Source organism: Phyllostomus hastatus, unplaced genomic scaffold, assembly GCF_019186645.2.
Source record: "Phyllostomus hastatus isolate PE091 unplaced genomic scaffold, TTU_PhHast_1.1 phas_scaffold_46, whole genome shotgun sequence".
Taxonomy (NCBI): domain Eukaryota; kingdom Metazoa; phylum Chordata; class Mammalia; order Chiroptera; family Phyllostomidae; genus Phyllostomus; species Phyllostomus hastatus.
The window spans coordinates 38,020,243-38,154,648 of NW_025334032.1; the positions used below are offsets into that span (position 1 = coordinate 38,020,243).

The 134,406-nt window shown below is 48.9% G+C and overlaps 3 protein-coding genes across 3 annotated transcripts; 2 read left to right on the top strand and 1 right to left on the bottom strand.

Annotated features, from left to right (window-relative positions):
• Positions 1 to 7,218: 7,218 nt before the first annotated feature.
• Positions 7,219 to 33,810, top strand: CENPU (centromere protein U). The gene is made up of 13 exons (XM_045821221.1): positions 7,219 to 7,347; positions 10,303 to 10,351; positions 12,041 to 12,152; positions 15,328 to 15,433; positions 17,462 to 17,522; positions 18,212 to 18,439; positions 21,237 to 21,306; positions 22,614 to 22,722; positions 29,230 to 29,308; positions 29,511 to 29,558; positions 30,647 to 30,708; positions 31,580 to 31,736; positions 33,675 to 33,810. Exons 1-13 carry the CDS (start codon positions 7,307 to 7,309, stop codon positions 33,786 to 33,788), a joined length of 1,236 nt encoding a protein of 411 aa, XP_045677177.1. The 5' UTR covers positions 7,219 to 7,306; the 3' UTR covers positions 33,789 to 33,810.
• On the bottom strand, positions 33,805 to 66,764 carry PRIMPOL (primase and DNA directed polymerase). The gene is made up of 14 exons (XM_045821220.1): positions 66,494 to 66,764; positions 63,115 to 63,191; positions 61,387 to 61,623; positions 59,119 to 59,216; positions 58,065 to 58,194; positions 55,508 to 55,655; positions 50,816 to 51,121; positions 44,116 to 44,278; positions 42,450 to 42,538; positions 40,511 to 40,600; positions 40,115 to 40,223; positions 36,530 to 36,612; positions 36,402 to 36,448; positions 33,805 to 34,592 (listed from the first exon to the last, which is right to left on the bottom strand). The coding sequence occupies exons 3-14, from the start codon at positions 61,564 to 61,566 to the stop codon at positions 34,341 to 34,343; spliced, it is 1,695 nt and encodes a 564-aa protein (XP_045677176.1). The 5' UTR covers positions 61,567 to 61,623; positions 63,115 to 63,191; positions 66,494 to 66,764; the 3' UTR covers positions 33,805 to 34,340.
• Positions 66,303 to 82,249, top strand: CASP3 (caspase 3). Its single transcript, XM_045821222.1, has 8 exons — positions 66,303 to 66,378; positions 66,707 to 66,770; positions 73,145 to 73,212; positions 75,225 to 75,349; positions 78,238 to 78,366; positions 78,764 to 78,939; positions 79,220 to 79,340; positions 80,479 to 82,249. The coding sequence occupies exons 3-8, from the start codon at positions 73,160 to 73,162 to the stop codon at positions 80,700 to 80,702; spliced, it is 828 nt and encodes a 275-aa protein (XP_045677178.1). The 5' UTR covers positions 66,303 to 66,378; positions 66,707 to 66,770; positions 73,145 to 73,159; the 3' UTR covers positions 80,703 to 82,249.
• Positions 82,250 to 134,406: the final 52,157 nt, after the last annotated feature.

Sequence of the window (134,406 nt, forward strand, 5' to 3'; positions counted from 1 at the left end):
AGATGCATGAAGGGCCAACGCTTTGGCGGAACCAGCTGCTCTATCTTAGCAGGGACATAATGTGTAACACGTACTGGGTCACGGCCAGGGGGCAGGTTCCCGAGATCCCGTGGAAGTTCTCGGAATCATCAGCTATGGAGGTGGCAATGGCAGCAAGGATCGCGGACTCGCTGTGGGGCAGCACGCTACAACCGTTCTTCACTTATGTTCTCATTTCATCCTCACAACACCCCTGGCGGGCCCAGGGGCTCGATCGGGGAACCCCGGGCATGCAGTAAAGACGGGCCCCAAACCGGGCCCTGGGTTCCTCCATATTCGATCGGAAGTTAAAGAGGGAGCTGGCGAGGGAGACCGAGAATTGCCTGCCGTGGAGGGAGGTGGGAACCCAGCCTGTGATCTCCCCGAAGAAGCCGAGAGAGGGCAGTGTTTCCGGAAGACAGGGGGGGAGTCAGCGCCGCCGCTGGAGGGTGGAATGAGGCGGAGACAGAGAAGGGCCGCTGCCTTCAGCAAGGGGGCGACGTTGGCAATGGTGCCCCGCGGGGTAGGGAGACTAGAAGACTGTTGGGAGCAAGCGGAGGCATGAACGGGGCAGTCAGGGAGAAGGCTGGCCCGCTCTGTTCCGACGTCTTAGTCTTACCGTGAAGGAACTCAGATGAAAGGCTGGTGCCTGGGGGAAGCGGGGAGGCTAAGAGAGGGGTTGCTTGTGTTTGCTGGTGGTGGAGGTTCTGAAGATGGGAGGCGTGCCCATGAGAAAGGTCCTGGTGCGGGGCGGGGGGGGGAGAATGGCGGGGAGAGGGGAAGACTGCGGCTGTGAGAGGCTGGGAGGGTCGGAATCCACGGTCGGGTTCAGAGACGGGCCATCAGTGGGGTCCTCCTTCCGATTCAACACGCAGCGGGCGTGGCGGTGGTGTTGGGAGACAGAGAATGCGGAGCTGCACGTGGAGACTGAGCAGACCCACGGGGCCTGGGAGCCTCCGCCTGAGAACTCCTCTCTTTCCCACCGAGGTAGTAGTCCCTGCTCTGGACGAGAGCATTGAGCCCCAGGGAGCTCAGCTCCCGCGTCCTGGCAAGTAGCGCAGCTGGACGTCCTGCCCCCAGGCCTGTCCACGCCTGGGGCGCCCGTTCGGCAGTCCCTTCCTCTCCATGGCCTGGAGCCCTGTGCCGCGAGCGTCTACAGTGCGCAGTCACTGCGCCAGACGGGTTGCCTTCTTCCGCCAGTGCGCAGGCGCAGCCCAAACCCGCACGGCAAATAGACCTGTTCTACGTCCACGTCATGTCACAAGGCGGAGCAGAGTGGATGTCTCGGACCCTGGCGTTCCCTTTGTGTGTCTCCATCCAGATTTCCAGCGCTCGCTTCTTTTTACAGCCACGTCAGCAGAGAAGCCTGCCAGCCGTCCCTGGTTGCTGGGTGGAGCAGGTGGCTGAGGGTGGCAGGTCCCAGAAGCACCTGGAGAGGTGAAGGCGGTGGATCTGTTAGAGGAGCAGTCTGGAGTGCTTCCCTCCCCCCATCCCTCAGCCCCCAGCTCCCTCCCTGGACATATGGAGAGTGGGTGGGCATTGAGTCCGACCTCGGGGGTCTCTCCCGAGGAAGGTTCACAGTACAGAGCAGACCCCGCCCCCCCCCCCCGCGGGCTCTGGCAGCAGCGCTGCCCAGCTCAGGGGAGCTGGAGCCTGCAGGTACAGACCAGGAGGGACCCCCACGCCCCACCCCCGCTGTCCTCTCACCCTGCTCCCGGGAGCGGAGGCCCACATCTGTGTGCGTTTGGAATTCACTTCTTCGCTCAGCGTGGGTGCGTGGGAAATGGACTCACAGTTCCTACTACCCATATATTTAGCATGAAAAGAAAGCCAGATTTTTCCCTTTGCCTTTTAACTCCTTCGCACTGCACTGCTCAGATGGTAGACGTGCCAGGAGGTGGGCTCCGCTCCTCAGCCCTGCTCTTCAGGTGCGGAGGGATTCTGTTCTTGGTTGGAAACAGGATTGTTTGTTTTTTCTTCCCACACGTGTATTTTACATATACATTATCAGCCAGTCTCTTCTGTTGAGATTTTTAAGTGGGGATGGGGGTGGGGTGGGTGTCAGATTTCTCTAACAGAAATTGTCCTTGCTGACTATTAGGGCTGCTGCATTTCCCCCAGTAGAACTCCGGGCAGGCGTCCTGCTTCTCCTGGCTCGTTCCGGTTGAAGGGTGAGCCAGGGGCGTGCCGCGGAGCCTGTCCGCAGGGCCGCTTGGGCACCACGTGCCGAGGAGGACCCACCTGGAGCACGTGGGAAACCAGTCCGCTCACATTCTGCGTCAGGCAGCGTGTGCAGGCGACACAGAGGGACTCCTGCTCCGGCTGCTTGGCCTTCCCACACCCCAGATACTGCCGCCCTCCTCCCTGCCATGCTGCTTCGGAGCCTCGCCCCACCCAGCTGAGCTGTCCCTGGGCCCTAAATGTGGGAGAAGTCCCAGCGCTGCCCCAGTTGGCCGCAGCGCCCCCAGCTTGCTGGATCTTTTTCCCGTCGTCTGTGGAATCTGTCCAATGTCCCCCACACCTTATTCCTGCAGCCCGTACAGGACCACTGCGCCTCCTTGTCTCCTGTGTGGGTCTGTAGGAACTCACTCACTTTTCCCCCTACTCTGCTGCAAGAATGACTTTTCTAAGTCACAAGACTTGTCACGTGATCCCCCTCCTTAATGGTTCAGAGGTTTCCTGGTGCTCTCACACCTGAACTACTTCGAGGAGGGTCTCCTCAAACTTTATTGTACATCCTGTCCCCTAGGGAATCTTAAAATTCAGATTCTCATTCAATAATCCTGGATGGGGCCTGAAATTCTGCCTTTTGAATGTGCTCCAGGTGATGCTAATGCTGCAAGGAACTGGGGTGTCCCTGCTCGCCTCCTCCTTCACCGCGTCCCCCACTCCACTGAGCCACACTGAACCTGTTCTAGCTCCCAGAATGCTCCATGCTCTTGCTCACTGCTGGGACTTGGTGCATGCCTTCTCCCAGGAGCACTTTCTTACCCTGGCCTGGCTGGCTCCTACTCCCACATTTCACTTAGATCGTAGCTGTCACTTCCTCTAGGAAGCTCTCTTTGATTCTCCAAGCCCAGGAGAGAAACTGTGGAGCATGGTTGAAGCCAGCTGTGGTGTGAGGTGGAGGGGAGGGTGGCAATGATCCTTTTATGCTGTGATGCTGTGACAAGGTCAAAGGGGACAGTGAGTGAGCCTGTGAGGTACAGCAGCCAGAGAATGGGAGGGAGCTCTTCCCTCCTAGAGAGGGTCCCAGGAAGGCCTTTTGTGTCACCAGGGGCTACAGAGGGAAGCCTGTCTGACCTGAGCGTGTGCAAAGGCTCAGCGTCGCATTTCAGCTGAGCAGAACGGGGACCACGGCAGGAAGGACCGTAGTTGCCCAGGACTCTCGGAACAAGGTCAGCTCACCGCTATCTGCGCTCTCAGGCCGCCCCAAAGTAGTGTCCGAGTGAGCAATGTCATTGGAAACTTTTCCAGAAAGTTCTTTTGAACCACAGCTTGGGCAAGAATCCTGGACACTTGTCTCTACTGTAGAAATCCTATTCCAAAACCCTTTCCCCCCTTATCTTCTTAGGAAAATATTTTACTTTGGGCTGTCATTTCATTTTATTTCCTCTGCTCATTTGAGTTACAGAAGTACTTCCTATGCAGGTTGGAAGTAGCTGTTCCTTGGCTAGAGAAGTCCTGGCGTTTTGCTAGAATGTTCCTGCCAGGATCCCCGACCAGCCTCTCTCAGCCCTGCAGGGTGCTGGGCATGGAATCTGAGACATGTGACCACAGCTGCCTGATGTGGGGCTGGGACCTTTTCGCCATGTGACCTCAGCTTGGGTAGGAGCAGTGCCAGTGAGGTCTGGAAAAAGTAGAACATTAGTTACAGGGCAATTAAGTTCAGCCTCTGCCGGGAGCCAGGGAGCCGTCAGAAAGCATGTGACCCGGGGAGCTGTCTCCTGTCACTGCCTTTTGCAGCAATGGAAAAACCTTTCTGCCCTCCAACTTTAATGGGCACCAAATAAGACGTCCTTTCTGAATTTTAGTTCCTCTGAAAGGGACTATCCGAGTGACAGTCTCCTGATCCCTTGCCTCACCCTTCCCCCCTGGTGCGGGACACTTCGAGTTTGTTTTGCTGTGTCATGATTATAGATGTTGAGCAGTTGGTGTGTTTAACACAGATAATGACTTTAGTTTCTTCCAGATGAAAGCTGCCAAGGTTGGTGGCTCATTCCCAGGTACCCAACAATTTGTTGCTACTGTAGAAAGTGCAAAAAGAAAGTCAGGAAATCTGAGAAGTAAGTTATTTTCTTTTTCACACTGGAAAATCATTCTCTTTGGCTTCAGGGAAACTTACAGGAATGGATTTGGTAACCTCGGGGAGGGGATAATGCCCAAGGAGGGGGCCGTGAGTTCAGCAAGGGTGTTGAAGACATCTAGTCTTATTAATCTTGAACTTTGAGCTGATATTTACAGTATCTGCAAATGAGTAGCTCTGGCCTCCAAATACGTTTTCAAATCTCCTGTCTCATTCTTTATCTGACCTCTAGTGGACAGATACTGAAGGGAAAATTCAACCGGAGGGTTCCCCAGGTTAAAAACAGAGACGCAATAGGAAATAAGTCCTTCTAGGTATCCAGGGGCCTACATATTCTTTACTCCTTCATGATAATTCTGTAAGATAAAAACAGTTATTCTTGTTTCTATTCTCATTTAAACATCAAGCTAATAATCCCCAAACATGGAACTGGCATATATATCCTAATGGTTCCATTTCTCAGGAAGGCCCTGGTGCAGCCAGGCAGGTCACCAAAGCTGGGCCAATTAGAGTACATCTTAGGCATTTTCCTGGCAATGTTGATACACAGCGTTTCTCTGAACAGTGGAACTCAGATGCGTGACACAGAATGGCTGCCAGGTGCAAGCTCTGAGCCAGAATCCTGAGATCTAATGCAGGTGCCGCCACCACTGCCTGTGGGACTGCTCCTTAGCCTTGTCATGTGCCCAGGGGGATTATGGCACCAACCACATAGGGGTATCATGAAGGGGTTAAGTGGCCTAAGAGGGACTGAGCACTTACAGCAATGGCTGGATCATAGTAAATGCTCCACAAATTCAAGTGATGAGGATGATGATGATGATAGAAATCAGCCTGTGGGAAAAAGTGGCGTACAGGAAGCACAAGAAAACGCATTCAGAACGCTGGTGGCTCCCAGATCAAACTGAGCTCCACAGCCATCCTATCTCTGGACTTCTCAGTGGCATGAGTCCAGAAATTCCTCTATTCAGTAAACCTATTTGGGTTGAGTTTTTCTTTCCATCCTGAGTCCTGAACCTCTTCCTGTCTTTTCAGACCCATAAGCACAGAAGGTTTGACCACAACCTTTCCCAGAAAAATGAAGCTGCCTGTCAACTCTCTTAAGGGGCGACAACTTTCAAGCTCCAGGAGCCCATCAGTGGGAACACCCTTCCATTCTTCGAAGGCGCTTTCCTCTTCTCTTGCAGTTGCCCCAGGGATTCTGGGGTGGGGTGAACCGCATGTCCCTGAAGAGGAATCAGGAAGGACCTATAAACAAGGAAAAGATGGCCCGCTCCAGGAAAATGCAATTCAAAAACAATAGGATACTGTTTCAGCTCCCTAGTTAGGTAACATTTGAAAGTCTTAAAAATTCTAAGTATCAACAAGGACATGGAGCCAAGGGGACTTTTATGTAGTGCTGATGGAGGTGTAAGTTGTAGTCTACAAAACAATGTGTAAAAATTGTCTCTTGCCCTGGCTGGCATAGCTCAGTGGATTGAGTGCGGGCTGTGAACCAAAGTGTCGCAGGTTCAATTCCCAGTCAGGGCACATGCCTGGGTTGCAGGCCACAGCCCCCAGCAACTGCACATTGATGTTCCTCTCTCTCTCTCTGTCTCTCTGTCTCTCTCTCTCTCTCTCTCTTTTTCTCCCTCCCTTCCCTCTCTAAAAATAAATAAATGATCTTAAATAAATAAGTAGAATCTTTAAAAAAAATTGTCTCTTATCATGCAAAGCTGAAAGTGCCTTTAAAGGAAGAAGTAATAATATAGCTACTGACTCTACCCCTGGAGAAACTCTTAGGCGTGTAGCCAGCAACACACAAAAATGTTTAGTGCTGCACTGTGGTAATAGCAAAAAAACCCAAGACACCTGATCTACCCATACCCAGAAGGGATAAATATAGTATATCTACATAATGTATTCCAAAGAATGAACATGAATGATCTACAGCTATGTGCATCGATGTGGATAAATCATAGCTTTCAGTAAGAAAGAGCACTTGTAGAATACATACCATATATTTACATAAGGTTAAGAAATATATGATAATTAACGCATCATTTAGGGATACACCAGGCAGAAAAGCATGGGAATGATAAAATGTATCCTTGGGAGGAATAATAATGATTTATTTCCTAATCCAGTGGTGAGTACATAGGCGCTCCTTTTTTTCTTCTGTATGCATGAGATATGTTAACAATTTTCTATCGTGGTGAAATATACATAACAAAATTTAGCATTTTAACCACTTTTAACTGTACAATTCAGCGGCACTCCTTAAGCCCATGCGTTCACATTGTTACACAACCACCCATTTGCTCTCCATCTCCGGAATGATATCATAAAATCATTGCTAAATCCAGCATCACGAAGTTTTTGCTCTGTTTTCTTTTAGGACTTTCATAGTTTTAGGTCCTAGGATGAAGCCTTTGATTCATTTTGAGCTCATTTTTAGTTATGGTGTGGTTAGGGCCCTCCCTATTGGTGAATAAATAAAGATGCCAAGTTGAGGATAGTGGTTAAGGGCAGCCAAACAGAAGTCAAATCCTCCGTACTTGACCTTGTATTACACTAAACAACTGCGCAGGCGTCTGAATAGCTGGCGACCCGCCCCGGGATTTGGATCCGCCTTTCAGTTGATTGCCCTTTGATTTTTCAGCACAGACTCCTCCCCTTCCGGCTTCGAGTTTAGGCGCCGGGACAATTGGCGCAGGGCGCGGGTGGGAGGGAAAGCTCGGCAACTCTGTGGCGTTTGAGAGGGCCGTCAGCAACCGGTTGTAAGGCGTAGACTCCAGCTCCGTCTTTTGTTGTATGCCAGGCCGGACTTTCCCTCGTGCTCTTGGACTGGGCGGAGCCCTGGCCGCCGGAATACTAGGTTCGGGGGCGGGGCTTAGAGGGTGCCCACGGGCGTGCGGAGCTCCCGGATTGGCTGCTGGTAGCGGCGCGGGGTTGGCGGGAGATTTGTGGTCTCTGGCGGCTAGGAGAGCAGTCGGGACCGCGATGGCTTCTTCGTGGCGGGTTCGGACCCAGGGAAGCGTGGGGTAAGCGATGCGGTCCCTGGCAGCGCGGGCCGGGGACCGGCTTTATCTTCTTTGCATCCTGCCGCGGCGTGTGCCTCTCCCAGCCGTGCTGCGTAGCGGGGAGTCCCTGCCCCACCGCTGCGTGGGTTCCCCCGTGTGACTCTGGGCCGCGGTGTCCGCGTCTGTAAAATGGGAACTATTCCCAACGTTATAGGGTTGCGGCGAGCTTTATGCAGTTGTAGCCTTAAACTGCCGGGCGAGCAGGAAAGGACGTTGGTTAGCGTCACTACTACTTGGCGTGGGTAGTGTTGTCTAAAGCAGACTCCAAACGAGACACTTGTTTGAGTGCCTGCTGCTTGCCAGACATTTCACTCTTGCGACGTCGAACTGGCCGGTGGTCAGTATTATTTTCAAGTCCTTGCCGTGTTTGTGGCACAAACCAGACTTTAAAGCTGAACCCAAATCTCGGCAGGGAGGGGATGAGGGGCGACAAAGCTGCCGCTTGTTATTCCTAAAAGGGGCGCTTGAGAATGGGTCCAGCAATTGAAAACATCTTTTATTCAAGTGTAATTGGCGCATAATATTATATTAGTCTCACGTGTACAACACAGTGATTCGACATTTATATACTTGGGATGTGATTACCACCTTAAGTCCAGTAAACAATGTATTTTTCATGAAAAAAGACATGCACTTAAAAACAGGTTGCAGAACCGCGTCCTAAAATGCTCTTTGTGGATTTATTGCCAGATGTCCTGCTGGCAGTGTCTGTGCGCAGTTAAAGGCCTCCCTTTGCTGTGGTTGTTGCACCAGGTCCTGCACTGAGGAGCTGCACCTGGGTGGTGGAGGGCTGCCTGGAGGAGGGGGCCTTTGTAGGGTGGGGCGAGGGTGGAGGCGAGCCTATAGCTCAGAGGAGAGGCTGGAGCAGGACAAAGCAGGGAGGTGGAGCAAGCTAGGAGGACAGTTCTGTGCCCAGTGCGGAGGGCATTTGGAAAAAAATATAAGGCCTAAAAGGGCAGCTGGCCAGAGTTAAACGTGGTTTGATAGGCCCAGCATTGGTCTCTCTCCCTCTCACACACATACACACTCACACATATTTAATATTCTGTATATTATGTAGAACATAAGTCACTTATGTATTTATATATGTAAACATGTTTATCTTTGAGACTCATGAAATCCGTTCACCCCTCCTTCCAAAATGTGCTGGCGTGCATCCACCAACGTTTTTACCTGTGGTATCACAGACCTTTCCATCTTTTGGAACTTGACTTTTTTTTTTTTTTTCTTTTTTGAGCACAGTCAAGGCAGGTGACTGGGAAGTGTTTGGGTTAATCTGGCTTCTAGTCCTATTTCTGTTACTTGGCTCTGTGACCATTGGTAAGTCACTGAACTCTTCTGAACCCCCAAGTCATAAATGCCATAGAGTGGCTCCCTGTTCTGTCTTCTTCAGGTCTGAGAACCAAGTAAGGCAGTGGTTCTCCAAGTGGGGGCCCCCGACGAGCAGCACCGGGGGGCAGCAGGGACTTGGCACAGGTGGGAATGTCAGACCCCATCCCAGGCCGACGGAGTCCCGGGTTCTGGGGCGGGGCCACCGAGGTGGTTGCACGAGCCCCACAGGTGATCCCCATGCTGGATGCTGGTGAACCACACAGCCTGAAGCAGTTTTGCAGCTTCTTGTTTGCTGTGAATAACGGTCACGCTGTTTTAGAGCCCAGTTAGTGTACACACGTGGACATGTGTGACAAAAGGCTTATGAACATACTGTGTCCAGGGCCACCTTATATTTTATATCCTCTTGGATGTATTTCTTTTTTTTTTTTAATGCTAGGGGGAAAACCTAAATGATGTTATGGGGCCGTTGATGAAGTTTGGATACAGACTGTGGATTAGATAATGTCATGAAATTTGTTGATTTGGAAATGACATTGTAACTGGCCCTGTCTTAGGAAAGACATACAAGTATTTGGGGGCGAAGGTGCACAGTATCTCCAGTTTACCGCACACACACACACACACACACACACGCACACACACACGTGCGTGTGCGAAGCAAATGAGACACGATGTAAACAAGTGTGAACTTGGTCAGTGGGTATACATAGGACCTTATACTATTCTTGTAACTTTCCTAAAAGTTTCTCAGAGAAATACTGGTTCAGACGCTGTGAACTGAGGTTGCTGTCCCCAAACGGGTGTCCGCAGGGCATGCGTCCGGGTCGCAGCCCCGAGCCCTGAACAGTGCCAGGTGGGCAGAGGGCCCGCAGCACGTTTTCACCGACAGTGCCGTTTCCTGCCGCTCTCGTTTCCAGGTTTCACACCCGTCACTGCTGTTCCGTCTTGTTTACACCCAGGTGGCTGAAGATGGGCAGCTTTTCCCTGTTACCCTGCTGCCCCGGGGAGGGAGCAGGAAGGGGTGGATCTGGGTCTGAACTGACGCACGCAGAGTTGAACGCAGGCCCCCCCTCCCTGACTGTGCTGCTCTGGGCACATACACACCTGCAGCACTAGGGGGCTCCCCTCGACCTCAGAGGACTGCTGGGGCTGAGGGGGACGAGGCGCACGCCAGAGCCAGGCGCAGGGCGGAGCGGGGGTCGGGTGCTGCACACACGTCAGTGCGCCCCCACTTTGCTCAGTCCTGCAGGAACCCTCCGTCCCTGCTGTTGACCAAGACCTCGGGCACAAAGGGTGACAACAGCAGGACTCTTCCCTGTTCCTGGGGGGGAGGTGCTATTGTGTACGGGGGTGATATGATTTGACCTATAAAAGTACAGTTAAATTTGTGAGGTGTGCGTTCTGCTTTCTACAATGACTTTGCCGTCACCTGCATTTCACCGGGTGCACGTTACTAGTGCAGGTGATGAGGAATAGGATTTGGAAAGAAAATGCTTGGAAGGGTTGCAAGTTCCAGTGTTTTCCCTACTTACTTTTTTAATATTTCCTAACTTTTTGTGTGTGTTTTTTGCTGTTTAATAGTGCTAGATATTCAAAGGACACTGTGGGAAGAACGCGTTCCACAGAACACGTAAGTTATCTTTTTATGTTTTGCCTCAATGTTCTCATAACTGACCATGCAGAATAACTGACAATGCAGAATAACTGACGTGTGGTGGGAGCCTCAGGGTTTCATCGCAGTGACGGCGCCTTCCTCTTCGTCCCACTGTTTCCAGTGTAATGGGGGAAAATCGTTAACGTTTTGAATCCTTTTTCCTAGACCTAGGTTGGTTTTATTTTTTCTTGGATAACTGACATGATTCAAAATTGTACAACTTTGTGTATGTTGCTATTTTCACTTATAGCCATTTCTCTATGATGTTAGAGTTTTAAACAATTTTTAATGATTTTGCAATATTCCGCTTAGTCCACGTTATAGTTTACTTTAGGGTACAGTCTTAGAACAAATCTGTGTTAAAGGCAGGGACATTTCTTGAACACTCTTGATCGCTAATTTTAAATTACTTTCCAGGGTCGTGTTAAGATGTAGGACCGCTGAAGGAGGGTGTCCGCTCTCAGGGTGCTGGGGTCAGGGGTTCCTCTCTGCGCCCTGGCTGTCTGGCCTGTGTGGTCTCCTGCCTGCTGCCCTAACACCCGCCTTTGCTGGTGGGGGGTGGCTCTTCTACCTCGGCGGGGGGGGCGGGCGGGGGGGGGGCAGCTCCTGCAGGGTCCCTCAGCTCTGCACTGCCACCAACCCCCTGGGGTGCTTGTTCTTTGGATGGATTTCTCAGTTCCCCGCCCTGGGTGACCCTGGGTGCCCCTGGCTGCCCGGAGGCCAGAGTGCCTGGGGTGGATCCTTCGGCTCTCCCACCTGCTCCCTCCCGTGGAAGGCAGCTGTGCACTGGGGACTGCTTGCCTTAGCAGCAGTGCGGCTGGAGGAGCTGTCCGTGGCTCCTCTCGGGCATTCCAGCCCAAACACTCCGCAGACGGTTTTTCGCTGAGGGCCTGTCGGCAGTAAAGTTTTGTTTCGTTTGTCAGTTCTGCTCCATCTTTATCCCCCCAGAATTTCCTCATCTGTTAGTGGCACCTTTCCACATTTTCCAGAGCTACTTCGGGCGTTCTTCTCATTCCTCTCTGTGTCGACCTTTCATGAGGGTTCGGGGCAGCACACGTCATGGGCTCATTAGCACGCTGAACCGGAAACCCTGGTCTCCCTCCTTCAGTCGGGAGTTCTGGCCCCGTGGAGTGGCCTCAGGACTCTCCACGGCCCTTCAGACCTGTGGGCGTGTGTCTGGGAGGAGGCCCGTGGCTTTCCTTAGATCAGGAGTTGGCAAACGGCGGCCACCCGGCCTGCCCTCCGTGTCTCTGCAGCCCTGCAAGCTAATGGTGGCTTTTATGTCTTTAAGTGGTTGAAATAAAGTCAAAAGAAAAATATGCCATGACACGCGAAAAGGGTGTGAGATTCAAACGTCACCAGTACCTGCATCTGGAGTCTCTGGCGGCAGCGCAGCCGGGTCCTTCCGCTCCGTCCCGCTGCGTTCCGCTGGGAGCGCGAGCGGCCGCGCTCGGTCGCCGGGGAGACCAGCGGTCTGCAGAGCCCAGTGCACTGGCTCACGGTCCGTTGCAGAAAAGTTTGCCGGCTCCTGCCCGAGGTGACGGGGGGATCCCGGGTCCCCCAGAAGTGACGGCAGCGGTGTCCTTGCTGGGTCGCTCCATCTGGGGGTGTTCCTGTTCCGAACGCCAGTCCGGTGACTGTGACTGTGACTGTGTTTGCTTCCAGAGAGCCGGCGGCCGGCCGCACCTGCCCACGGCAGTGTACGAGTTCTCTGACCTCTCGAGCGTGGGCAAGCTGAGTGAGAACGAGAAAGATGAAGAGCCTTATGAATCCTTTGGTTAGTATTTTAGACCTTTATCCCCAAAACTTGAAAGTAGTTTAAGCAACATTTACGCTAGTTCCTAATAAAAATGTAGAAATATCTTCAAATATAAAACTCGGATGTCTGCATATGAATGTAATGTCTGGGGCATTCTTTATAATTTGAATTAATTTTTCTCACTTTTAAATACATTGGAACTAAGAATTCTGTTAAGCATTATGAAAGGAGAGCTCTTCTGGTAGCATGTGTTAACAAGCCAGTCGGATTAGGACAGCTGTGTGGTACCTGTAACACGAAGAATATAAAATGTATCTCTTACCCCATACCAACAGCGGGGTCTTGAGCTAGGAAGAAGACGTTGATGTTTCACTTTCCTTAAACACGCCGACACAAAGGACACTCGCCACAGGGGCCCGGGGAGAGCTCCGCCTGTGCTCCCGGAGTGGGCGGGCACCGGCCGGAGCCTGGCTGACTGCAGGGCGTCCGGATAGGACTGCCTCTGTCCCCATGTCGCTGGCCTCTCCAGCGGCCAGGAACAGCGCAGACAGTGCCACCTGCCTGCACGTGCAGAACAGTAGTGGTCAGACGTTTCTGCTGGAGTCGGTTTTAAGGGAATTTTGAAAATATATACCCTCACCTGGTTTTAATTTGGTGTCAGTCTTTTTCAGTCCAATTTCCTGTTAATCAAAGAATTCACCCTTTTCAACGTGTGCCATTCAGCGCTGTTTTAGTCGAGTCACAAAATCGTACAGCCACCATCGGGTGATCACTCCATAAGTCTCATGAGTGTCTGGCAACTGCGTTGTACATCTGAAACTGACACTGTATGTCAGCTGTAGTGGAAACATTCTTGAGATTGCACAGCTCACCGTTGCCTACTCCAGAACGTTTTGATCACCCCGCACAGCAACCCCGCACCCGCTAGCAGTCGCTGCTCGTCCTCCGCCCTCCCGGCCCCCCACAGCCGTCAGCCCGCGTCCCGTCTCCGTGGACTTGCCTGTCCCTGCACCTCGCGGTCATTCGTGTCTGGCTTCTTTCACGTGGGGTGCTGTCCTCAAGATTCACGTATGGCGTAGCAGGTGTCCATGTCATTCCTGGAAGTTTTCTCAGCTCAGCGCTCCACTGCTGGGTAGAGCTCATCCTGCTGCCCACTCGTCGGCTGGAGCGCGCGCATTGGGTTGTTTCGCTCTTTGGCCATCGTGAGTTACCCTGCCGTGAACGTGCAAGCACCAGTTTCCTCATGGACGTGCTCCTTTCTGATACAGACCTGAGAGCGGCACTCCTAAGCTGCACGGCAGTTCTTCGTCGGCCTCTGAGGGGCTGTTGCACGACGCAGCTGCTCGGCGTTTCCTTCCCCCCAGCGCCGTCAGAGGGGTCCGGTGTCGCCCCCTCTGCGCCACACTCGTTATGTCCGGCTGTGTCTCCCGGCCACCCTTCTTGGTGCGAAGTGGTCTCTCACTGTGTTCGTGCGATAAGATGCACGTAACGTGAAATTCACCACTTCCAGCACAGTGCAGGGTGCCGGTCTGTGGCACGAAGCACACGCGCGTTGTTCTGCAGACCCCGTCGCCGTCCGCTCCAGAACCTCCTCCGGTCCCCTGCAGCCCCAGGCCCACTGAACAACAGCTCCTTGTTGCGGCAACTGGGGCTGCGACTACTCCAGAGACCCCCCGTGAGAGGGGGTGTGCAGTGTCGTCCGTCCTGCGTGTCCTTGTTTCACGCGGCACATGTCTTCACGTTCCGTCCCCGCTGCAGCACGTGTCAGAGTGTCCTTTTAAAACTGAAAAAGGCCCCACCCTGTGCACACACACTCGTCCATTCCTCTGTCGGTGGGCATTCGGCTTGCTTCCACCTTTCGGCTGCTGTGAACACGGGCGTGCAAATACCCGTTTGAGTTCCTGCTGTCACTGCTTTGGGGCAGAAACCCAGAAGGGAGTCGCTGTATCACATGGTGATTCTGCGTTCGATTCTCCTGAGGAATCACCGTGCCGTTTCCCACAGTGGCTGTGCCCTCCTACATTCCCACCAGCGACGCACAGGGCGTCGGTTTCTCCCCTCACTCACTCGTTTTCTCTCTGGACAGCAGCCATCCGGATGGACGCCTTGTGGCGTCTCGTGTGGTTTTGAGTTGTCTTTCCCTGGTGACCAGTGGGGTTGGGCATCTTTTCCTTTGCTTGTTGGCCACCTGTATAATATCTTCTTTGAAGACATACATACCCTCGAACCAGTTTTAAATTGGGCTATCTTTTCATTGCTGAGTTCTAAGACTCCTGTTTGTATGGCTGGTCACATAGGGAGATTCAGGATTAATCTAATTATCTTTTTTCCCCTTGTTATCTGCAGTAGTAAATAAATCCCTTTGTCTAGTTGAGGGCAATGCAAAGTATATTACTTTAAAATCATGCAGTTGATATGTTCCTTGTTTAAGAAGATGTGTATTTGAAGATGTTTAAATTTGCACTGTCATGCTAAGATTGGAGCGTGAAGAAATGGTTGCTTGGCTCTTTCCCAGCAGCCCGACCGATCCCAGGCCATTCAGCCCCACCACCACTGGCCGCCCGCCTTCCCTCTCCCAGGCTCCCCACCCGGCCCCGCCTCCGCCCGGTGCTCCTCCTGGTGAGGTCTCTCCCGTGGCCCCTTTTTCCTGAGCAGGCGGGAGCGCCCCTCCCCCAGCGACTTGGGGTAGCTTTTCACACTAGCTGAAGGCTCTAGCCGTGCAGAGTCCAGCAGAGAGACAGGACAGAGCGTGAGGGGGGCCTGGAATTCCTCCCCAAAGGGCCCTTCCTCCACAGAAACTGAGGCCCCTGCACCGGGAGCTTCGTCAGGTCGTCGGGTAGGGGACTCAGTCCCCGGAGTGCGTGAGCCGTGGGGGCGGTCATCACTGCAGCGAGTGTGCCACTCCATCAGGGGAGGGAAGGCAAAGTCAGACTTCCTGTTTTATCGTGTATCTCGTTGAACCATTTTCATGTAGGCACAGTGACCCAGGTTAGAACTGATAAATACCCACTGCCGGTTCACCTGATTTGGGTCTATCAGTGAGGTGGTTTCAGGTTCTGGTTGCTGCCGTGTGAGGTCAGAAACACTTGGGGAAGTAGGCTGCACAGTTGATCTTGGTTTTGTTAGCCGTTTAAACAAAGATCGCTCCGTCCTCCCCCGTACGAAAGCCGGCGTTCTGAACACTGTCTTGCAGAGCCGCCGCTGCACAGCACGGCCATATACACGGACGACGCGGAGCTCTCCAGACACTGCGGGTCCCTCGTCGCCGCGGCTCCTCCAGGGGACGAAGCAGAAAGAAGGTGCGCCTGCGTTCAGGCGGTGGTTTGTTCGTGGTTAGTGGGGTTTCTGGGAAGCTCTTTAGGACAGAACCTTATTATTCAAAAAAGCTTTTAAAAGATGTTTTGGGCCAACTTCGGTTTTTCCTTAAGAGAACCTGGTACATAAAAACTTAGTTTTTCAAAAACCGACATTACTTTTGATAATTAATTATAGGTACAAACTTCCAGTTATTTTTAAAAAGCCACGGTCACTTTGGCGACTGTAGTTAATACTATAATGCATGTGTTAAGAGAGCAGATCTTAGAGGTTCTCATCACAAGAAAACAATTTTGTCACTACGTATGGTGACAGATGTTAACTCACTCTGCAATATTTGCAAATATGTGATTATCACATTTCACACCTGAAACTAACGTTATGTCAGTTGTACCTTAGTAAATATCAAGTGTAATTGAACAACCAAAAAATGTAATTGACACCCGGTCGTCCTAGAAAACATTGCCCGTGGAGGTGGTGCGACTTCGAGATGGAACAAGGAGGGAGGCAATGGTTTATTACTGGCACTTCAGTTGACTTGTCGGAGGTTCTCGAACTGGCACCCCCGCCCTCACGAGAGGGATGCTCTCTGGTGCGGGCGGAAGGAGAGCACACGGGCTGAGCGTCACGCAGGGAAGCCAGAGGGCACTGTCGGCTGCGGATGTGTTGTCTCTAAGGAGCGTTGCTCTGAGTTCACAAATGTGCATGATGGCAGGATCAGGTAAACCAGGTGAAAATGACTCCATAGAGACCACCTGAGAACAAAGTACACAATGAAGAACTAGCTCTTCAGCACTATCGTACTGATGGTAAATTATTAGCTAGAGCAAGTCCTTGACTTACAGACCTCTGTTAGGTAACAGGTCAGTTCCAGTTGTTGAATATATTGTGGAAGTATGAACCGCATTTGAAAAATTAATATCCGGCCCTGGCTGGCGTAGCTCAGTGGATTGAGCGCGGGCTGCGAACCAGTGTCACAGGTTTGATTCCCGATCAGGGCACATGCCTGGGTTGCAGGCCACAGCCCCCAGCAACCGCACATTGATGTTTCTCTCTCTCTCTCTTTCTCCCTCTCTTCCCTCTCTAAAAAATACATAAATAAAATCTTTAAAAAAAACAAAAAAGAAAAATTAATATCCCACTCAGCAGAACTCTAAATCAGGACGTCCCTCTGAGGTCGTCTGCATAACTGACCACCTGGCACGGCCTTCTCCTCCACAGGGCATTTTCTCTGCACCCTGCGTCACATGCCTCCAATGCGCCAGCTGCTCTACACCACCAGGCTTTACGTTTGCTTTTCCTCCTGCCTTCAACACCCTTCCTTTTATTTCCTGCCTGGACAAGTATTTTCACAAGTCAGCTCAAGGGTCATAACCATGCTGTCTCTCCTAACCGCCCAGTCATGTAGCCGCATCTTCCCTGTCTGTTGCTCGCTAAGTCGTCACCCGGCATGACCTTTGGTCTTCCTGCCAGACATTGAACCAAGGAAGATGCGGTTTTTAAAGCAGTTCTGTTCACTGTACTCTGCCTTTTGAGGTTGGTGTTCCGTGTTTACTGCATTGAACTGAATGAAAAAATGAAAGCAGTCCTGTCTCATCAGAAGTTTAGGGCTACTTTTCTTTTCCAAAGGACAAGAGGCGTGTTCCCTTTCATTCCACCTAACGGTGGGCCTAGTGGGTGCAGGTTTGCTTTTTCAGTACAAATGCTAGCCCCCGTTCCTGGGACAGGTAGCTTGGAGGAGGAGGGTGCAGTTCTCAGACATGACCACAAGGTGCTGCTGTAACGGGACACTTACAGGTACTCTCCTGCCGAGGATAAACTGACCTGGCCTGGTGTGGGACAGTGTGGGAGACGAGATCAATAAATCTGGGGAGGTGGCAGCCCCAGCCAGGACAAGCAGGAGATCTCATTAAATTGGGCTTGTTTTCCTGTCGGACGAGCAGCTCAAAGAAGACATGTGTGAATAACAGTGAAATGTGCGCGAGAGACTGACGGCTTCTCCTTTGGTGCAGTGTGAGCACTCCTGAAATTGAAGAAAGCGAAAACGAGTTCATAAAGAGTAGTGCAAAAAAGGTATGGAGGAGCGTTCTCTCTTCTACCTTAATCAGTGAGATATCTCGTATCCTGCTTGGTTTGGGTGCGAGTGGAGAAAATGTTTTATGAAATATTTCCTATCCTGTTTAGATTGGATGCAGACGGAAAAAGTTCCATAGCAGCATTTTTCATAGAGAAAGAGTATTATGTTTTAGAAGGTACTTTTTTAAACTAAAACGTATAGCCCTGGCTGGCGTAGCTCAGTGGATTGAGCGCGGGCTGCAAACCAAAGTGTCGCAGGTTCGATTCCCAGTCAGGGCACATGCCTGGGTTGCAGGCCACAGCCCCCAGCAACTGCACATTGATGTTTCTCTCTCTCTTTCTATCTCCCTCCCTTCCCAGTCTAAAAATAAATAAATAAAATCTTTAAAAAAAAACTAAAACGTGAAATTTTTTTTATCTGAAGTGTTTTTCGTGGCCAGTTTTCACACCCGGGTCACGTGTTCAGGCTGTGATTCACAAAGGCAGACTGACTCACTGGGGTATTTATTTGGAGCTTTCTTTAGTCTAGGTTTCCTGCCCTATCCCCTAGTCGTTGCCATCTCCCTGTGGTGTTCCACCTGGAGGTTTAGAAACGACAGGTGTGGACTTGATGGGTAGCTACAATGACAGTAAGAAGGACAAGCATGTGCATTCTCTACACCAGCCGTGCTGTTTTCTTGACGCAGCCGAGAAGAAAGCCCAAGCCCATCAGCGAGGACTCCGGCAGCTGTGACGGAAGGGGTGTGATCGTGGAAGGCGCACCAGCAGAGAACAGAGGTGGCCAGCGACGGGACGCTGCGTCGTCTCCGGAGCTCCCAGAGATCCCGGAGGAGCTGGGCACTCCCCAGAAGACAGGACCTCTAGGTGCTGAGTCCTCTGGTGAAAAAGAGACCCTGGCAACCAAAAGTCAACTGGTAAGAGAGAGACTGCCGTCCCCTTGGCAAGAAAAAGTTGATTGAAACATGTGTAGCAGGAAAATACAACAATTTTCATCTTTCCTCCAGTTTTTTTTAAAGGGATTTTTAAATATCTTATTATAAAAATAGTTTGATGTATAAGGTATGGGAAGGAAGAGAAGTATCCTGTATCCCTCCCATCCAGCACTGACCAGGCCCGACCCTGCTTAGCCCCTGAGATCAGACGAGACTGGGCGCGTGCGGGGCGGTGCGGCCGTGGCCTAAAAGCTCCTGTCCTTCTGTCGTCCTCTTCGGTCTTCAGTCCTCTCCCTGAGCTTTTCTCTTCCTCAGGGGGGCCTTGTCCTTGCCGTCCAGTGTTCCACACTACCGTTTCAGGGCTGTCCGACGACACTTCATTCCCGTGAGAGCCGCGGTCCGTTCCTCTCGCACTCGGGAATGGCGGCGTTTAAACAAATTCAAAGCGCTTTGATGACTCTCCAGCCAAATCTTCGTGTGCACCCTCGATCATTCAGAAAAAAAAAATGCTACAATAAGATTTCTGGGTCACGTGTGTTCTATTGTAAGATTCTTGACATATACTTTTTGATCAAATCTTAATATGTCTTTGCCAGCACCTTGATTTTGGCCCTTTGAAACCGATTCTGGACTTCTGAGCCCCAGAACTGTGGGTGAATACATTTCTGGTCTTTTAAGGCACCAAGTTGTGGTAATTTATTACAGCAGCCACAACGAACTAAAACATTACCCACGGACTTTTTAGTTATGTGGTTTTTAGTTCTACCATTTTTTTTAATTTTTATTTTTTAATATAGTTTCTACTGAGATTCCCTATCTGATCATTAAGACCATCACTTCCTTTACTTCTTTGGACATGCTTGTGATCGCTGCTTTAAAGTCTCTGTTTTCTAAGTCAGCTACCTGGGCTACCTCAGGGCCAGTTTAATTTTCTGTCTTGACTACTAGTGACATTTTCTGTGCAACATTTTAAATCTAGTACTTTGTAATTGCGTGTTGGACATTGTTGTTGACAGGTTGTTGAGACTCTGAATTGTGTTACAGTGTCTCATGAATAGTGTTGACTTATTTTCATAGGTAGCTTGGTGACTGGCGCATCATTTTTAACTTCTGTAGGCTTGGTTTTATTCTTTGTTAGAGTCAACCTTTGAAAAGCAAGGTGTTTTCCAAGCTGCTGTAACTCTGGGACTCCCTCTCTGTACTAGTTTTCTGTTGCTGCATAACAATTACCGCAAACTGGGCCACTTAAAACAACATACACTTAAATCTCACTGTTTCTGTAGGTCACGAGTCCAGGCTCACCTCAGCTCAGGGTTCCACAAGGGTGAAAGCTCATCTGAGACTCAGGGTCTCGTCTAAGATTATTGAGGTTTTTCGGAGAATTCAGTTCCTTGCCGGGGGGGCCTGAGGTTCTCTCTGGTCTCAGCCCCTGGAGCCTGCCGGTGGCTCCTAGTCGTGGGGCCCCTACGCATTAAAGCCAGCGGGGGCATCTCTCTCCACGGGCTACAGTGGAGAGACAGTGTAACCTAACCGAGGGAGCTGTTATTCCCGCGTTCACGGGTGCCACCCACACTGGAGTGGGGGAAGTCGTACAAGTCACCGGGGTCATCCTAGGGTTCTGCGCCAGGACGCAGGTCCCTCCCTGACGGCCCTGGTCAGAGGCCGGTTTCAGGCTGCGCGGTGGGTCTTCAGTGGGCCTTCGGCAGGGGCAGTGTTCCGCAATCCCTTCCGTTATTGTCCGCCTTAAGACGCCTTTTCAGACATTTTTTTCTCCCATATACTGCATCACTGTTTGTGTACTTGGGCCCTTTGGAAGTTTACAAAGCATTGTAATATCTAAGGTTTTGGTTTGGGGGTTTTTTGCATCCCATCCCCACCCCCCGCATGCAGAGACGCGGTTTTGGCCCCCTTGGGAACAGCGGCACCCCACTGCAGATTGCCGCTCGCAGCGCGGCTGGATGCGCAGGTGTTCGCCCGTGCCAGCGCGGGCCGTGCACTGGCCACGTCCAGTTCCCCCAGCATTGTTCGTCCTCCAGTGCCCGTCACGTCCCGAGTCCCGCGCCGGCTGCTTTCCGGGCAGCTGTCTGCGGCCCCACCCTGCACACGTGGACTGCCGGAGAACCGGACTTCTCCGTGCCCGCAGCGAGCTGCGCTCTGTGACTTCTGCCTCCGCGGCGCCCTGGGGTGTGCTGGGACTGCGCGCGCTGTGCGGCTGTCTGGAGTCGCACCCCGGGGTGGGGGTGGGCGTGGGGGTGAGAAGGGAGCATGCGCAGGCCCCACTGAGTTTCCTCATCTGGTTCTGCACCGCGTCCAATGCCTCAACAAAATCGCCAGACCCCGCCCCCATTTTGTGGTTGTTTATGGTGAGAAGCTGTTACTTATCAAGATTTGGAGACAGCTGACTCCACACATGGTCTCAGTGATGAAAGTTCGACTTCCTCCAAGGCAATCTTCTTTAAAAACCAGCTGGAAGGTGGTTTTTTTTTTGGGTGGGGGGCACAGTTTACTTTTTCCAATGTTGCCTTATATCAATTAAGATCATTTATAGAATTAACTATATACTATATTAACTGAGAAGTAAGTAAGAATCATAGCTAAAATATTAACTGCCAGTGTTTGATAATACTGTCTTAGTCGTTCTAAGAAAAACTCAGAGCGGTTGTGGCCTTGCTTCCTAGCAGTTGTCATCAGCTTGGCTCGGATAAATTCTTAGGAAAACCCACTCCTCCAAAAAAAGAAAAACTTCTAAGTAAAATTCTGTGCTGATTTTTTTTTAAAGAAAACTCAGAAAAAGGAGAAGACGTTTCATGGCAAAAGAAAGAAACCAAGAGATGAAGCTGTAGACACAGGTATGGAGTAGTTAGTACTTTATGCTTTCACAATCATTCAAGAGTTTCATTTAAAAATTCTTAATTCATTAAAGAAATAAAAATTTTTTAAAGATTTTATTTATTTTTAGAGAGGGAAGGGAGGAAGAAAGAGAGAGAGAAACATCAATGTGTGGTTGCTGGGGGCCGTGGCCTGCAACCCAGGCATGTGCCCTGACTGGGAATCGAACCTGCGACACTTTGGTTCGCAGCCCACTCTCAATCCACTGAGCTACTCCAGCCAGGAAGAAATAAATTTTAATTATGTGAAACTGCCACTTTAAAAAGTTAAAACATGTGACTTAGGAGTAACTGTTTTCCCAACATCTATCATGAAAATCTTCAACGTACAACAATGGTAAAAGAATTTTACAATATATTTATTTATATACTCACTACCTAGATTTTACTATTAAAATATCCATTAATATATTTTCATACATCATTTAGTATGTAACCTTTTCTGTAAGGCTTCTTTCATTTAGTATAACTTTTCTCAGATTCATCCATGTTCTTTGGTAGGTATTGACTCAAAAGTTTATTGAAAAATGTTCCAGAATAAAATAAAGCATTTCCTCTTTAAGTTCTTTTCAAGGAGAAGTTATGGTATCTTTCTTGGTATTAAAAAAAAGTCTGTTTTAGAAAATTTAAAAAGTATGGAAAGGAAGATAAAATCACCTATAATTCCATCACCCCAAAATAACTACCCTGTTTTTTGTCTCTGCTCTTTAATCCTTTTACTGAGCTTTTCTCACCCAAAAAGGGACCATGTAAGGACATGGTCCTTATCATATTTTACCATATCCTAAGTATTCTACAATTCCATTTTGGAAGATACTTTGTTCAAGAATGTACTGTGGTTTTGTTCGTGTTTTACTGTATTTATATGACTGTCCACGTCCACACTGAGAAATCTTGTGCTCCAGAAGTGACTGTTAGGTTAAATTAGAAAGTGTGGCTAACAAAGGAGAGCTCCCTTGGCAGTGTCAGACTGCTGAAGACAGTGAGGAGGCCGTGCCCCAGACAGCGGCCGGCCGTGCCCCAGGCTGCGTCCTCCTAAACTCCCTGAAGAGGGAGGGAGGGACAGAGAGAAGTAGAGAGGCACAGACAGCATGTTGAGACTAGGCCCTGGGGCAGGAGCAGGGGGTGTCCCCTCCCACAGGCTGCGTCACCCGCAGCTTTTTCCGTCACTTTGGCAGGATGGCTTTTGCTGTCGGCTTGCAGAGCCCTGGACTAGAGCCACATTATTGCTCATCAGTCTAGTACATTGGCTTATCTTGCTGTTCTAGATGTTTCTGGCTGCGCGCGTATTTGGTGTCTAAAAGCGAAGAGAAGCAGTGACATCACGGAGCTAGATGTTGTCCTGTCGGCATTTGAGGAAACCATCCCTGAGTATAAGTAAGTTTTAACGCGCTGGGGCGCCCAATGGACGTCCCTGGAAGCACCCCTTTTGCTCAGCCCGTGGCTTCTGACCCGTAGCGTGTTCACGACCCAGTCTCACATACGGTTGCGCCCCATTATCACTCTTTCTTCGGTCCCATGAATTATGTAGTCCCGTGTCTTTGTAGGTCCAGACATGTGGCTTTTTAATGTGTTTCTTTGTTTCTACCTTCCATCTCAAATACCCTGTCAGACTTCGTGGACGGGTGGTTCCTGGCTTTTGAAACACTGAGACGTCCTCCGTAACCTGGTGCACGGTCCGGGGGGTCTGGCCAGTGGGTCCGCGTGGAGCCGGTAACTGTCGGGTCCCTGCAGAATCAGCAGCTTTTCCTGCTACTTCCATCAGTCTGTGCTGCATCTATTTAAAGACACTTAGTAGGGCATCATGCTCAAGACTGCTGCCTCGACTGAGTGCCTCAGCCTTCCCAGTGGCCCTCTCCATTCTTACCACCTGTCTTATCTGACACCAGTTTAGTGTCACTGGATTTCTGTTGCTAGCGTTTGCCAGATGGAATATTCTTTTGCTTGCAGCCTTTGTCCGATCTTAAGCTTTCTTATAAAATCTTTTTAAATTAAACGTGTCCGCCTGGCGGAGGTTCAGCTGTCGACTAGGCCATTTACATTGTATTGTATTATGGGTATGTTTGGGAGAATGGGCTGATCAAGTTTGTTTACTTCTTTAAATTTTTCTAACTTTTGATGTTTTTAATCTTTTCTTGCTTTTTTTTAAACATAGAATTTATAATTCTCTTCTAATAGGATTAGAACTTTGGGAAGGTCTCTAATCTCTCGATCTTCTCTCCCTGTCACCACCCCAAGCCCAGGTACTTATCATCCTGGAGACCTTTAGTTCCGGATGCAGGTAGACAGATTTTCTTAACTTTGAGACAGCGGCAGTCTTTACGAAGGTGTGTATTTGACACTCTTTGCATCGTACATTTCTTACCACATCCTATGGTAAGGCATAGGATGTGGCATGAAACCACCCTTTTCAGTGTGGCTGTTTGTGGGAAACGTCTAAATCCCTCCGGTTATTGTGACCATGACTTTGAATGGGAAGGACAGTTTAGCTGGATACCCTGGGTTACACATCGTTTCCTCAGATATTTGCAGTCGCTGCTCGTCCTGTTTTTCATCTGGTGTTGATGGAGAGAACATGATCTTGTCTAATCTTGTTCTTCCGCGTGTGGCCTGCTCATTCTCTGAGCTTTTACAGGGTTTTGTCTTTGCTACTTTTAAATTTCACTGTTGTGGTTCTGACCTTTTCAATCTAAGGGTAGTCTTTATAAAAATTAAAAAATATTTTTGTTCCTCTAATTTTTAAAATTTTCTATACCACTGTCCTTTGCTACATTCTTCTTGATTTCCTCAGTCTCGATACTGGAAGCTTGCTCATTCATTTCTCAGACATAGCCATCCCTTCTGCCGTTTACTCCATCTGTCGAGTTCTTTACTGAGCTGTTTGAGCTTTTGTGCATAATATTTCTGGTTGGCCCTCTCTTATGCCTTCAATTCATGTTTTCTATTAATATCTTTAGAGTATTTGTTAGGCTAATTTAAAAGTGCTGCATTATGTACTGTGCAATAACTGCTTCTGACAGAGTTTCCGGTCTCGTGGACTGTGTCCCTCTGAGCTAGCTGTGTTCCCCCGGGGTCTGGTCACCGCAGACTGTGAGCTCCTGTCCCGGGCCGTCAGCTTCCCCGGTGGCCCTCGTGTGTGAGGGAAGGCTGAACCTCAATTCCCGTCGGCGCCCAGCAGCACAAGGGACGGCCTGCATGAGCCGTCCTGGGGCGGGGGCGTCTCAGCCACTCACCCCGCCAGGTGACCTGTAGGTCGGGGTCCCACCCGCTGCTCTCCAGAGATAAGTAGCCTTAAGAGCAGACACACCTCTGAGATTGCCAAGCTCCCGCCCTGGGGTTTCGGCAGGGGAAGGAGGAGGGGACAGCTGCCCAGAGTTGGCCCGTCTCCCTGGTGTTCCCCGGCCTCCCAAACATGGCCCAGGTTTGACTGCTGAGGACCCGGGACAGAGCCCCGAGTTGCTGCAGCTGCCGGGAAGCAGGGTTGGGGGGAACCAGCGCCCAGTGCTGGGGAAGCAGCAGGCACTTCCCACCCTTACCTGTCCCGGGCCGCAGCCACACCCCTCACACCAGTTCACCCCTCCGAGTACCGCTTCCCCTCAGCTCGGGGCTTCCCGCTGCTCTCTCCGCTTTGTCGTCCTGTCCTGAGGACGGCCTTGGGTACAGGGGCCGGCCTGTCCTGCTCACTCCTCTTTGTCGTGGTAGGAGGTGTCCGTTTCAGTCCCCCGAACGGCACGTCCCAGAGCCACTTTGCCATTAAAACCGGTACGGAGACCAACGCCAAGACCGGCGTGACTGTGTTACCCTTCCCCCACTCAGCAGTCTCTGCAGAAAGCAAAGAGCTCTGTGGTCCTAGCCCGAAAGTGGCCTCGTCTTCCTTTTAGCGTAGTAGATTCTCGATACAAGAAGTGACTTAGGAAAAAGAAATGACTTAGATGTAGTATTTTCATTCGACTCCTAAAATTACACAACACCCTGGTGTTCTGGTCACACCAAGTAACTCCGGCAGGGCCACGGACCTCTCTCCTTGGCGGAGCGTCCTCTGCCACGTGTCCAGCGTCCCTTTCAGAGTCCAGTCAGCTGTCGGAGGGCCTGCTCTTCTTGGTGTCTGTGCCCGGCACGCACTCCTGAGTAGTTTCTTTGTTGGCAGACTCACTGATGGTAACCGTTATCAGTGTGTAAAAGTCAGAGTGTGCAATGAAATGCAAACCTTACAAACTTGGAACATTCTAAAACCAATTCAGTCAGTTATCTGTGGGGAAGTGACCAGATTTTTACGGCACTAGAATTTGAGAAAGCTGTGTCTATAGTTGATAGAATCCACCAATTTCTCATCTATAATCCATGCAGAAAGTCCTGATCAGTTTTTCTAGTTTTTTCTGTTTTTAACATCTTAAAATCATGATTGTATATTTAAATTAGAAATACTTTTCTTAAAAGGGGGCTGATGGATTTTTTAATTGTGATGCAGTACACGTAGTCTATAATTTACATCTTGACTGCGTTTGAGTGCAGACTCAGTTATGTGAAGTGTGCTCACATCGTTGTGTGGGAAATCTCCCCCCCGCCCCCGTGTAGCCTTCAACACCTGCCGAAGGTGTTCTGACCACGTAGGCCAGGGCTCGCCCCTGGGTTCTCTGTTCTGTTCCGTGGGTCCAGGTGTCTGTCTTGCAGTCTGCGCTGCACTGTTTTGGTTGCTGTAGCTTGGTGATGTCTTGTGCTCGGAATTGTGAGGACTCATCCTTGGTTTGCTCTCTCAAGACTGTTTTGCCCACTTGGGGGCCTTTGTTATTCCGTATGCTGTTTACAATGGTTTTGTTTCTATTTCTGCAAAGTGCTGTTTGGAATTAGGTGGGGATTGCATTGAGTCTGGAGATTGCTTTGGGTGGTAAGGACATTTTTATAGTTTCAAGCCTTCCGGTCAATGAGCATGGGATTTTTTTTAAAATTTGTGTCTTTAATTTCTTTTAACAATTTTTATAGTTCTCAGTATACAAATATCTCACCTCCTTGGTTAAGTTTATTCCTAAGTATTTTATTCTTTTTGATGCCACTGTAAATGGGATTTTTATTTTCTGGATTGTTCATTGTTAACACATAGAAAATCAACTGATTTTGCATCCTTCAAAGTTGCTGAATTTGTTTGTTGGTTCTAACAGTTTCTTGTGTGTGGACCCTGTGGGTTTTCTGCCTACGAGATCATGGTATCCGTGGACGGAGGTTTTACTGCTTTCCGGTGTGGGCGCCGTTTACTTTTTCCCTGCCTGATCGCCCTGGCCGGCGTGTCCAGCGCCGTGGCGAGAAGGAAGGGCAGCGGGGGAAGCGTCCTGCCCTGTCCCCGGTCTGAGCGCAGAGCCCCCGGTTTTCACCTCTGAGTGTGGGGGTAGCTGCGGGCTCTCCCCCACATTGACGTGGTTTCCTTCGGTTCCTAGTGTATCGGGAGTTTCTATGGTGAGTGGGGGCTGGGTTGTGTCCAATGCTTTTCCCGCACTGAGGTAATTGTGTGGCTTTTGTCCTTTTGCTGCTACTGTGCAGTGTGACGTGGATGGTATCCCACATGTCCAGCTCTCCTTGAGTTCCAGGCATAAATCCCACTCTGTCGAGGTGCAGATAGTCCTTTCCACGTGTTCAGTCCTGTTCCCTGGTATTTTGCTGAGGGGTTTTCATCAATAACCATGAAGGATATCCGTCTCTAGTTTTCTTTTCTTGTAGTACTTTTGCCTGATCTTGGTGTCAGAATAATGCCGGCCTCATGAAATGAGTTCAGAAGTGTTCCCTCATCTTCAGTATTTTGGAAGCGTTGGAGAAGGACTGGTGTTCTTTCTTCTTTAAATGTTTGATAGAATTCTCCCTCGGAGCCTCCAGGCCCTGGGGTCTCTGAGGGGTGGTCTTTGATTACTGATTCAGGCTCCTTACTAGCCATAGGTTCATTCAGACTTTTTTTTTATTTCTTCACGATTTATTCTTGTTAGGTTTTAGGTTTCCAGAAACTTAAGCATTTCTTGTGGGTTGACCAGTTTTGGGGCATGTAATTGTTCACAGCAGTCTCTCGTGACCTTTTCTGTTTCTGCAGCATCAGTTACAATGCGTCCTTTTGCATTTCTGGTTTTGAGTCTTTTTTCCTTAGTCCATCTAAGGAGGTGTCAGTTTTGTTGATATTTTTTTTCAATAAAACAACCCTTAGTTTTATTTTCCCTATGTTTCTGTTCTGTGTTTTGTTTATTTCTGCTATAATCTCTATTGTTCCTTCCTTCCTCTAACTTTGGGTTTACCTTGCTCTTTTTGTAGTTCCTTGGGGTGTGCAGCGAGGTTTCTGGTTTGAGGTCTTTTTAAGGTCGGCGTGTGCTGCCGCAGCCTTCCCTCCTGGTGCTGCCGTGCCCGCATCCCTCCGTGTGGATGTGTTTGTGGTTTTTGTTTTCATTTGTGCTGACGTATTTCCCAATTCCCCTCATTATTTCCTTGATCCATTGATTGTTCAAGAGTGTTGTTTAATTTCCACGTTTTTCAATTTCCCAGTTTTCTTTCTTTGATGACTTCTAGTTTTATTCCGTTGTGGTTGAAAAGATAACTCAGCATGATTTGACCCTATTAAATTGGGTAGGACTGGTGGTATCATCCAGCACCGACACATCTCGGGCAGTGCCCTGCTGTGCCTCAGGAGACCGTGCGTGTGTGCGTCCTGCTGTTACTGGGGGGTGGGGGTGGGGGTGGGGGTGCGGGAACGCTTCCTGTAGGGCTATCAGGTCCGGTCGGGTTACAGTGTCGTGCAAGTCCTCAGGCTTCCTGTGGAGCTTCCGCGTGATGGATCTGTCACTGGAAGTGCTTCCGTGTGGCTGTTCGGGCCTTTGAACGTGTCAACCTGCCTACTGCAGCTCATTGAGTGGGTTTGGGGATTCTCATAAAGGCTTTTTGGGCCTTACATAGTTACGGTGGTTCCCCTGCAGGACATGAGGTCTGGGACTTCCTCTTTCACCATCTTGCTGATGTTGCTGGAAATACCTCTTTAAAAAAAAAAAGATTTTATTTATTTTTAGAGGGGAAGGGAGGGAGAAAGAGAGGGAGAGAAACATCAATGTGTGGTTGCTTCTCAGGCGCCCCCTACTGGGGACCTGGCCTGCAACCCAGGCTTGTGCCCTGACTGGGAATTGAACTGGCGACCCTTCCGTTTACAGGCTAGTGCTCAGTCCACTGAGCCACACCAGCCAGGGCTTGAAATACCTCTTTAACACCACAAGCAGCATGAGCACTCACACAGTGCAGTCCTAGCCTCTGAAGAATGGCCTGACACCTCGGAGCTCGCTCCCGCACCGAGGCAGAGCGTCTGCTGCCGGTGCAGTCCCTGAGCACCGGCCGCCTGCCATGGGGAGCCGGACCGGGATGCTGGGCCCTCTCCCCCTTGTCACTGGGGCCTGGGACGCTTTCTTTCTTTTGGGGTCAGCTTTATAGCCTTTGAAGGATTGGACCGCTGGCTTTTGGCTGCTTGTTGGTTAGTCCAGACATGTCGTACGGTTATTCCTCCAGTTGTTGGCCGGCAGGAAGGCGGGGCGGAAGTCTGCAGGTCAGCGGGTCCGGGCAGGAAGGCTGGGTTGGCGGTGCATTTCCACATCACCCGGAGTCACCTGTGGGTGTGGCCAGTGTCCGGGAGCTTAGCCAACCACACACCCGAGGGTTTAGGGAAGAATATCTCCTCTTCTTTTTCTTTTATTGGGACAGACCCCGTATTCTCTAAGCCCGAGAAAGGGCTGTAGCTGGCCGGCCATGCCGTCTTAGATGCTCGAATGCTGTGTGCCTAATTGTGTGTTGATGTGCTAATAAGCAAATGAAACACTGTTCACAATCCAGTTTTTGATACTTAGTTTTATCTTTTTTTAAAAAATTCTGTTACAGACAAAATATAGAATCTAAAATATGCAAGGAAGCGATCAACAAATTTCATTCTAGTCTGAAAGAGGAACTCATCAAAACAGTAAGTTCGTTGACACAAATGTATTGTCCTGGATCCTTCTTGCTCATCCTGAGGAGCACACAATTATCTTAGACAGATTGCATTTGCTGCCATGCGGTCAAGAACTCATTATCAGTGTTCTGCATATTGTTGGGAAATACTGTAAGCTAATAAGCATTTAATTTTGGAAAATGCCATGCAAATATTTTTTTGTTTTGTGTAGCTTACTGAAGTCCAGAAGTTGAAAACTCTGAGAAGGAAGAATACTAAGGTAAGTCACTTGTGATCAGATGCATGTGGTCGTGTCGAAGACTTAAGTGAAGACTCGACTCTGGGCTTTGTGACCTTCAGAGTGTGGAAGGTTTCTGTCCTTTTAGGCAGGCTGTTACTTGGCTGGTCTTGTGGTTGAGTAGTGTCCATGCACGCTAGGTCGTGGGGGTCCTGGTCAGCCTAGAAAAGGCTGGGAAGCCCAGAATGGATCAGTATTGAGTGATGCATATTCATCACTTTTGTACATATCAGAAAAGCAAAGCCTTCAGAATGAACAGCTGTCCCATGTCCCGGGTCAAAGGACAGCCTGGGAAGAATATTGAGCTAAGGGTCAGGAGACCTTTTTTCTTGCCCTTGTTCTGCTACGTGAATGTTGCGCCACCTTTCTGAAAACACCACCAGCAGGTGTGCCACAGAGAAGCTGGAAACATGGGGCTCGGCCATTTGTGGTTGATCAGATGACCCCTGAGGGTCTAGCCCTAAACTTGCGTGAACCCAGGAGTGGAAGAGCAGCTTCCCCTCCACATTAGTAACTGAAACGGATTGGAAACACACACATTTTCCTGACAGTGATTACAAACTTTTGCTCGTGTGTTTTTCCTTCGGTTTTAATCTCTGGTTGGTCAACTCGGCCTTGCTTGTAAACAAGTGGGAGCAGTCAGAACGTCCGGCACCGGAGCGTCACGCAGTCACCAACAGTGACAGCTGAGAGGGCGAAATTTACTGTGCTGAGATGTTCTTTCTGAAACCCCTTCCTGACCCTACTAACCCGTTCAGTACTTGCCTATTGTGCCTAGACAAAATCTGGGACAATAAAGTTCTTTAATGCCGCAGCGGAGATCTGGCCCCCACTACTTTAAAGTCCTGGAGTAAACCGCCCGGCCGTCCTGTCTGTCAGAGCACGAGCCGGTGCCGTGGCGGCGCACTGCTCCCGCAGACGCCTGTCCTCCCGCTGGACGGCGTCCCACGACGGGAAGGGCGGGCTCTGTCTCGTTTCCCACCACGCTGCCGAACTCCTGGCACGGCGTGCTCGGTGGTGCCCAAACATCTGTGAAATTATTTTAACAAAGAAATTGTTGTATTACTTAGATGACTTCAGACATTGAAAAGAAAAGGCAGCGTTTGATCGAAGTCCAGAACGAACTGCTTTGGTAAGACAATACCGAACTCCTCTCTGCGAGCCTACCCAGGAGGGCGAGGGCATGCCACGCGGGGCTGGTAAAGCCTGCTGCTGTCACATTAAAATCCCTTTGGTTTTCTTGGAGCTTGCAAGCCGGTGGAGGCAGGTTGTGCTGCAGAGTGGAGAGGCTTTCAGCAAAGAAAATTCAGCGCTGGCCTGTCCTCAGGTCTCTCAGCTCTAGCCTGAGACGCAGCCTAATCAGCGATGTGACTGGAGATTCGGGAACTGGGCGGCCTGGGGTGTGAGTCCAGGCTCCGCCGCTTACTGGCCGGGCAGCCCCGGGCAGGTCATGCAACCTCCCGGGACCTCAGTGCTCTCTGGGTCAGTGGTCAGGGCACCTGGACCTCGAGGGGTGCCGCGAGGACGCAGTGAGTGGGGACGCAGAAGGCGCGGCCAGCGTGCGGAGGGCGGTACTGAGCAGGTTCAGTCTTGTTAGCGTTTCTGCTGAAACATGCCCGGGTGTGGCGCTCAAGCACCCCCAGCCCCCAGCTCTGGGGACGGAGGGAGCCACTGAGAGCGCGAGCAGGGTGCCGAAGGTCGCAGGGTTTCACCCAGCACTGGGCTCGTTTTTCCTCCCCCTGGTTTTATGGGACCTTGGAGACGGGCTCAGTGTTGATAAGAGGAAGGAGCAGGGGAAGGCTTCTCTTTCACGGTTTTACTGTTGCCTAGTCCTGCCTGAGGCCGTAACAGGTCAGCCAAGTTGTGTTGTGACTCAGTAGTTCCCCAGGCCCGATTTTCCTAACTTCATTGGTGCACTTACAAACTCAGTCTCCTCGTACGCCGTGGGCTGTTACACTTCATTATGTGTCATTGTTTTTAGGAAAACTATTCTTTTGTTTTAGGTTAGAGCCACAGCTGAAACAGCTACAGGTAAAATGTGATGAACTGGAGGAGAGAAAATCTTCCCTTAGGAATGCAGCCCATTTCTTATCTGACTTAAAACAGCTTCACCGCGATTATTCAGAAGTCCGAGAGCGGGGGCCGCCTGTGAAGGAGACGGTGAGTCCGGTTTTCGCTCCGCACCGCGGCTCAGGAGGTGCAGGGCTGTCATGGGCTGGTGCCGGCGGCCTCAGGGAGAGAATGGAGACGCAACCCCAAACAGTGAGTGTCCTCTAACTCCAGGAACACTGCTGACAGCGCCACTTCCTTAGCTGCTGGAGTAAAGCAGAGGAAGAGAGGACACCCTGCGGCAGGAACCGGGTCTCACCACTAGGGGGGCGCGTCTTTCTGTGCGAGCCTCAGAGGGGCGACCGGCCTGTCGTGGAGTCGTCCTGTCCTCGCCGGACACCAGCCAGGCTGGAAAGACCACCCTCTTGTTCTTGTTCCGCCCGGGCTTGTAGTCTCTTTTTTCTCTGAAAAGGAAGTCATTATCCCATAAAAGGGCAGGTGTGACATTAGAGGCTGAGAAACATAAAAAAAGGGAAGATAGTAGGGGAAAGTGTGGTATGTTGTTGTAGTAAGTTTTACAGCTGCGTCCGGATTGCTGCTGCAGGCGTTGCTGCAGGTACGAGACCCCGCTCAGACTAACAGGGATGGTTGTTAGAGAGAAAAAATGATGTATTCGCAGCACACGTATATTTTATGAACATTCTTGTATGCCTCGCGTCTCAGTTCAATTTTAAGGTTTTGACACGGGTCTAAAAGTTAATCCTCCTGAGCCTAAGTTTTTTTTATAGATGGGAGATCTGGAAATGGGATGTTTTTCCGTTTTTCCCCGTGACCGCATCCAGCCAGTGTGAAGCTTACCGTGTGCAGTCGGAGCTTCAGCTGCTAAGCTCGAAGAGGCTGGCGGCGGAGGCGGGGATGCCGCGACTGGGGCCCCGTTTGCTGCCGCGCACTCCCCGCGCCCGCAGCCCAGCCCGTGCTCCGCGCGCCCGCCGCTGCCTCTGTGCGCCTGTCTCGCAGAGCACTCACCTGTCCAAGTGTTGGTCTCCCCGCTCTCTCTCCCTGAGCTAAACGTCCGGTGCCAGGTGCTAGTCCTTCCCACGTCCTCCCGGAGAGCAGGCGCCCTCGGCAGCTCGAGCACCTTAGACTCCCAAATAGTTAGCTGAATCCCAGGGATATGGTAGGTGTGTTCCAGAAAGCATTCCGTTATTATTATCTTTTTCATTTGTTTTTCTCTATTTTTTTTTATTTTTAATCATTGTTCAAATACAGTTTTCTCCCTTTTACTCCCATTCCAGCCCACCCACCTGCATTATTCCGTTATTATGAGGGTGGTATAGTCTGACCGCTTTTCTGCTCAAGTCTCATTTCTAAGAAAACCACATTAAACAAATTCGTAACTGTAGACTCCTGTAAGGGGAATTCAGTCACTCTCCCTTAGGTACAATTTATAACATGAAGTCTGGCTTTGTTAATTATTTTAAAGTCATTAGCTGGGTTTTGTTTTCTATTTTATGTTGGGTTTGTAGTCTGATTTGTCTTTAATCATTAAGAAATTTGGATGGCAACTTCTGAGACATTTAATTGATCTCCACTAAATAATTTCTGTAGATGATGCTTTTTTTTTTTTTTCTGGGCCCGGTGTGCTCCTGCCACCGGTTCCCACAGTAGCAGCAACTCTGAGTCACCACATTCTGTTTAAAAGAGGCGTGAGCTCAAGTGCCCTTGCGGGACCCAGTTCTTACCTGCCCCAGGGACGAACTTCCGTTTCAGATAACTCACAGGCCTCGGTGGCTCTGAGCCAGCTGGTGTCCCCGGGTGAGGTCTGCCAGCCTGGGGAGCAGTTCCCTGGAAACCTGATTTATCAGTTGCGTCCTGAGGCACGGGGTGCGGGGGTGGAAACCAGACCCGTGACGCCAGTTCCCAGAAGGAGGAGTCGTCAGTGGGAAGCTGCATTAAACTCGGCGTTTGGTCATAACACTGAGCTGTGTGGGACAAACAGGGTTGTAACAGTTCTTGGTATTTTTTAATCTAAGTATTTTCCTTCAATAGTATGATTCGTCCAGCCTTCCAGCTCTGTTATTCAAAGGGAGAACCCTTCTAGGAGCTCAGAGCCACCTGCAGAATATCAACTATCGGTTAGAGAGGCTCCTCGACCAGGAGTGACACGGGTCTACTAAGCCGCGCCCACGTGAGGACAAGCCCCGCACCACGGCCTGTCGCCTCCTGAAACTGCTTTTTCTTAGAGGACTTTCTCGGGGACACGTAACAGAGCAAGCTTGTCTAACCGTTCGGGCTGGTTGTGTGCCCTTGTCACCAGTGTGACTGCGCAGTAGTTTTAGAGGCTATAATTAGCTCTTCTGGTTAGTGTCTTGAGTAATGAGTTGAAATATTGACACTCAATCCTAATTAGCCACAGACATAAAGACTTTAATCTATAAATAAATATGCATAAGCTGATGTGAATACAGACTAATTTTGGTTAATCAATAGAGAGTTGTTCTGAATTTAAGTGCACTGAAATTAATTTTCAATAAAAGTGATTTACTTCAGTAAAAACCAAAATTGGAAAGCAATATAAAACTTAACTTTTATCAACAAATTTAACAATGAGTTACTATAATTTACAATAAGTTACTATAATTTAATGTTCGTTTTTACAATCTGTTGTCAGACAAACCACGGCCTGGTTACGGTTACGGAAGTCTCCACAGTGAGTTAGCTATTCTTGTAAACTTCCACAATTAGTTCATCAGGAATTTCGTCCCCTCCACTGTTGTAATCAAGAAGGCTGGTCTCCGCAGCTTCTGCTAATTCGGCGTCTTCAGTAGCTTCCAGAAAACAAGTGTCATCAATGCCATTGTCCCAGTCAGGACCAGAAAATTCAGTTTTTGACAACATACAGGATGGTGGCTTTTGAGGATTCTTGGTTTCATTGTTCATTGCTTCGTCAGTTGCAAACTCTTCTTCCTTTAGTTCCAAAGAGGAGGGGAAAGGAGGGTGGAATGGAAGAAAATACTAGTTATTCCGTCACAGTGTGATGATTTCACTACAGCAAACTGTCGTGGCTGAGCACCCGGTGTGGGGTGGTGGGACAGCGGCCCGCCGTGACAGCGAGGTGTCACCGCCAGTGCGTGTCTGTGCTGGAGGGGGGGAGAGACCAGTGCGGCCACACGGTAACTCGTGGCCACGCCAGGTGCAGGGCACACGGGGAAGCTCCTGTTCTTGTGCAGCATTTCTGCATGTAAAAAATTTAAGTAAAATTGTTTAAAAACTAAGGTGATCAGTGCAACGGAAAAGCAGGCACGTAACACCGGTAATTTAGTTTAAAGTACTAAAAAACAAAAAACAAATGACAAAGTGTTAACATTAAAACTAAGTGATAGGTACACTGATGTTCATTATACTGTTCTTTGTTAAAATTTTAAATAAAACGAAGCAAATTACACAGCAGTAGTCATACTGCATACACAGCAGTAGTCATACTGCATACCAAAAGTACTTTCAACTTGATAAGCAGAAAAGACGTTAAAAACCCGCTGAAACCACAAACATGCATTAAAGTAATACTCCGGATGAATGGGGATGACATCTTCCTCCTAGAGGCGAAAGTCTATTTTTAAATAGTTAAAAATAAAATTAACTTGTTCTTGGTTATTTTAAAACACTTTTTAACCTGGTAGTTTATCAGAGAATCTGGCTACCAGCTGTTTTATGTCCACCTTCTAGAGACCAAGGAGGGGATGTCTACATTTCAGGAGACTTCATTTTAAGAAACTGAATCGAATAGGTGCCAGAGCAGTGTCTGGACCGGGAATCCAGGCACTCAGCCGCAGTCGGGAGACTTCCAGTCCGACCGCACAGTCAGGGTCCAGGCTGGCAGGTGTGTGTGTGCCGGGTGGGCACGGGGCGATCTGAGGTGACGTGACGGAGGAGCGCTCGGTGCGGACTTCCCGTGAAGCGCCCGCGAGCCCGCACGGCTGCAGCGGTCTGCGACAGAAACCACTGTGAATCGGGGAAAGTGCAGCCTCGCTCGTAAATTAAGAAATGTGAATTAAAACCACCAAAATACCACTTTTTGCCGACCAGGTCGATACAGATTAAAAGGCAAAAAAAAAAATAAGCAATGTTGGCAAACATGTAGGGTAACAGGAAATGCAGTGCGGTTTGGTAATACGTATTAGTGGGAATATCGGATGGTTTGGGGGAAAAGCCTACCGCACAGCGCGCACACACACACAACACACACACACACACACACACACAGATTCTGGCAGATACACACCAAAAGGTTCGCATCGGTTATATCCGACTAGTCAAGTTAGGAGTGAGGATGATTTTTTTCCCCTTTTGATTTTTATGTACTTTTTTCGACAATGAATGTAAAATATTTTGAGTAAGTAAAAGTTTTTAAAGGAAAATGTACATGTATGCCCTTCAACATAATTCTACTTCTGGAAACCTTTCCTCCAGGTACAGTTTAAAGAAACACAAAGATGAGGATTGCAGTGTGCTTTGAAGGGCAAAACAGGAGAAACTTCCTGAATGGATGGGGCCGGCTCAGCAGGTCCCACGCGGTCGGTTCCTCAGGGGGCGGCGCCGAGGAACGGGGTGGACCGCGATGGGACAGTCGCGGCTCGCAGCCCCGAGGGGAAACCAGGGGCTGGCCGTGTGACAGCCCCTGGAGCACAGCACGCGCGGGGCCCGACCCTCGGCCGACGGGTGTGGCGGTGCCAAGCACTGGTGGGTCGGGAGAAGGGAACCGGAGGCCGCACTCACCTCCCCGAGAAGAAACGACAGGCGCACTTCGGCAGGCAGTGGGGCACCTGGGTCGGAGAGACGGTAGAACTGGTTTACCACGAGATCTGAGTGTTACTCGGTGGCCAATGTAAACATGAGTAACTCACAGTCAGATCTGAAGTTCACTGCCTGGCATTCAGGGTCATGGCATTTTTGATACCAAACTTCATTTTTCAGATCAACCACAATCCTTGGTTATAAAAAGAAAAAAAAATATTACCTAGCAGCCAGGCTGGATAGAAAACAAAATTCAGCTACATGATGTTTAAAAGAGATATGCCTGAGACATAAAGATGGAGAAAACTTAAAAACTGAAAGCATAGCCATAGAAATACACCAAGCCAAAAAACAAACTGTGGTTGCCAAAAATATCATACGAAATGGACTTGAGGGCAAAAAAATACACCTCCCAGGAAGACACAGTGTCCACTCTGTCTCCACCAAAGAGTATAGTTTCAAAATACAGGGTGAGGCAAAAGTAGGTTTACAGTTGTGCGTATGGAAAATTAATACAAGAATGCACTGTTCCACATACAACTGTGAACCTACTTTTGCGCCCCCATGTGTGAGCAAAATTGACAACTCCAAGGATAAACAAACCTACCATAAACCAAGATTTTAAAAATCATTCTTTTGATAAGTGATACAGTAAAGCCAATCAGTAAGGATATAAAAAAATTGACATAATTAAAAAGCAATGAACAAATTTGATATAATAGTCATGAATACTGCTTCAAGTAATTAAAAGCAACTCTTTATAAACAAAAATTGGTTATGCCAGGTACAATGTGACTCATTAAATTTAAAATTATTCATTCATATAACATATTCTCTGATCACAAAGCAAATTATTGAGAAATAAAGACAGCTACTAGAAAGCCAAAGCTAGAAATTAAAAACTTGTAAGTAACCAATGACTGAAGAAAAATCACGATGGAAATTAGTGACTGGTTTGAACCGAATGGAATTGAAAATACATATGCAAACAAGTGAAAGAGCTACAGTAATCTTGAGAGGGCTTTCTTTCAAATCTTAAAAGCTTATCTACCAAAAAAAAACCCGGCTAAAGACAAATGAGTAACTAGGAAAGTGAACAATAGAATAAACCCTAATAAACTAACACAGGAAGTAAGAAAGAACAAAAGTGTTTGATCCTCGCCCAAGGACACGATTACTGATTTCAGAGGAAGGTGGGGGGAGAGAGACACCGATGTGCTGCCTCCTGTGTGCGCCCGACCGGGGATCGAACCCGCGGCCTTGTGGTGTGGGGCACGCTGCCCTGACCCACCGAGCCACCCGGCCAGGGCAAGAACAAATTGAGTATCAACAAGCTCAGAATGAGAAAACTGGTAAAATACTTGCAAGACTGATAAAAAAAAATATGGTAGAGACACAAATGTTATTAGAAATTACAGATACAACTACAAATGTAGAATATACTAAAAATATAAGAATACTATGAACTTTTGCCAGGAAAATAGACAAAGGAATAGATGAAAATATACCAAACTCGGCAAAATTTAAAAGTTGCAGAACGCCTAAACCATCTAACCACTAAGCGTAAAAAAAAACTTCAGCGCTGCAGAACCCTTCCCACATTTCAGCGAAAAGGAAACACAAAATGACTGACACCCCGCGTGGTGGTCAGACATGGACCCAGGAGGGAAGACTGCAGGCAGCCGTCACGCTGCCTCCCGAGCATCCCAGCCTCCCGAGCGTCCCAGCCTCCCGAGCGTCCCAGCCTCCGGAACGTCCCAGGGAGCGGCTGGTGCTGCCGTTCCCAGACCACACGGCACGGCCACGGAGCACGTCTGCCTTTCTCCAGGGAGACAGACCGATCCGGACACCTGCCAAGCCCCTTGCACACCACTTGCAGCTCACAGCTTCGGTGTCACACACTGTTCACTCCTTCCACCGACGTGCCCTCTCTGTAGAGCGGGGGTGCTTGGGGCGGCTGCGTTACCCCCGAACATTGTGTGGAACGAGACTCGATGGGGCGGGTGGCACGGTCCCACCTGATCCCGGCATTTAGGAGGTTATCAGAGGACACAGGTCGCGTGAACAAGCAACTGTGTAGGAAGGGTCAAAAGCAGCAGACTTCCAGCTATAAACGAGGCAGTCCTGGGGAGATGACGCACGGCACGGCGCCTGCAGTTAACAGTGCTGTGCTGCTTCTTTAAAACTTGCTAGGAGAGTAAGTCTTGGAAGGGCGTCAGCATGAGAAGAAATATTCTGTAACTATGTCTGGCGACCAGAGACCTGCTTGGCGAGCATTCTGCTGCGTGTACGAATAACCAAATCACTGTGCTGTCCACGGGAAGCTAATGTTGTTATATGTCAGTTACGCCTCAATGACAAAACAATGAAACAACAAAGGTTTTCTTGCAGTTGATGAACATGTATTTTTCAAAGAGCCACGAAACGGTTGGGATGTGAAAACTTGAAGCCGTCTGACATTGTTCCATGATGGAACTCGGGCGTTTCTCCTGGCCTCGGAGCACGTGGGAAATGCCACCGACCGTCTAAGGCTCCGTGAGCCACGCCTGGGAGCCTCTGGACCCAGGCCGCTCGCCAGGCAGAGCGCCGCACCTACCGGATGGATGCCCTTCGCAAGGTGTTTCCGACTTGTGCGCACAGTGCGCAAGCCCAGAGTCTCTGGGTGGGTGGGGCGTGGTTCCCTGGAAGTGTCACACGGGCTGTGTGTCTCTGAGTGTAAACACTGATGTTTCACAGCCTCAGTGCCCCCAGCCATGTGCGGTGACTGCTCGCTTCTGCCTCTGCCTTCCCCGCATGGAAGAGAGCATCCAGGGCCGGCGGGATGCAGGGTGCGGGATGCAGGGGGCGTGCCTGCTGGGCACCAGGCCGCAGTCTGCTTCTCCTGCGCTCCGGATCCCTGGGTCCCTCGGTAAAGCTGGATGCCGGGTAGGACTCTCCGAGTCAGGAATGTGGTTTGACATTCGAATCCGCAAATTCACTAGTAATCAAGGAACTTCAGGTGGAACCACCAATAGTTTACACCCGCCAGCTGCGCCAACCACGTGTGTGAACCCTGACCACAGCAGCGTGTGGTGAGAACGTGGAGCCGCAGGGAGCCTGCAGACACTGCTGGCCAGAGTGCAAATGAGGCTGACCCTTCGGGAAAAGAATTATTTTCTAGTAAAGTTAAACACGTGCATGTTCTGCGACAGCACATCTATTTTTAGGTGCATGTTTTGAGAAACTCACGTGCGCTAGGCAACGTGGACAAGAATATTTGTGGCTTCATCATGCACAACAGCGAGCCCAGATGTCCACGGCCAGACAAGTAAACTGGTCTCCTTCCCACCCAGACTGGCTCCCTTTCCGCTGAGACCACCCTAGGTGTCGGGGCCAGGGGCACGGAGCGGAGACACGCTGCCCCTGTGTTCCTTCGCCCGTCCGCTGCCCCGTTTCCAGCGGCCCCACTGCACTGTGCGTGGTCTTCTCAACAGCATACTGTCTGCGGGACTCGCCCAGCAAGCACAGTACAAATAGAGGTGACAGGTGCTGGACGGAAGGTCATGACTAAAATTTGCAAATTAAATAGAACACAAACTACAAATTGAGTTGTCACGAAAAGTCACTTGTATATTCTCAACTTTAGAAATTAAAAATATGCTAAATACATTGGTTAAATACACAGAATTTATTAATTAATAAACAAAATTACTTACATGATATTATTACTTTTGTGGGCTCTTCCAATGTTTTCACACCAGCGATATTTGCAAATGTCATAAACCAGTAATTGCTCTCGAAAAAAGTAGTTCCAACACCGAATGCCTAAAATGCAAACAAAAAGCTTCAGCCCTGGCTGGTGTGGGTCAGTGAATTGAGCACTGGCCTGCGAATCCAAGGATTGCAGGTTCAATTCCCAGTCAGGGCACATGCCTGGGTTGCAGGCCAGGTCCCCACTAGGAGGCGCACGAGAGGTAACCACACATAAATGTTTCTCACTCTCTTCCCCCCTCCCACTCTGCCTAAAAATAAATATAAAATATTTTTTTAAGTTTCTAAAGGTATTATTACTCTATAATGTAACAGTTAATAAAGAATAAGATTATCTTTACCTCCTTTAATGCCATTTTTATCCACCAAAGAAAGAACAAATTGATCAATTTCAGGGTAGGGCGAACCCTGAACACCTTCAATGGTTTCTCCTGCAATAGAGAGAAAAATTAATTACAAATTATAATGGCTAAGAGTTGAGTTAAATTTTGATTTAAGTTGTTCAGTAAAATCATAGGTTACCTTCCTTCCCACCTTTTTTTTTTTTTTTTTGCAATTTGACTTTTAGCCAGTCATGTATTATTATCCTACAGGGGAGCAGGTGGAATTCAAACCTCTCAATTAAGTAGAACATCAGCTCATTACTATGAGAGGCATCTATAGTCCTGTCAGTCGCAGCCTCTTGCGTTCAGGAGCTGGCCTCGTATTGCGGGGCCGGCTGGGTGCAGGCTGGCCCCGTGCCTGGAGCTCCGCCCTTCTTGCAATGTCTGTCACACCACGTACCCTTCCACGGAACTTCCCGTCCGGGAAGGCCCTCCCGTGGCCGTGGCAATTCAGGACAGAAACAAGAGCCTCTGTAATCCTGTCTGAACACAGACAAAACGGACGGACGTTTTCCAAGCCACAAAAACGACCGAATGCCCCTTATCTTGTGTACTGGAAGGAACAGCTGTTTCTTTACCAAGTGCGGCTTCTTCTCGATTAGATTTATCAAGATGGTCAGTCACAGAACTGTCCCTGACGGACCCTCCTCAAAAGCACCCAACTCAAGGTGACTCCTAACCGCCCCCCCACCCCATACTGAGACAACCCACGGTCCCCTGTGGCGTGGGTCCCATCGTGGCCACCAGTTGCAAGCTCGGCTGCCCCAGTGCAGGCAGGCGCTCCGGTGGCGTGAGCCGTCGGGCACTGACAGTACAGCGACATTCTGCACCTGAGAAGCCACTGGAGTAACTGAGAGCGATTTATTTCCAGTCTCATCCAGTGTTTAAAGACAGAATATCCACTTTTCTTAACATAAAGCCCATATTTCACGTACAGAGGCAATGTGCACGACGGGAGAAAATTCGGAAAATATATTAAAGCAGAAAAGAGAAATAAACTCCAGTCAATGTCTGGAAATAATTGTTAATCAGAAGAAAATAAACAATAAGTTGCCCCTATCTTTAAATAAACTTGGGATCATACTCCACATATAACTTAAGTCTACTATCCCTCTTAACATCATAAGCGGGCACTTTCCGTATAATACAGGCTTTATAGACTTCATGACTGCGGAGGCTTTTATATTATGTAATCAATCCTATTTTGTTGTATGCTTACATTGTTTTCACTTGTTCACTATTACAAATAATAGCCCAAAATATGTATAAAAAATGTTCACTGGAGAGTAAAAGTATGAAATCTTAGGGAAAAAACCCTGTATGTTCTTCAGCATAGGAATGAATAATATGTACAATGCATCTTATGAAAGAAAAACTATGCAGCCATCCAAAGAATGAAGACACTCTCCATATTACTGGAAATACAGGGGAAACTCCTGGTTATCATATTTTGCTGTGTATAAAGCGCAATACTTTGCCCAAATTTTTGAGGGGAAAATAAGGATGCTCATTAGACATGGGTATGATGAACAATGGGCATGATAATTCTGTGTACAATGGTCATAAAAATGTGGGTGTGCGTTATACACAGCAAAATATGGTAATGGGAACTACTAACAGTGGTTACCCACCTTTGTGGACAGAGGAAGGTGTAGAACTTTTAGTTTTTTTAACTTTGACACATGTTTCTTTTATACAAACTATATTATTTTCATATTTTTTCAAAAATGCCATAAAATGAAAATTAGCGATTAACCTTTAAAAATATCTTTATATTCATTTTGGATAGAAACCTACTCAGTGTAAAAGATCGGTAGATATGAATACTTAAGATTTTAAAGGCAAAATAGATTTAGTGTCCTTACATTTTTATAAAAAGTTATTTGTCTAAAATTACCTGAAGTGCTGGGACTATTAAAATGCCCAGGCTGTCTCTGTTTATTCTTCGGTGAGTCACATGTAAGAATTCGTAAAGTATCTGAGAATCTGGAGAAATAAATACGTTCAAGAAACAAAATCACAGTGTGTTAGAATTAAAGAGACACGGCTACAGAAAGGAAATGACTTCAGACAGTTCCGTAATACAATCCTCTGTTCGCCAGCTATTGTTCTAGGGCAAGCCACGTTTGCCACAAAAGCACCCATCCCACCCATACGAACAGAGCCGTTTGGTGGTCACGTGGAGTCCCTCCCTCAACCACGGAGGGAATCAGAGGACTCTGGGACAGCTACAGAACGAAGTACGATTCTGTTCCCCAGACATACGGAGCCTTTGAATCTTTGCTGCAATGATGTGAAAGTGTGAGTGATAGGAGGAAAAGAGAAGGAAAGAGGGATGAGAGCAAAGGGAAAAATGGATCACAATGAACTGAAATAAAAGATGCAAGCATAACTGTAAAGCATTTCACCTTCATTTCTGGAAGAAAAATAACCCGGTATTTACTTGGACACACAAAGACACCGAAGGGGACCCTATTCAGCAGAACTGGCCAGTTCTGTGAAGTTAACACTGACACGACAGAGGAAATGGGACTCGGTGGCAACAGCCTGCACGTCAGGCTGCGTCACTGGCCCCCCGGGCGGCTCCTCCATACACGGCGGAGTGTGACCTTATTCCGGTGCCAACACCAGTGGCAGCCACTGTCCCGTAATTTCTACACCACTCCCACGGCACTCCCAGAAGCTCAGAGACTGCTGCCACTGCTAACAACATTTACCGAGCAAATGCTGTGTGCCAGCACTGCTGTGCAGGTACGTCCTTAAATCCTCACCCGAGGATGTTGACTGATTCTAGAGAAAGAGGGAGGGAGAGGGAGGAGGGGAGAGGACTCGATAGATACAGTCTTCTCTGCAAGACTCCGTCTCGGGCAGGCACAGAAGAGCAAGTGAACACGGCAATTTAGTGTGCTCCCGGAGTTTGCACTAACAGCAATGACTGGCCCAGGGGCAAGGGGGTGGGGGGAGGCTAGTATTTTGGTTGAAAGGTGTCTTTCACACTTTTTAAAAATGACCAAAACATGTAAAACTGAGTGTTCAACAACAGAACAAACAAAAGTAGGTCAATAGAAGGGAAAACTATATAGGTGAAGGTTTTATTTACAATTAACTGCTGGCAAATTATTAACTTGGCAAATATTCATGATATGTTGAGCAGATAAAACAGGTGACATACCATAGAATCTCAAGAAATACTTTTTGAGTGAAGGAGTTATGTAAATTATCTGTATGTGCATATATAAAAATATGTTAATAGTAGTCATATTGCCAAATACAATAAAACTAATGTTTATTTTCTTTATAGAAATGTTAATCACTCTAGAAAAACTGGAAGAATATATAAAATATAACTATAAAAGGACACAGAGTGTTAGAAAATAGAAAGTGTTAGAAAGTGGTTAGAAAATAAATTTAAACAGAAGAAAACAGTAACCTAGGTTTTTAAAAACTGACTTCCTTTGTTTAAAAGTAGAATGAATTCACAGAATTTACACGTCCGTGCAGGTCAGTGCCACTAGCTGCCTCGCGCTCAGGAACATGCAGCGGCCGGGCTCTGGCACACGCACCTGACACTGCTGACCAGAGACGACAGGAAGTACTGGTTTTCCTCGGAAATGTCGCTGGACCGCGTAACAGAAAACGCGTTGTCTTCAGCAATCTCCAGAACCACGCGTTTTCCTATTTTTGATGACTTATACAGCCGGAAGTTTCTGTTTCTTGTATAAACTCCTGCATCAGACATTGACAAAATATGAATGCACATTTTTTTCAGTTTGTTTGTACAGTCAGCAAACAAATTAATCTCGGATAGCATTGTCAGGAGCAACAATAGCTTCTGACTCAACGTGGCAACAGAAGAACCCTGAGCTGGGGCCTGGGGCGGGCGGGTCCGCACGGGAGCCCTGTAAGAGCCGTGCCTCCGTTTCCCACGGCTCCCCGGGCCCCGTGGCCGTGAACCCAGCTGGTCTTCAGAGCCAGGTGTTGGGAGGTTTCACCTCTCGGTTGCTGGTCTTTAGTCACTGAGAAAAACATCCTCTTCCCATGGACACAGTGAACCTGTGGCTCTACAGGGAAGAATCTCTTCTGAAGAAAACTGCGGATCCGGTGGAAGGTCCCCCTCACGCATGGAGAACGGAGGGAGACCACATCAGAGCAGGCGGGAAGCCCAACACACCTCTCCCCATCGCCCCGCCGCTGGGGCGGCCACCCACGGCAGGAAGGAAATGGGACCCGGGGCTGCTTCTCGGGAACCCCGACTGAGGACCAGCCACCGAGAGGTGAAACCTCCCACCACCTGGCTCTGAAGACCAGCTGGGTTCGCGGCCACAGGGCCCAGGGGGCCGTGGGAAACGGAACCACGGCTCTCAAAGGGCTCCCGTGCAGACCCGCCCGCCCCAGGCCCCAGCGCAGGAGCAGCCTTGAACTGCACCAGCCTTTATGGGAAGAAACCCATTCGCTAATCTAGGGTGTCGGCCCGTGGGGCTGGGGCCTGCAGAGCTGCCACCACCCTCCTGCTGTCCCCTGCCTTGTCACAGCTGACGGGGTCTGGATTCCCAACAGGCACCCTCGTCCATGTTCTCTCTCACCCTTCGCCTTGCTAAAGCCGCTGGGCACCACCTTCTTCTCGCCCCCCCCCTTTCTTCAATAGGTGCCACCTGTGCACTCCCCTGCTGTGTCCCAGAGCGCCGCCGCCTCCCAGAGGGGAGCTTCCGCACGCACCCGGCACCTGGCACCGCGGTTGGCCTCTCGGGGTGTGCCCCTGGCCTGCCTTGCCTTCCCGGGTCCCCCGGGGCTGGGCCAGTGGGAGAGGCAGCTCTTGGCAGGCTCCCGCCCCACCCCGGGCGCTGCCCAGACGGCAGCAGCTCACCCACAGCTTTGCGGTGGGAGGGGCTCCATGGCCCGTCCTAGAGCCGCGCCCCCTGGGGCCGGCTTCAGGTAGGACACACACCTGGGGGCCGCGGGGCCGCTCCTAGGGAACGTGAGCCAGGGATGCCGTCTTTGCATGCCCCCGCCCCCTCTCCCTCACCGGCAGGCCCCAGAAAGGAGCGTGCACACGCATCTGGCGCCCCTAGTTTTGTGACTCCTGCTCGGGAGACACGTCCTGACGGCCTGGCTCTGGCGGCCAGGGGAGCTGGCACTGCCAGTCCCAGAGAGCAGGGCTGTGTGTATACGTGTGTTCTTTAGAAGCCGCAGCCTGAGGGTCTATCTGGCTTCCAGTCGGCATCAGCCCAGGTGCCGAGATGCTCTCCTTTGAGACGCGGACTGTTCTCGGCACCCCGCCACCCACTGGAAGCTACTGAGGGTACAACAGCCCGCTTGGACAGCCGCAGAGGCTTGAGAGGCAAGAAGAGCCAGGGCAGGGTTGACGCGAACATTCCCCGCCACACACACCCGGCCCGTCAAGACTGGAGAGCTGGCTGTTTCATCTAATGCACAGGCACCAACACAGAGAGTTAAGAAGTACGTTCCAAAGGAAAGAACAAGATAAAATGTCAGGAGAAAAAAAAAAATGAAATGAAATGAACCAGTTTACCTGATGTAGAGTTCAAAGTGATGGTCACAGAGATGCTCCATGAACTCAAGAGGAGAAGGCATAAACAGTGAGAACTTCAGCAAAGAGACAGAAGATTAAGAAGGCATCAAACAACTCCCAGTACAGAGGAATACAATGACGGAGCTGAAAAACAGACTAGAAGGGTTCAGCAGCAGACGAGACGAAGCAGAAGAATCGGTGCACTAGAGACAGCAGAGGAAATGACCCAGAGAATCAAAAATAAAAGAATGTAAAAAGTGAAGACAGTTTAAGGAACTACCATTTGCATTGCGGGAGTCCTGGGGTGGGAGAGCTGGTCGGGGGGAGACACAGAGAGAGAAAGGAAGAGAAAACTTACTTGAAGAAATAATGGCTGAAAGCTTCCCTAACCTGGGAAGGAAACAGACATACTGATGCAGGAAGCTCATCAAGTTCCAAATAAGAGGAACCCAAAGCGACCCACACCAACACAAATTATAAATAAAGTGTAAAAAAAATGTTAAAGGAGAGAATCTTAAAAGCAGTAAGAGAAAAACAAGTGGTTCGTACAAGGGAACCTCCATATAACTAGGAACAGAGTTTCCAGCGGGAGCCCCGCAAGTCAGAAGGAGCGGCATGAAATATTCAAAGTGTTGAAAGAAAAACATGTCCAATCTAGAATATTCTACCTGGCTGTAGGGGAAGTCACTTCAGAGATGCAATACGGCTCCAGCAGCAAAGGTGTCTGGGAGATACTGAACTCTCTGCGACTGTGTAATTCTCTGTGACCTCAGACTTGGCGGACTACCCAGAAAACCGAATGCAGCCCAAAGACAAAGACAAATGTGTAGAGTGTAACAAATTCCCGTGGTGTCGTCTAACTTTTCTTTTGACTTGGTGATACACTGTTCCCTTGGGAGGTCTGTACAACTACCGGCCATCGGGCTGTGCTACGAACCCCCTTGAAAAAGGAACTCTGTCCGGGAAGGGTGTGGATTCCTCCCAGCATGGCACCATTGGGGCAGCGGCTCTGCCCATGTATGTAAGTTTCTCCTATTAAAGCTGCTATGGATTTGAATAAGGTCATGTGTCAGTTCTTGGCAACTGATCCTAAATTTAGACCCTGGGGTTTCCCCCCAGCACTGGCCAAGTCATCATGCATACTAAAGGATAGTTCTCCAGACAAGCAAAATCTAAGGATTCATCACCACTAAGCCAGCCTTACAAGACATGTTTGAGAGCCTTCTTAAAGCTGAAAAAAAGGCACTCATTCACAATAGGAAAACATATGAAAGCATAAGTTACACTCGCAAAGGTAAATGTGTAGTAAGAGTACCGGATTAATCACTCATAGAGCAAGTACGAAAATTTTTTAAAGTGGCAAAAACAGCTAACTACAGCAACTAGTTAAAGGATATACAAGATAGAGGTGTAAAATGTGACGTCAGAAACATAAAACATGGAGGGAATAGATAGGAAGAACTTTAGGATGCATTCGGACTTGTTACCAATTTAATGTATCTTGTTAGAGTACGATGTAAGTTGTTGTATGTGAGCCTCATAGTAACCACAAAGCAAAAACCTACAGCAGATGCACAGAAGAAAATGAGAGAGAAATCTAAGCATACCATCAGAGAGAATCATCGAACTACAAGGAAACAGTGAGAGTAGAAAGTAACAACAAAACAGCGAAAAGACAACAAAGTGTCAGCACCAACATGCTCAGCAACAATTACCTTAAAAGTAACTGGACTAAAAACTCCTATCAAAAGGCAGCGTGCTGAATGGATACAAAAAGAAAACCATCTGTATGCTGTTTACAAAATACTTCAGGAGTGAGGACACAAGCAGACTGAAAATGAAGGGAAGGGAAAAGATATTTCGTCTGAATGGAAACCAAAGGAAAGCGGAGGTAGCGACAGGTACACATCAGACAAAATATACTTTAAAACAATGATTGTGGCAAGACAAAGCCAGGCGTTACATAATGAAAAAGGGGTCAATCCAACAAGAAGATAGCAACGTTTGCACATTTTCACGCAACGACACAGGAGCACATACATATATAAAGGAACTATAAATAGACCTAAAGAAAGAAAGAAACACACAGCACAACCATGATAGTATGGGAAGTTAATCCTACTTAGACGAGTAATGGACGGACCACCCAGAAGCACAACAGGAAACACCAGCCGGCAAAGACACGTTGGGTCAGACCGACAGGGCAGGTATGTACGGCACACGGCATCCCAGAGCGACACAATTCGCATTTCCTCCCAAGTGCACATGGAATATTCTCCAGGACGGATCATACATTAAAAACAAGGGCGAAACACAAGTCTTAACAAATTAACAAGACTGAAATCATTCCAAGCACCTTTTTCAACCACGGTAATGTGAAACAGAAATCAGTTTTGAGAAAACTAGACAATTCAAAACTACGTAGAGATTAAACGACGTGCTACTGAACAACCAAAGGGTCAACAACAAACTCCAAAGAGAAATAAAAAAATCCTCTGACACAAATGAAAACTGAAATACAACATAAGCAAAACTTGCGGACGCCGCAACTGCAGCGCAGAGAACAAATGATAATTGCCTACCTCGAGAAGCAAACAACAATCGCAAGCAACCGACCTCTCTCCCTCAAAGAACTAAAAAAAAAGAAAGCCAAAGCCCCAAGGTAGTAGAAAGAAAGAAATAACAAAGGTCAGAGCAGACATAAGTGAAACAGAGACTGAAAAGATAACAGAATGAAACCGAGAACTGGTCTACTGACCAGATAAAGCAGACCTGGGCCTGGACTCGTGCGCGGCGGGGGGAGGGGGGACCCACATAAAATGAGAAACGGAAGAGAGGACATTAGAACTGACACTACAGAAATACAAAGGTTCGTAAGAGGCTACCGCCGTCACATGCCAACAAATGGGACAATCTTGAATGAACGGGTAAATTCCTAGAGATACCTGACCTTTTCCCAAGACTGAATCATGAAGAAATAGAATGTGTGAATGGCTGATTACTGGTAAGGAGACTGAATCAGTAATCCAAACCCTCCCGACAGATGAAAGTCCAGGATCAAATGGCTTTCAATGTAAATTTTACCCAAGAGCCAAAGGATTAATGCCAGTACTTCTCAAAATCTTCCAGAAAAATGAGAGGAGAGAACACGCGCGAGCCCGTTTTACGTGGCCGGCATCATCCTGACAGCAGCGCCAGACAAGTCTGCACGAGAAAACAAAGTCGCGGGCGAACATACCCGATAACAGAGGTGGAAACACCTCCGAAACAACAGCAAACCAAATTCAACAATGCACTATAAGCATCATACCCCGTGATCAAGCTAGACATATTCCAGGCATGCAAGGATGGTTCAATATCCAAAAACCATTTCATGTGACTTACCACATTAACAAAACAGAGGATAAGCAACCTATGACCATCTCAATACAGGCAAAAAAACCCTGACAAACTTCAACATCCACTTATGGCTAACACTCCTAAGAAAGTGAGTATGCCTGGCTGGCGTAGCTCAGTGGATTGAGCGCGGGCTGTGAACCAAAGTGTCACAGGTTCGATTCCCAGTCAGGGTACATGCCTGGGTTGCAGGCCATGGCCCCCAGCAACTGCACATTGATGTTTCTCTCTCTCTCTCTTTCTCCCTCTCTTCCCTCTCTAAAAATAAATAAATAAGATCTTTAAAAAAATTTTGGTGTGTACTACTAAAACTCTGAACTTTTCAAAGGATGCTTTAGGGAATGACTTCCCCATCCTCTTCGTTACCTAAGTAAATCTGGGAACACTGTTGTAATATTTCTCTTACGCAGATCAGAGACATTTCCTGGCTAGCACAGTGCCCAACTCTCCAGGCTAAGGCTGTCGTGAGCTGGGCTGCTGTGCGGGGTCTTTAATGCGGGCAGCGGAGAGGGGGAGCAGTGACTGCCCGTGGCGCTCTCCCGGGATCACCTTCCTGCCAGGCATCGTCCCTGGTTCCTTACACGTCGGTCCAGCCGGGAGAGGCCATCTTCCTGAGGACATGCAGGTCTGCTCCCCCCAGACCAGTGCACAGCCCTCTTCCGGCTGCACTCCCAAGTGACCGCACGTGGCCGTCGGGAGTGCGAGAAGGACACCCAGGGCAGCAGGAGCCCTTCCCCGCCTGTGCTGCCTGCAGTTAAACCTGCCTTCCCTGAGCCCGCAGACATGGAACCTCTCTCAGTTGCTTCAGCAGTGGGTGGCAAAAAGCTGCAGTTATAGCTTTTCAAACCACAAGCTCAAACCGCAACATAAAAATGAGCTCCTGCTCACCACACTGAGGCTGGGTACATGGAGAGTCCTCGCTGGGCTGTGTGACCCCTAGCCAGGGGGAAGTCTGGTCGCCCCGAGCTTCCTCAGAGACCAGAAGCCCGCGGGGCAGGGGAGAGCGGGGCCGTGGGAGCCACCAGGGTCACTGGGGCTGGGGAGCCGCCACGCTCTTCCGTGCGGAGGACGCCGGCCTCGCTGGCCACACAGCGGAACCGTGTTCCTGCTGCGTCTGCTCTTAGCACTCACGTCATCGCGCGGGACCTCTCCGCAGTGCTGGGGAGTGCAGTCTGGGCCTCCGCTCAGCCCAGAGGCCCCGGGTTCGAACCTTGCGGACCCGGCAGAAACTCGGCCACCCACAACCACTCCTCCGGGAGCTCAGGCCGGCCTGGTGCGCATGCCACTCACAGCAGGGCACAGGGACGGTCTCGTAGAGACCTGTCAGTGTCACTTACCGAGATCTACAAACAGACACTTTTTCCCTGAGGCATTCTTCACAACCAAGAAGGAAAGATCACGACGGCCTGGCTGAGCCGGTCCCGGGCCCTCCAGGCCCCTGGGATCGCAGGTCCGGCTCCTCCCGCTGCCTCTCTCCTCCTCTGTGTACGCGCCGCCGCTGCAGGGCGTTCCTTGCTGAGCTGGTGCTTCGGGAAAGTGGGAAGACGCAGGGCCTGCCGTCTCTGGAACCCCACCGGCATCTTCATCATCCTCACTGGCAATGAGATGAAAAGCAGGCTGCAACACTGTTCTCACAAAATTACCTAAGGGGGGAAAATGGTGATGAACCCAGTAATTCCTTTTCCCAAACGACAACTTAGTATCTGGGCACAGATCTGCAAGTGACGACTTATACAGGAAGCCTACTGTTGCGGCTGTTTTTTGTTCTTAAAACCGAGTTGTTATCACCAACAGTAGTGTGCCTCTCCTTCCTTCCTCTTGGGCAACCCCGTACTTTCCAATTCCCATCGACAGGGGAGGGTGGTGTCGCAGGTGGACAGACTGTCCTAGGAGGCGAGGCCAATCTGAGATGCTCATGTGGCCAGCATGGGACCGTGCCTCACATCCTGTCACCAGAACCACAACTCTTGTTCATATATAAACTGACGAAAATTTATCTTCACAATCAGTGGTTAAAGAATAAAAGGGTTTTTCCTTTTCAAAAAAAAAAATGAACTCTTGTCAAAAAAAAAGAAAGAAAGAAAGGTTTTGGTTCCAAGTCAATGCTCAGAGACCCTGAGCACCTCCACCGCATCCTCCCTGAGTCAGGGCGTCAGCCAGTCTCTCCAAAGAGGCTCCCCCCCCACCTCATCCCCCACCCCCAGCCTCCAACGCCTGCTGGCCAGGGAGCACTGGTGGGCACCACCGCCAGTTCAAGGCCCCCTCCTCCTGCCCGGCCTGTAACCACTCAGGAGGTGGGCTGGGGCCTCGTGAGCAAGGTCCAGAACTAAAGCGATCGAACACATGTAGTATATGTCAACGTTCATTCTCGGGGCTCTGAGTATCAGTGGTCCGGCAGTCACCAAGACCAGGCCGTATGACAACCTGGCACGTCTTCAAATTGTCACAATCAGTCAACCCTCAGCTCTCCAACACCTCTGTTCTCGACGAGTTTGGGTCTCGAGTTCGGGTCTCGACTCTCTGCCCAGCAACCCTCTCAGGCCGACATCCGTATGTCTCTCGGGCAGCAGACAAAGATTCGGTTTTCGAAAGAATCGCTTCTTGAACAGTTTTCCAAAACAAATTAAGTTCGAGTACCGAAGTTCCACTGTCTTATTTATACCATAAAAATCAAGTAATCTGGTTCGACCGCTTCATGTAAACAATACTAGAGAAAGGCAATACTGTAAAAACAACTTTAATTTTAATCTTTAAAATGTTAATCTTTAAAATGTTGGCCCTGGCTGGCATAGCTCAGGGGGTTGAGCGTGGGCTGCAAACCAAAGTGTCACAGGTTCGATTCCCAGTCAGGGCACATGCCTGGGTTGCAGGCCACGGCCCCCAGAAACTGCACATTGATGTTTCTCTCTCTCTCTCTCTCTTTCTCCCTCCCTTCCCTCTCCAAAAATAAATAAATAAAATCTTAAAAAAAAATAAAATAAATAAAATGTTAATCTTTGATCTATAGCTTGGGTGTGCCACTTTATTTACCAGACAGCTAGAGCCCTTAAGTCAGAAGACACACACACATGTTCCAAATTTTAAAGAAGTCTTCCTCCAAATTACACTTAATTACTCCCCTACTCAAAGAAACAAATCTACTGTCTTACAAAACACGAAACATCAAAATGAAAGCAAAAGCACTTTGTCCTTGCAATGATGCACAGACGTGGCCATCTCTGGAAGGAGAGATAGCTGAATGCTGAGTGGAAAGAAATCATGCACGAGGTATCAAAGGACAAGGAAGCAATAGGAACATGAAACGATAAAGTGCATTTCCCTGGAAGTGCAAGATTGTGTCTCCGTGATGGCAGCCAATAGGAGAAGAGAAGCCGGGACTGCAGAACCAGCCACAGAGGCAGCACTCAGGAGGCTGCGCTGGCCTCGGACCTTGGGCAGCAGGCTCACGTGGGTGGGGCCCGGCGCTAACTGCCCCGCCCTCTGCGTCCCCTCCCCAGTGTGCCACCCTCACCGCATCATTCACACGGGGGCAATGCCACTGCTGGAAATAACCGAAAAGAAGGTATTGGTCACAGAGATTTCAAGTCCGTTGGCAGGCTGGTAGGATAGTATCTCAGGCAGACCCAATGGCTACATTTTGCCAACACACCCTAATTCCCCTTTCTGAAAGGCTAACAGTAGGAACTTAAAATGTCACCAAGAGATACAACGATGCAGGGAACCGAAGGGGAAATTCTGGACTGTTCCGCATCTCTGATTTCTGGCGCTGGCCCTGCATAACTTCAGAGGAAGAGCCCTCAGACAGCAGGCCACCGATCAGACCTGATCGTGCCTCTCACTGCGGCCACACCAGACCCCTGCTGCTCCCTGAGGGTCACAGCTGCCTACCTCTGCACCTTTGCGTCTGCTACTCCGACAGCAGAGCCTCTCTCGCCTTGGTCTGGATGAGGAGCTTGACTGAAAGCCCAGCTTGAATGCATCTGCTTCCAGCAGATATATGTGGCAGGGAATGCTAATTATCTGGCAAATTCTATTCTCCCTCTTCCCTAGCAACCCGTCTCCATTTTTAGCCTTGTGGTAGGAGTTGCAGAGCAGACTCCGGGGGTAAATAAGAACCCAAGAAATATCTTGCTTAGGACTCTGCCTCCAACCGTGCAGCAGGGCCCACTTAGTAGTCAGCCATGTGTTCAACAACTGTTCTTTAAATGCCTACTTGCATTTATCGTTCCTGCCTCTGCCATTACGTTATTAATATTATTGACAAAGATGGTATTGTGTAACAAGCGCTAAAAATACCATAGTGAGTAAGCAGCAGTCCCTGCCCCCAGACGTTCGGTGGGACAGGCTAGAACAAAAACCAGGAAATTACCTTAGGAAGTGGTAAGTGCTTTGACACAATAAGCCCGGGTGCTCCCTGAAGCCCAGAGGACACGCTGACCTGCCTCAGTCTTGGGTTCGAGAGAAGTGGCTTCTCAGGGAATGACATCCACCCTGAGTCCCAACAGACCAGGTGAACTGGAGGCAGCACGCCCGTTCGGACCGCGACACCAACACCGCAAAGGCCCACGACCAGAGAGCGCAGGGCCCCGCTGGGAGCTAAGTCAAGGGCGGCGTGAAGAGGGGCGGCTGCTGAAATGAGGCTGAGGCGGGGGCAGTGGGCCTCCCGTGCACACTAAGATGAGCAGGCGTTTTCCTGAAGGCAATGAGCTACCCTCGAAGGGTCTGAGACACCCTGGTGGGATCATCCGATCGCTAGCTGACTAAGTGAACGGAAGGAAGGACGTACAGAGGTCAAGGACCACACCACTTCTACTCGGGTAGCTGGGCGGTGGGTGGCACCACTCACCAACGTCCACGTCACAGGAGAGACAGCAAGTTCAAGGGGAAAGTTGAGGAGTGCGGTCTAGGATGTGTGGGGTCTGGGATGTGGGGTCCGGGGTGCCGGCGTGGGGACGGTTGCCAGCCGGTGACTGCGTGCGTCTGTGTCAAAACCGTCATCGTGGCTGAAGACGACGTTCGGACAGTCATGGACACAGAGATGGTAACTGGAGCCATGACAGCGGGTGGCCAGCGAGGTCATGGATGGAGAAGCCAGAGGGGCAAGGACGGGTTCTGCAATCACCAACAGCTAAGGGCTGGGAGGGCCCAGGGGGTCGGGTCGATGCGCAGCTGAGCGAACGGAAAATGGGGAGGAAACGAGGAACCCCGGGCGCAGGGTGCACCGGGTTGCTGACTTCCGCGCCAGCCCTTGGAGACTAGGTCCACGCCTTTCACCCCGGGCCCCTTGCGATTGTCAGGCCTGTGGCTCTGAAATGGATCACCTGTTACCTGCACTTCGGTGACCTGGCTGCTGTTTGCATTTAGGAACATGTGCTCAGGCCCTGCTCAATAAACACCCAGGGTTTTGACTTCCGTGAATCCCAGCTTTTGGTGTTCCTGTTCTTCCTACTTGTTTCCCTTTGGACTGACTTCCTTTTACGCCCAGGACTCTACATTTCCGATCCCGAAACAAGTACTCTGAGTACATTTTCAGGCTGACACACGGAGGCTCCTCCCGAACCCTCGGGCTTGATGTGGAGCAGCAGACAAGCCTGCCCGGATGTGGCCTGCGCGCCAAGCCCGGCTCTCAGACGCTGAAAGCTAAGGCTCCCGCGGAGGTCGGAATCCCGGTCGGTCGGAGGCATCGCAGGTAAGACCTGAGTCAGGCCTCTCGTGCGTCAACCAGAGAGAGCACTGCGAACCGACTCCTCCTCCTCCGGGCGCAGATGCCAGCAGCAGGGCACGCCGGCCACCCCAGCCTCTACACCTAGGGACGCCGCAGGCGGGCGAATGGGTCTCAAAGGGTTCTAGAACAAGAAGACGGTCTAGGAGGAGTGAATAGGACCCTAAAAATGTGAGCAGTCACATTTTATTTTTTATGAAAGGTTACCAACCATGAAACCGAACAAATACTTGCAAAACTTACGAAGAAAAGGGGACTATGAGCTTCTAATATAACTCCACGACTGTTTAAAAAGCAGCGTGCTTACCAACGTGGATGTTATCTTTAAACGCCACATCATGGAGCTGGAATATCAGGTGGCGGCTGAACTTGGCGTCAGTGCTGGAATCTAAGTTGAAAACGTCTTTGGCTGAACAGTTAACCTCGTACAATTCTTGAAGTGCTCTACAAACATGCTGAAAAACACAAGTACCCCATAAATAATATTTCAAAGTTTCTTTGAAAATTTTCCCATGAGAAAAATTCAAATATCTTGGTATAATTCATTTTTAAATTTTCTTTAATTTAATTTTATTTTTCACTCCTATTTTATTTTGATTTACTATCAGAACATTTATTATACAATTTTATTAAATTGCTTATGTATCAAATTATATATATTTAAATTATGTCTTACTTATTCAAAATCCATAGGCTCTCAGGATTAAACACCTCTTAGAATTTGAATAATTTCACATACACATTAATCTCCTCTGAAGTCACAATAAAAAATAATTTCTTTTTAAGCATCTCTTTAAATGTCACCTGAGTTACAAAGTCACTAGTCCTATTGTTTATCATTCTAGTGTTCAGAAAGTTCCTCGAGCACCTGGAGCCCAGATCTGCCTCCCAGAAAACAGCCTCTGCAGCCAGGAGGCGCTGGTGTCGAAGGCAGTTTTGCGCTGCAGGAAGGCAACAAGTCTCCCTTGGTTTCCCTCGGGTCCGGAGCCCGAGACCTGGGGTCAGACAGATCTGGGTTTGAGTTCCGGCTTTGCCACTGAACAGCTCTGTGACCTCGGTCAAGTGCAGACCTTACCTTCCTCAACTGCAAAGGGGGACAATACTAGGGCCTAGCTTTCGGGATTGTGCTAAGGAGGAAAAGAGAAGGTGAGGGCCAAGAGTCTGCCCAGCGCCCGGCTCACGTAGCCGCTCAGAAGCATTAGCCGCGCAGCGAGGAGACAGGCCGCTTCTCCTGAAGCCTCGGCCTTCTCACCTGCAAAGAGAAGTCACTAAAAACGAAGACACTAGAACATCCAGGGCTAAAGGTGTGTGGACTGCCAGGCACGTACATACCTAACAGCTCTGCGACAACTGGTATTTATTAATGCTGCCTGGGCGTCATTGCAACACTCCCCCACGCTCTCGGATCCCTACTACTGTCTTCAGTAAATGCTCACTTCCTCAGAGAAGTCGTCCCCACCGACGTCCAACCCCCCCATAAACTTTCTCTCTACTTGTTGTGCTTACACAGCTACAATTTCATGCTGATTTGCGACGATTTTGACATCCATTTCCTCTGTACCACCAAGGCTATAGCTCACTATCTGTTCTCTCCTGCTATTGTAGAAATGGGACCCTGATTAAAGACCATACTTCCCAGACTCCCTTGCAGTGAGGTGCAGCCACGTGACTACGTTCTGGCCAATGGGATGTGAGCAGAAGGAAGGAAAGTGGGAAACTTCTAAGTTATACCTTAAAAGGCAGGCAGCAAGGGGCCCCTTCCCCATCTCCTGCTGACTACCATGCGGACTTAGGGATGGCGAGGAGCCATCCTAAACAATGTGAAAAAGGGCACTGTCTCAGGAATAATAAAGCAACAAGCCTAGCCTCTAGTAAAATGAAGCCACATCCAGATACCACATGCGAAATAAATTTCTATCTTGTTTAAGCTTTGTTTACTCTTGTTCACACTTTAACAACTGTAATAAAATAAGTCCTCACTTCCATAACACATACACTTAAACTGTAATCCAAGGAGACATTTAAATTTATTTTTGGGGTCCAATGATTATTTTAAGAAAACTCTAACTTTTTGCTGTTATTATTTTGTGAGTGAGGGACTTATGTGTATTTCTTCTGCTTCAAAGCCAGAAGAAAACTCACATAACATGACTTAAAAAAAAAAACGGTATTTGCGTACAGTTTTCAAATAAATTGAAAACAAAGCATGTAAAGACCCAACATAATCAGCAGGTGCGCTTTGCCGACTCCCGGCCCTGCAGCAGTACTTCCAAAAGCCACCTCCTTCACAAAACAAACCAGCTCTCTCGCTCTCGACACCAGGAAGTTCCAAAGGTCGGGGGCCGTGAACCAAGGACTGGGGACAAGGGTCAGATGTATGTGAGAAACACATGTTGATTACCCGAATGATCAAATATATACGAGTATTTCTTACAAATCACCGTATCGCATGGTGCAAGACAAAACAAGTTCCAAAATTCCCGACAGCTCAAAAATTCAGATACTATTTTTAATCAATGTTTTCTCATAGTTCATCTCAATACCCAGTTTTTACAGTAACATGCTATAAAAACTCGGTATTTACAGTGCGGCTATTACTTCGCCTAATCTTTAGCAGAGTCGTAAAAGTCGTTTTACTTAGGACGTAAAACAGAAAAGTCCTCCACTGCCACCTTTGTCAAAGCTCTTTTTTACTGGACATAGTAACATTACAAAACATATGAACACAAACGAAACCTTCCTCCTTAAAGCAGGAGGAGCAAGAGAAACACAGAATCTATATACCACATGGGTCGGATTAACTTAATGAATAAGAATAAAAAGAGAGATGGATATAAGGAAAAAACCCCGAGTCTGCCATTTACCTCAATGAGTAATGCAACCATCTTCTTTCCATCCGCTCCTGGATTGGCGAGTTTGTTAAATTCCAAATCAAAATAGAGCTTGCAAACGGCATTTTCAGGAATCACTTCGTAGCAGTGCAAGAGATTTTTTCTGAAATGAGTAGTTGATGATTGTTTAGGTTTATATCGTGTACCTTTTAAATCACAGAACTTGATCTTGTATCTCCAGATGCTGCATTAACGGTTCTAATGACACACAAACGTGACGCAATGACAAGGTGGAGTGGACAACTACTCACACAGGTTTACGGACCACAGGGTTAGGAGTTTCCAACAGACAGACCTGACAATAACCTTCTGTGCCATTACTGAACAGGAAAAACATGTCCGCCTTCACGCTGTCATTCATTCACTGCTGTCATAGAAATGGAACCCTGATGAATTTGCTATTGTGTCACACTTCCATGTTTGTTTTTGGTGCCGCCATGAAGCCAATTTTGTTTGAGAACTTTCTGTGTCAGACTGGATCCAAGAATTACATATTCTTGGGATCCCATGAACTTCCGAATGAGAATTTTTAATTGACCCATTTTCATGGGGAAAATAGTATTTTACGCATTAGCTAACAACCTTTGGCCCCCACCAGACTTGAGAGAGCTGTCAGGGCTCACATTTGCAGGTACATTCTGCAGCTTCCAGAGGCACGACTGTGCCAAGGGGTGGTAAGAACAGGTGCTGACGCACTAAGTAAATGATGGCTTGTGCTCAGCGGGGTCTGCACGGTTTCCTGCCCAAATCTGAACACGGAAGAGCGATGAGGAAACTGTGTCATCACGTGGCAGAGGCAGCACAGAAACTCAAAACACACGATTTTTTCCTTCCACCACCTGGCGAGATCTTCCAACGCGGCTACGACAAGGAAGCGCCACAGTTCAATCCTAACAGCAAAGGGGCAGTGACCCATCACTCACGTGCCTGAGAACCGTCAAGGCCAAGTCAGCCCGACTTCCTGTCAGACGCAGTCCTGGACCAAGGAAATGTAACCGCCGTGGGCTGTCCTTCACAAACCACTCACCGGGATTTGTAATAAAACCAAAACTGCACGTAGGTGGTCACGAGGTAAATGCGTTGTCCTTCGCCCACTTCGTGTTCCAAAGCGAACACGTGAACGTCCTTTACAAAACCAAAAATATTCAAAAGTCAATAAAATGACAATCTAAAATCAACTATAGCTATTAAATGTTCATAAAGAACTTACTGTTCACATTTTCAAACACTGGAAATTGAACATTTGTATTACTAAAAACAACAGTAATAACCACTAGACCTATGGCAATCAAAATATAGTTATTTGTACTTACTTTTAGTCACTCAAGTAATATATGTTCGAGGCAAAAATAATTAGAATATTCAAATTAAAAAGAAAACAGAGAAATATCAGTTTTCAATCAGTCTAGTTTGACTACTATAATTTTATTGGCTGGTGTATGAAATTAAACTTATTTATAAAACTAAACTTTACAAATGAATGTGCTAATATTAGCAAACTGTTTAGTACACATAAAAACACGTGGTAACCAATTTTTTTAATGGAATATTTGTAAGTCAATCTTAAAAGCTTAGAGGAAGTGTCAAAATGCTTAACTTGAACAAGTCACTATAAATTGTCTTTCCTATGAGAAACCAATCTTTCTAAAGTTAATCGCTGTGGAACTTGATATGACTGTCTGCGTCTGCTGCCATAAAGAGTTCCCTCCAGTACAGGGATGCTCAGATTAGGGACTGACTCTGCTGTCCCTGAGGGGCTGCTCCCACTTAGCTCACTGTAGCTGCTGACCCTGTGCGGGAACTAAAGCTCCATTTCCATGAGTGAGAAATCAAGGGAGGGCGAAGTTGCTTAACCCTATTAAAAGCCTTACGACAAATTCTATAGACTGGTGATTGGTTAAGTCCATTGATCATACTCCTCTGCACATCTTTTATGAATCTGTCAGTATTTTAATTCCCGATCACCCGAATTTGGTTTACACGGAATGAGCACGAGAAGTGTTTCTCACATTTCCTAAATCATTCGGATAAGATCTGAGTTTCTCCTTACCAGGCAACGAAGGCTCCCCTTCCGAGTTTGTACATAGTGTCGACGATCAGAATCACAATATATTTGTGCTACATTTCACACCTATATCTTTTCACTACACAGTTGACCCTTGAACAAGGCGGGGTCAGGGCGTCAACCCCCACATAGTCGAAAATCTGGATAACTTTGGACTCCCCGAAACTTAACTACTGTTGACTAGAGGTCTTACCAATAACAAAAACGGCCGATCAACACCTATTTCGTTCATGTACAGGCACTCCTGTTGCCCTTCACAGCTGTGTGCTTTGCAACCAGAGGCAAGGAAGGCCCTGCACCACCGGGAAAGATTACTGCAGCGTCGCTGAAACGCTCGCTTTCCATGGTAGTCTAGGACCGAATGCACCATATCTGAGGCTGCTGGTAGTACGTACCGTATTCTTACAATTATAAGGTAAGTGAGGGAAAGACAATATTAGGAAAATTATAAAAGGGAGAAAATATATTTACAGGGTACACTGAAAAACAATCTCGGAACGAGTGAACCCGCACAATTCAAACCTGCTCAAGAGTCAACTGTACGTCCTTATGCTCCCCAAAGCGCCCCCAAACCGAGTGATGCGCAATGCACATCTGTTTTTGGTTATTTTTGAGCACTACGCCCTCTGGGAGTGTAGCTGGCATGTAGCGAGCACTTCTCCCCACTTGCTCGATGTGTCGGAAACCGTTAAAGGTAAACCCACTCTACGACTCCGAAGCACCAAAGGAGATGAAAGAAAGATGAATACGCAGGCTTCCGCACTGTGATGTAAGTCCTGGAGCCTATTAAAGCTAAGCTATGACACTGGACACATTTTCACTTCCTTTTGTTCAAATTCAATTCTCCATTCCCTAATTTCATGCTTAACAAATCTCACACCCCACTCCTTCACGTCCTTGTATTCCTGTGAGTACTGTTTTAGTTTTACTCTTAAAAACTCATTCTATTATTTTTTCAGTCCATAAATATGGTCGCCCTTTTCGAAGCATTGCTTCGTTTAAATGTTTTAAAACTAACTGGCACCAGGTATATCATCCCTTTTCACTATTCACGTAAACTACATGGCTAATGATTCACAAGGGATACTTTTCCTAAACCAGGTGATACTAAGATTGCAATTAAATTCTTTTGGTCGATACGTGGCCTGAAATAAACAGCAACCATAGGTTTGTTTTTTTTTTTAGAAATTTTAAATTTCTAAACTATTTCTTAGGAGATGAAAAAGTTACCTCTTTACAGCTTTTAACAAAATTGAAAGCTTGAGCTTGCCGAGGAAACAGTTCCCAGACGGGGGCCGGGTCTCCCAGCTGGGACAGCCTGGGTCTGTACACTGAGGGCAGCGGGTTCCTCGCGAAACACGATGCTTGCTCTTCGATCCGCTTCCGCTTGGCTTCCCACTTTCTCTTCATGGTTCAGAAGTATGGGGAGACGGAATGCTATCCCGTGTACGGTCTCTATCTCAGTTACTATAAAAACAAACAAGGACATCCGCATCTTTGTTCAGAATGTACTTTGTTTGGTGAAACTTCAGAACTCATTTCCTAGTCTGCTCTCTCTTTTACGTTTTGCCTGAAGTTTTAAGGTAAATGAGATCGGAACTGGGTGCTCGAAATCTTTAGACCCTGGCTCTTCCATCTAATAGTGCTATGGTTTTGGACACGCTAATGAAGCTCCCTGAATCTTACTCAGCTGCACAATGAAATCAGTATCTTCTTGAATACTTTATGTAGCTGCCTTGAGGACAAATAGGATAAGACATATGAAAAGGTTGTGTAAATTACAAAGCCTCATGTAGATGTGTTTTTGTGTCATTGTGGTTTTTATTATAACCATTTTCTTGCATCAAGTGCTACCTTCCCCAGCTGGTGCTACTTACTACCTTGGCCATCACCCTTGTGGTATTATTTGTGGGTGCAGAGTTCACTTCCGGGCTCCCCAGGGCGGCTCTTAGCTGCCCTTTCCTGTTTCTGCTCATTGCTCTTACCTCTCAACACGACTGTTAGTTGGGAGGATAACTCAGTGTGCAAATGGGAATCACAATATTGGCTAGTCTTGCTTTGGGGTATCGACAGGAATCATAAGTATGACTTTAAAAAAGAATAAATAAGTCTTTACTTATGTCTGTTAATGTAATGACTGTATTTTGGGGTAAGTCGTGAGACTTGTGTAAGCCACATGACTTACAGTCATATGAAGGACTGTATTTGAACTCTTGTTTACTAATGTTTTTGTTTGCATGCAATGCTTTCACATTAGCCATGCCAAGTTCAGGAGGCCAGACAATCCTTTTCCAACTTGGGATCATGGTTTATTTACAATGGAAAAAGGAAAGGTTTTTATAAGGCAGGATGCAGGGCGGGGAGTTTCCATTGTAGACCAAAAAGGCCACAAACTCTCTGCCATTCTTCTCCTTGAGAGAGGCCACCTGAGCCCATTCCCACCCTGACTCTGGGCTTGGCCACGTCACATCCACGGATGCGAAGCGGAGGTTGAGTGAGTGCTTTCGCCTTGCTCTGGGCCATCTTGGAGTCCTCCCTTGCAACTGGCGCACCGTTAGCTCCAGCCTCCTAGAGGATAAAAGGCACCCAGCTAACAGGCAGCACCAGCGATCAGCTATGTGAGCTAAGCCATTTTGGGTTATGCAACCACCGAAGTCCCTCATGCAGGAGCCAGCCCAGGTGAGTTCGGGTGGGCCCTGCCCACTCAACCCACAGAACTGTAAGAAAAAACACCCCCAAAAACTAAGCCAGTAAGTTTGGCCTGGTTTTTACACAGAAATACATAACTGAGAGAGTTTCCCTCTTCATTACTTTTATCTACGTCCTAATGTTTCTATGTAAAAAACACATATATTCGTGGGTGGTTTTTTTTTGAGTGAAATAATAATATATACCAAAGCATTTGAGGGTAAAATTCCTATTTACCTTTGGCAATGTCTTTCCAGCACTTGTACTTACCAAGTTGATAAATATTCTCTTGAATTTTAACTGAAAGCTCTCCGACAACACAAACTCATGGGTAAATAATATATTCCCTGGAAGAAAAGAACGGAATCACCTTAAAAGATTAAGAGAAGGCAGGAATGTCATGACGTGGTTAGGAAAAAAAAAAAGACATTATTCATGGATTTCGAATTTAACTTCAAACATGACAGACCTAAGATTCTTCTCTCAAAGTTACAGCTAATCCACATGGAAATTATAAAGTATATATCAAGAAACAAATAAAAGAATGCAATTTCATTGTGTTGAAGAGCTGGAGCAATTTTTAATAAAACTGCTTTAATTTTTCGATACAAAGGGATGTGGCTCCTTACTGCTAGACTCTGAGTATTCAATTCGCTTTAATCTGCTTCACATACACTGTAAAAATCCCCCACGTTCAGACAACCTAATTGCGAAACTGACTTTTCTTCTACGACATTTAACATTTAATAGAGCCCATTGATTACTTTGTGAAGCAAATAAACGCAGAATGCAATCAGATGTGAACTACGGCTCCAGTACCTAGCCCCGTGGGTGGTCACACTCAATGACACGGAGCAGGAAATGTTTTTTTTTTATTTTGTAAAAATACTGGTATGACCACGAGAGCGTTGCATACTTGAAAGTCATGGCGTCGCAGTAGAAAGAGAAGCTCAGTAGATGGTAAGCCCTCTCGTTATTTGCAGTATGAAGATTCTAACAGCTGGGTGGAGGGTCAGGAGACAACTGGGGCTCAGTCCATTCCAGCAGGAGGGCTGACGGACAAAAGCCAAGGCCATGGAGAACAGGAATGCACTTGGCATTCCGGTTTTGGAAGCTCGTATTCTTCATCCCTATCCTCTGGGAGAACCGTTTCAGAAATGCTTTTAATTCCTGCTGGGGAAAGAGTTCTGTCTTTCTTTTATATAATTGTACAGCAAAACCTTTTCACATAGGGACTATAGCTGTTCTGGGTAACAGTTTCCAAGTTCCAAAGAAAAATATTTGTTGTATTTCGAAACCGTAGACTTTAAGAGCTGTATTATTTTATTTCTAACCACGGCACCAGAAACTTTTATTTAACCATGTTTGATAGGGATTTTATAACTAAAAGTGGTCAGGCTAGAAAAGAGGCGAGCCTCCTGTAAACCAGGGCGACTGCAGTGGGAGAAGGGACAGTGGGAAGGGAGGTGGGGAGATGACTCAGAGGAACATGCTAAACAGCCTGAGTTCCCCCAGACTTATGCCCAGGCTTGCCCGGGTATGACATGTGAGGGCCTGGTACCAGGAAACAGCTGGTCCAGGGGACACGGGCTCCATGACACTGGCTGGCAGGGAGATCTAAAGGCTGCCTTTGCCGTGCTTCTCCCTAGCCCGGCTCTCCTGGTTTCTTTGTTGTGGGGTAGTTTTTTGTTGTTGTTGTTTGGGGGGGGGGCAGGGGGTTCTAATCACAAGTCAATTCTTATTGCCCAACTCCAGTTCTTCCCTCTGCCCTGAGAATAGATGTACCAGTATTGTGTGTTTCCTGACAGATGTGTTCTAGCTCCAGTGTTCAGGGCATGTTCTGGTATTTGGGGATGTTTTCTTAATATAAGCCCTTTTATGGCCTCTTGGCATACATTTACGCTATTGCTCCCACTGCTAACTTATCCACAATAAAGTATGCGATGAAAAGTAATGTACAGAAATATTATTATATAAGTTTACTTTCCAGATGAAGAACACCTTCAGAAATTAAAACGAATTGACTGAGTTTCGGTATTTCCCCTCCCACTTCACTTCCCCTGTCTCAGCTTGAACAGAAGTAACGCCTATTTAAATTTCCTAAAAGTCCACCCCAAGGGATAAGACATGCTGTCCTCCTGCGGTTCCCGCTCTGCACTGTGCCCAGGGGACCCCCCATCCGCAGGCTCTCACCTCCCTTAAATGTGTGTTGGTAACTCCTGACAGGGACTAGGATGACGACTCAGAGCGTCACTCAGTCCCCAGGCCGGCTTACCTCCAGAGCACAGACTCCTTCCAGCATCTAGACCTACACCCATTACCCGGTTCATTTCTGGCTGCGCAGCCTTCTGCCCACCGGGAATGGTAAGGACACTCCCTGCGCCCGCCACCCACCTGAGGCCTCGCCTGCCCGGGCTTCCCTCACCGGGTATGCCCCGCTTGCCTTTCCCAGTTTCTTCCCCTTCTCCAGCCAATCAAATTCTGCCACCTGTGAGACCCCCTATGCAAAGAGACTTCTACCACACGGTGACGGACGATGGCCTGTGTCAGGTGGTGGGCACACGGTGCAGTGCTGATCTAGCGCCGTAGAAATCACCGCTTGAAATCTATACGATCCTGTTAACTAATGTCACCCCAATAAATGTAATAATTACATACAAAAAAAAGAAGTTACTGACTCAGAAGACAATGCCTCTAGCCAACTGTCTGTCGTAAAGTTTCTGTAAACCAAGTGAATTGGTATAATTCGCGGGATAACAGAAAATTCCTGCTGCTGCTCTACGGGGGCGTCGCTGGGTAAGAAAGGTGAGCGCGGGAGGGGTTCGGGCGCACAGTGGGGTGGCACGCCAGGCCCTTCCTGAAAAACAACCGCAGGCTGACCCTGCTGGGGGTCCTAGCGCCAGGTTTACTGCAGCCAAAACAGGACTGCCAAACATCGGTCCTCTCTCAGGTTGGGGCGGTGCGGTGGGGGGGGGGGGGGCGGGGGAGGTGTAATTAAGAAAGGCCTAAATTGTATTCCTGAGACCCGAGTTTAACTCGTGGAACTTCTCCTTTCATCAAAAGCAAACCCCTTACCCTTTTTAAGCCCAGGTAAGGGGCTGGAATTCCCACCTCCAGGGGCTGTTTGGAAGGATCAAATCAGAAAATGTGTGAAAATGTAAGAGCACACAGAGCAGCACTCAACAACTGGCAGCCACATAGGCAATTATCGACGTGAATTTATGTGCAAAACGTAGCCCCTGGTTTACGCCGGCACAGGCACCAGTGCCGGGGGCCCGCCAGTTCTTAACAGGGGGCCCCTGATTTGTCAGGGTGTCCTGCGCCCCTTGAAATCGATGCAGCACTCCGTTGTCCACTGCGCGGGCACGTTCTTCGGCGAACGCAACTCCCGGTTTGCGCAGGTCGGGAAGGAGTTCCGCAGGCGGGGCCCGGGCGGGGGCGCAGTGGGGCAGCCGGCGGGGGCGCAGTGGAGCAGCCGACGAGGGCGCATAGGAGCAGCTCAAGGACGCCGGAGGGGAAGCAGACAGTGCCAGGGTGGGTGGCAGCCCGCTCCTCCTCTGCCGGAGTTGGGACTGGGCGTCGAGCCCGCCCTGACTCCCTTCCCTGTACCCGCAGGGCCCGACGCGGCCCTAGGTCCCCCTCGGTTTACCTCCGCGAGACCGCTCCGAGGGCGGGGAAGGCGCAGAGTCCTCCTCGGCTGGCGGGAGTCGGGGATCAGGGGCGGAGCGTCCAGGCAAAAAGGCGGGAGCGCGCGGGCCCTGGAGGGAGTGGGCGGGGCCAGGCCCGCGGTGACGCGTCAGCGCCGCTTGAGCTGCGCCGAGGGGGCGGGGCCTTCCCGAGATTAGTCGAGTCGTCGCTGCAGGAGCGCAGAAACGCTGGAGCCGCGGAGCTGGGCGAGACGGTGGCTGCTGTGTAGCTGCTGTGAGGTGAGTGCTGCCCTCGCTCCTTCTCGCTGCGGGGCCGTCAGCTCTGGCCCCGCTCCTTCCATCTTTGCAAGCCCGGCGCCCACAGCTGGGACCTGCTCGCGCCTGCAGCTGCTCCGGGCTGACCGAGGGGATGGGCACGGTCCGGGCAGCGGATCCTTTGTTTTTGCCACGACGATGGGTGCGAGGACTTGCACTGAAGCCCGCTCGGAGCGGGAGTCCCGGCCGAGGAGGGCGCCGGCGGGGCGGCGGGGCGCGGGGTGGGGGGCAGTCCGTGGATGTGGAGGCTGGACAGCAGAGATCCGGCTGGAGATGCCGAACCTGGGGAACGGGAGACGGGACAGATGATAGAGAGGTCGAGCCGAGAGCTTCCAGGCCCGTGGTGAGGGGTAGAGAGGTGGGAGGAGGGCCAGGCGGGGGCGCCGGGGCCCGGTTAGCAGGAGGCTGGACCCGGGTCGCGGAGCCCTCCGGAGGCCGGGCCCGGGAGCGCCGGGCAGCGGATGCTTGGGAAGTTACGCGGGGCCAGGACCACGAACCGAGGTGTGGATCGGGAAGGGCGGAGTGGAAGACCGGCGGCCAGAAACAACGCCCGGAGGGCAGCTGGAGGCAGGTGTGGTGCTGTCCTTGGGGCGCTGGCCCTCGGGGCTGATTGGAAGAGTTCGGTCTTTGCTACCTGCTCTGACTCGGGCTACGCTGACTCCTACCTACTCTGGCTTAGATCTTCCTGCGTTGACTGTGTGTGTGACTCAGTTTTCCAGAGAAGTAATTTTGAAGCCTTAAATTCCAGTTGCTTGTCGAATTTCGGGAATCCTCCCAGCTCATACTGGTGACTGTATATCCAAGGCTAATGTCACCTGGGAGCGGCTTTGAAATCACCCCCCCCCCGCCCCCACCCAGGCCATGTTGAATAAGGGTGCCTTTCTCACCCTGGTCACTCTCTTTTCAGTGTGTCTTGCTCTCCAGGCAGCTGCTGCTTTCCTTGTGATACCCAAGCCAATAGACCAAAAACCATCTCAAGGGTCTCCCAGCTCTTTCCCCAGTTAGCCACCAAGCCTCCTTGACCTCCTAAATGTCCACTAGAGCTGTCCATTTCTCTCCATCACTGACTTAAGCCAGTGTAGGCTCTCACTTTGGCTACAGCAGCCTCCTCAGTGGTCTCCATACTTCCAGCCCCTCAGCCCCTCACTAGTCCATCCTGGGCAGCACAGGCTGCGAGATCTTTCCCAAATAAAAATCTAGAAAGCTGTTTCTCTGCCCGTGTGATAAACCCAGTCCCTTCATGCAGTTGACAAAGCCAAGCACAGGTTGGTTGGCTCCGGGGACCCCTCCCCTGCCTTGTCTTTCGTTACAGCATCTTTTCAATTTCTACACAGCCATGGGGATCTTCTCACACCGGTTCTGTGCCCGAAACGCTCTTGCACTCCCGCCCTCCCTCCATCACATCACATCACATTTGCTTGATGAACTTCACCTTATGTTTCTGTTCTCATTAAACAGTTAAGGGCTGAGCTTTCCTATTACATGTTGCTTTTGTATGTGTCGTTTCCTAAGGGGTGGGGGGAGTCATATCGTATGCAATTGCTTGTACGCTGTCTTCCCTACCAGCCTGTCAGCAAATTCCGTGAGGGACTGTGTATCTCCTTCTCTTGCTCCTTGCTGTCTTTCCCTACCCCAGGTCCCGGCACAAATGAATGCCCACACAACAAAATGATGCTTTTCAGTAAGTATGCCCTGTCCAGAAAAAATACAGCTGTTTTAGGATTACTTAGCAAGTTGTAATTAAAAGGTCTGGTTTAGCATGGAATGGTTAGAGGCGAAACAGGAAGTTGCTGTAGCCGCAGAGTGCCAGATAGTAGTAACTAGTAGGCACAAAGCAAAGTGTGGTACGGACTCGATCTCTAAGAATGAAATGTAAAGCTTGAATCATTGCGCTCACAGCCTGATGTGTCAGCCTTGGTTTTGCTTTGCTCTTTTGCAAAAGAAGGCTGTTGAAAGACACAATGTGTTTTAATGAATGAACAATTTATTGGAGTTTGGCAAGAAAACCTGTTCACCGTAAAAAAAAAAAAGGAGAGAGAGAGATGAAACCCTGTACCTAATTAAATCAGATTTGCTTTCGATATCCTGAAAAAAGGCCTTGCCTCCTGCCATTTTAAAAGACTGGCTTCTTATCTGATATAGACACTTACAATACTTCCTTGCCCTTTTGCTTTCAAACCTAATTTAGCACAACTCCTACTGCTTCTCCCCGCTTCTAATGCTGGAAAGCAGTCTTTATTTTCATGAATGGCATTACATTGGTTCTGGTGTCCTGTATTGGATACTTTTTTAAGCTCTGCCTCAAAGATGGGAAGCACTGGTGTTTGTGGGCCTGGAAGAAGACAGAGGACTGCGTAGACTGTTAGATACTGTTTTGTGCACATTTAATGGGTGTAAATGTTAATAGAGGGGAAGTCAAGTGGCCTGAGGTCAAGTGCCAAGGGTTGCACTTACTAGCTGGTCCAAAAGTAGGCAGAAGTAATATACTTACGTCATGAGGTTGTTTTAAGTACAAATTGGGATGTCTGTGGCAACGCTTTGTAAGTTTCTGTGCAATGTCATCTTCTCTTCCTGTTTTGTTCTTGCCTTCCAATTGCCAGCAGAGCTTTTGCTTTAAGGTAGAGTAGGATGACAGATAAGATAATGTCATCTGATACAGACTTGCCCAGTTGAGGAACTTCTGAGGACCAGCAAGTGTTGGTGTAAGTCTCCTGCAGCGATAGGGTCTTTGTCTCTTTCATTACTGGATACACTCGGGGTTTACCACCATGCCCTGCACACAGTTGGCGTTCAGCAAAGTATTCTGGGACAAATGAGTCAATGCTGCTGGCACTGACTTTTCTCGGTTTCAAACCTTCTCTAGCAGGCAGGAGTTACCTAATCAGGCAGGTGGTTGCCAACCTGAACCTGTCTCAGTGGTGGGATGTGGCCTTACAGGTTATCTGATTTTTAGAAAATATATCCAAGAGTCTTCACCACCCACGTATCCTACCGAAGATTTAGGTCTGCAGAGACTTTCCCGCTTCTCCTTTTGTCCTCCCAGGGATTCTAACTTAGGACGGCAGGAGAGGGGAAGGCAGACCCAAGAGAGGCTTACGGCTTTGAATGGTGGCCAGCACTCCAGTCTGTCTTTTTGGTTTGTGTTTCTATGGAACAACAGAACTTAATTCTCTTGTATTTAATTTTATTTGCCAGCAGTGTGTTTTCACCTGAATTACAAAATAAATATTAAAAGATCAGCTTTACCAGGTCCAGGGACAATATCCAGTTTTGGTGCTTCTTATAAGTCCCAAAGAAATTCATTTCACTTTTAGAAGAAACTTACCCAGAGGCATCAAAAACACCATGACCATCGGTTTTATTTTCCTCATGGGTTAGGGTAAACCTACTTTAGACTATTTCTGCAGTCATTTTTCCTCACCCAAGGAAAAAAAAAAATATATATGTATATATATATGTGTGTGTATATGTATTGATTTTAGAGAGGAAGGGAGAGAGAAATAGAGAGAAACATTGATGTGAGAGAGAAACACCAATCAGTCACCTCCCGTGTGTGTGCAGACAGGAGATCAAGCCCACCACCTTTTGGTGTGCAGACTGACACTCTCACCAACCGAGGCGCCCAGCCCGGGCTCCTTGTCTCATCTTCATTAGAGCTTCTTCCAGGTTATGGGTATTTGTCTCCTTTTCAGTGCATTCCTAAGCTGTGTACAAGGGTGGGGGTCTGCCCTCTCATGCCAACAGATCCCACCACCTGAAAGTTGCTCAACTGCGCTAAGCCTCAGTCCACTGGACTGCGCAGTGGGGGTCATCGTGCCTCGGCGTGGCTGGGAGGACTGACCAGGAACACATAGATAAATAATACGTTGAAGTCCCTTTTGCCCATAGAAGCCTGCAGTAAAAGCAGCTGTTCTCGTATAACACTTTGTACCCAACACTCAAGTCACATGTGGCGTTGTGATTTTTTTTTTACCCATTTTGGTAAACCACATACATTGTTGAAGGTGTTCGTGTTGGTGGAGGGGATGCAGAGAGGAGCAGTGCTAGTCCTCACGCCTCGTTGTGAGATCAGGGGACGGACCGGGCACCCGGAACAGACCTGGCGGGTGGCAGGCTGACCGGGTAGGACTCACTCTCAAACGGGCCGCGATAACTGAATGTCTCAGTTTGGAACCTCTGCCATCCTCACGCTTTCAAAGTACTCATTGTCAATACCAGGGGTTATTTTTTTTTTAATCAAAATTTTAATACCGTATAACTTCATTTTGAAATTTCAGTTTTAGAAATTACTTTTTATTCCTTTGCCTCAACTCTATAGATAATTTGTTCTACTTTATTTATTATTGCATTAAGTTTTGAAGTTCTGACCTCTGTAGCTTCAGAGCCAAGTGTAAAGGGATCTAGGAGCTAGAGGAGATTCTAAGACCCAAGTTCCGCTTGATGTCTCATTTCAACTGTGTGCTTAGACCTTCTCTGGGACCTGATCCGTGCTCAGAAATCGTATGCGTTGCCGTCAGCACCCTGAATTGACGGGCACCATCACAGACATCAGCACAGTAAAACACAGGCAGTGGTACGTCACTGCTATGCCCGGGTATATGTTTCAAACCCCTCTTGTGTATTTTCCTATTTATGCTTTGTCAAATGAAAATGCTCTAAGAACTTAAACTCTGTCATCATTCAGAGCATTAACATTGCCCCTGGAGGATAATGTTTTTTATCCTTCTAAGATGAGATCACCATCCCCAGAGCCATGAGCTAATGGGCGTGAGCTAATGGGCGTGAGGTAATGCTGAGTCTGACACGAGCGCTGTGAGGAGCAAGGCTGTGCTCCCGAGAGTGTGCCGGTGGTGTTCTCACGTGGGGAGGCAGATGGTGACAATCACAGAGTGAATGTGCACGTGTCTGATGCAACGAGGGTTTCATTTACTGCTATAAATTCTTTAATGGTACACAAAGGTCAACTGATACTATTGCAATAGGTATGACTCAGATACTAATAATGAAAGAACGAAATACATTATAGTATTTGTTCCTGAGAAATCCTTATAAATAAGACACTTTTAAATCCTATTCTGAAAGAATTCATGGTGTTTATTTTTTTTTAATTTCAGCCACCTTACTGAAACAAAACTGTCTGTTTCATCTCTAAGAAAAGATGAAACACCCTATAAAATCAGATAATCCCCAGGAGTCCTGTAGAGTGTAGACAATGCCCAGCACCACACAGAAATTATATCTAGTAATTTCTTTTACCCGTTCCCAAGTCTTGGACAGTTTTCCCTGATAGTCTGCACTGTATCACGACCTTAAACCCATGCATGGTCTTCTGTCCTGTTCCGAACTGACCTCTCAGCGAGATTGGAAACCTCGAACACTCCTTGAAACACTTCTGCAGGCTCTGTGGACCACATTCCCCTGACCCCACCCCCCCCGCCCACCGCTCCCCCCTTAGTCTCTTACTGGCCCTGCTCCTATAGCGACCCCGTGAGTACCAGAGTGCCTGTATCCCATCTCTCCCCAAGTTCCAGCCGCTTAACCACCTGTGTCTGCTGTTCAGCTCCCGTTCAGCCTACCCTCACCACTGGCCAGCACCGTTCCAGGAGGCTTTTCGTTGGCCTGCATGCTTCTGCCACAGCCTTCCACACTCGATTCTTCTCCACTCAGCAGCCAGAGTGACGCTTTTTCAGTGTACAGCCTCTCCTCTGCTTAAACCAGTCCGAGCGCCTCTCCTGGCAACTGGTATAGAACCGAAGCTCCTCTTGGCTCCCCGACGCCCTGTGTGGCCTCGCCTTCCCTCCTCCGTTTCCCTTCTCACCTTCCCTCCTTCACACGCGTGAGCTGGACTGGTCTTTCTGCATCACGAATGCGCCGGACCCTTTCAGGACTTTGTACCGGCTCGTCCGTCCCCCAGCGAGGAGGACAGCCGCTGTTGGTGGCCTTCTTGTCATTTAGATCTCATTGTAAATGTCACCTCCGACGGCTTCCCCAACCAACGTAGCTGAAGCAGCTCACACCCCGGTCTTAACTTTACCCTATTTTATTTTCTCTGCAGCCTCTATTATTTTATTATCCATCTGTAGTTATCTTACAGCTAAGAAAGGAGATTGAGAGAGAGTTGGGCCCCACTGCACACACCGTTACAGAGGTTTATTCTCTGGAGGCGTGGCTCGCAGAAACCTGTAACAGCACAGGTGAAGCAGGGGAGGGTGGCAGCCGCGCATGAAAACGTCCACGTTCTGTATCGATTTGGAGAAACCATCTCCGGAATCATTAACATACTGCAGTGGTCTCATAGGGGCTGGTTTTGACTGTCTTCTGTTTTCTTGATGCTCTAGTGTATAAACGTACCCATGGAGAACACGGAAAACTCGGTGGATTCAAAATCCATCACAAACTCAGAAATGTGAGTATTTAATGACGGGGCCCCTTACGTAATCCGAGAAGATGGTTGCGGTGCGGCACGCTCGGGGGGGTGGGGGAGGCAGAAGGAATAAGTGCTTTCCACCTGCCTGGCTGCGTGGCGTTACACACGTTAGCCTGTTTCCTCTGAGTCTCACCTTTAAAGGACAGATCCCACGGGGCTGTGGGTAGGATTCAGGGGAAGACCACACGTCCATCCAGTGCCCGGCCCAAACTCCCCGAACTCAGAACCTCGTCCCGGAGGCTGGAGGGCCTCGCAGGAGGGGGCAGGTCCCGCGCCGGCCCAAACAGCCCCGTGGGACGGGAGGTTTTGTGCTGGGGGCGCTGTTCACGAGTTTTAAGACTGGAATGAAGTGGCAGTTCTCAGTCTGGGGAACAGTTGCCTGGTTATAGGTTTTCTTTCACCGTTTACTTCCTCATTCTTTCTGTTTGGAATACTCTGTGCGTGAATGCTTCCAGTAACCAGCACCTAGAGAAAGGAAAAAGCTAAACCTCCAACAGCCTTAAATTGCGTCTGTTGTTATCCATTCGGGATCTCCGATGGTACTTTTAATTGTAAAACTTTATTTCTGAGACCTAGCATTATTATTCCGAGCCATCCCGGGACGTACAGACTAATTCCACTACTAAACAACAGCAGTACTGTTAACCAATTACCAGCAAGAATTTAGCAAGGATTGCTTAGCAAAGGGATTTTCCTAGAAATTAAACTTTGAAGTACCATCTCATTATAGAGGGTTTTTATTTTTTTAAAAAACCCACTTGAAGTGACTTACACACCTTCTTGCCTTTCATATCCTACAGAACATAATTTAATAGCAAATGGCGTGGGAGCCCAAAGTAGATGTCGGTCTGTTGTGATGCAGTGAGGAGGTGTCACATTCCTAGGCGTGCGGAGCCTCTGCTCTGTATCAGGCCCGGCCCCTCCCAGCGGAGCCCTGAGTTGCTGCCTGTGGAGGAGCCCCTGCCCCCCAAGGAGGCAGCCGGAGGGCCTGGGGAACCGTGGTTCTCTGACCCATTGTCTGGATGGCCTTCCACAAGTCACCCAGCTTTCAGAGTCTTAATTTTCTTACCGGCCAAATGCAGGCATCGCCACCTTTCATTAAATGTAATAGTTTGTTCTGAAGTAAATACACTGAGTTCTTTAATTTACAGTTCACTGTTTTAGTCTTTTTTCCCAGCAACGGTTTGAGAATCATGTGGCGTGCGAAGCGCTCTCAGACAAAGTGCAGGGTGTGGGGGCTGCCCACAGTCATGCGTGTCTGCCAGCAGACCTGTCCCCGCCTGATTCTTGCTCTAGGTCAGGGGTCGGGCTGCACTCGACTTTGGTCACGTTTTCTCGGAACACAGCCACGCACTTTGGTTTAAGTATTGCCCCGGGCTGCTTTCACCTGCGGGATGGAGCCGCCGCCCCAGGCGCTGTGCCCTGCGAGCCGAAAATACTCAGTTTCCTTTTGAGGAAAAGCTCGCTGACTTTAGTCTAGATCACAGAGGTGTGGGGATGAGTGAACTTGGGACAAGCTTTTTCAATGATTTACTATACTGATTCTATGTATTAATAAGTTTTTAATTTGTTCCGCTCATAGGTTTTCAGGAACAATTTCATAATTGTGTTAAATCCTGTGCTTTGATGCATATTTGCCTTTTGTTGGTTTCCTGTCATTTCAGGGTAATTGTTAAGATCTTACTCTTACCTCAAAAGATAAAATATTCCACCAAGTTGCAGGGGACGTTTAAAGTATGAAACGTAGGTGATGACATTTTAATACAATTCAGAGGAAAATGGGAAGGAAAGCTCAGGAACCTGCCCTTGGGAGGCCAGAGGGTGCTCACGGCCTTGGCCCTGACTTAGCCACGTGGCGGTCCTCTCCTCTCCTCTCCTGTGAGACGGTCCCGTAAATGTTCCCTGTTCTGGTTTGCTACAGAGTTGTATTCGCGAGCGCAGCAGCGTCGGTCATTTCTGCCTTTGTAAACTGTCGTTTGATGTCCAAACAGGAGGTTCATACCTGGCAGCAAATCGATGGACTCTGGAATATCCCTGGACTATAGTTACAAAATGGACTATCCCCAGATGGGCGTGTGCTTAATAATCAATAATAAGAACTTTCATCAAGATACTGGTATGTATCATAACAATTTCTAGCACTCCAAGTGTGTGTACCACGGACAGTTGCTGTAACACGGAAAAACAGTGTTGATGTTGTTGACGCAGAAGGGCCACGGAGGAGGAGGGGCGGGGCAGGACCTGCCGGTTCTCCAGCTCGAACGAACCGAACTCTGCGTTAATCTCCTCCCTGTCACCACGACCTCCTCTTCCCACAGCCCCCCGCATGGTGGGTGGCCGCTCAGGCCTGGCTTCTCTGAGCCTTTGTTTCAGGGTGCCTCACCTAATGTGTGTGACAGCCCTGAAGAGTAACCACTCTCAGATGCTGAAAGGCTAAACTCCCTGCACAGAGTGCCGCAGGCAACTTAGTGCAGAGGCACCTCCTCCGGGCTGGCCCCGCGCTGCACCCCTCTCTGCGATGCTCCTCCCTGGGTCTCCCTGCGCCTGTGGACGGACCTTTTCTTCTTCCCTGCGAAGGTCACGGGCTCCCTCGGGCCCTGCTTCCTCTTAAGTGTGGTTTTGACTGTTGTCTCCTCCCCTGAACCTGGAACACTCAAACTGTAACCCTGCCGTCTTCACTTCCTTCCAGCCCTCTTCAACCTGTTTTCCCTGTTTTCTGCCTCTGACCCTCGACTGACCACTGCCGCACGGTCACCGAGTCCCCTTCTCGGGCTCGTACAGTGTGCGGTCGGAATCCAATAAAACCTTTCGGCATTTTTTTAGAGACTAGGAAAAAAATCGCTCACGACTTTAAAAAGCTAACTAACATCCTGATGTATTGCTTGGTATTTTCCCTTGGCAGTTTCTTTCAGAGATTAGTCTTATTCACAGTAGGCAGACAACATGGTATCCTGCTGGTTCCACTCCGTGTGATGCAAGCATTGCTGTGCTGCCGTGGGATGGTCATATCTGTTGTTTTAATGATTCTGTAATGCTCCACACCCTCCAACCTACCGTCCACTTAGTGAATGATTAACCGTAGGAATGAACATTTTGGCTGTTGCTCCCTTTCTCCATCTTTAAGTTGACGCTCTGGTGACTCTTGAATTGGCACATTAATCCCATTGGAATTCATTTTTATTTGAAGCAACCAGAAGCAGCAGGGGCGGACTTGGGGGAGCCGTCTGGTGGTGGAAGCGGACAGGAGCGAGGTCACCCCGAAGGAGGAACAGGCCTCATTGTTGATTAGATTGGCTGCAGGAGTGAACTTGGAACTGGACGTCTAAAGCCGGGTGGCGCCGTTTTTATTGCCTGTATCGTCCACTAGCTCAGAGGCCACCGTCAGCCATTAGATGTCCCACCACGCATTGCTAGTTAGGACTCCCCCTTCCTGTCGAGCTTTCCACGATTGAAGTCGTGCTTTAAACCGACAGCTGCCAGCTCCGCTCTCCCTCTAAGACTCGCTGAGCCGGGCAGTGTGAGCGCGGCCCCAGGGCCCCAGGGGGAGCGGAGCTTCCGCTTGGAGACTCGCAGGGCAGGTTTTCACAGCCCCCTGGGGCGGCCCGGCGCTCTCTGCCCTGCCATGGAGTGCCCGCAGCCTGGGGCCGGAGTTCAGCCACCTGTTCCACAGCACCGTGTGTGCAGCCTTCCAGTAGTAAAGCCTTGGGGGAAATGTATGAAGATAGTATCTGCCCCTAAGAGAAACTTCAGAAATTACAGATTAGCCGAGGAAAAAAGCTAAAATCACTCACACTCACACCACTCAGAAATAATAGTTTGGAATGGGAGTAAAAGGCAGAAAACTGTACTTGAACAATGATTAAAATAAAAAAAAAACAAAAACAAAAGAAAAAAGAAATAATAATTTGGAAATACAGACATTCTCTCTCTCTTTTTTAAAGATTTTATTTACTTATTTTTAGAGACGGGAAAGGGAAAGAGAGAAACATCAATGTGTAGTTGCCTCTCAAGCGCCCCCTACTGGGGACCTGACCTGAAACCCAGGCATGTGCCCTGACTGGGAATCCAACTGGTGACCTTTTGGTTCGCAGCCCACACTCGATCCACTTAGCCACAATAGTTGGGGTGACACTTTTTTTTTCTATGTAGAGATCTTAAATTGACTCAGTTCTACAGTGTGTTCCAAATCTGAGTGCCTGGCACAAAGTGTACATTTATGGGAAGGTACTATAAAAGAGTGACGGAAGCCCAGGACCCCTGGGTAGCGGTCTGACATTCACTTTGTCAGTTCCGAAAAGTTCCTGAACTCCCCTGTGCTCCACGTCCTGCATCTGTACAGACGAAGCAGTCATCGCTGTGTCCTGGTGGGTGGAGGGAGGAAGGGAGGCCGCCCAGGGCAGGCTGCTGATGAACAGCACTGCTCGGTGGTAGGGGTGTGTTTCCGGGACAGACACGGTGAAAGTAGTGATGTGTCCTAAAACTGTGGGGACCTAAAAATTAAAGAAATACAGTTCCTCTGAGTGTGTGAGGTGTGTGTATTGTTAGATATATATTATTTTTTCTTAAAAGTAGCATCCCATCATTTTCCAGTCTTTTTTTTTTTAAAGTGACTGTTCCCCATGGCAAAATTTTGTCTACAAATTTTTTAATGGCAACATTGTATTCCATTTGATCAATGAATTGTAACTTATTTAACCAAAGCGCTCTTTAGGCATTTAAGTTGTTTCTGTTTTTTCATTAAGCAGCCGTGAAAGATATCTTTGTGACAATAACCCACTGGCTTGCTTCGATGCTGATAAACTGATGTAGCTTACATTGTGAGATGCCCAATGTGCTAAGAAATCAAAAAGACTGTCACTGTGATAAGAATAATTGAATTTTCTTAGCATTTGAAAGGAAATTTATTGTAGATTGTGTGAATCACTGCATAGTTCATTTCAGAGCAGTTAGTTTAAAAAAACAGTAATTATTTACTACAATAATAGTAATTCTTTCTGTTTTAAGGAATGGCCTGTCGGACTGGTACAGATAAGGATGCAAAAGACGTCAGGGAAACGTTCATGAAGTTGAAATACGAAGTCAGGAACAGAAACGACCTTACACGCAAGGATATGTTGGAATTGATGCGCAGTGGTGAGGAAAAATCAAAAGAATAACTTTCATTGCCCAGTTTTATCCAAGGACATTTGATTGTCCAAGATCCAGCTGTAACGATACGTATAAAAAAATAAATGGTAGAATCATAGGGTAACTACACTGTCCATAATCCTACCCCATACATCTTACACCAGTAAGATAAAAGTTACTCGTTCCCACTCTCCAACATGGGTTGAGGTATGTTGCTCTGCCCCGCGTGGGCTTTAGATGGTCTCTTGGTTCTTAGTTGGGGAAAATGTATAAAAATAATGTATGCCCTCGCTAGAAATCTTATTATTCATCTTTTTCCCCGTGTCGTAGTAGTATCTGTGAGGTCAGTGCATGAAGTTGGGTTGGACTTCTTTGTGTTTCTCACTCGTAACTGTGTGCACAGTGTCTGAAGAAGACCACAGCAAGAGGAGCAGTTTTGTCTGCGTGTTTCTGAGCCACGGCGAGGAAGGGGTCATCTTTGGGACGGACGGACGTGTGGAGCTGAGGGAGTTAACGCGCTTCTTCAGAGGGGATTGCTGCAGGAGCCTGACCGGCAAGCCCAAACTTTTCATCATTCAGGTGACATACCACGGCGCGGCGTGGCCACGAAGGGCGTGCTGGGGGGTGAATTCACTCAGCTGTGGATTATGCAAAGGATATTTTCCCTGGAGCTACCGGACTACCGCGACTTTTTTATTTAACTACCCCTAGGAGGTAGAGAATAAATGTCCATTTTAGACGTACATCAAAAAGATTCTACGTCGTGTACACCAGCCTTTGCATAGCCTTTACACTTCTCAGAGATTAGCTACGTGCGTACACACGTTTCAGAAATGAGCGCCCCCCCTGTCCCCACCAGGCCTGCCGGGGCACGGAGCTGGACTGCGGCATCGAGACGGACAGCAGCGCGGACGAGGACATGGCGTGCCAGAAGATTCCAGTGGAGGCCGACTTCCTGTACGCGTACTCCACGGCGCCTGGTGAGAACGCAGAATGCCGCAAATCGTGGGTGTCCTGTGTGGGTTTTAAGCAGTGCGGAGGCAGTTCCAAAGGCTGTTGAGATTTTGCCATCCAGCCCTGGCTGGCCTGGCTCAGCGGGTTGAGCGCCGTTCCCACAAACCAAAAGGTCGCCGGCGTGATTCCTGGGCAGGACACGTGCCTGGGTGGTGGGCTCACTCCCCCAGGTGGGGGGCACGTGAGAGGCAGCTGATCAGTCGATGTTTCTCTCGCTCCCTGTCTCCCCGCCCCCTTCCTCTCACTCTAAAAATAAAAAGGTCTTTTAAAAAAAATGAGAGGTTTTGATATCCATAAAAAACAGCTAACTTGTCTGTAGTTGAGGGTACATCAACCGCAGAGTGGTCTGAAAAAGTGCTTTTTCGCCACGTTTGGCTGGAAAATACGCGTATAAAAGAAAGCAGCTCACACGGTGTCATTCACGAACTTCCCGTAGGACAGGACACTGTGGCATAACCAAGGCTGACGGAGAGCTCACCCACTGCTGGGAACAGGGCAGAGGCAGGTTTTCCAGGAATCCTCTGGAATGTGGGAAATAAAAAAGATAAATACGAACAGTACCTGAGAGGGCAGGAGTGGGATGACGGAAAAAGGACAATAAGTGCACCCTCTTCCCACCGTGGGCTCTTCTGCTCTGTGACGTGTTCACTACGCTTCGTCCGGGTGCCCCGCAGGCAAATGGAGGGCACTCCCGTGGGTGGCCACGCACGGGCAGTGCAGTTCGTGGATCCATTGGTAATCTGACGGAGCGCTGTGCTGCTTGCGGCAACCCTTTTGCTTCTCTGCCCGCACGTTTGCGGTTCTCCCCACTTTGGGAGGGACGCCTGGGAAGTAGGGCCGTCCGTCACCCGGCAGGAAGTTGGGAAGTTCGTCCGCAGCCCTGTCTTTCCTTGTGGGAGGCAGCGGTGTCTGCACGACACGCATTTGTGTTTGGGGTTTTTTTTCCACTTCTGCATCATTTCCCTGAAACCGAAGGGGTCACTTATTTTTTTCTTTTTCATGGCTAATAATGCCTGTGGGAGTTTATGCTTGTTTTCGCTTTCTGGTGACGTCGTAATGTATAATCAGATGCTCACGGTATGTTGGTTGTATTTTGCCTTGTAGGTTACTACTCCTGGAGAAACTCCAGGGAGGGGTCCTGGTTCATCCAGTCGCTCTGTGCGATGCTGAAGGAGCACGCGGGCAAGCTGGAGCTCATGCACATTCTCACTCGGGTTAACCGGAAGGTGGCGCTGGAATTCGAGTCCTTTTCCTTTGACCGCACTTTGCACGCAAAGAAACAGATGCCGTGCATCGTTTCTATGCTCACAAAAGAGCTGTATTTTTAACACTAAGGAGATGTATTTCTTTTTTTAAGTTTGTATGCCAAGGGAGGGAAATGGTGTAACTGATACTGTATTTTCCCATCATTTAAATCCAATCTGGTACTTTAAACTCTGTCCCTTGTAACAGTTTGTCCTTTGCAATGTGCCACCTTCATAGCAATAGAACTGCTTACAAAGTTACCTCAAACTCAGAATCGGGTAGTTGAGATTGAATGGAATTAGGAATAAATACATGCTGGTGGCACACTTAATGAAAGGAACTGATCGTGAATGAACAGCTGTCATCATTGACAGGTTTTCGTGATGCTCTGTCATGTAGTTTCAAGTAATTATGGTGAGAGTTAAGCATTGAGTAATGAACTGCGGTGACATTGGTATGCTCTCCTACGAAAGTTTGTGTCCTGGTTCTTGTCCGACTGTAGGAATGACGATGGGATGATGTATGGGGATGGGATAATGTGTCTAGAGTTTCAGGAGCCGTGTGCATGGTGTGAAGACCCTGATTTTAGAATTAGTATTTGGAGAAATACTAGCTGTGTCTTTAGATTATTTATCTGAGTGTATGGTTTTGTGATGTTTGTCCTGGGCATGTATTTGTCATAAAAAAAATCATGTTTAATATCGAAAAACATTTACTTGAAAGTGCGAGCGATCTAAGTGGAGAGTTTTGAGGCCGCATGCGTCCTTACGCAAGGGCCATGCGGTCAGAACTGTCCAGTTCTCCGGGGCAGCTCCTGTGTCCTGTGTTTGCCACTGGGCACTCTGAAGAGCTAGCCGTTAGGTCAAAACCTCAAACTGTCCATCAAACGGAGCGCATCATGACTTGAAGAGATCCTGTCAGGGTCTCAGCTAAAATACAACTGAGGGAACCCATGGGGAAACGGGAGGGAGAACTCAGACATGGATCCGCTGGGCCCTGTGTGGTTAGGGGGCGGGTGGGCCTGGCAGAGACGCGGCACAGCCTGTGTGATGGAGGCGGGACCGCAGACCACGGCTTCAGGAGAAGGCTGGCCAGTGTCTTCCCACGTACTGGTCCGCGGGGAGAACGTCCACCCGGCAGGCGTCTCCAAGAAACCGAACCAAATCAGAGACTTAACGAAATGGCCGATTTCCAAAGATGGTGAGAGTCACGGTGACATCCGTAGGACCCTGCGTGGTAAACTTGGTGAGCACGTTAGTGTCTGCTGGAGTCTGCAGTCAGAGGAAGGTGGTACGGTTATGATGACAGATGGTTCTCTGACATGGAGGGACGGTTAACACAGGACTTGAGAGACCTCCAGTCTCCCCTTCTTTGGTGCTCGGGCAGACTGCAGGCCCGCCCCCAGCCTCCGCCCTCACCCAGGGAGGCCAAGAGCGTCCTCCCGTTCATCCTGTCACTACTCCTGAGCTTTCTTCTGCTCAGAGAAAGAAGCTTCCATTTATAAACGACAGCTATGTTTTTTACACTCTTAACTTTTTCTAAGTACATGAAGCATGTAACGTGATTGATGATTTTGTAAGTATTTGGTATTATGAACTTTTATTTCCAAATAAAAATTCTAACAAAATTACCAACCCAGGCAAGTGTTTTTTGTCATCCCTGTTGTCCTGTGACCAGCTGAAGTGAAAACACTTGTAACCAGGCCCTGGCTGGCGTAGCTCAGTGGATTGAGCTCGGGCTGCGAACCAAAGTGTCGCAGGTTCGATTCCCAGTCAGGGCACATGCCTGGGTTGCAGGCCATGGCCCCCAGCAACCGCACATTGATGTTCCTCTCTCTCTCTCTCCCTCTCCCTCCCTTCCCTCTCTAAAAATAAATAAATAAAATCTTAAAAAATTTTAAAGAAAAAAAGAAAATACTTGTAACCAGTAGCTGGAGTCGGAAGGGCTGAAGAGGACACAGCGGGGCCCTATCGTCACGTGGTTTGAGATGGTGGCGCTTTGCCCAGTGGGATAAGCACGGATCTCTTCCCAGTCGCTCTCGGAAGGCCCTGTTCTTAAAAAGACACTGAGCCCAGGACGGGCACTAAGTCTGTAGAGATTGCAGTCCCTAACGTGGCCAAATGTCTGTCTGTTTCTTTGCTCAGTGGAAAGGCTATTGCTGAAATGAAACATTTTCCACCACATAAATTTTAAGCACGGCTTGAGTGAGGAGGGAGGGCGCGCACTAGGGGACACACACAAACCTCTGATGTTCGCGCACGGCCCCCTCTGGGAGACGGTGTTGGGACAAAGGCAGGTGGTCCCTTTGTATAGGCGCATCCTTAGAAAACAATATAAGAAAGTGTGAACACGGTGGTCTTCAGTTTCTTCCAGTATTTCTGTAACGAATAGAGAGTACTTTTAAGTCAGGGAACTAAATAAAATTCTCCCAATTGGGAACAGGAGGTTTCTGTTTCCAAGGAGTAGAAAGGGGCATGAATAACATTTTCAAGACTCTTTTTTAGCCCTGGCTGGCATAGGTCAGTGGATTGAGTGTGGGCTGTGAACCAAAGTGTCGCAGTTTCGATTCCCAGTCAGGGCACATGCCTGGGTTGCAGGCCATGACCCCCAGCAACCACACATTGATGTTTCTCTCTCTCTCTCTCTCCCTCCCTTCCCTCTCTAAAAATAAATAAATAAATAATCTTTTTTAAAAAGAAAAAAAAAGACTCTCTTAAAGCTCTTGCTCCATAATGTGTTGAGAAAATCGAACCCATTCTAATCTCCCAACTATATAAGAAGTCTTAGATATTTGAAATAAAAAGAACGCACTGAGTGGTGTAATTCCATTGGTTGGGCGTCATTCCGCAAAACAAGAGGTTGCCAGTTCGATTCCCAGTCAGGTCACATGCCTGGGTTTTGGGTTTGGTCTTCAGTTGAGGCATGTGAGAAGCAACTGATCGATGTTTCTCTCCCCCTCTTTTGCCCTCTCTTCCCCTCTCTCTAAAAATAAATAAAATCTTTAAAAATAAAAGGACCAACCACTCAATAGGAAAATGGACCAGGACATGAACAGAATTTACAGAACAATACCAGGTGTCCCTCACACTCTGGGAAGGAGCTTAGTCTCCATTATAATGGAATACAAAGTAAACTAAGGTATCATCTGTCTCTATCAGAGTGACAAAGGTCCTAAAGTTTGGTAACATTCTGTTGGCACATGTATGGGGGAATACACCTTCCCATTGGTAGGAGTGCAAAACGCTGTGATTCCCTCTGGAGAAGAATCTGGCAATATCTATGAACTTAATTACCCTGAAATCACAGGGTAATTAAGTTCACTTCTCACTTGTTGGAATACAAACTACCCATACACATGTACACGCACAAAGTTATATACACAGTTACTCATGACGACTTTGTTTTAATGGTAAAAAAAAAAAAAGGCAGCAACCCAACTGCAAAGACAGGTTAAATAAATGCACTGCAGTACCTCTGCTCTGTGTCCAAGCGCTGATTCAACGTCCCGACAAATCACTGAGCTGACACTGGGGGAGAGGGGCGGAGTTTCAAGCTGCGTCGAGTGGATCCCAGGGGAGTCCGAGTTGGCACCTGCGCCATGCCTGGGGGAGCTGTGTTTGTGGGGCACAGAAACATTTCAGTGTGTGAAACTCACAGGCAAACGACATTAAATGAGAGGCAATGCGTGTTTGTTTGGGGTCACTAATTAAAATTTGGGGACCGGATTCAGGCAGATATCCAGACAGTGTCCCAGTTACAAGGTGGAGGCAAGGGATTTTTATGAGAAAAAGGAAGGGATGGTTACATGAAAAGAAGAGAGAATTCCCACCGGCACGAACAAGCGGAGCTGCTCTTGGGCTCTGCGTGCCGGGTCACTGACTCTGTCTTCCGACAGTGAGCCCGTGACCACCAGGGTGCCTGCCTTCCTACCGGGTTGACAAGGAATTCCTGGTAAAACCATGTTGCTTTTAGCCCAGTGCAGAGGTCTGGCCCAGTCCGAACACCCAAGGAACCAGGCCTTGCGAGGCAGCTCCTCTGGAGTGGGGGTTCAGGCACCATTCTGAAATGGGGGTTTATGTCACTTTTCGTAACTGTGACTAAGAAATATTTTTCATGAAACAGAGTCACAGTTCATTTCAAATCACAATTCCCTCCACCCCCGTCACACCTCCCACGCCTGCACTTCCTCTGCTGGGATAAGAGTAAGCTGAGTGAAAGAAAGTTCCAGAATCTTTACTTTATCTTTGGTAACTGTTGGCCTGCCTCCTAAACTCTACCTATTTCTTTTTTTTTTAAAGATTTTATTTATTTATTTTTAGGGAGAGAGGGGGGAGGGGGGGAGAGAGAGAGAGAGAGAGAGAAACATCAATGTGCGGTTGCTGGGGGTTATGGCCTGCAACCCAGGAATGTACCCTGGCTGGGAATCGAACCTGGGACACTTTGGTTCCCAGCCCGCGCTCAATCCACTGAGCTACACCAGCCAGGGCTCTCTACCTATTTCTTTGTCCAAAAAAAAAAAAAAAGGCAAAGGAAACTCAGTAGCTTAACAGACAGAAATGAGTCTCGGCGTATCGTACTTCCCACTGACAACAAAGGCTCCGGCCAGGCCAAGCTCAGCCGGCATTGCTCAGTCTGGGATGATGCTCCAAGCAGCTGAGCTGCCTGGCCAGGGCACCGTTGCTCAGCTTTGCGGGGGCTGCTCTTCCTGCCCTCGCGGGACACGCTTGGCGCACGCTCGTTCTGGAGGGATGCCCCAGGCCCACTTCCCACACGGCCTTTTCCACAGCTGCCGTCCGTGCTGGGGAGAGGGCCCGTGGGAGCTTCTCCTTCGGGGTTCCCAGCAGGAAATGGCACCGGTCCCTTCTCATTTGCAGAACTCCAACTCCGAGGGGCTGCAGAGGAGGGCCCCTTCTTTCCGAGGCCCGCAGCACCCTGTTCCCCAAATCACAGGACTGTGACTTGGGCTGTGACTTGGCAGGGACGGGGTGGCGGGGGGGGGGGGGAGTGGGGGGGGGAGGAGCTGAGCAGCCTTCCCCTTCAGAGTCGCACCCGCCGTCCAGGCGAGAGCCTCATCTTAGCCCAGTTGAGTCATACCAGGCAGATGCCTTGTGAGTCAGCTCTTGATTCGCTTGACAATTGGCCAGGTGATTTTTCTTCTTGCGGGACGAACATACCCTATAGAATCACAGCAAAAACTCGAGCTGCCACACCCTGAGTGAAGGTTGTCCTTCTGGGAAATGTGCTGCCCTGGAGTGAACTTCTCCTCCCGTCTCAGACCCTTTCATTCTGTGTGTCCCGCGGACATCTTAACAACGGTGGAATGTGCACCCAGAGGAATACGGATAACGTGTGGCCTGAGATCCGGTTTTAGAAACACCGTTGATCTGCCCTGGCTAGTGTGGCTCAGTGGATTGAGTGATGGCCTGCGAACCAAGAGGTCGCAGGCTCGAGTCCCAGTCAGGGCACTTGCCCAGGTTGGGGGCCAGGTCACCAGCTGGGGGCATGCAAGAGGCAACCGAATTGATATATGTCTCGCACATCGCTATTTCTCTCCTTCTCTCCCTCCCTTCCTATTTCTCTAAGTAAATTTTTTTTTAAAAGAACAAGAAGAAAAAGAGATGCTGTTGATCTAAACATGGGAAAAACGAAGACTTAGGACCAAACTGCTCTGGCACCCTGCTCTGGGTGTCTTGCAGTAAACCAGAATTTGTCTTGACTAAACTTTCCACAGAATGTCAGAGAAGACACGTGTCAAGTGAACAGGTGATCCGATGGGTAGGTTCCAACTAGGAAATGGAAAAAATAACTCCCCAGTGTTAAATGGGTTGAGGCATTTTTCAGATAAAAGTTAATTTCCTGCATGACTATAAAGAGAAAAAGATTGGTAAAAATTGTTTTCAAACGTACTGATTTTGAATTAATGGACTTAATTGAGGGGTAGTTCTCTTGCATACTGCCTTTTTGTCATTTGCAATGAGAAATGTTTTTGTTTGAACACTAATAGGCTCCATAAGACAAACCACGATGTGGAAGTAAGTAACTTACAAGTCTTTGGAGGCCGTTGGGATCAAAACAGCTACAAAGGTATCTTGCTTGTTACCTCCTGCAGAGTCCTGGTCTCTCCCGCCCTCACCTTCCAAGTGATGCTGACATCTCTTTCAGGCTAAGCTTCTTACTGACGCCTGGGAGAGTTAGGTTTTCCTTAAAGCAGGGTCCTCCATGCTGACTAAGACAGGGGTTAGGCCTGAGTCAGACGTGCTGGATGCAGGATCCAGAATCCACAAGTCACGCGGGGAGAGCGGTGGTGGGTGTGTGCGAGGGAAGGCCGCCAGGTCTGCTGGTGGCGGGGACCGGAGCCAGGGCCCAGAGCTATGCTGTCAGCAGAATTCTCAGGCTCCCCTGCTGGGGCCGCGTGATTGGACGGCCACTCGGGAAATCCGTGCGTCAGTTTCTTATGAAGTTGTGTAAACACTTCCTGCCGGGACCCGCTGTTCCGCACGTAAATGTTCCCAGCGCCTTTGCTCATGCTGACCTGAAATGCAAACCGCACACAGTGTCCACCCAGAGGTGAGGGGATGCGTACACTGAGGGAGAGCCATACGGTGGGACAGCAGCCACCAACCAACCAAAAGCTGACTTTTAAACAGGTTACCGACACCCACGACACAGATGCACCTCAGAAGCGTGTTGCCGAGTGAAAGAAGCCGGACACCAGAGCTAGTGATGTCTGAACGGTCCGCACATTACTGTCGTCTATGACTATTATGTTGCCAGATCTCCAATACAGATCTTTGCTATTCCTCATTCTCAGAGTGGACTCTCTCCTCGGACTACCCCCAGTTCAGGGGGGGCATACTTAGCAGACCGCCAGGGTGACTTTGCACCCAGTTATCGCCCACGCTCCCTGGATGGGCCCTGGGTAAGGCCAACGGATTTCCTTCCACCTGCTACTCCTCTCGCTCAGGTCCTGGCACGCGGGAGCAGAGAAGGAGCTCTAAGAAGAATCAGATGTGATGACAGGCTCCCCGATTCGACGAGCGGAGCTCCACAGCGCTGTGAGAATCGCCCTGTTTTTCAGGCCCACGTCGTGAGAAAACCTTGAAAGACAAAGAAGTCTCCTTCTCCTTGAAGGGTATTTATTTACATTTATCCAGACTTAGTCCATTCAGAATAAAATGTGATGCTTATTCATCTGTGCTTTACATGGTACCTTTTGGGGATAGGCAGAAGCAACTCATCTGCAAATCCCCGTCGGTGAATGCCGTCCAAGACTGGGCCCCAGGGTTTGAAATACCCAACCCTTGAAAAGGCGGTGGGCCCGGTGCAGGGCGGTGCAACCCCAGCACCGCCTCTGTGCCCCGCATCACCCAGACCCAGCAGGGCTAGGAAAACACCAAAGTGACTTTTTGAAAAATAACCTTGCCATAATACGTACCAGAACAGGCCCTGCCCCTAGCTCTTACGAACACAAAGTCTGTATCTTATAAAAGACTGGCACTCCCCCTCTATGAAATATTAACTTGGAGAACTTTGAGTCTTCCAGGCACTTCCAGCAGAACATACATGGTTTCCACGGTGTTGTGTTGGGTTTTATCAGTACATGGGAGATGGGACATTTCACTCCCAAGTAAGAGAGGCTCTGCTGATTGGTCTGGAGGGGCACGGAACGGCGTGGGGTTCGTCCGTGTTCACACCGCGTACACCTCACGGCGAGGAGTTTCGGGGAGCCTCACTACCAGACGTGGCTGTCACGCACTAAATTCCTGTGCCCTGAACTCCCTCAGTAGTAATCCCACTCGTTTTATGGCTTCCTACCGTTACCATCACCTTTTCTTCCTGGACACAGGGATGAGCGGCCCCCTGCCCAGCACATTCTAGATCAGTCGTGGCAACCCGACGTGTCCCAAGGGTAGTCCAAGGCTTCAAGGGCACGGGACAGGCCTGCGCCTCGTCCTAGGCCTGCCAAGGGGCAAACCTCACCCTGTGTTTCTGTCGCTCACCAACCGTCCTCAGCCTTAGCTCAGTCCTTCCCGGTACAACTGGGAAGACTCAGGAAAATCTACAGGAGACATTTTTCAGCCCACCTGTTGACAACAAGAAGACAGGTCAGTGACCGTGACAAGACCCGCAGCACACAACAGCGGTCTCACACACACACATGGTATCTGATATTTTGCCACCCTGCTCCACCTGAACTCTCTGGTCTGGGCGAGGAGTCAAGACAGGGAGACAAAGGGGACTCATCTCAAGACCAAGCCTGACCTGCCCTAGATGCCATATCTTGACCCACTTACTGTGGTCTTGTCATCAGGAGCTGAAAATACCAGTTCATGAATCGTCACCTTCATATACGGAGTACTTAAATGTTTTCAAGTGGAGAATCTGTTCTCATGCACCACCAGGCACTGAAGGAAAGTCCCGTGATGCCAGGGCCTTTCACTTGACATGCGACGTGCGACAGTTTAGTGGCAAAAGACTGAAGAACAAAGCTCCCCGAATGTTACGGGCAACACACTAGTCTAACTTCACACGCTGGTACTTTCCCTCTCCAACCCAGTGGAAAAATACAGAGGTAACTGGCAACGGAGAGGTTCCTGGGCTCACCACTGAGGAATCTGTGTTGTAGACCCCGGCATTTAATCCTAGTCTGGGCTACGCTGAAAGTCACCCCCAGCACTTGCAGAGTGTGGTGCCAGTTTCTGAATGAGAGTTACAACTGAACAGGATGCGGTGGTTTCCCTGACACAGTAATGCTTCCAGGAAACGTGCTGCAGAAACTGAGCCCTCAGAAGAACGTATTCTGAACTTTTCCCGCCTGGATACTAACAACGCGTGAACACCGTATCTTCAAGAACTGGAAGAACCAGAGGTAAGTCAGTTTTATGAAGATTCCAATTTAAAATAAAACATTGCTAAGAGGCAACAAATAAAATCATAGAATAAGACAATGACAAGCAACCCTATATTCCATTTGTTAAGAATTCTCTCCTCTGTTGTTTTATTTTTCTCTCTTTTTAAAAGGACAAATTACGCAAAATGGGTTTCTCATAATCCTTGGGTTTTAGCATACCTCGGTGGGTAGCTAATCCTTGGCTGTGCGTGAGCCCCTCTGTAAATACATTGGAATGTATTTGAGTAATATAATGACCACCTGTGAATCCACTACACACCCAAGAACTTGAACTCTGACCCTAACATCTACTAACACCTTTCCCCAGGGGTAACCACTGTCGTAAATGTATGTTTATAACTACTTTGCTTTGAAAAAGATGGGTTTTTCAGCCCTGGCTGGCGTGGCTCAGTGGATTGAGTGCTGGCCTGCAAACCAAAGGGTCGCTGGTTCAATTCCCAGCCCAGGCACATGCCTGGGTTGTGGGCCAGGTCCCCAGTAGGGGATACTCGAGAGGCACCCACACATTGATGTTTCTTTCCTGTCTTTCTCCCTCCCTCTCCCTCTGTCTGTCTAAAAATAAATAAATAAAATCTAAAGAAGAAAAAGTACCAATTGGTCGTTGCAAAATAGTCATGGGGACGTCAAGTACAGGATAGGGAATATATTGAAAACTATGGCAATGGCCATGTCTGTGCCGGGTGAGCACTGGGTATACTGGGGGGGCACTTTGTAAACTATGTGATTGTCTATCTAACCACTAGGCTGGATGCCTGAAACCAACGCTTCTGGTTTGTCGTTTTACTTTTTGGTGAAAGAAGGTCTTAATGTTGCTCTAATCAAACATTTTAATCTCTTTTTATGGCTAAATGCCATTTGTAGCCCTGGCTGGCGTAGCTCAGTGGATTGAGCTCGGGCTGCGAACCAAAGTGTCGCAGGTTCGATTCCCAGTCAGGGCACATGCCTGGGTTGCAGGCCACGGCCCCCAGCAACCGCACATTGATGTTTCTCTCGCTCTTTCTTTCTCCCTCCCTTCCCTCTCTAAAAATAAATAAATAAATAAAATCTTTAAAAAAGAATGTAAAAATAAAATAAACCAGTCTCTCTTCTCTTTCTGTTGCAGGAAGGCAGGAACTGTCCTGAGTCATAGAGCTAGTTTGGGTGAACTGGCAAATCGAAGGTATTCACAACGAGGCTAATTAACATTGCTTTAATTTCTGCTTAACTATGGAGTCTCTGAAGATACATAGACGTTCTAGGAAGTGTAACCAATAGCCCCTACAGTTCTGCAGTTCTAAGTGGTTGCCTGACTTAGTAATCTGTTGCCCTGTATCATAATATTTAATATCGGTGTAAATATGAGTGCGATTTCTTAGTGAATCCAGGAGAAACTCCACCTTCGTTCATCAACATGACTGATACACATAAGGGCATAAGAAATCTCCCAGCTCCATCAAAAAATGTGTGCATTTTAGCATGCACAGAAAATCACGTCTCTCCAGCGGATGGGGACACATGGACAACAGTGTTTGTGGCCAGAGTTGAAGGGCGCAGGGGGCTCCGGCACCCCAGACCATTCCCCAGGGAACCCTCCCGAGAACCGGGAGCCTCTGCGGTCTCTCCGCAGCTCTAACACTTGGCGCCCCAGAACACGCCCCAGAACACGCCCCAGAATGCTCTTCTTCAGTCAAGGGAGGAGTGGTCTCTACCTCATTTTAATTAAATCGGCAAATCAGGGCTTACATAGATTTAAAATCCGGTTCAGTTTGCATTCCTTTGCAAAGCAAATTGCTTAAACTGAACCACAGGCAAAGGCAGAGTTAAGAGAAGTCGAGCATGTCAGCTTTCTGTGAGGTGTTCTTCCAAAACCTCTTTTGGACCTAATTCAGAATGCCAATACAAAGTTTAAACATTGAACTCATTAACTGATCGATTTTAATTGTTTACTTATTTTTTATGACTTTACTATTTAAAAAATGCTTATCTAAAAAAGAATCAGCCAATGTAGAACAGGACGAAGATGATAAAGAACCATTCCCAACCCCACAACCTAGAAATAACTATTAGTAACATAAAAAATTGCCACGACCTTCACCCCTCTGGGCCCATATACCAATAAATAGGAAGTTAGATAATGAAAGGATAAATAGACGAAATAATTCAGAATAAATGTGATCACTATAATGTTAATCTTGATTACAAGTTTTACCTTGGCATTTATTTGAATGTTGAAGCTCTATGGTTAGGTCCATACACACATTTTCTATCTCTAGTTCTTCTTGGGGGACTTCAGAAAATCATTCCCTAATGTTCCTCTTATTCCCCCTTTTCCTTTTTTAGAGTTTAAAATGGAAGTGAGCTCATTAGTGAAGTACTGAGACCCCTCTCATTCTTTTTAATTTTTCTCTGACATCTACTGTATCTGTTATCAATATAACCAGCCTTGCTTTTATTATTAATGGTAACACAATGTGTCTTTTTTTGTGCCCTTCCTTTCAACCTACCTGTGTTGTCACGTTCGAAGTGATTTCTTACAGACGGCTTGTGGCTGGCTCATGTGTTTCCTTTTTTTCTTTTTTAAAATCGTGGGGATAGTCTGCAGTGAACACCTACTGGCATTTAGGTCCTTTTATCCGCCCTACTTTTTAAGTAGAATTGTTTCAAGTGTTTCCTGAGCACCAAACGGATGTTCGTATAATTTTTGCCTCAGCCATCAACTATGATTTCGGAAATTCATGAGGAGGAGACAAGGTGCATGTAACACTACCATACCCCTGTTTTTGGCCATCGCATCGTTCTTTTCTTCTTTTTGAAGTTTCAAGCCTTCTTTTGTTTACATTTCCTTTCTATTTGGAGAACTTCTTGCCACTCTTTCAGGGTGGGTCTGCTAGTGACGCATTCTCTTAGTTGTCTTTCATCTGAGGGTGTCTTTACCTGCCCTCCCTTCTGAAGGGTGGCTCCTCTGGGCACAGAATACACAGTTGCCTCCTTTTCCCCTTTAGCTCTTGCCAAATGCTGTGCCACCTCCTGCTGACCTCAACGGCGGCCTCTGAGTAATCTGCTGTTGCTTGGATCGGCATTCCCCCTGCAGATAACGCCCTGTTTCTATGATCGCATTTAAGACTTTTTCTTTGCCTTTAGTTTTTAGAAGTTGGATTGTCATGTTTCTTGGCATGGATTTTTTTGATCTGGCATTCATCTATCAGTTTATGTATTTCATGAAATGTAGTAAGTTTTCAGCCATTCTTTCTTTAGATGCGTTTTCAGCTCCTCGCCTTTCCTCTCTCCTGGGACTCCAAGGAGAGAAATATCACAGCTTTTGTCGTTGTCACCCATGTCCCTGAGGTGCTGCTGCTCATTGTTTTCCTATTTTTTCCTTGTTGTTCAAGCTGAATAAGTTCTATTCACCATTCTTACGTTCACTGCTTTCAGCTTCTGTCATTTCCATTGCACTGCTGGGCCATCCATCAGGGTTTTAACGTTTTATTTGTTGTGTTTAACATAAAAAAATTTTAACATAAAAAAGAACTGAAAAGCGAAGTCACTGCTGACCTTTATAAGAGTTGCTTCTCCACTCTGTGACAGATGAAGCTGTTTTCTCAGTTCCCTTGTCTGTAGCGTGGGGCAGATTAGCAGGACCCTGTAGAAATTATGGTGGGTCCTGAACCCTGGCTTGGGAGAGACTCTTGTTTTGCAGCATACCAAACATACTAATGTAATCACATATTTCACATTAAAAGCAATTTTCCTACAAAAATATGTGAAAGAACTTTAATAACATAGCATTGAATTTTTATTCATTTTATTTTCATTTCTTCCTCCTGAAACAACAGCAAACATCCTCGCAGGCCCTTGTGGTTTCCTGGTTTCAGACTCAGCATCGGCACCACCCGGTGGCTCCAGGCTCCTTTCCTGGGGGGAGAGGGGGTTTGGCACCTGGCCGGGCCCGGCCAGAGCTTGCTTTCTCTTTCGTTAGTTAGCACCCCTTTCTGAAGTGCACACAGCCTGACACTACACCCTTTCCCATGTTGTTGTTGTTGTTTTTAACTTTTATTTATTTATTTATTTTTAAAGATTTTTTATTTATTTCTTTTTAGAGAGGGAAGGGAGGGAGGGAGAGAGAGAGAGAGAGAGAAACATCAATATGCGGTTGCTGGGGGCCGTGGCCTGCAACCCAGGCATGTACCCTGACTGGGAATTGAACCTGCGACACTTTGGTTCGCAGCCCGAGCTCAATCCACTGAGCTACGCCAGCCAGGGCTTCCATGTTTTGTTAATACAGGGAACTGTGCTGTTTCTGTTCAGGTAGTTTGTCATCAGATATTAAAAGAGGTAGATCTCGTAATCCGAATTCACGAAGTCAGCTTTACCCAAAAGTGTAATATTTCCTTAAAAAGTAAACACTATCATTTTTGGTCCTTTCTCAGTGACATCTGTCTAAACGAAGACATTGTTAGATTTTTGGGAATGTGTTTGCCATTCCTCGGCTATCACTTACTTAGGTAACATTTCCCCCTAAATTACTAATTAAATCCTGATTAAATTAAATTAATTCTAAATATTGGCCTAATGTGGTGTCAGTTATTTTTCATTGATCTTTTCATCCCAAGGGCCTAGCATGGCGTCTGGCCGGTGACTTATTACAGTAAATGCTTGCTGAGAAATATTTGGAATATTTAAAACATGTTGTCATGTTTTGACATCTGGAGGTTCGAATTTGATTTTCCAGTGCTTATGCATAAAAGGGGTTTATTCATAACTGCAGGGATGGCACTCTAATTTCTGAAGCGGAGGACAAATCTGCGGGGCACTGCAGCATTGATCGTCGTGTGTGTGTCGCGTCCTGCGTTTCCTGCCGGCGCTAAGAGCCCCCACCCCCACCCCGACCCCGCCGTGCGCTTCTCACTTCCACCACTGGGGGGCAGCACAGATGGTGGAATGGACTCCAGGAGTTCACATCTTGCAGGATCCCTCCTCGCCAGTCTACGGTCCAAAATCACCCCGTGCTTGTAGAGAACATTGTGAAATAGCCACCATTTGGGGGTTTAGGATTAATTTTTCTGAATCTATAGAAAAGCCCAAGACATTATCTTAGGCTGTGATCCTACAGCAGAGTCTCATCTGTTAAGGGAGGGGTTGGTCTAAGGTTCCTCCCAGCTCGAGATCAATGTTCCCAGGTTGACCCTCTCTCTGCCACGCACCCCGACTTTGGTTCTTGAAGCGTGGAGATAAGTAGTTGGTGGGCAGGTTCACCTTCAGGTCAGGAGTGGCTGAAGTCTCAGGTGAGGGTGCCAGGAAGAACCCCATGACCCTCACCTGGCTTCTCTCATTGTAGGATGCCACTATTCCCTCCCTCCCTCCTTTCCTTCCTTCCTTCTCTCCTTCCTTTTCCCCCCTTAAATTTGCCCTTCTCTTTTAATCTTCTCCCTGCTTCAACTCTCAAAAACTCAACCAGAAATTGAATACAAGGAAGCTCGACGAGGCTGGGCAAGACAGCCCAGGAGCAGAAGGCTCCCCCGCAAAGGGCCAGAGTCTGGGCGCTGGGGGCTCCACTCAGAGCCTGGTAGCCTGGTAGTAAAGGCTGGTGCAGAATACGGTGGCCCCAGAGGCCGGTGCTCACGCGGCACGGAGGGCCAGGCCTCGGTGAGGCTCCCTTCACAGCAGCAGGCTGGGCGAGAAGAGCTGTTTGTCGGCCGTGTCCAAGGGCTCCTTGCCGCAGGCAGCCGGGACCTAGGAGCTCTGAGCCTGGGCTCCAGACACGGTGCCCAGGTGACAGGAAGTGGCCCGTGGCCAGGCCATGGCCATGGATGGTCTGTGACTCTGTTTTCTGAAGTTTAAAATCTAGAAAAAAGTCTGACTAGAGAAATGTGCTTATGAATCCGATGCCCAAAATTTGAATGGGCTGTAGACACAGGCAGCAGGATGCTGATTACTGGAGGGAAAGGGGGCGGGGGAGGTGAAGAGGGTAAAGGGGGGCGATAAATGGCGATGGAAGGAGACTGGACTTGGGGCGGTGAAGACACAGTACAATGTACAGATGGTGTGTTACAGAATTGCACCCCTGAAACCTATATAATTTTATTGACCAATATAACCCTGATACATTCAATACAGAATTAAAAAATGTTTCAAGTGGGGCTGTCTAGGAAAATCTGGCACCACAGCCCTCAGCAAACGGTCTGCTGTACAAACGGGCTGTTTGCAATTCTCCAGTTCACTGTCATCTTTGATGTTAGAAGCAGTAACAGCTTTCCGCTCCTGGTCTGCTCCCCTCCCTCGTTCATTTCCCACCAGCAGCTTCCTCCAGCCTGCCTCCCGACAGGCCACCGTCGCTCAGGAAATTTTAGCCATTAAAGTGAGTTAATGAAAGGAACTTAGACATGAAACCATGAAAGGCATGCAGACATTAAAATAGAGGCAAGAGCAAAGGAACCACGCTCTCAAAGAAAAAAAAAACAGACCAACCGAAAACCTCTTTGACTGGAGTGTAGGATGTAATACAAACGTGTGGAGAACGCTTTCACCTCAAGAAAAGTTCTTACCAGATCACGGGCCTGATCCCCAGCTGGGGCACGTGTGAGAGCAACCGACTGACGTTTCTCTCCCTCTCTTTCTCCCTCCCTTCCCGTCTCTCTAAAAAAATAAATAAATAAGTAAAATCTTTTTAAAAATAAAAAGAAAGAAAAATTCTTGGATGATGGTTGATGAAGGGCACGGTGAGAGTGTGTTGGTGATGTAGTTGAACTTGGGAGGGGCCCTTTCCCAGATGTGCCCCTTGATTCCTTTGAGGACCCCTGAAAGCAGAGCCAGGACTCGGGTGCAGGTGGTTTATCTGGGCAGTGGCTCCAGGAAGCAGGGGTGAGACCGCAGGGAGGATGAGACGCAGGAGGAGGGAAGGCCGAGGAAAGGGGATGTTACTGGGGTCGCTGCTGTGAGCGGTGGGCCTGTTTCCGCCAGGATCTTAGACTCGTGGAAATCTTTCCAGAACTGTCTACAAGAGGCCATGGTGGCCTTGCGCATTGACCTTCTGCTCCTGTCCTGTGTGGGTGGGGCTTCCTCTGGGGCCGTCACCTTTCAGGTATTTCTGGGCTTGGTTTGTGTGTGTGTGTGTGTGTGTGTGTGTGTGTGTGTGTCGGGGACAGGAGGTGGGTGGAGGGTGGGGTGGGGGCTGGGGGCAGGGACTCCTGCAATGTTGGAGATGCCCCGGGGTCAGAAGGTTTAGCTGAGCCTGGTTGGGGTGGGGGGGTGCAAGGAAAGCCGACACTCCCGTGGAACTGACCGCTGGGGCTGAGACCGAAATGAAAGGTGGGCTGAGGGGACCTGATGCACCATCACGGGGCTGAGCAGCGGACTTGGGCAAGGGGAGCCCTGCCTGTACCTCGTGCTTCAGAAAGCACCTCTTCAGTCTTCCCCTGATTGCACCCCTTCCTGCCTGGGCCTTGCCCCCTTCTTTCCAGACCATACTCTGGGTACTCAGGACCCTGTCCAAGTGACCTCAACCTGCATCTCCTCTTCCTTGGGTCCATCTTCAAACGGCAGGCTGTGCTCGCTCAAAGGGTACGTAAGGTGCTGCTTCTGAAGTGGCTGAAGATGGGTGGGTGGAGTTTGGGGTTGAGAGAGCCCACACAGAGGGATGCAATGCTCCTCCAGTGAGGAGCAGAGCTGGGGGAAAAGGGAAGGGTGTCAGCCCAGGGTGGGGCGCCAGCTCCCCTCTGTCTCCACTTTATTGTACCAAGGCATCGCAGAATTCTTTGTAAAGCCTTTTGTAAAATTAGGAGAATAGAATGATTTTTAGTTAGCAATTTGTTAGCTTGCTTTAGAGCTCATAATTGTGTAGACATAAGGCGAGTGTGGGCTGGATGTCATTTATCACAACAGTGTACTTGCCCCTGAGTGAGACGAGGCCTGGCTTCCAAAGCCGTCAGGACAGAGGGCTCTCCTGGCTTCGATGTTTCGATCTCTCACATTTGTGAGTTCCTCTCAACACAGCACATTTGCTTTGGGCAGGGGTGAAAAAACCAAGGGTGAGTTCTGCCCTTGACACCCCTGGGGGGGAGCAGGGTTGCAACTGGATGGGGGCATCAGGTGTACCCCCAGTTCAAGGCACCACGCAGCAGAGCACCTGGGGTACACAGTCCTTCACTCTCCTCTTCCTGCAGTCGGACCCAGTGAACAGGCCTCTGCAGCTGGACTCTGGGAACTGGGCCACTCCGCCTTCCGGGTTCACCACTCCTGAGTCAGGAAGTTGGCATCGTAGCTTAGTCATTATTTATTCCGTGTTCATTATTATTATAGGCTGGGTATTTCATGGTGTTGATCCTCATAATTGCCCTTGAGTTCATTTCTGTTATTATTACCCTTCAGTTAGTTCTAATTTTATCACTATTTAACAGCAGCCGAGGACACTGAGGCTTGTAGAAGCTCAGTGCTTTCTCCTAAGCCGAGTGGGCTGCAAGTGGCAGAGCTGGCATTTGAACCCAGGTCTCACTGACTCCAAAGACCCAGTTCCGCACTGGGGGGATGGAAAAAGCTAGAGAGTTTCTGCAGGAAGACCCCGGTGCCCTGACACCCCTGTGTGTGTCCAGGAACACTGTGTGATGGTCTCTCTTGATGCAGGACCAGCGCAGAGTGCTTTCAGAGCTCCTGACTGTGACAGTCAGAGTATACAAAGAAATTCGTTCTTGATGAATTTTCTCCAGAATAGCGTTTGGAATTTTTTTTTTGCTATTCATATTTCGTGTGTGTGTGTGTGTGTGTGTGTGTGTGTGCGCGCACACGCGCCTAATCTGTTTGAATGCTCTGCCCCCCTCATACCTTTTATTTTATAAATTTTCAAAAGTATGAGCACTAGCACATGAAGGTGGCATTCCAGTTACATAAATCACACAAGATGAAGCAAAATCTGTCTTGGCCACACCTACCCCATTCCAATGTTCTCTCTGGAGATAAGCACTGCCATCGGTCTTCATTAGATTCTCCCACACCTTTTAAACTGCATTTTTATGCATGCATATTTTGTTTATAGAAGCGAAACAGTCTTTTTTCATAACCACATACCATGTATTTTCTTGCATACTTTCTGAAGAGGCCGAAATTTCTCAGAAATGTTCTTCTGGTTCATGAGATGAATGATATTGATGTCTGTTCTTTTTCTGAGTCTTTGGGACGGCCTCCTTTCCTTAATTCTACAGTGTATTTTCTCATGGTCGCCCAGTGCTGTTTCCAAGCAGACTGTGTGGCTTGTCCTTCGCCTAGTCTCCACGTGGGGGCTATCTCAGTCCATCTCAGATCTACAGCTGAACCAAGGATGTGTGTACACACACGGTTCTCAAACCAAGTCTCCCTGTCCGACAGGCGTTCACTGAGAGCACCTTTGTTGTCTGAAATGGCAAGTCTTCTAACCGCACCACCTGACTTCTGACACCCTTAATAAAGTACATGTAATCCATGAGAAACTACAACTCCCGTGGGGCTCTGCTCTCGGGAGCCCCGCCTTTCCCGCTGCGCCTGCGCATTGTGAGAGCGGACTACAAGTCCCAGGATGCATCGTCCTGCCGTCGGCGCGGCCCTACTTCCTGCCGTGACGTTTCCTGGGTAACTGGGGCAGGGCCAGCCTTGGGGAAGTTCAGGTGGGAGGGGTTTGTCGGCCTTTTGCGACGCTATAGGGAGTAGCTTTTTGCTGTCACAGAAAGTAGCAGGTCTGCAGCAGATATTCGGCTGCCTAGTTTTCTGTTGTGCACAAACTTCGCTTTTCTGACCCGGGACAGTCGTCATCCCGCCTCGCTACGGGCGGCCTGTTCTGGTCCCCGCGGCCCACGTGTCCTTGAGGTTGTCTGAAACCCCTCCCAGGGGTGACATAGGCTGATATCCTGGCTTTTTTTGAGTGGTGGACCTTTTTTTCTTTTTTCCCTTTTTCCTTTTCCACGGACACTTAGTGGGAAATGAGAAGAGTAGAGGCGTCTGGGAGTCAGATATGTTACTCTTGGACACCCATGCAGGCGTCCTTGAACGATCGGCCTCGGGTCCAGTTTGTGCGTTGTTTTCGTTGCGCCTGGGCTGCCTGCTGGATGCACTTCCAACTCGTAATGGCGAATGTGTTCTGAAGGCAGAACACCGGAGGAGTGCCTCTGTTTGAGGGGAGATGAGAAGTCGCCTAATGCACTGCTTGTGACACCCCTATTGTAGGTAATTAACATGTGTAATTAATGGGAAACTGCAGTCCCCACCCCAGGCCCCAGAAAGCGGACCGTTCCAGGTCAGGAGAGCGGGGAAGGTCGGAGTAAAGCGGATGTTTTTGGTGTATGGATGATGCTCCCACCCACTGAGCCACCCAGCCAGGGCTGTGTTAATTTGAAATCCGAACAATGGTACACCTACTTTGGCCCCACCCTGTATGTCTATACACTATATGTATACGCACCCACACGTACCTGTAATACACATATAGTAGCGCGCGCACACGTAGAAGGTATGCTAAGGACTTATTCCAAGGAGTTGGCTGAGGCACTTGCAGGGCCGGCAGGCCTGAAACCTGCAGGCCAGGCTGCAAGCCCCTGGGTAGGAGCCGGTGTTGCAGCCTTCCGGCTGAGTTTCTTCTTTCTGAAGGAAACCTCGGTTTTGCTTTTAAGGCCTTGCAATTGACTGGATGAGGCCCGCCCATGTGATCCAGGCTGGTCTCCTTACAGTTTGTGCATGCTAACCACAGCTACAAAATACCTTCACAGGCAACACCTCCACAAGGGCTTGATTAAATAATTGGGTACTGTAGTCTGCCAAGTTGACACGTAAAACGGTCTCATCCTAAGAAGTCTTTGCTCCGATAATACATGTCCATAGCATTGGAAGTGGCAATCCTTCAGACATGCAGCCTTACGTTTCCTATCCTTCTTTTTTCTTATTTTTCCTTAGCACTTGCTAGCTTTGAACCGTCACTTTGTTTCATATTTCTTACGTTTATTGTCTTTCTGCCCCCTGTAGAGTGTAAGTTGCAGAGGCCATGGGTTTTTGTCTGTGTCTTTTACGGAGGTATCCTTAGCACCTAGCACAGTACCAAACATGTCATAGGCTCTCAATAAGTCTTTGTGTGTGATTGAATGAAGTATTAAGGTGGGCACTCAGTCAATACTTGTTGAATGGATGGGGGCTTTGTTCTGAGATATTCCTGAACAGCCTTAGCAGGAGGCAGGATTTTTGTGTGTTTTTTTTTAAGATTTATTATTATTTTTTTTTTTTAGAGAAGGAAGGGAGGGAGAGAGAGAGAGAGAGAGAAACATCAATGTGCGGTTGCTGGGGACCATGGCCTGCAACCCGGGTATGTGCCCTGACTGAGAATCGAACCTGCGATGCTTTGGTTTGCAGCCCGAGCTCAATCCACTGAGCTACGCCAGCCAGGGCAGGAGGCAGGTTTTAAGAAACAAAAAAGGAGGGGTTTCAGAGTTTGATATCTAGGAGGTAGAAGTAGTGAAGCAGCAGCATGGCCTTGGGTGTGCACTCTCTTCACCCCGATACTTAGCTGTGCAGCTTAGGGCAGATTATCTCATCTCTCCGGGGCTCAGTTTCCTCATCTGTAAACTGGGGAGAGTAAATACTTAGTACACAGGGTTGCTCCCATAATGACGAATCGATGTAATAACAGATTTAGCATAGGCTTGCCGCACAGTGAGCATTTACTAAGAAACGGCTGTTGTCATTGTCATCACCGTTGTTGAGTATCAAAGTGCGGACGTGGATAAGAATCACTGAAGCAGACTAACAGTAGTACTGTTGGAGTTTAAGCGAGGAGAGGCCTGTGGGTTTAGGAGGCTGAAGTCTGAAGCGATGTTAAGTCAGTAGTCCCCCTTGTCCACAGTTTCACTTTCCCCGGTTCCAGTTACCTGGGGCCAACAGCGGTCCAAGAATATTACATGGAAAGTTCCAGAAATAGACAATCCCTAAATGTTATGTTCCACGCAGTTGTGAGTAGCATGGTGAAATCTCGCGCCGTCCTGCTCTGTCCCACCCAGGATGGGAATCACCCCTTGGTCCAGCGTCTCCACACTACAGAAGGTCCCTGTGCGTTGGTCACTCAGAGCCACGTCAGTTATCCGCTGTCATAGCATCGCATTCGGGTCACCCTTCTTTTACTTCATAGTGACCCCAAAGAGCAAGAGTAGTGATGCTGGCCATCCCAATACGTCGTAAAAAGAAGCTGTAAAGTGCCTCTTTGAAGTTAAAAGTGAAAGTTCTTTTTTTAAAAGATTTTATTTATTTATTTTCAGAGAGAGTAGAAGGAAGAGAGAAACACTGATGTCCAAGAAAAACATCTGTTGGTTGCCTTTCCCATCCATGTGCCCAAGCAAGGACCTGCCCCACAACCCAGGCACGTGCCCTGACTGGGAATTGAACCAGCAACCTTTCGGTTCACAGGCTGGCACTCAGTTCACTGAACCACACCAGCCAGAGCTAAAGGTGAAAGTTCTACTTAACAAGGCATTGTATCATTTCACATAATTACAATAAGATATTTTGAAGGGCAGAAAGACCACTTTCACACAACTTACATTGTTATAATTGCCCTATCATTGTTGTTCATCTCTTACTGTGCCTTACTTATAAATTAAACTTTATCATAGGTATCTATGTGTAGGAAAAAAACAATATATATATAATGTTTGGTACTATCTGCGGTTTTAGGGAGTCTTGTGGGGACCACTGTACACATTTTGGGCCCTACAGAGAGTCGGGGGCAAAGTTCTCTTTAGGTCAGGGTCCTTTAATTTGGTTTCAGAACAGAGTGGCAATCTCTCACCACATGAGGCTCAGAAAACAGATTGGCTGACACCAAACCTCTCCATTTGCCGGGCTGCCATTTCTCAGCGCAGGGCCAGCTGGTTCCAGGTCCGAGGGCCCGTTCGGCTGCTTCCTGCTGAGACGGAGGAGGACAGGGACCCTCTGCTGGTGCTGCTCTGTCGGCGGGCTGCTTCCGTTTTCTCCCGAGGCTGTCGGTCTGGACAAGAAGAAGGATGTTTGACTCAAGAAAACTTGGCCCCTGGCTGGTGTAGCTCAGTGGATTGAGCGCGGGCTGCGCAGGTTCGATTCCCAGTCAGGGCACATGCCTGGGTTGCAGGCCATGGCCCCCAACAACCGCACATTGATGTTTCTCTCTCTCTCTCTTTCTCCCTCCCTTCCCTCTCTAAAAATAAATAAATAAAATCTTAAAAAAAAAAAAGAAAACTTGGCCAACACCGTGACTCAACCCCACCAGCACTGTGAGCACACACAGCGAACAGGCATTAAACACAAGATCCAAAGGAATATATACGCCCTTTGACCCTTACACACGTGTAAGGTTTTTGCTTGTATATAGGTCTGAACAAAATTTCCAGTTTGGGTCCCCTCTAAATAGATGCGCTTTTTCTGATATGTGGGATACGTCCTTATTAAAAAAATACTGATATTTATGAAGATAGTGTGGACCTGGTCATTATATGACATCACCCCTGATTTAACTTCTTGTGAGGAAACATTTAGAGTCACGAAGCCAAGTAGATTTCACACAAATAGAAGAAAGATGAAGGCCGGATGGCTGAGGTTTTTCTTTCAGTTTGTCGGCTTCCTGTAGTAGCTGACACCGCTGGCTGTGATGTTTCGTGTCTATTTAAGGTGCGGGCAAGCTGAAAACACAGGCACTCGGCCAAGCACTCTGAGCTCTGCTTGTGTTTCCCGATTGCTGCTTCGTTCTGTTGCAGGAAATAAAGGGAAGGGAGAGCCACGTTTAAGAATGATAGATGCTAGTGTCGCAGGATCTATTCCCAGCCAGGGCACATGCCTAGGTTGCAGGCCACGGCCCCCAGCAACCGCACATTTATGTTTCTTTCTTTCTCTTCCTCCCTTCCTTCTCTAAAAATAAAGAAATAAAATCTTTTAAAAAAATGATAGATCCTTTTAGCAGGTTTTGGTTTTGTTTTTTTTTTGACCCAGGTGTATTTCTTCACCTGGAGAGGAAGTAACATGTGGAATTTGGAGTAACATTTTTTTGTGTCATTCAATCGAGGATGGCTGGATTTGGGTAGGGAACAGTGGCCACCTGACCTCCCTTTAAGATCCCAAGAATTTAAAAAAAAAGCTGACAAGATAATTTCTTGTCTAAATGTTAGGGATAGGTCATAGAACGATCACTATTCTGTGCTCTGTTTCCCAAGTGGAAAAAAAATACTGATTTAACCTGAAGATTACTCTCTGCTTTCCTATGTATTTTGTTTTAGACATGTTGGTGATAAAGAAAACAGTACTTTCAAAGTTATTATTTTCAAATTAAGGTGAATCAATGCCAGTTTGATTCACTGTCAAATCGAGCCTAATTGCTAGCCTGTCCAAAGCATTAGAATATCTTGATAAATCCTTTCCTCATGCGAACAGCCTAGGATAAAACTGAGTAAGACTCCACACAAAACTTTGTCTTGTTTCAGTGGTGGGATTTTCGAATCTGTGTCCCTTCCAGCAGTAAAAGCACCTGGCAGAGATGGAAGCCTCCACCCCTGTATTAACCTTGTTCCGGAGCCTCAGAGCTTTCACCGCTGCTGGTTCCACACCCAGCTGTGCATCTCCTCCAAGGAGGAGGCCTCGATGACCCGTTCCCCTCCGTCTCTGAAGAGGCGGGGAGGAAGCTGAGGGAGAGCCTATTCCCACCTCGCTCTCTGAGGGTGGAGACACGCCTGCGCTCTCCATCCTGCGCCATTGTCCCCTGACGACGCCGTGCTCCCCCGATCGCGGTGCCTTTGCTGTAATGCATCTTGAAATCAGCTAGCACCAGGCCTTCGACTCCATTCTTCTTTTAATGGTCATGTAGCAGAAACCACCCACATATCCATCAACAGGAGAACGGATATGTTTGTGTGTTGTATCCAGAGAGTATTATTCAGCTACAAAAAGATACATGCTACAATATGAATGCGCCTTAACAGCATTACGCTGAGTGAAGGAAGCCAGACACAAAAGGCTACAGAGTGTATGGTGCTGCTTACATTAAACGTCCAGATTGTTAGATCCAAAAAGGCAAGACATAGATTAGGGGGTTAAAGGCCTGGGGGAGGAGAATGGGGAGTGAACGCTACGACTTAGAGATTTCTTTGGGGAGAATAAAATGTTCCAGAATTAGGGGTGAAGGATGCACAATCCTATGAAACATAAAAATCACAGAACTGCATACTTTCAAAGAGTAAATTTTACAATATATGAAATATATGTCAACAACAACAAAAATAAAATATAAGCCAGACCTTGTTACCCTCCTGTACAAACCCTCAGTGACTTCCCATCCCACTTACAATGCTAAAGCCTTCCTTCCTTAGTCGACGAGACTCTTCGGTTTCCTGGGCGGTGTCTTCGCCCCTCACTCTTACCGCCTCTCGTGCGCCGGCCACGCTGCCCGCCTTGCCTTTGGACTCCTGTGTCCTCGCTTTAAACGTGCTCCCCGCGACCTTTCTGTGGCGCACTTGCTCACTCGACTCTGGAACCTGTTCACTTTCTCTAAAGGCCTCTCCTGACCGCCCTGTCCCAACTAACAGCACCATCATTGTCTTCACCTGACATCATTTTCCTCCCTAGCACTTACCATTGCCTGTTCTTATACAATTAGTCTATTTGTTTATTGTCCGTCTCTCACGCAAATGGAAACTTCACGAGGGAAGGGGCTTTTCTTGTGTCTCGCCTGCTGTTGTATTCCCACACCTGGTTTCTGTGCCTGGGACCTAATAGATGTTCAGTGTTTATCCATTAACTTCAATGAGGAACAGTATAATATGCACAGTGGGTTAAAATATTTCAAATAAAAAGGACCTTAACTGCTTTGTCTTTTTAAGGGAGCATAGCATAATTCATGTCAGTTAGAAAACAAGTCCCATATCCATTCATAAGGAGAAACCACAAGGACTGGGCTGGTAAAAATATAAAACCCAACTATACATCACATGTCAGTTAGGGTATGGAGGATCCGGAACTTCCATACACTGATGGTAGGAATGTAAAATCATACCAACACCCTGGAAAACAGTTTCACAGTTTCTTAAAATTTTCAGTGTACACCTGGCAGTGTGATCCAGCCATCCCGTTCTAGATCTTTTCCCAGGATAAACGAAAGCATATGTTATACAGAGACGTGTGCATGAACATTCACAGCAGCTTTATTGTAACAGTCCCGAACTGGAAACACCCCAAGTGTCCATCAACAGGTGAATGGATAAACAAACTGCTATATAAATAATGCTCAACAATCAAAAGCAATGAACTGTTTATTCATGCTGAAACACGCATGAATCTCAGAATTACGCTGTGTGAAAGAAGCCAGACCAGAAAGAAAGAGAGTTCATGTCGTATGATTTCATTTAGAAAAATTCTGGAAAATGCCAGTGGATATCTTGCAGCAGAAAGCAGACCGGTGATTGCATGGGGAGGAGGGCGGGTTGCCAGGGGCATCATGGGGCCGCTTCCGAGCCCGGCGGGCCCGTCCGCTAGCGATGGCAGTGACGGCTTCACGGGTGTGTGCGTCTGCCCGCAGTGCACTCCTGAACGGTACAGATGGAATATACACTGCTTACTGTGCGCGCTAGAGCTCAACAAACGGTTTACATTTAAAAAGTAGCGTGAATAATAGACAAACCCCCATCCCTCAGCTTTAGTAATTCTCAGCATTCCGCCCTTCTCCTTCCAGGAGTTTCGCCATGAAGGGGAGCAAAGGAAGGCGCCGCACCTGGAAGGGGGCGAGGGGTCAAGGGAGGATTTTTGACCTTGGTCAAGGCGGATGCGCTACTGGGGGCTCACGTGCGGATGGGGGGAGAGGGTGAATGGAGGCGAAAGTAGGAGGAACGGCTGGGGATTCCTTGCGGGGAGTGGGCCCGCAAGGCCGGGCTGGCGAGTGGCACGCCAGGGAGGCCCAGGCCCTGGGGACGAGGACAGCTCATCCTCGACAGGAGAGGCGGGGAGGCACGGGCAGGGCTTGCTGCATGTGCCACACGGGCCCTCTGGTAGTGACGACGACAATACCCACGATGGCCACAGTGGGAACACTGTCGCTGGTAGGCCTTTGTGTTAATCCGTGAAGTGAGCCCCATGGATTCAGCAGTCCTCCATCCTCTCCGATGAAGTGTTCGACGAGGCCACCAGTGCGTCTCTTGCAGGTACTGCACTGACCTCTAGGCGTCTGCAGCTAAAAAAGGGTGTAGTTCCTGGGCCTCCCAGGCTGCCCTGAAGCAGTGCTCACTCAGTCCGATTGGAGGGATCAGCTGATGGAGGCAAGGGGGAGTCCTCTGCTTGAGTGTCCAGTGCCCAACTGGGTTGGCATTCAAGGTTTCCATATCAGCGGTGTTTTCGTGAACCAAACCTCTGTCCCCTGTCGCTGCCCCCTTGTCAGCTCTCAGTGCCACTGCTCCTGCCACATGACTTATGCAGCGGAAAACAGCGGTCGCTGCCGCCTACTGAGTGGTGCTAGGCACCACCGTCTCGCTGCATCTTCGCAGCAGCTCAGTGAGGGAGACCGTGCGAGGAGCTCCTATTAACAGCTGCGGAAAATGAACCTCACAAAGGTTAGGCTATGCCCAAGGTCACGTCTCAGAAGTGTCCGAGCCAGAATTAAAATCCAGGTCCGCGTGACGCCAAAGCCTTCGGTCTTAGCAAGAACCGCGTGCTAAAGCACCTCCCCTTCTGAGCGAGACGTGGTCCTGGCAGGAGCGGGTGCGAGCACATTTTCCTCCAGTTCGAAGTGATCGTAAGGAGCTCGTTTTCGACAGCAACAAAGGAACTCAGAAGAATGAAAATAACCACAGTTCCAACACCCCGTTGCCCCTGCTGTTTCCATTTTTCTCCATTTCTTTTTGGTCCGTATCCACATGTACATATTCTACACGGTTGTAGATGCAATTTTCTCTTCTTTCACGGTTGGTGCTATACCTGGCATTCTCCTTGCTGCTACTTGGTCTTTAGTGGGTGTGTGATATCTTATTTTGTTACAGTACTATGATTTAAGCAGTCCCCACACTGGACAACACTTCCAGTTTTTGTAGTTTTATAAACTGCGCTACAGCCATTTGATTCCCCCCATAAATTTGATATATTTTTAAAGAATAAATTTGAAAATGTTTATGGCTTTGATGTTTTAAAAGAGTGAAATTAGGAAAGTTTATATCTTAGGTGATGGCAGATAAACTTTCTAACTACAAGAACAGATCGACTACATTAATTACTGTGTAGGAGGCCCCAAATCAAAGACAAAGGGGGAGTCACCGCTCATGGGCACAGTTTTTCCGGGGGATGAAATGTTCTGGAATTAGACAGTCATGATGTTTGCACAGTTTTGTGAATATTCTGACTTGTACGTATACTTGAACAGGGTGAATTTTATGTATAGGAATTATGTCTCAATACAGCTGTTATAAAAAATTAAAGACACGGTGTCAGATACTCCAAATAACAGTTCCAACCGCGGCTGTCGGAGCGCTCTGTGCTGGTGTTCGTACTTGGGGGCAGCGAATCCGAGTGAGTGCGGCGCACAGAGCGTCGGACGGCCGGGATCCACTGCGCTGACCGCGTGGCTGCCCTGTGGTCCCCGGCCCGGGCCAGAGCTCAGCTCCTCCGGGAGCCGACACCGAGACAGACGGAGTTTGGGGTGTAGGGTGTTTATCAGGGGTCCGCACGTGTGAAGACAGGGCAGAAACGGGACTGCGTGGAGGAAACGGCGGAAGTGAGAAGCGAGTCCATCCCAGCCTCAGCCAGCCGTGCGGGGAGCCTCGGACCAGGTGCGCCCGGGGCTGGCCAGGCCAGACCTCCATGCGCCCGCCTTTGCGCGGAAACGAAACACGTGCGGCCCAGGACCTGCAGGGTCTCAGGCCCGGCGCGCTCTGCGCCTGCCCCAGCTCGGAAGGCGCTGAGGCCAGAATGGGCGGATCTCCAAGGAAAAGGCTTGTCTGCCTACTCACCCGCTGATGTTTCTAGTTCGTTCCACCATTCTCGGTCTTCAGTACCTCCGCTTGGAGGGCGTGCGTTTATTGGGCCCTCCCTGCCACGGCGATGGGCGGAGAGCAGAACTCCAGGTCCAGGAAAAGAGTGTTGATAAACTGTTGTACAGTGCGAGGGTGGGGTGGGGTGGGGTGGGGGGGGTGCGTTCAGGGGCAGGGGAGGGTCAGAGGAGGAGCTGGAAAGTAAGGAGGAGCCTCCGCCTGGTCACAGCGTCACCCAGGGAAGCCCTGGACCACGCTTTGCTGGAGGAGGAAAGAACCACCTAGATTTGGTGCTTTTTAAGTTTGGGGTCAATTTCAATTTTATCTGCGTTGTGTTGGAGAAAACTTCTATGGGTTGAAAAACGTTTTTTTTTTTTTCTTCAAATCATAGTACAGTGAAATGGGCTTTGGAGGAATACAGACTGACTTTTAACACTTACGAATCATGCAACCGCCAGCACGGGCAGAACACAGACCCGCCCCCCCCACCCCCCCCACGTGCAGTTCGTTCCCTGTGCTCCGGCCGTGGGGCCTCCCTGGCCCCGCAGTCACCGCCGCTTGGAACGCCTCCGCCCATATTTATCTAGTGTCTCGTCCTCAGGGCGTTTGCAGAGGTTGTGGGCTTCGGAATCAGAGGGAAATGCCATCTCCTTCGCTGCTAAATACGTGATTCGGGGGCTGATTTCACGAGACGTGGAAAGAAGAAGTAACGTATTTATACGGTGTCCTCTCCTGTCTCATGAGAAAAAGCCCGTCTTTGCCATCTTGGTAACTGGGCCTGACCACAAATCCGGAGGAAGTTAGCTGGGAGGAGGGGTCCAGACTGGATGAGACCACCCATGTGAAGTGCTTAGGATAGTGCTTGTCCTGTGAGAAGTGTTCAAAAATACCAGCTGTTACTATTTTATTACTTTAATAACTAATACGGCCTATTAGAATTGTGGTACAGCCTATGTACTGAGAAGGCTCAGAAGACTTTTTTAAAAGATAGGTTTCATATATATATTTTTAAAGCCGTTTTACATTCACAACAAAGCTGATGTAGAATAAAAAGGGCAGAAAGGGGGAAAAGGGGGGAAAAGATCATGGATTTGGCAGGTAACAGGAGAGGGGAAAACAGAGCCAGCACAGGCTGTGTTTCAAGGGAGAGTTTGGGGGGTTTTGTTTTGCTTGGGGAGGGGGTGGGGGGTGGGACACAGGGAGAGAAAGACTGGAGTTGGCTGAACGCTCCAATCAGCAGGGCCTGGCACCCAAACGCTGGGTGGGGAGGCTACTACAGACGTTTCTGTTGTGAGTTGTGAATGGGGTTCCCTATGGCATTTTCAGAAGAGAACATAAAGACTTCATTTGCTTCGAAATTGTTTCGGGATAACATTTGTTTATGTCTTCTATTTTTGAGATATACCATGGCACAACTAAACAGTCTGTTTTATATTACTGTTATAATTGTTGTGGTTATATACAGGTTTAATAAATGTTACACACACACACACACATTTAATTAATACTATGTGCCAAGCACTGTTCTAGCCACCTTATCAACATCGTCTCATTTAATCCTGAAAACAGCCCTAAGAGGTAGTAGGTATTGTTGTTATTCCACTTTACAGAAGAGGAAACCAAGATACACAGAGGTGGAGTAACCAGCTCAGAGCTATCAGATGGATTTGAAAACAGGCTTTTTAATGGCAGAACCTACTCTTCTAACCATAAGGCTATGTGGCTGCCACTCTGAGCCTCCCATGTCGCATACGGAAGAGGGAGAAGGATTTTCCACACAGCCCGGGAGTGGAAAACCACTGGTGTGTGGTGTTCGTTGCTGAAGCGTGCGTGCAATGCTAGGCAGGGAGAGGCAGGCAATGAGGTTGGAGGGGTAAGCATGTCATGTGCCATGTGGGAAAAGTGGAACTTGATCTTGTCAGCCACTAACTTATAAAATCATTTCGAGGATTAAATGAGATCATTGTAAGTTCCCTGAGAGTTTATTTTTATTCTTCGTGTCTGTTACGGTGCCTTATGCATAGGAGAGATTCGATACAAGCACCACCATGTTATGACTGAGCATATTCCAGGCTATCTCTGGGTGTTATGCAAGACCATCTGAGTTCATCGTCGCTGCACTCGCACTGAGGATACAGAGGTGAATAGACCGCCCCTCCCCTGAGGAGCTCCGTTCCCGTGGGTGGAAACCGTACGGAGACCCCGTCCCCGTGAGTGATGGGTCAGTGCGGTGGTAAAGGGCGCACAGCCGCACCGCCTGCCTGAGAGCTGCTGCAGAGGATGCCGCAGGTGGATGAGAGGAAGAGGGCGGGCCCAGGAAGGCGAGACACAGCCCGGAGTGGAAAACCACGGGTGTGTGGTGGTTGTTGCTGAAGCGTGCGTGCAACGCTAGGCAGGGAGAGGCAGGCAGTGAGGTTGGAGGGGTAAGCATCTCACGCACCACGTGGGAAAAGTTGAACTTCATCTTGTCAGCCACTGTTTCCGAAACATCTATTTTCCCCTTCTGTTCAATTTTTTTTATCATAGCCCTGTTATCTCTGTAGCACTTTTTGTTTAATATTAAACTCATTTTTTACTTATTCTGTCTAAGCAATAATATCCCTAAAGTCACAGTTTTGTTACGCTCCTTTTATTTTACAATAAATGTCATGGTTAAAAATTAAGAAAATAAATCACCTGAAAGCATCTCAGATACCACGGAGGGTACATGCATTAGGCTTGTTTGGGTAAGCAGTGGGGAGGCCTTGAAGGGTTTTCAGAGGAGTAATACACTTAGATTTGCTTTCTTTACAAAAAAATAGAAATTTAAAAATTTTACTCAGGAGAAAAATGAGCAAATTGGTATTTCTTATTACAAAATGTCCTCTTTAAGATTTAGGGTTTACATTTTCCTTTCTATTCTCTGCATCCTAGATAAAAACTAGTTTGCCAAGTTAAGCCACAATATGTTTAAGAAGATCTACATGAAGCATTAATTTATTTTTATAGGCAAACATAAAGCATTGTGGAAATAATTTTGCTAGTTTCTATGATTTTGCGATCATATTGACTTGAATTTTAAGAGCTGTCTTTTTTTTTCTCATACTTTTGTTCAAATGTTTTACCCCATGCTTCCAAAACAGAACCTACAAAAACAAAGTGTGTTTGTTCAGAGAAACCGAGCTTCTACCTTTCACCTCGACTTGGCTTCTTCAGTCTATTTTTATAGGAAGCCATATTTTAAAATTTATTTTGTGTTTATCCTTGTATGTAAAAACGCATATAAGATATATTTCCATCTGGCTTTATTCACACTGTTTTGGGGAGGTCACTGCAGAGCAATGTCCAGAGATATTCTTCACCTGGAGTGTGGTTTTGAGAAGAAAAGTGTGGGATGCAGAAATTCAGACAAAGCAAGTCTTCTGGTTACAAAGAATGAAACTAGAACTCAATAACGTGGATCGGAAAAAATTTCAAATATTTGATTATTGATCAACATCATTCTAAATAACCCATGGTTAAAGAAAAAAATCACAAAGACGATGTGAGAATATTATAATTTAAGTGAAATTGATAACACACATCACATTTCTAGGATACAGCAGGGCTTACAGGAAAGTTTATAGCATTAAAAGCTTATATTGAAACAAGTTCTCAAATTATGAACCTAAGCTTTCACCTTAAGAAACCTAAAAAACAGCCCTGTCTGGCATAGCTCAGTGGATTGAGGGCAGGCTGTGAACCAAAGTGTCGCAGGTTTGATTCCCAGTCAGGGCACATGCCTGAGTTGCAGGCCATGACCCCCAGCAACCACACATTGATATTTCTCTCTCTCTCTCTTCCCTCTCTAAAAATAAATAAAATCTTAAAAAAAAAGAAACCTAAAAAAACAAGAGCAAATTAAATCTAAACAAGTAGAGCAAAATAATTTTTTTAAAAACAGAGCAGAAATCAATGGACTAGAAAACAAGAGGGGTGGAAAATAGCCTAAATAAATAAGACAAAACGCTGTTTCTTTGAAAGGATCGATAAAATTGACAAACCTCCGGCCAGACTGATGAAGAAGAACAACGACAGAGACACAGGTGAGCCGTGCTGGGGAAGGAGAGCGGCGTCTCCGCGAGTCCACGGACGATAAAGGATAACGGGGGCAGAGTGTCACGGTCAACGTCGGGCCACAAGTTTGACAGTTTAGGTGCGCTGGAGACATTCTTGAAAAACACAAACGACTGGAGTTCACTCCAAAAGGAAGAGATAATTTAAATAGCCATCCACTAAGGAAATTGAATGAAAAAAATTGGATTTGTAGTTAAAAACCTTTCCACAGAGAAATTCCAGGCCGAAGAGCTTTACTGATGAATTTTACCAAATGTTCAGGAAATAAATAGTATCAATTCTATACAAAATCTTCCAGAAAATGGGACAACATTGCACTGATACCAAAACAAGAAAAAGACATACAGAAAAGAAAACTACAGACTAATATTCCTTATCAACACAGGTACAATGACCCTTAAAAATTACTAGGAAACATAATCCAGCAATATCTATAAGGAATAATATATCATGACTAAGAAGAACTTATCCAAGGAATACAAGGCTTTTTAAAACTTTGAAAATCAATCACTGTAACTCATTGTACTAACGCGGTAAAAGATAAGCCACGTGATAACATCAATAGATGCAGAAAACATTAAGCCTATTCATGATAAACTAAACCGTTCTCAGGAAATGAGGACTAGATGATAACTTCCTTAATCTGATAAGGGGCATCTACGAAAAACCTACAGGTAACATCACAGGAATGCGCTAAGTCTGCTGCCTTATCCCCAAGAACGAGGGCAAGGCAAGGGTGTCAGTTCTCGCTCTACTACTCAGTGTCGGCTTCTACTCAATATTGTATTAGCGGTCCTGCCCAGGACACTGAGGCAAGGAAATTATATAAAATGCATATCAATCCGAAAGGAAGAAGTAGTAATGTCTACCCATTTGTCTATCCCTAAGCACACGAATTAGATGCTCAGCATTGTCATTAGGCAAATGCAAATTAAACCATAATAAGATACCGCTGTATACCTATTAGCATGGATGAAACTTAAAAGACAGACAATACTCAATGCTAATAAGGAGGTCAAGCAACTGGAACTGTCATTCATGGCTGGTTTGTATGCAAAATCGTACAGCCACTTTGGAAAACGGGTTGAAAAGTTCTCATCAAGTCAAGCATATACAGACATTTTCTACACTATGTGACCCCATGACCTTATTCCTATATGTTTAGTTCACCGAGATAAAGGAAGACATGTTCATACAAAGACCTCTAAGTGAATGTTTCTAGAAGCTTTGTTTATAGTGACTCCACACTGGAAACAGCTCGAATGTCCTTCATCCGGTGAGTGGACAAACCAACAGCGATCTAGCCATGCAAAGGAATGCTCCCCAGCCATAAAAAGGATGGAACTATGGATCCCCACAACACCATGGACAAAATCAAAGGCTTTAAGGGAAGTAGCTAGATACCAAAGTTATATACTGTATTATTCCATTTACATCACCTCCTTTAAAAGGCGAACTCTGAAGAGAAAAGTCAGGCTAGTAATTGCCAGGGCTGGGCACCAGGGAAGGTTGTTGACTGTAAACAGCCAAGAAGAATTTTGGGGGAGTGACGGAAACCTTCTGTATCTTGATTGCGGGGGTTATACAACTGTATGCATTTGTCAAAACGCCTCAACCTCCTTAAATGGGGGTAAATCTTGTTTTTATAAATTACACCTCTATACACTTGGCTTTAAAAAATACATTAAAGGTAAAAAAGGAACTCGGAAAAAGAGTGATGACAGAAGACCCATGAAAAGACAGAAGGGATGAGGCTTAACCCAGAGCAGTGGTTGCCGGTTTAGAGGCGCGGGGTTTAAGGGCCCTTGCCTTTGGAATCAGACTTGAGCTTGAATGCTGGCTATGCCATATACCAGCTGTGTGATCTTAGGCAAGTTATTTCACTTCTGTAGTCCCACTTGTTCATCTGTCAAGTGGAGTGGTAGTCATAGCACCCATCTATGACTACCTAGTACACCGTCTGCAGAAGAGATCGCTGGTGTGTTGTCTGAGTAGCGTTTAAAAGGTAAAGCGAAGGCCTGGCTGGCGTAGCTCAGTGGATTGAGCTCAGGCTGCGAACCAAAGCATCTCGAGGTTCGATTCCCAGTCAGGGCACATGCCTGGCTTGTAGGCCACGGCCCCCAGCAACCGTACACTGATGTTTCTCTCTCTCTCTCTCTCTTTCTCCCTCCCTTCCCTCTCTAAAAATAAATAAATAAAATCTTTTAAAAAATAAAAGGCAAAGCGATAAGACGTGATACTGATGGGATCTGGGCAGGTAAGAGAGTGGACAGAGGTAGGGGTAAGTCACAGGTTCGGGTCTGGGTGGCTAGCTGGCTGCCTCCAGCCGGCACTCAGATTTGAAGGGAAGACAGAAGCTCAGCCTTTAACCCTTGCGCGACTGAAGTGCTCCTCTGACTGATACCGTGGCGTGCGCTCGGTTTACAGAAAAAGGCTGAAGCCCTCGTCGGTCTAACTTTGAAAGCAAAGAAATAAAAAAGTGGAACCCAGCATAGAAAATGGGTTCTATTTTTAATTCAGGCTCCTATTTAATAGACAGGGTCCGGCGGAAGTAGCACCTGCTTGAGTGTGGTTGGTAGGGTAATAGCACGGGTGTAATAATTTATAGTTGTAACTTAACACTTCACCTAAAATGTCACATGGTGTGCTTGAGTATGATGTTGTTATGCTACAGAAGTACATGCTTATGATTTTCTAACAAGAGATTTCGGAATACACAAGGGGTGTTATTTGTGCCGGGCCTTGTGCATCTCCGGGGTTCTCACTGATATCCGCTGGTTAATTTTATGGGGCTGATATCCAAGGCAACTGTTGTTATAACTCCCCGTGTCTTGGTGCCGAAACATGGAAGGCGCTCAGCAAATATCTGTTGAATGGACCTGTTGCATGACTTCCCCTTTGCAAACCAGGGCAGCGGTTGCTGTTTTGGAGGCCTCTGGAGTCCCTGAGCTCTGATTGGATGGAGGTGGACTCGGGATGCAAACTCGGAAGTGGCTGTGTAACTGAAGCCTCTTTAAATTCACGTGTCTGTCTGTCTGTCTGTCTGTCTGACTGTCTGATAGAGGGGTGGCAGGGGTTGGTGCCACGTGCTGCTTGGTTTCAGTGACTTGACACCAAACCGATGGTTTCTTTTTGTCCTTTCTTCCAAAAAAGTTTCTCTTAAATCCAGCGGCAATCCCCCCTATTGTTCATTGCATTTGTTACTATGCTGGCAGTTGGAACTGTGCAGGGAAGACCTGAACCTTCTCTGAAAATTATCTGTTTGTTTGTTTGTTTGTTTTCCTTTTGTGCCTTTGGCAACAGGACCTGGGAGTGCCGCAGGGAGAGTCAGACTCAGCATCACTGCTTGGAGATGGAAGACCACTTCAGGTCGTTGTTACCAGCTCCGTCTAGCTTGGGCACCGAAGCATTATGCTCTTGGTCACGCGGGAGCCTGTGAATTCAATTAGGACCTGGAGTGGCTTCCTGAAAACCACCGGTTGGGATGACTGCATCCCCTTAATTCAATTGGGCAGGACGGCACATGCCCTGGAACTCGCTGCCGTCTCTCCTGAGCAGCTGTTCCTCACCCGCCCACGGCCCACGAAAACAGGCTTCGGTCTGCGGGCATTATTCCTTCTCCTGGACCCTCGGCTCTTACTGGGTGTTTTCTCAGCAGACCGTGCATGGAGCAGGTTGGGTTTCAATGTCATGGTTATTGAGCAAATTTGAAAATAAGTGGGTTTGTAGGAGTCAGAGCGAGAGGAGCGGAGGACCTACTGAGAGCAGCAGGAAGGTAACGGACTGTGGGAGGGGTGAGTCACAGCCGCCCTGAACTTCAGAAACAGCTCAGCCCGGGCCAGCTGCGGGCACGGCCGGGCCTGGTTAGCCAGCGAGAGCATCTGCCCCCCAAATGGGGCGGGACAGGAATGAGTCGGGAAGTCCTGAACAGGAAACCCCACGCTTCAAACCTGTACCTGAGTATCTGGGTCCGGCTCAGGGACAGGCTCCGGGGACCAGCCCTGCGTCAGAGCTCACAGGAGTGACCCGAGGGAGGCACCCCTGCCAGATGACAGGGGCTGGAGGACACAGAATGTCACCTCTGTAAGCGGAGGTCAACGGAAAGGTCGCTGATATTGCATATTCAAAACTAGGACATCCCCAAGGCTTCATCATTTTTCTCAATTCTGATTGACAGAAAGTTTGCATAAACACTTAGGCACCACACCGTTCAATGTGTTAGGCGGAAAAATTGTGTCACAAAAAGAAGCTGAAAAAAGGAGGCACAGCAACGTGGCTCGTTAGGTTCCATGTGTGCTGCTCTAAGGCTCGTGCTCGCGTTGGAAAGAAGCTCGGAGAGGTCAGAGAGGTGGAGAGCAGGAACGGTGAGTGGTGCCAGGCCACACCGGCCACTCAGCACGAGAAGGGCGTCTTTAAGCAGGGGTGGTCCCGAGAGGCTCCCAGATCCCACAGGATGCGGTGGCCCTCGATCTCGCTGAGGCTGTGAGGTTTGGCACCAAAGAGGGGAGCAGGTGGAGGGATGTTTCCTCTTCCTCTCCATTGCCTTCCTTCTTGGCTCTATTTTCTTGGCGTACCTTACAAGGACCCCAAATTGTCACTCCCTTCACGGTTGACGACTCTACTGTAAAAGGCCCTTCAGGTCTTGGCAAATGTCATCAGATGAGGAGGCTGTACAGACGCCTGTGAGTGCCCCGCCCAGAGCAGGGCCACCCCTTCCAACTGGGCACGTTTAGAATTTTAAGGAAAAGCTGGAACTCAGGCAGGTGGTGTTTTGTAAAGGAAATACCCCCTAAGGTGAAATATTATTAAAATTATGGGGTGCACTAATTAACTCATTCAATTAACATTGTCCATCCACTGTGCACACGGCTTACTAGTCAGGCATTCACGTCTTCTAGATGTAAAACTGTGGGGGCTAAAGAAAATGAATATTTTCCTCCCACCTTCTAAGTTCTTCTATCCAGGCTAAGAGTCAAATTACCAGAGACGGATTAGCAGGAGAAAATTAAATTTGAATACACGTACGTGGGGAATTCATGTACGCAAGAGAGTTGCAAAGACTGTGAGGTGACCTCGGGTGTTGACATTTCGGGCAGGGAGGAAAGGGTGGCGGGGGCGGGTATTAAATTTCAGAAGTGAGAGTGGGTGCTTTGCAGGCAGCTGAGGGAGAGAGGAACTCACAGGGCAGGCACGTTGTTGCTAGGGGACTCAGAAACCGGGGACCCCAGTATCAGCCCCCAGATCCCCCTCCACCTGCAGCCCCTCCTGTTGACCACGTGTCATTCAAATTAGGCTGAGGCTGCATCCTAAGATCTTCTGAAGCTTCTCCGTCTGAATCTCTTGAGCAGAAAAGGGATGAGAGGTTCAAAGGCTCTTTCCTGAGTCCTGTTTCTTCATCGACAGCTTAACATCAGTGCCCCCAAACGCAGCAAAACTCTCTCTGACACCGTGAGACGACAGCACTGAAAGATCCACCCGCCTTCCTCCCCGCTCGGCCGGCCGGCCGGAGGGGGTGGGGGAGGGCTCGGCGCACCCCTTCCCGCAGGTGTTTCCTCGCTCAGAAAGTGGCCCGAGGCTGCTCCACACACTGAGCTTTGTCCTCTCAAGACCAGCTCATTATTATTATTTTTTTAAGAGCAACACTGCTAACTCGCTGTCCCCTTTCTTTTCACATTCAAAACTGACGGTAGGTCTGGGGCTCAATGGGAGAAATATTTTACATTCCACTGATAGGTGGCCCTTCCGCCGATTCTTGGAAGTGGAAAGTGTCTGCTTTGGTCTGAAGCCGCTCCAGGGACAATGCACAACATTCGGCCTCTCGCACGGAGCAGCCAAACAGCTGCAGGTGATTCCGGGAGCTGGAGAACATTCTTTATTTCAGATGAGATTTCTACACCTTAAAGCAACGGCAACAGCATCTAGGGCTCCCGCGGACAAGGGCCTTTGAAGTGATACACCCCAGGGCAAAGCCCTCCGGCCACAGGGCAGAGTGAACTTCACTTCGCCTGCGTCCCAGAATCACTCCACATGTGCGCCGTCTCCCCAGAGGTGCGTGTCTGGGTGTCGGCTGTTCCTTCTCCACGGAAGCGCGGGGTTTGCTTGCCATGCACCTAGTCCTGCTTTTGAAAAAGTGTGTCACGTGCTGAACCGTAACTATGAACGGAGAAACTCGTTTGATAAAGTAACAGGCAGGGTCTGGCAGAAGGAGGGCCTGCCAGAGTGTGGTTGGTAGGGCAATAATACGGGTGAGGTGAGTTACAGTTTTACTTTGAACAGTTCACCTACAGTGTCACGTGGTGTGCTCGAGTGTGACATTCTTAGGTTACAGAATTACACGCTTAGGATTCTGTAAGGAAAGATTTGCTAATACAAACGGGCGTTATTGGTGCCGGACCCTGTATATGTACAACATCCTCGGCGAACTTTTCTACACCAGCATCGATGTGACTGGCGGGATAAAAAGCCATAGGAATTTCAAATAGGGCTTTAACCCTAAAGCATGGAAAACCCAAACTAATTGTATCCCCAAGGCATGTACTCCCCTTGCCCAACAAAAACAATCCCAGTCCCTGAGATCTTCCACCTGACATTTCTTTTGATTTAATTAGATGCAAGACAGGAACACACGCCAAATTTCAACACAAATGTGGCTGCCTAATTATTTTTTGTTGCCAATTTTCTGCATATTTTTCTTAACATTTGTGTGGCTTGTCAAGTCTTACCTACATCCTCTTATTTGAATCCCACAGCCACCTGGGGGAACACACAGGTGACAGAAGTGACTGTCACCATTGTGCAGAGGAGGACAGAGGCTCCAGGAGGTCTCAGGGCAGAGGACGGGTGGTCGAGCTCGGCCCCAAAAGTGAGGATTTAACCTTTGCTACCGTCCAGGAGGAGCGGGGACGTTTTGTCAGCACCCGTGTGCACCAGCGAGCACCTTCGTGTGAGCGTCGTGGTCTTGTAACCGGAAAAGACACCGGCGTTCGGGCTGCCTGTCACTACCAAATCCAACCAGCAATGACAGCGATTGAATCTTTTCTGGGCGCTTTATTCAGATGGCCGGCGATCCGAGAAGATGGCGGGTTCATACCCTAACAGACCATCTTCCCTTCTCTTTCCTGGCCAGATCTTTTATAAGGGGGTGGGGGAGGACAAACTAGGTGCGGTGAGGGCTTTGAGATTCAGAAGCTGCGACATTCCTGTCCTGGGCAGTTACCTGATCCCAAGGGGGAGGGGTGGTCGTCTGCTCTCCCTGGAACAAAGGTTCAGATATCCCCAGGTGGTAATCTTCCATCGGTGCCCCAGGAGGTCGGCTGTTTTTCCCCTCTGGGAGCCAGGATAGGCCTTATCTGTAGTTTCTGAAACAGAAGCTTTAACATACACATTATTTGCTAGACACATGATTTTTTACCCTAAGCTAAAATTTTCCAAGTCTTGAGTCCCCTGTCAGTCTAAGCATAGGCAGAGGGGGGCCAACAGGTTTACAGAGAAGAAAAGGAAACGGAAGACGGACTAACAGGTGAGAAGAACCTGTTATATGAAAGCATGGTTCATTGCAGCAGGATCCACGCCCCACCCACCCCCTGCGCTAGGATAAAAACACTGAATGAGGGACTCTAGGCGCCAGATGTCAGGATTTCTCAAAACAGGGACCATGAGAATTCTTGGGTCGGCACCCCAACTAGTCAGTGGGCATTGCTGTTTGCAGATACTGTGGCCCATGCCCAGAGCAACGCTGAGACACTCACAACTCTGAGATCAAGTTAACCTCTGGGACCAACAGAGAATGTGTCAAAAGGTCATGCATAAGGTCAGACTAAAGAAAGGTCAGTAAATTACTGACTGAGGAGGTGGAGATGCCCTGAATTAATAATCAACGTGTTACATCAGGACAACCGCACTAACTTACCTGAAACCAAACCTAGGAGTGCTGTAAGTCTGGAGAGATGGGCATCAGTCGTGGTCACTTGACCTGGGGGATAAGGACTGTTGACAGGAGGGGGGTGGCTGACCAGCAGCCTGTCAGGCGAGGAGCTAGACAGCAGGAGTTCAGAAGGGGGGCGTGGGGGAGGGGGAGGGTGTAAGAGACCGTCCCTAAGCTCCGCTCTTGTGGGCCAGGATGCATTACCAGCTGTCTCAGGGCCTGGGGGTCCCCGCGCTCTGACTTCTGGTTCACAGTTCCGGTCTCCGGCCACAGCGGGTATGAGGTGTCCTCCCACGGTGCGCCCAGTTCTGGGGGTTCTGGGTCAGCAGAGCAGCACCTGGGTCTTTAAGAGTGGCGATCCTGCCCAGGCCTTTGTTCATCTGGACTGTCCTGTATGGTGGACAACCACTCTCCCTGGACCACAGCTCTGCTGGTCTCCCTTAGTGACAGTGGACAGGGTGCTTTGTTCTTCTATTTAAATGAATACTTTACCTAAGCCCTGGCTGGCGTAGCTCAGTGGATTGAGTGCGGGCTGGGAACCAAAGCATCGCAGGTTCGATTCCCAGTCAGGGCACATGCCTGGGTTGCAGGCCACATCCCCATTGGGGGCCACATGAGAGGCAAGCACACATTGATGTTTCTCTCCCTCTCTTACTCTCTCCCTTCTCTTCTCTCTAAAAATAAATAAATAAAATCTTTTAAAAAATAAATGAATGCTTTACTTAGTAGTAGTCGTCTAGTTCAAGGGCAAAAGAAGAAAGAATAGGGCTCATGTCTTGATGTTACCACTAGCCATGCCTTTGGCATTGCAAGCTCTTTAATCTCAGTCTAGGTTTCTTCATCCATTCAGCAAAAGGGTTTCATCAGGTGATCTTTGTCATTTGCCCAAGGTCCTTTAGCTGACCGGGGACAAATAGCCCCATTACCCTTCCCCTGCCTCACTCCAACTTTTCCTCATGTAAATTTGGGATGGGGGTGGGGGTAAGGGGGTATGAAATGGACTTCCCGTCCCCCTCCCTAGGGGGGATGCTGGGTAGCTTACACGTACACGAAGGCCTCGCAGCAAAGAGTCACCTCCGGCTCCAGCCCCGTTTTCCAACCTTCTCCATCTCGTTGGATTCGCGTAGAAAACGGCAGCAGTGGGAAATGGTATTTGTATCGTGAGAAGAACAGGGCGGGGTCTGTGCCGGGGCTGCCCATGGCCACCCCAAGGGAAGAGAGACTCAATATTTTGGCCGCCCTGTGGCTGTGAACCGGAACACACTGGCTGGAATGTTCTGTTGTGAGCCCTCCCAAACCAGGGTGCGACCAGGAGCAAGCTAGATTAAGTTGCATTTTCTTCTTAGGCTCTAGGTAGAGTAATTTCTTCTCACCCCAAAACAGATGCGGCGCCCAACCTCCCTCTGGGGTCCATTTCACAGAGCTGGCTTCTTGGACAAGGGCCGCAGGGACTAAAGAACATGCTTCAGCCCTGGCTGGCGTAGCTCAGTGGACTGAGCGCGGGCTGCGAACCAAAGCGTCGCAGGTTCGATTCCCAGTCAGGGTACATGCCTGGGTTGCAGGCCATGGCTCCCAGCAACTACTCACTGATGTTTCTCTCTCTCTCTCTCTCTTTCTCCCTCCCTTCCCTCTCTAAAAATAAATACATAAAATCTTAAAAAAAAAAAGGAATGTGCTTCTTCGGGCTGGTGTCTTTCTGTAAGGCGAGGACACATTGTGCAGGCTGCTGGCTCCTACGGTATCCGTTTTGTTATTACTTATCTCTACGTCTATCACAATTGTCTTCTTTCGGCGTGATTTATTTCATGGTATGGCGTGCTTTGTTCCTTAATGATTCACATCCGAACAGATGGTCAGGAAGCCGACTCCATCCCTCGATACGTTCTACCGAGCCTCTTGCGTGCGGCACGGAAGGCCGAGTCATCCTCGCGGCGTCTCTTCCTGGAACAGACGCGGCGTTCTAGGTCCCGTCTCCAAGTCTTGTCGCTTGGCCCTGTTGAGCAAGAATAACTTACTTGAATGTTCCTGTTAACAGCAGAGATGTGTGATCAGCAGGCAGTCGTCTAATTAGTACTTTTTCCTTCTTACTTGCTTTGTAAATAAAGTACAGATTACATACAGTGCAGTGCCCGTACAGTTTCTGCACGACAGGCTGCCTGGGAACCCTACACACGTTTTCATGCCGTTCAAGCAGCAGGGACTGTACGTGGTCTTTGTTTCCCTTTCTTTTTTTCTGCTTAAGTTTTATTTATTCGTTTATTTCTAAAAGGGGGGAGGGAGGGAGAAAGAGAGGGAGAGGAACATCGATGTGGGAGAGAAACATCGGTCAGCTGGCTCTTGTGTGCGCCCCTTTCGGGTGCTGAGCCTGCAACCCTGACTGGGAATCGAACCAGCAACCTTCCGCTTTGTGGGACAACACCCAGCCAGCTGAGCCATGCGGTCAGAGCTGTTCCTCTCATTTTCCGTTTCTCAGCTCATGATCTTTTCCCTCCCCAACCTTCTGACCCTGTATTTGTTATTTTTCTCTTTTTGCCCATCACCCTTTAATTTCCTCCTTTCTCTTATTCTTACTTACTCTCTTCCATTTACTATTATTCTGTATGTCTCCACAACATTGCTTTAGATTTCCGTAATGCAACACTCCAGTTGCAGTGACTGCACTCATTCCTCTTCCCCACTCTCACGAGGGGTCCCTAACCTTCTGGTCTACCCAGGCTTGTTACTCCCACCTCACGCCGGCCCTTTCTGCACCCTTGCTGGTCCCATGTCCAATGGGTGAGGTTCCTGAGCGTGGGGACCTTGGAGGCAATTCCTAGAGTCCATGACTGAGGTGTAGGGTTCCCTCGTCGACGAGGAGAGCATAGCTTCCTAGCGACCCAGATGAGAAGAGCGTAGATCACAGTGTGAGAACAATAGGGTGGGGAAACTCGAGCCAACCCTGTGTAGGGCTGGCGGTTTCAGGTGGGAGGTAGCGATGACACTTTTGGACAAAGTCTGAGCGTCGATGAACAAGAAACTGAAACAGCTATTGCATGGTCCCTGTTCTAGTTACCTATTGCCATATGACAAACCACGCCACCTTTAGGGACATAAAACAACAAACATTAGTGATTGTCATCATGTCTTACAACCATGGGCGTTGATTCGGCTTTGGTGGGTGGGACTTGCGTGGGGTCTCTCACGTGGTCACAGTGGGCCAGTGGCTGGGGCTGGAACGTGGGTAGGCCGGGAGGGAACAGAACCAGAGGATTTTCCTCGTGACCCTCTATCACGCTGGGATTCCCACTCCTCTTCCTTTGGTCGTAAAGAGAGGGTGTCTCTGGGATCTTTCTCTGTGCAAGTTCACGAGTTCCGAGTTTCAGGTCGTTCTCCCCTTGACCCCGTGTCGGTCCCTCACCACCTCCAAGCCTCAGAGCTCCACCTCCCTGAGGGAGCAGTGCCTAGGCAAAATTAGGTCAAGTTCTTCTCCACGGGTTGCCTGCCTTTCTGTCTCTCTTATCATTGATTTCCACCCGTATGGACTTGTAGGTATGTGTACTCTGCTTTATAATCGAATACTTTATTTGTTCAAATCGTTTCAGCACCGGCCTTTCACGTGGCTCCCGTGTCCCCCCGACGCACCTCCTCCGTTGTGTGTTGCGAGGGCTTCCCTACTGCCTGGCACCCGCTCACCTGTGCATATCCCCCCCGCCCCAATCCTCCAGTTCTCCCGGGAGCCCTGGCCCCTCCCACTGGGGGGCGGGTTTAGAAACCGAGGTCCGCGTCTGGGTTCACCCGGGGAGACTTTCCTTTCAGACAGTGTGCTTTTGTCTTAAAAGTTTTACTTGGTTCTTTTCAATATCTTCCCTTTATTTCCTCATTAAGCTCATACTTTCCTTTAAATAGGTCTTCCTAATCGTAACAGCTTTTTAAAAGCATCCCCCTGTGCTGGTCCCATCATCTGTGGCTTTTTCGTGTGTCCTTTCCAACCGATTTATTTAGGTTTTGATTGTTGGCCATGTGTTCTTAGTTCTTGGCATGATTATTTTTTTATCGGATTTTAGACATTGTACATTTTATGTTGTTGAGTGTTGGAATTTTTGTGTGTTTGTTGTTTCTGTCTGTCTTTGACGGGTCTGGGGCTTTTATTCGGCCAGCAGTTTTACGTGCATATCAGCGCTGTCCCTTTAAGCCCTGTCTCTAGGCCTTGCTAAGACACCGAGGGAGTAGCCTCGCCCCAGGCAGTGCTCCGCCCTGCCAGGGAGCTGGGTGCTCCGAAGGGCCTCCTCACCTTGGCTGTGGGGAGCTCAGCCAACCCCGGTCTGCCTGGACCTTGGGAGTACTCGGTGGACCAAGCCCCAATCTTTCTCCTGGCGATCTGGAGCGCTGGTTCCCCCGGGCCCGACCCAGTGTGCAGCAGACACCGCACCCAGGGCTGGAACTCACTTTCCGCAGAACGATACCTTCTTGAGAATGTTGCCTTAGGACTTCCAGCTGCTCCAGCCTCTCGGGTCTCTGATCTCCGTCCCCTCACGCCCTTCCGTGGTTGTGTGGCTCCCCCCACGACTGCACGTGCAGCGCGCAAACCACCTCCCACGGAAAGCGTAGGTGGTCGCCCGCCCGTGTCGGCAGACGCCCTTTTCTCAAGGGTCACCGTCCGCGCTGGCTCCGGGCCTGAGAAGCACAACAGTTTTTCACATGTTTTGTCCAGTTTCCGAGGTCTTGACTGCCAGAGGTCAAGTCCAGTCCTTGTTACTCTTTCACAGCCAAACTGTCCCCTTGGTTCTCAGTGGTGATGACACTCGTGATGCCGGTCTTCCAATGCTATCTGTGGTCACACGAGCTAGCCATTGGGGTGCTTTTTACATGTGAACAATTATACTCCTTAACATTTTCTGAGCGATTTTCTTACGCCTTTACCAGTTCCCTGTCAACTGTTAATCTCAATTCTCTCTTTCTAGAATTTCTACCAGATGTTGGGTCTTTTGGATTAAGGATCCATTTTTCTCCTATTTTTTCTGTTGTCCATTGTTTAAATGATACTTTTTGTGAGACTCGTTTATCTTCCAATTATTCTATAAAACTAAAAAGTACCTGTCATATTTTTTATTTTAGGAGCCTCTGTTATCCTATTTCTTTTTATATCATTTTGCTTTTACTTTATAAATGCAGTCAATATCTTCTCTCACATCTTTAATGATATTAATTAAAAGTGTTTTTTTTTTAAGTTGTCTGCACCGTCGCTGTTTCCTCGGAGTTCTCTCGAGTTTGCTTCATCACGGGCCTTCCTCAGCGCCGGCTTGTCCAAGGGAGGCGCCCGCTCCTGACCTGGCCGCAAGCCCTGGGTCCGCGTGTTGGGCTGACCCACTGGTGGTCCTCACGGAGGCAGCGGGGGTGGGGCGGGGCGGGGGGACTGGCTGGCATTTTCACGGAGCCCTTCGTAACATCACTGTCTGCACGTATTCCCCCGGGGGCAGCATCCTCCTGTCTCCTCTCCGGCAACGTTGTCCTGAGTGTTGGTTCTCCGGGTCTGAGCGGTGGGAAGAGGATGGAGATGTTGCTGTTCCTCGCACAGACTCCCTCCACCCTCCTGCTCTGGAAGGACTCTGCCCCGGCCCGCCTTGGTGGGGAGGGCGAGGAGTCCCAGCACTGTGGGGGCCCAGGTGGGGCTGGAGAGTTGGAGGGCTACAACTGCTTATGTAGACTTTTAATTTAATCCTGCTGCCTCCTGCCCAGGTTTTTTTTTCTCCTGGAAACCATTTTTTATTGTATTCTTTCCACTACTATTTATCTCCCTTAGACCCTTTTCCACTTCCACCCCCAGTTTTATTTTTTTTTCTATTCCTGTGCCTTTTCTGGGTTCCGTTTGGGGAGTTTGGTTGCTTCTCACACATGCCACTCCAACTCCCTTTGCAGGCACTGAAGTCGGACCGTCCGTCTCTCTGCCCGGTCCTACTCCTTTTTTGGAATTCTGTCTGCATGTGTTGTGGGTGCAGACGTCGTCTATTAATTCCCTAATGACAGACACGCGTTTCTGTTGCCTGTTCTCCTTACTGCTGCTGGGCGCACTTTGGGAGGAGGCGTTTGGACGATGTGTCTTCACTCGGCTTTTCTGGAAACAGAAGTGCTCACGTTTTTATAGCAGAAAACGTGACTCGCCACTACTATGAATCCTTACACTCCCTTGTATTTGAAATTAAGGCCTAGACTTGGAGATCAACTAAACTTTGATCGAATTTGGGCTTTATGCTGGCTAACCGGAAGAAATCAACTATGTAGTGCAAGGGTCATAAGCACTCGCCACCAAACATCTGGATAAAAGGCAAGGTTAGCGCATAGGTGTTCTGCCTACATGACCACGAACTAAACATCTGGGCCTGAGAGGTTTCCTTCTTTAGTTTCCACCGGGTGTTTTACATCAGAATAGGCACAGCCACGTCATTAAAGTGCCTTGTGCGGGGGACGCTGAGTTAACGGATAACCTGAGGTTGCTCGTCTGTGCATCCTGAAGGTGACCACAGGCAGGTCCACCGTGGCCACCGCACCGCCGGCCACGGGGGCCTGCCCGAGGGGTCCAAGGAACTCACACCTGCAGGCACTGAGCGGCCGACTCTAACTCTGCTCTTTCCCGCCCAAGGAACCTGTTCGAGTATCCAGGGAAGTGGTTTTCACTCCAGTTTCAGGGGCTGAAGAGCTGCCTGTGGGGCGCATGAACTGGACACGTTTCTTCCACATGTTGGATCTGAGAGTCTCCCGCCCCCCCCGCCCCTGTCTCCAATGTTTAATGAAAGAGCTATTTTCCGAACACCAGCAATACAATATATAACTCAACAACACCCCTTCGGCCTAAACACAGGCCTCTGCGCCCACTGCAGGGCCAGACGCGTGAGTCAGATGGGCGTTCTCTGCGGGGGGAGCGGGCGCGTTCACGCCTGCACGCATCTGTCATGGCTCTGTAAAGCTGGCTGTTGCACACACACACACACACACATAGACCTACACTCACGAATCTACTTTTAATTTCCTTTTATTTTACCTCTTTGTTAGAGGAGAGCTCAGACCCCACTCCCTGTCCCGTGCGCGTCCTTGCTACGCGTCACTGTGTCCTATCCGGACTTGCTCACTCTTGGCCTTGACCAATGCAAGTGCCATGCTGGTCACGGATGTCTGTCTCCTGGTGAGTAACTCTTCAGAAGGGCACGAAGAGAACGGGACTGGGAGACCCACCTTTCCTGAGGCCGCTGCCTGGCGTCCTGGACTTCCCAGTCGTGCCGAGGGCAATGGACGCGGCACTTCGTTAAAGCGCGTCCTGTGAGCCCGACCGCCCCGGCCGCCTTCCTGTGGGCACGCCCGGCTGGCCTGGGAGGAAGCTGTGCTGGCTGAGACGATGGAGGAGAAGTTACCAGCATAGAGCAGAGAACTCTAAATGAGAGAGCAGACCTCGCGCAGGCCAGAGAGCAGCGGCCCTCGGTCCCCACGGGGTTCCCTTCCAGGACACTCTCCTGTACCACTCGGCTGGCTGGGCTCAGTGGGCCCTTCCCGCGGGGAGAGTGGGCAGGTCCGTGAGGAGCCGCAGTGCCTGCCGGGTCTACAGCGTCCACACCGTGGGCCTGCAGGGTGACTCTGGGGTACAGCACTCCTGCCAGAAGGCCCTAGTTTAGCGACATAAACATAAGGGACAGTCGAGAAAAATTTAGTGATAATTAATTATCCAGGGCAGTTCACAGACTCACACACACCCCAGAAAGAGGATGCCAAAGTGGTTTTAACTTTTTTATTTTTTAAAAGATTTTATTTATTTTTAGAGAGGGAAGGGAGGGAGATAGAGAGAGAGAGAGAAACATCAATGTGCGGTTGCTGGGGGGTCATGGCCTGCAACCCAGGCATGTACCCTGACTGGGAATCGAACCTGCGACACTTTGGTTCGCAGCCCGTGCTCAATCCACTGAGCTACGCCAGCCAGGGCTAACTTTTTTCTTTAATGTGCTCTGTATTTACAATTTTTTATTTTGTTTTAAAATTATTATTTTTCCTTGATACAAAAAAGATAAATAAATAAATAACCCACCTGTCCTTAAGGCGACCAAGATGAACAGCTTTGTATATACACCTTTATCCCTTTAATTCAATTTTGGGGGGACCACTCTTGTCTTCACAGAAGGGAGACCATAATACGAACATTTCTTCCCATCTTGACGTTCATTCATTCTTTGTATTACATCCTGTTCTCTCACAACGGTCTGAGGAAAATATGTGTCTGGGTCCACGGCTGAGTAGGTCTCTCATGTTCTATTTTTTTTTTCTAAGTAAACCTTTTATGGGGGGTTACAAAGAATGAAGTAAAACTTTGCTTTATTTGTGGAGATGAAAGTTAGAGAGGAAGTGAAAGGAAAATACACATTTTAACTTGGGAATTCGAACGCGGAGCATGAGCAGACTGAGCTGTTTCAGGGCGTCCGCCGTGCACCCTGTTCCCTCGGCGAACCCGTCACGCCACACACAAGAGAGGGCGGTGCAGGGGCTTGCACGTTCCTCCAGGAAATCCACGGATCACGAGGTCCTCGCATTCCCTCGACGGCGAGGAGATGACCGGGAAATCCAGAGCAGGGACTTCTCCAGTCACAGTGCCCTGCAACACCTCCCCACGGCTCCGAGAACCACCTCCAGACTTGCTGACCCTCACGCACGGCTCTGAAGTCCCACTCACCTTCCTCCAGGCCCCAGAACAGGCCATGCCCTTTCGCTGCTTCCTAGGCCCTTTGTCCCCTCCTTCCTCTGCCCCAGGGCTGCAGTTGCACAACCGGGACCTGTTAGGGGGTCGAACTGTGTCCCCTCCCAACTCCTGCGTACCTCCAAATGTGACCCTAGGTCTCTGCGGATGTAATCAGTTAGGATGCGATCTCCCTGGAGCATGGTGGGCCCCCAGCCCCACGTGACGAGTGTCCTAGAGAAAGGGGAAGCCTGGACGCAGACCCACACCCAGGGTGAATGCCAGGTGAAGGTGAAGGCAGAGTGTGAGGCCCACACGGCCGGCACACGCCCAGCAGCTCGGGGACGTGGAACAGCGCCCTCCCTCCCTCCCTGCCCTCAGCAGGAACCAACCCCGCGGACACCCTGAGTGTGGACTTCCAGCCCCTGCGACCGTCAGACAACGCATTGTGGCCCTCTGTCATGGCTGCCCTCGCAAACTAACACAGCACCCTCTCATTTGTCAGGTCTTCGCTTACAGGTCGTCTGGTCAGTGGTTCCTCGACCACCTAGATCTGCTGGTCTTTTCCACCAAAGCTCAACCCAAACAGAAACCTGTGCCTGTTTTATCGGCTGGCTGGCTTGTCTGTCTGGGGACATCACCGAGCTCCAGGAGCACGGGGCTCGTCCCACCCTGACCGCCTTCACAGCCGCTCTCAGCACGTCCGTGGCCTCACGGTGCTCCGTGAACGCGGGTGGGAATGCCCGGGGGGTTGAAGCCGGACCCAGGGGGCAGCACCAAGAACGTACATCAACTGTTACGCGCCTTTGGGATTCAGAGGAGATACAGTAGTTTCTCCAGGAAGTGAGGGAATTTAAAAATACTCTCGGTGTTTAGTTTTATGACACTCTTCTGTCTTTCTGGTTGGCAAACTTCCAAGCATCAGCAGGTCTAGGGAAGAAGAGGACACACCGAGTGTCACTGACAACCTTCCCGGGCTGCGAGGGAGGGGCCTGCAGGGAACCGTGAAAGCCGGAACAAAGTATTCTCCCAACACCCAGGTGCAGCGCCTCCTGTGGCTCGCTGAATTTATGTTACACGTTTGAAATGTATTTCTTGTTTAAAATATTTTGACCCTTGAAATGATTACAGTGATTCTTTTTAAAGAACTTCAAGGCACAAGTATAGATGCTTTTTCCTTCTGCCTTTAAAAGTAATAAAAGCACTACTTTGTATTTTATCACCTTAGAGAACTAATGAATATTTCAAAGCCATTTGGAATGCAACAAAGAAACCACAGTAACACACGTTTCAAAGAGTATTTTTCCCTTCATTAGAGAAATAGGACAATACTTATATTTATTACTAAGGATTGGGCAATCTCTGATATTACTCCATTCAAAGTCATGCTTTTCAGGGAGTAATTGCAACAAAATGAACTCCATTTCAGAGTGTCAATGAAATGGAAGACACTCTCACACGAGGTAATCCTCCAGAAGTGCTCCGACTGGGTGCCTATCACCCTTGACCTTTGACAGCTTTTCCAACGTCTTTGCAGTTGCACGGTCCCAACTGAGATCTCACTTGGCCATGCGGTTACTCAGTGTGCATGTCACAAGAACAGTCCTTGCTACTCAGCGCTCGATCTGCGGCTTTGTGCCGGCCCACTGCTCTGGCAAGGGTGGCACACTCGTTTTCCGTGGTCGTGTGGCCCTGGATTCCAGCATGAGGGAGGGGAGTCTCCGTGGCCAGGACAGAGGTGGTATCGGTGACCCAAGAAAACTCGGGCATCAGCTGGCCCAGGGGTTTAATCATAGCTGTAAGTCCTAGACGCTTGGGTAGTACACCACCGCGGTCCACATCCTTCATGCACGGCTGTGATTACACGTGGGGGGGGACCTCACCGCCATGACCGACACAGTAACAGCTAAGGGGCCAGTTGGCTAGACCACCAGAAAGCTTCTGGAAGGCCAAGGGTTGCATCTGTTTTGTTCACTGCTGTCTTCCCAGAGCCGAGAAAAGTTCCTTGGCACGAATCAAGTTTGGTACTTGAATGATAATTTGATGACGCTATTCTTGTTTATTAGAAAAAAATGAATGGAAAACCCACTTGGAAGGGGTCCACCTTGAATGTCTCTCTCAATTTCGTGTCTGAGGTGCAGTCATGGAGACAGCCACTACTCCACGACGGCCAAGTGACCACCGCCCTGACCCCGCTCCCCCGAAAATCCGCCCAGGCGGGCCTCCTCTTAGGACGCCCCGTTCCACAGGGGGAGCGCACCAAGAGGGACCGCACTCGGAAGGTCGCTCTGGTTTCACCAGACAGCTCCAGCCACGGTTTTCGTATGAGACCAGGGCGTCTGGCCGGGCTTCCTCGGTACGCCAGGGGTTCCTTTTCCCAGAGACTTCCACCTGGTTATGCTTTGCTCTATCGATCCACTTTCCCTACAGAGATTAATGACTATGTGCCTCTCATCAAAGGGCTACAGAATACGCCGTGACTGTGTGCATCGATACCATGTGGATCTGGGGGTCGCACTGACATTTTCTGTCTGCAGTGACCTGTCATCGAGGGCCTGAGGCCAGAGTGAAGTCCGTTCTCTGCCTTAGGAGCTCAGGGGCCTGGAAAACTAGAGACAACACCCTTGCCCCGGGGGCTCCCGGGCCCCCGGAAAGGCCGCAGTTGGCGACGCCTCCTGGCTCCCCGGCTGATCAATGATGTGACGAAGACAAGGGCGCAGGGAAAGGTGTTTTGAGTTTAGGTTTGGATACGTTCAATCTGAGGAGCATCCAGGAGGTCGTGCGTCCGGAGCTCAGAAGGCACACGCTCTGGAGCTGGCGCTCAGTGCGCGGTGTCTGAAACCCTGGGCATGGGGGAGGGCGTGCAAGGGCGGGGGGGACGGCTGAATGGGAAAATAGGAGGGTTGGGGACAGAGAGTCTGCAACACCGTCATGTAGGGGGCCGGCACCAGAGGAGCAGCCAGCCAAGACGCAGGGCAGCACGGAGGGGCGTGACAGGGGCATGCTGGGAAAGTGGGCGGCGTGATGAGCGTTTTCAAATGTCACATAAAAGGCGGAGTGGATGAGACTGGGAGGTGCGCAGAAACATTACTAGAAGGAAATACATAAAAATAGCAACAGGTCTACTCCTGATTGGGGAGATTTCCGGTGGTGGATTTTCTTCATTCAACGTTTCTGTATTTTCTGCCTTCTGTACCATAAACATGGGTTGCATTTATACATAAAAGAAAATAAGCCCTGACCGGCGTGGCTCACTTGGCTGAGGTGTCGTCACAAACACCCAAAGGGCTTGGGTTCGATTCCTGGTCAGAGTACATGCCTGGGGTGTGGGTCCCCCCAATCAGGTGCAGGAGAGGCAACTGATTGACGTTTCTCCCCCTCCCCCTTTCTCTAAAAATCAACAAGCATGTCCTTGGGTGAGGATTAAAAATAACGAAGTCGAAAACAATTCATGGGAACCAAGTAATTATTCATTCACAAGTATTTGAGTGCATGTGTGCTGGGCACCACCCTAAGGATGAAATGATGAACATGGGGACGACTCTGTGCTTCAGAAAAAGGCATGACAAGGGGAGGGGTTAGGGCTCACGGGGCCCAGGGGCCGGAGGTGCCGCTCGACGAGTAGTTTGGTGGCAGATGATAACAGACTTTACATGTCTTGTCAAACAAGGCGGACTTCCCCGAGGGGAGAAGTTGGGGTTGGAAGTGTGCCTCACCTGAAGTTAATTTTCTCCTGAACTTGGACAGTGGTGTGGCTGCCCGCCCGGAGGCGTCCGAGTGCAGAGACGGGGAGGGAGCAAGGCCACTGCCATCAGTGAGTGGAGCCAGGCGGTGGGGATGATGGAGCGAGGCCCAGGCCCGGGGAGACCTGGCAGCGGCACTGCCTGGTCGGCAGGACACCGTGGGCGGGAAGTGCAGCAGGTCCTTGAACGACACCGTGTGGTTCCCCGTTCTTCCGCTGCTGGAGCATTGATGGGATGCCACAGGAACTTACCCCTTGTTTCCGTCAATGAGCTCACGGTAAAACTGGTTTCTTTGTATGCGGTTTCACTTAGGCTCTCAGAACCCGTCCATGACTGGGTCAGTTGGGGGAAAGAAAGCATCACTCACAGGTGTTCAGCGTGGGCCCACGGGGCGGGCAGAGTACTGTCCTACAGAGAGTGTCCGGCGTGGCTCTGACAGCCTGCAGTGGTCCCGGTGTGGGAAAGGAACAAGGGAGCGGCGGTGTCAGACGGGATTCTGGGAAAGGGGTGGGACGTGTCTGCCTGTGCGATCTGTCTCTCTGAGGCCCACCAAACAGAGTCCCGGACCGTCCTCTGTCTCATCCCCATCGCCGTATACTTGGGCACTTTTCGTGGTCCAGTCCGTAGAATTCAATACTTCTGCGGCAGATAGGGGTGCTGGACTGACGCTCTTATTATAGAAACGTGTTTACCTCTAGAGAGCCGTGGCCTCTCGGGAAAGGACCTTCTCTGGGTGGAGAAGTCTGGGAGAAGCCTGATGAAACTTCACGTGGGGGATTAGAAACAGGTATGATCAGCTGAGAATCAGTGCTTTTAAAGCAAGGGACCAAGCCCCGCAGGTCCCAAGTGAACGGCATACCTTAAGGTGGCAGGTGCTGCACCTGTGTTCTTGCATCCTCTCTTTATCCCCATTTTACAGCCTTGCAAACTGAGCCCTTATCCTGCCCAAGGATGCCCAGCTAGTAAGTAAGTTAGGGAGGCCAAAATGGAATCTGCCTCTGCCAGCTGCGACCGACATTTTTGGGCAACATTAACTCGCATCCTTGCCCATGCCCCGTGGATAACTTGCAGGGCGCTACTCGGGACTTGCTGGGGGAAGAAGGCCTTCCTTATCGCCCAGGGAGCGCCAGGCGGTGGTGCCTGAGATAGCAGCAGCCCCCTCAAGTGGTTACACCCTCAGCCCCTGATAAGGGTTCAAAAAGGTTCAGGACGCCAGCCCTAAGTGATGCTGTTGTGTCAGTTACTCTTCCTTTGAGCGGACGGGGTTACAAAGTCTCTAAACACCACTTACACCTGCCCCACCTACTGAGTGGATGAGCCCCGTGCGTCCCGGGATGCCCCCCCCCCCCCACTCCTTCCCAACCTTCAGGATCCCTTAGGATGGAGAGTCAGGTACCCGCTCTCCCTCCGACAGCCGCTGCCCCCGGGCGTGCGCCGCGTCCCCCCGCGGACCCCCACCCCTACCCCACGGCGCTCGA

What these genes read in the sequence shown, in the direction of transcription:
- CENPU (XM_045821221.1), top strand. Translation starts at nt 7,307, where the DNA reads ATGGCTTCTTCGTGGCGGGTTCGGACCCAGGGAAGCGTGGG. An exon ending in AAGAGGAACTCATCAAAACA is followed by an intron (nt 29,309 to 29,510) that starts GTAAGTTCGTTG and finishes TGTTTTGTGTAG; the next exon opens with CTTACTGAAGTCCAGAAGTT. An exon ending in GTCCAGAACGAACTGCTTTG is followed by an intron (nt 30,709 to 31,579) that starts GTAAGACAATAC and finishes CTTTTGTTTTAG; the next exon opens with GTTAGAGCCACAGCTGAAAC.
- PRIMPOL (XM_045821220.1), bottom strand. Translation starts at nt 61,566, where the DNA reads ATGAAGAGAAAGTGGGAAGCCAAGCGGAAGCGGATCGAAGAGCAAGCA. An exon ending in CACAAAAGTAATAATATCAT is followed by an intron (nt 36,613 to 40,114) that starts GTAAGTAATTTT and finishes TTTATAACCAAG; the next exon opens with GATTGTGGTTGATCTGAAAA. An exon ending in TGTCGTTTCTTCTCGGGGAG is followed by an intron (nt 34,593 to 36,401) that starts GTGAGTGCGGCC and finishes TTGGAACTAAAG; the next exon opens with GAAGAAGAGTTTGCAACTGA.
- CASP3 (XM_045821222.1), top strand. Translation starts at nt 73,160, where the DNA reads ATGGAGAACACGGAAAACTCGGTGGATTCAAAATCCATCACAAACTCA. An exon ending in TCCATCACAAACTCAGAAAT is followed by an intron (nt 73,213 to 75,224) that starts GTGAGTATTTAA and finishes ATGTCCAAACAG; the next exon opens with GAGGTTCATACCTGGCAGCA. An exon ending in CCAAACTTTTCATCATTCAG is followed by an intron (nt 78,940 to 79,219) that starts GTGACATACCAC and finishes TGTCCCCACCAG; the next exon opens with GCCTGCCGGGGCACGGAGCT.